The 111,042-nt window shown below is 50.7% G+C and overlaps 4 protein-coding genes across 10 annotated transcripts; 1 reads left to right on the top strand and 3 right to left on the bottom strand.

The window, feature by feature from the left end:
* Window positions 1-9,445: 9,445 nt before the first annotated feature.
* Window positions 9,446-17,576, top strand: SLC39A3 (solute carrier family 39 member 3). The gene is made up of 3 exons (XM_078876402.1): window positions 9,446-9,711; window positions 14,982-15,259; window positions 15,652-17,576. The coding sequence occupies exons 2-3, from the start codon at window positions 15,047-15,049 to the stop codon at window positions 16,480-16,482; spliced, it is 1,044 nt and encodes a 347-aa protein (XP_078732528.1). The 5' UTR covers window positions 9,446-9,711; window positions 14,982-15,046; the 3' UTR covers window positions 16,483-17,576.
* Window positions 17,577-20,995: 3,419 nt separating this feature from the next.
* Window positions 20,996-48,867, bottom strand: LOC144947209 (uncharacterized). Of its 6 annotated transcripts, none has more exons than XM_078876398.1 (6): window positions 48,546-48,867; window positions 38,690-38,984; window positions 33,431-33,520; window positions 32,936-33,076; window positions 29,708-32,365; window positions 20,996-28,450 (listed from the first exon to the last, which is right to left on the bottom strand). In XM_078876398.1, the coding sequence occupies exons 2-6, from the start codon at window positions 38,979-38,981 to the stop codon at window positions 28,245-28,247; spliced, it is 3,387 nt and encodes a 1,128-aa protein (XP_078732524.1). In that variant the 5' UTR covers window positions 38,982-38,984; window positions 48,546-48,867; the 3' UTR covers window positions 20,996-28,244. The 6 variants fall into 6 exon arrangements, with proteins under 6 accessions (XP_078732524.1, XP_078732523.1, XP_078732525.1 ...); XM_078876397.1 differs by having other exon boundaries at window positions 48,600-48,867; XM_078876399.1 differs by lacking the exon at window positions 48,546-48,867 and adding an exon at window positions 46,801-46,893.
* A 12,721-nt stretch (window positions 48,868-61,588) lies between these two features.
* On the bottom strand, window positions 61,589-94,127 carry LOC144947208 (ADP-ribosylation factor-like protein 8B). The gene is made up of 7 exons (XM_078876395.1): window positions 93,935-94,127; window positions 70,073-70,153; window positions 69,300-69,373; window positions 67,297-67,390; window positions 65,431-65,498; window positions 63,931-64,001; window positions 61,589-61,958 (listed from the first exon to the last, which is right to left on the bottom strand). The coding sequence occupies exons 1-7, from the start codon at window positions 94,055-94,057 to the stop codon at window positions 61,909-61,911; spliced, it is 561 nt and encodes a 186-aa protein (XP_078732521.1). The 5' UTR covers window positions 94,058-94,127; the 3' UTR covers window positions 61,589-61,908.
* A 2,353-nt stretch (window positions 94,128-96,480) lies between these two features.
* Window positions 96,481-105,100, bottom strand: NAA80 (N-alpha-acetyltransferase 80, NatH catalytic subunit). 2 transcript variants are annotated; one of them, XM_078876356.1, is made up of 4 exons: window positions 104,871-105,100; window positions 103,610-103,741; window positions 103,088-103,281; window positions 96,481-99,267 (listed from the first exon to the last, which is right to left on the bottom strand). In XM_078876356.1, exons 2-4 carry the CDS (start codon window positions 103,677-103,679, stop codon window positions 98,338-98,340), a joined length of 1,194 nt encoding a protein of 397 aa, XP_078732482.1. In that variant the 5' UTR covers window positions 103,680-103,741; window positions 104,871-105,100; the 3' UTR covers window positions 96,481-98,337. The 2 variants fall into 2 exon arrangements, with proteins under 2 accessions (XP_078732482.1, XP_078732483.1); XM_078876357.1 differs by lacking the exon at window positions 103,088-103,281 and having other exon boundaries at window positions 103,610-103,841.
* Between the last annotated feature and the right edge of the window lie 5,942 nt (window positions 105,101-111,042).

Genomic DNA, 111,042 nt, shown 5'->3' with positions numbered 1-111,042 from the left:
TCACCGCATATACATCAAAGAAGGGCCATTGCCCAAAACGTCTTCTATTATATATTTTTTCCTTCCAGGTGGGGTTATTGGTGATTGTGTTGAGCTTTTCTGATAATTGTGCTTATGCACCACTGCCAACGCAGCAGCCTCACCAAATAATTTGTTACATTTCAGTGGGTTCAGGTCATTCGCAGTGATTGTTAATCACCGAGCACGAAACTACAACGTAGGTTTTCGCCGTTGTGCCGTATAGCTCCGCCATGCGTCTTCTGGTTGTACTGTTTGTCGTTCAGCACGTCCGCTGCTTCAATGCTGGCAGCTTCTTCAGGAACTGAATTCAGTACAACAACAAAAAGACATCTGAGAACCACTAAGTAATACGTTTCCTGTCTTGTGAGTGGTCAGTTTGTTTTACTGACCATGAGCCAAAGTGATGGGTTTCTCAACTAGTTGGTGAATTCAGCCCAGTCATCAATTCATGCACACAAAAACCCATCGTATCCATTTAAGTTTTTCATCCAGTTCAACACCGAGATTTAAAAAGCAGAAATACTCAACACACGGCCTCACCCAGGCGACTGCACTTGGATTACAAATGGCTGTGAAAGCGTACGGGGCTGCCATCATCGAGGGCATATTCCTGATGCAATGTGAGGTTATGCTTACTGAAGCAGTTCACGTAGGAGATTTCTTTATTTCATGATATGATACCGACAGCACAGATGCATTGATTGTAGGAATAACGAAAATGTCCATCGCGCCGCAACACGGCTAGTCATTTCAAGGCCACTGAAATATGAGGGGATGTAGGACGCTGCATGTATTTGTAACATGTCGTGGTTTTAACAGTGTTTCCCTTGATCTGTGTTAGGGGTCATGAAAGCAGCTAATAACTCAGATTATGAAGACGTTGAAACCTCTCAGAACCATATATCAAGCACGGCTGCCGTCAATACATCAAACATGGGTACAGTGTTTTTGGTTTACACTCATCTGAACCATCCTGCCTCTCTAAACACACCCCAACTGGTACCTGTGCACCTGTTTTTACCGTAATTAAACTCACATTGAGAAAAGGTTACTTAAGCATGGATATATATAGCCACATCCACTGCAGGAACTAGAGAAGTTAAGGATTTGAATATTTTGGCCGTTTAAATTCCCCAATAAAAACAACACTTTTGGATGTACTTACCATTTACATGCAACTTCACAGGGTGGAGCAGTGGCACAGTTGTTAGCACACCATGTCATGATCCCGGTGGCTCAAGTTGGATTCCCGGCCACGGCAAACATCAGTGGTGGTTATAGCCGAATTGGGAACGGGACGAATCCATCAGAGCGGAACTGAATCCGAATCTCAGCTCAGCTTCCAAATCCGAAACTAATTAAAATATCCATCGCTTAAGTTTACAAAAGTCAAAAAATCAAACCAATCACAATTCGCGATCATTTCCACGTGCCGAGACTACGACCGCCAGCAGCTACGATAACTGGGAGCTCAATTGCACCTGCGTCAATGGCACCTGCGTCAATGGTACCTGCGCCACCCTTGTGTGGCTCAGGTGCAAATTGTGCATGTTGGGGTGTGGGAATAGAACCCAGGATGCTAGCTGGGATCTTAGGTTGACGTTTGCCACCATCACCCAAGCAGGCGTAGTGGTGTCCCCTGATAAACGAGCGGGACCTGGTGAGCGTGCTGTCGCGATAGGGCTGGCCCCGACTTCCTGCCGTGAACTGATTACATAACGACAGCTGATGGAGTTGCTCGCGGGTGCTTTTATTGGTTATTCTGGGAATTGAGGGGGCACAGCAGCCTCGGCTACTTGCCTGGTGCGTCTCGTGCATTGCCCCTCAGTTCCTGCGCACACTTAACACAATTAGCAGATCATATGCTTCCTTTACATATCTGTCCCTCCACATGGAAAAAGTGAGTTTTGTTTTATGAATTCCAACTACCACATGACCTTCTGGTAGTGCATACTACCTGCAGCATTGGTTCAACACAAGCAAAACTCTGGACTGGTTTCAAAATAGTGTCTCATTCATCAGAAGAATCAGGCTCGTTTGAACCAATACTGGTGAACTGTCAGGGATTCCTCTCAGTTAGACATGGGTCCTCGTTCAACCCAAACCTATATAATACATGACACGTAGATTATTTGTGCTGTACTAGTGACGAATTGGCATGTTCTGTTTACGTGACAACCCTTACTAGATGGCTGTGTCGGGTGGTGGCGGGTTTTAACGACACATTTATATATTTACGCGATCAACCCCCCCCAAAAAAACCTCTTATGGATGATATTGGTCGCGAAAGCCTCCTACGTGTTAAACTGAGGTAGAGTTTTCCTTTGGATGTTTCAATAAGATACATGCACCCTCCCTTTTTCCCTCACTCTTGCCTTCCACAACCACTCAGCATTTTTAACCACCTACCCTGCACCCCCCCCCCTGTCGGCAGTAATGAGTCGGTCTGTGTGTATGGTCTGTGTTTGTCGTTGAATGCCTGTAGGGTTTGGCCACCGCCTTGCGAGGCCACGGGGCCCGCGGCAGCCTCCGGCAGACTGGCCCAGCTTCTAAACGATAATTTCAGCGCCAGCGACGGCCATTAGTGTTTCTTGTTTATAAATCAAATATGAATGTAAATTAATAAAAATAACATTTAAAAAAATGAATGGGGCACACTGAAGTTTCGTTTGCAAACAACAATTCAAGGAGGTGAAATTAAGCACATCATAACACCTGTTTTATTGCCAGAAATGGTAAAACCTATTCTTATATGTAAGTGAATAGTTAAATGAGTGGTGTGGTCGAGTGATGAGCATTGAGGTAAATGCAGATAGTGTGGTGGTGAGGTACCTATGTAGTAAAGTGGCAACGTCATTGTAATTAGCGTGGCGAGTGATCATGTTGATTGCTAAAGTTCTATGGTTGAATAGTGTGGTGAGAGTAAGTGCCGTGGTTGAACAGCGTGGCCAAGCGGCGTGGTAATGTGGTCGGATGGTGAGACGATTGGTGAGGTTGGATGTTACACCGGGCAGGAGACGAACGGGTGGCAGGAGAGGGATAGGGCCCTGGTTACACCGACGGCAACTCAGCACACAAGCGGGAGGATAAGGTTCAATGTAATTTAAAAACGAACTGGCACAGAAAATAAAATATAATGAACTAAAATAAAAGGAATTTACAAGCGCATCAAAAACGGTGGTAGTGGGTCAGGACGGCTGCACAAACGCGCTCTGCCCGGTGCGTTTTCAGTTTTGCATCGCTGTTTTTCGGCATTGATTGTCCAACGTTTCGCTCAAAAAAGCAAACCGTGGACCGGTTTCGATATTCAATGTCTCATCAGAACCGCTGGCATAAACACTTTCTTCCACATTCAACTTCAGTTACAGCTCATAGGCAAAAACTGAAAGTAAAATAAAAACTTCTGATACATTTCAATTAAGTGCAGGAGGTTGAGAATGTCTGATTTCGACACTGTCAATGTTTCTGCCACCATCCCTCAGTACCGCTTGCTTTATTCTGCTACAGTTGACAGAACCTTCCAAGACTATGGCCATAAATATTTGCGCTAAAACTTTTATAAAACTTCACTGTGAATGGAGTATTTTTTTACATCGTTGATGTAATGTACAGTACCGATGAATGTTCATTAAATTATACAAAGTGAGTGCATTTGTATAATCGTTATTCACTTGTGCATTCAAAAGTGTGACTTTCTGTTGCGAATGCAAATGAAAATACCATTGTTTTTCTTATACATTTTATGCGATGCGTACTGTTGTTTGTTATTGTTTGTGACAATGTCAGGTCGGCATTTTTTAGCTTTACTCAAATACCTTGAACAACCAGAATTATCTCGAGTAACACCGTTTTTTTTTATTGCTTTACGATTGTTTAAATGGTTTCCATGTTGTGGTTGTGCTCTCGATATCTGTGAGACTTACCAGCTGCTGTACATTGGGTTGTGGGATATTTCTGGTATCTTGGATTGCTTCATAAATACCAATGTTGATGGTGATGTATTTAAATGTTTTCTTCAAATAAAAGCTATATTCCATATGTACTTTCCTGAATCATGATTTGTATTTTTATTTACATTTCTACACTTCCTACATATCAATGTATGGCTGTTCAGTCTGTAAAAAGTTAAGTGCCTTTTCATAGACTGAACAATCTAGACAAGTAGATTTGGTATTCATTTGTATTGTATAGCAGCATCTGTTCATGTTATTGCAGTCATAAGTAGAAAATACTTTTCTAAATCCAGCTTGTACAAGTGGTTTGTGGGCCTCTAGATTGATTGTTGTGAACAATTGTAATAATATACCGTGGCTGTCATTCTCAATCAGTTTTCAGAATTTCTCAAATCAGTTGTCAGTTTGAGGCACCTCTCCGAAGAAGAGGCTTTGAATGTCTGTAAACAGGCAATGATTCTGATCCAACAGTTCGTCCCACTTATTTGATGATTTCTAGTGATTTTATCTGATCATTGGGGCTCTTGTGGTGCCACGGCCTCGGAGCAACTCTGCAAGCGCCGCGACTCCCCCCTGGCCCCCACACTGAGCACACGCACACAGCACACACACGGAGTGTCCTGGTGGGGGATTTCCTGGCACAACGGATTTTAATCCGAAGGGTCCCTAGGAGGAAAGTCCCACGGTTTCCCGGTGCCAGGAGATTTGCCGACCCTCGCAGTACAGGTTACATTGCGGTGCCCGTGAGTTGGCCTAATATTGTATGGGCGCAAAAAGGTTCACCGGGCCAGCCGCAATCAGTCATTCGCGACATCGGGAGGGGCTGCGGTGGAATATTAAGTGAGAAGGGCAGACCATGAGATCAGGGGATCGCAGCGCCACGACCTCCCCCGACCCCCATACCGAATACACACTCGCAGGCTGCGTATTCGCCAGTCGGGCATCATTCCGGATTAACAAGAGTGAGTAATAAATTAATGAGTGCGGACGGACAGGCAATGGGTCGCAGAAGCACCAGCGGCAATTCTCCATGTAAGGACAAAAAAACCGGGCGGTAATCACAGGTAGGCGCATGATTGGCCACGCGTTACAACGCGATTCCAGGATTTTGAAGTCAGGAGGATAAAAGGGGAGCCTGGGGTTCGTTCAAAAGAGATCTTTCTTCAACCTCTTGGCCGCCAAGACCCACTCCCTGCCTACTCGAGCCGCTCGCAGCATCCGTGTGATGCCAGCGAGGGCCGCCACGAGGCAGTGATAGACAAAGCTTTTTTCGTCCTCCCTCCGACTCTCACAGCGTCCGTGCGACGTCGTGAGTACACCTACGGGGTACGTGGTAGGGCATTTGAGTATCTGGGGACTTGGGCAGTAGTAGGCTAGGCTCTTCCCCCCGGGTAGGGCGGGGTTTGCGCCAAGAGTAAAAGTTAGCACAGAGCATCGGTGTGGTGTCTGTGATTTCTGTGTGGAGCGACTGCGTGGGGGAACGTGCGGCGAGAGAGAACGTGGAGCCGCAGCGTGTTCACGTTAAGAGATAATTGCCCGCAGGTGCGAGCGCGTTCGCGCCCCCTGCGTTACCGATAGCTGCGGTGTGCACGGGTGTGTAGGTTAACTCCGTGTGGCTACGGGCCAGCAGCACGAGTATGTCCCTCAGAGAGGGCGCTAGCGTGGGGGGCCCCATCACTCGGTCAGCGGGGGGCCCAGCGGGAACCGACTGACGCAGTGGAGATGGGAGCGGAACGGGCGGACGTCGCGCCCCACTTGCCCAGCGAGGGCGGTGGGCGGACGTGGCGCCCCACACTCTCTCTATATGCCATACTGTAACGCGCATTGAGTAAATGACATCAAGTATACAATCTGGGAGATCCTCCTTATCTAAAAAAATGTTACCCACATTTTACTCCACCCCACGCAACTTGCTTTAGCGACTGATTTACCCAACTATACACCCAATGCGCACTGACCAGCGTAAAGTATGGTCATATATATATATTTGCACATGATGGAAGTAGCAATATGTTACAATCCATCACAAACTACAAAGGGACAATAAGCTGTGAGGCAATCAACCACGCCTCCCTCCCCGACCAGCTCAACACCTTCTATGGACAGTTTGAGGCAAACACAGCTACCCCTGCACCCGCAGCTCCACAGTCCCCCCGCCTCCCCCTACATTCCCTACCTCCGTCTTCCCCCCATTGCACCGACCACAGCTCTCCTACAAGCGTCCTTAGGCTCAACAGAGCCGAGGTGACAAAGATCCTCCGGCAGGTTGACAAACACAAGCCAGCCGGCCCAGACGGGATACCAGGGCGTGTCCTTTCTCAGGGCATGCACATCCCCAGCAGGCCCCTGTGTTAACAGACATCTTCAACCTTTCCCTCGTCCAGGCTGTCGTTCCAACATGCCTCAACACGTCTACAATCATTCTGGTTCCCAGAAAGGCCAAAATTACATGCCTTAATAACTACAGACCCGTAGCGCTCACCCCACCATCATCATGAAGTGTTTCAAAAGGGCAATAAAGAAACACATCTGCTCCATCCTACCATATACACTGGACCCCCTGCAGTTTGCGTATCGCACTAAAAGGTCCTCGGATGACGCTATTGCTATTACATTTGTAGTGACATCGCGGGATGTCACTGTGTCATGCCGGCCCGAGAGAGGCACGGCGTGCGATGTAACGACATCGCAGACACCACAATGGTGCGGGTGTAGTACCGGCCCTAGAGGTGCTCGGTGAGCGCTGATTGATAGCGCTGGATGGCACCACGCCTGGCGTGCAGTGCCGGCCCCCTACAGGATAGGGTGTGAGAGTGCCGGCCATAGAAATGGGGTTACTAAAGGCCGTGGCACTCTGGTTGACCCAAGAGGACACGTGACAAGTTAAGTGTACAAAGGGGCCCCAAGTGGGGGCTAGGGGTGGTCACGTGGTCGGGGGCCAGATCCTGCTGGAGGATTCTGGAAGGTGGTCGTGGCCAAGGGGGGAGCCGGCCACGCCGCAGAGGATATAAGCCGGGTCCCCCAGAGGGACCGGCGTTGTTCATCCTGAAGAAACCTTCGCCTACGTCCTACCGAGTCTCCAACACGTGGACCTGGACCCGAGCTGTGGTCTGGTCCGTTGTAGCAGTTACGTAGTGACTAGTGTAGTTAGCCTGGTGGTGGCCACCATAGGTTGTTATTCTGTTAAGGGGCAGTTACCCCGTGTGTTGGTGTTAAATAAATGTGTTGCCTCCAAGAAAATGTCTGCGACTCAGTTGAATCCATTACACATTGCATAAGGCACTGTCCCACCTGGAGGTGAAGGAGGGTAACTATGTGAGAATGCTGTTTATCGATTACAGCTCAGCATTCAATACTATAGTGCCCTCCGTCCTAATCTCCAAACTGGAGGCATTGGGTGTGAACGCCATCCTCTGCAGTTGGGTGCTGGACTTTCTAACGGGAAGACCTCAGGCGGTAAAGGTAAGCAAAACATCTCATCTTACCTGACCGTCAACATTGGTGCCCCCCAAGGATGTGTGCTTAACCCCCTCCTGTACTCCATGTACACTATCGACTCAGGTACAGCTCCAATGCCATAATAAGGATGAGGTGACGGCACTCTCAACGTGGTGTCAAGGGAACAACCTTGGCAAAACTTAGGAGCCGATTCTGGACTTCAGGAAGAGGGGTAAGCAGGTACCACTAACCATCAACCGGGCCTCAGTGAAGCGGGTCAACAGCTTCAGGTTCCTCTGAGTTCACATCTCAGAGGACCTGAAGTGGTCCCGGCACGTGGATGCACTGGTGAAGAGGTCCCAGCAATGCCTACGTAACCTCAGAAGGCTTGATTGAGGTGCACCATTGAGAGGAGCTTGACTGGGTGCATCACCATCTGGTATGGTAACTGCACCGAACGGGACCGGCAGAGGCTTCAGAGGGTGATGCGGCCCGCTGATCACGCTGAGAGACCTCTACACCAGGAGGTGCATCGCCAAGACCCTCCAGCCACCCGGGCCACGGCCCTTTCATCAGGAAACAATCCAAGAGGAAGCTCGGCTCCATCAGCTTTGCGGCTACCATCAACCACCTCAGCTTCTATCCCCAGACCATGCTGAGCTGAGTCCCGCGCAATATCTGCCCAAGCCCCACCAACCCTGATTCTGCTCCCCCCTACCCCCATTCACACCCCCCCCACCGACTGCACTAGACATTAAACAAACAAGAACATTTTGCATAACAAGATAATTTATAAAGCCCACCCGCAGGGGGCCCTATTTATGCTAAGCACATGTCACTTTTATAATCTGCACAGCGATTTGTATGATAATTGGTTCTTTACCCTTCTATCTGGCAACAAAACTGACACCTTTTTACAAGGAGTCATGTTTGAATAGACCGCAATACCTGCAGTCATAATACAAACAAAAGAACATAACTCTGATAATGTGCACTGTCCTTGAAGTTGACAGTGCACATTATCAGAGTTATGTTCTTTTGTTTGTATTATGACTGCAGGTATTGCGGTCTATTCAAACATGACTCCTTGTAAAAAGGTGTCAGTTTTGTTGCCAGATAGAAGGGTAAAGAACCAATTATCATATTTTTACTGGCAAATGAGGTTCCCATAGCGATTTGTATGTTTTTAAATGTTTATATTGTAGTTAATTTGCACAAGCTGTGAGCGACACGGGAATAAATAATCTCACTGCCATGCACCTCATGTATGCATGGCTATGTGATCAGCAAAGCTGACTTGTCTCAAGGAGCGAAATGCCAACGTCGAAGTCTGCTCGCCATGAGAGCGCATTAGGAGACTTTGTTGTTTTGCTCTTTGTAGTTTGGGTCGCATGGCCACAATCGCACTGCTGTGGCTTGTTTTTAATGCGTCAGGGTTTCTGTCTTATATGTATCGCTGTTTCTCAATGTATATCTTATGAGACTCTACATCTATATTTGTCTCACAGAGTTTACGATTTGGATTGTCCATAGTTTGCGTTGCGTGGCCACAATCTCACGACTGCATCTTGTCTTTATTTTCCATTTATGAAGGATATGCGTGCATCGGCCTTTTGATGTTCTTATGTGGTTAATGGTGACACCAGTGTGTTCGAGGAGGAATATCAAAGCCACAATGTTTGGATCTCAAATGATGCGTTTATTCTGGACATTCAAGGGTATTGTCCCACTCTGTTGGGTGAAACCACCCCCACAAGCCCGCCCAGACCGCACGAGGCACCGATCGACTCCAAGCATTCGCACTGTACACGCACGTGGGGCCGCACTGTACGGCAGCGGCCATATTGGGCAGGGACAGCCATCGCTGTGACATCATCAGCGCGCGACCTCGCCGCATAAAAAAAATGCCCGGAAGATTCCGGCTCGTGCTGCGCCTACCCCAACGGTCCCATACCCAAGATGGCGTCGTGTTGTCTGCGTTACTGGCGCGGGTTGTGCGGAGCGGCAACCATGTTGGGTAGGGAAGTGCCGCGCGCGTCACGCGTTTACGTGGGGGGTGCGTCTTTGCTCGGGGTCCGGTCCGTCAGGGGCTGTGGAGTATCCTTGTGGCTCGGCCGCGTTGTTTATAAGTGGCTCTTAACAAACCGGAGAAGCCGAGGTGACGACTTCAACTAAAAATCAGCCACGTGTTTTACTTGTGCCCGCAGGTGTTCCAATGTTCAATTCAGTCACCGTTACAGATCGAAGTGTGACATGGTGTGACGGCTGATCCAGGTGATAAGAAGAGTCGCTCGTACACGTGAGTTCAATGACGATTCGCAACTCGGACACCCACAACACGGGAGGGGGGGGGGAGTGTGTCCTCATGTTGTATGTTAGCAGGACACCCACTGTCTTTTATTAATAACAACAGGGGGGTGTGTCCTCATGTTGTATGTTAGCAGGACACCCACTGTCTCTTATTAATCACAACAGGGGGGGGGGAGTGTGTCCTCATGTTGTATGTTAGCAGGACACCCAATGGCTCTTATTAATCACAACAGGGGGGGAGGGAGTGTGTCTTCATGTTGTATGTGAGCAGGAGGCTTGACGAGGCGTCGGTCGGGTGGCTCAGATCGAGATCCCGGATCTCGCGAGTATCAAACATTTACTGATTCTGAAACGGAGATCGCGAGTTTAAATCAGTATCTGCACTAATGTTTCTAGTCATTGACAAGTTTTAAACATTTTACTTCATTTGAAATGACAATCACATTTAAAATACCAATTACCCATTTAAGTTAGCGCTTTGCAAACGTGTTCTAGTTATAGACAGTTTAGTAGGTGAATGTGTTGCAGTGACGAGTGATGCGGGTGTGGATGAGAACTTGGTGGAGGAGGAAGCTTTTGTAGTAGCAATAAGAGAGTGACGATGAGGAGAGCGAGTGACTTGGTGAATGGTGGTGGATCTTCCATCGCCTTGATCTCCGCTTCACTCTCGATGGCGATCCGCTGTGGTGACCACTGGGTGCTGCACCAGAGATGTAGCAACGTGTAGCAGTAATAACTCGCTTACACAGTAGTATAATCATTGTTTGGAGTTAAGGCTTTGCATGGAAAAACAACTACCTAATTGCCTCCTGAAGTAACAGCCATTCCACGACACAGCCCAGGTGGGATTGCTGTGCCAAGCAGATTGATGGTGTTACAATGGCCCAGCGTGAGGGTCAGGTCGCCTTTTGAAGGTCTGTACACTCAGAATACCATCGTCACATATGATGGGAGAAGCCAGCCAGCCTGACGTGAAATCATTGGCGGGTGGTGGTGGCGGCAATGCACCGTGGCCTCTAGTCCAGCACCGTGGAGGTGCTGATGGTTGGCAGATCGCACATGCCTTGTCCACAATCCCTCCCCGTGGGTGTTGAGGAGGAGTCGTTCCCTGGCTTGCTAGGAGAAGTTGGTACAGCAATAATGTGGACTCCACCATCTGTATGTATGGGGTAGAGAGTTACCCCCTCATATTTGTGGGTTGTCTTTGGGTGCTGAAGTTTCCTCCCACATGTAGACATTCATTCATTGGCTGACAACACCATATATACTTGCTTGTTTGCCCGTCCAAGGACGGAAGCTGTAATATTTACGAAATAATTGAGCACAGTATAATTGTATCTCGTGTACATTTAATGGCAGTGAATCTGGCACAATACGAAGTCATAAAACACCTGACTTAATGTCACTGTAGCACTGTATATAACTGACCTTCAATTTGTTCAAATTCACTGCTCTGATACTTTATTCTCTTCTGCTTTCAGTCGCTGGGGTTGAAATAAATTGGAATTCGATCCAATATCTGGAAAACCACCGAGAAACGTCTATTTTACCATAATGTAGAAGCATAAATTAGACTTACCTTTTGTCTCATGTGCTGAAGAAATAAATAAAGACACCAAATCCACTTTGTGTCTGCGTATAGTTATTAATTAGATTCACTTTCAATAAGGAAACGTCAAATTTAAAGCGAATTTGCGAAAAAAATTCCGCTCGACCTTCTGCTGCGTGAGTGTAAAAATCCACCGGCTCATGAATATTCATGAGGGGGCGGGGTGCGGCCAATGGCGGAGCCACATTTTTCAGGTAGAGGGGCAACCCCTCCAGCAATTAAACATTATAGAGGATATTAACTTTAGTATTATACAGGAGTTGTTAGTAAGGACTTGTCCCTTGCTTTTTATTTGACGCGTGTGCAGCGATGGCGCAGCCATCGATCGAGGGTCGAATTCGAACCGCGTTGTGTGATCGGCATCGCGCTCGCTGAAGGTGAATGCCGTCATTGAAGTCGTGTCCTGGATACGCCAGTGGGTGCGGCATGTGGGGTGACGTCACGCGCGTGACACACAGACATTCTTGGCTCGTTCTAGTAGTAATAGAGGAATGCAGAGGTTGGGCTCGTCGCATGAGCTACCTTCCCGCTCGTCCGTGGTTCTTCCCCGTGCCTCTGTCATTCTGAAAGAGAGCGAGCGAATGCTGTGTGCGTTACAAGTTGAAATAATATTCACTATCTTTCATTTTAGTTGGACGAGACCAGGTTTTTGTCTAACAACATCCTATTACTTGATCATTTCTCAAAAGAATACAGTACCTAATTGGAGATTATGCGAACATATGTTTTGTAACTATTTTGATTTGGTAACAAAAGGCTCCGTATATCCTTAAATATCTTATCTGCATTCCTCATGCAATAGAATCAATGGAAATGCGATACTGTGCTGTAATTGCATACATCATAAGATTGAAGTAAGCGTTTCTGTGACTGATCAGTCCTTGTGATCATAGCCAGAACTCAAACCCACAGCAGTTGCCAAGGGCATGGCTGAATTATAATTAAGACTCTGGGTCGGGTGTTGTGTGGATCTTTTAATCAATGTGGGGGAGTTAGACACCGCGTATCTCTCTGGAAGTAACAAATGAAATGCCAGTTTTGCCCATATGTAATGGCTCCAAAGTGATTCACAGTATTCCAGACTTCTCATGACTCAATGTCTTTTTGGATATCAATAACAGTATTGTACTGTGTACTGCACTGCAATACTGTGCTTATGACCACATCGCCTGGAACGTGCCCGATCCCATCACATAGGGTATTGGGCCAAACCCCGGACCACGGTTCCTCAACGTTCGATTGGTCAACGCATGCTCCATAGTCAACAAGACGGTGCTGATCCATGATCTGATCAATAATTGTGGACTCGACATATTGGCCATAACCTGGGTATATGACAACTCACCAGATGAAATTAAGCATGAGGCTGCACTTAATGGATATGCTATTGTACATCAGCACCGTCGCGGGAAGCCTAGCACCGACAGCCCGCATGGCAGTGGGATAGCACTGATTCACCGTGAAGACGTGCGTGAAAGTCCTGAGTGACTCATTAACAATCATGTAATTCGCTGCTGCTTGTGATAATAACAAATAGCATGCGGGGCTTACGATCGCTGTCATCTACTGACTGCCGTCTTCACCACTTTAGGAATTATTTTACGAGCTTTCTGGTCTGCAAGACTGTGGGTCACTTGGCTTCACTTTACCCGCGATCAGCAGGCACGCTCCATTACGCTTCCGCACACGGGTCACATGACAGATGTGGCGTCACTGCTCACTTACCGTGCAAAATATATGCATTATTGCGTCCCCCCCCCCCCCCCACAAAAAAGTATATTTTTGTAATGTTTGCATGGTGTACAGTCTGGAAAGTACCCATTTGGCAAATTTCAAGTTTGTTGCATGTCGGGAAGTACGCTAAACATTTTGAACAGACACATATTCACAAATTTCCCTTTTATATATATAGATGAGATTTTTCAGTAGTCAAGGTGGTGACCGTCTCCTGTTGGCAACGCTGTGTTGGTGGTGCCATCGTTTGTGTCAGCAGTGGAGTTTTCCACATTCCCCTGGCAGCAAGCTGTTCTTGACCATGCCAGTGCCGTGTTGAATTGCCACAAAGCGCTGCTTCATATTTTGACAATCCTGCACGGACAATTAAATTAATAATATCTGGTGGTGCTGCTGCTGCGCTGGCAGTGGTGCACAAGCACAACTAACAACTCAACACATTCGTCAGTAATGCTGTTATAGACTCAACACATTCGCCTATAACACAGTTATAATCTTAACACATTCGTCACTTACACTGTTATAAAGGTAACACATTTGTCAAAAACACTGTTATAAACTGAACACATTCGTCAATAACAGTGTTATTATACGTTTTCTGTTTATGATGTGTCAGTCAGGTCCGTGGGTGACTGAGCTCTTCCCAAAGTGCGTTCACATTTCCACGACTTTGAACTTACAGTTCAGGGACTATAAACACGTGGGCAATTATTCCTACGTGCGCACATGATGTCAACTAATGTTTGACTGCAATTCAGAGACAAATCATTTGTCCAACTTTGTCGGCAAGGGGAAAATACTCAAACCACTGGTGTCAGGTGTGCACTGGGTCACACTGACCGCTTCATCCACGCTGGGATGGTGGCGATGGTGAATTCAGTTTTGTGTACGTGTCAAACCATCGACTTATTCCATAAATAAGCCACATTTTCTAAAACCACAAAGAGCTTAGAAACGACACCCCATGTATATGATGATGATGATTTAGAGATGTTGACCGCTGGGCTCTCATTGAGTGGAACCGTCTTAGAGCCGTTGACTCAAGTTCAGATCCTGGTTGGAGGCCGACAATCAATCGTCCATATAAAAACACTCAACACATTCATCAATAACACTGTCAATAACACTGTTATTGATGTGTTATTGACAGTGTTATTGATGAATTGATGTAAGTCCAAAGTTGTGGAAGTGTGAACGCACTTTGGATAAAGCTCAGAGCCACCCACGGACTTGACTGCCATCTCATTCTTAAACGGAGAAACGTGAAGAAAATGTGAAAGATTATCCTTGACAGTGGCGGAGGGGATCGCTGCCAGGGGTTCGAGTATGCTATACAACCGGACTCTATCCCTAACCCCAACAAATTAGAGCCCTTGCTCTTAATGGTCTTGCCAACCAGACCCTGGCTCTCCTCTTGGCCTCAATCCCGCCCCAGTCACTTGTAACATCTGCCCCCTCTCACATTGTCCACGTTTGAGTTTTGTGCTCAGAGTGCCATAGATATGGAAACACTGCATAGATATGGACACGCATGTAACATATATGCTATGGAAAGATTTCCCTGACCCCTGTTCTGGAAGTGTGGAATACCCATTACCCTCTCGAGCCATCGGTGGAGATGAGCAGTTACTGTTTTGCGTCACAACGCACTATGACCACATTGACTTACAATACCACGTGTTTGACCTTCGCTTACACACTGGCCAGGCGTCTTGAAGATGTGCGAATACCCACGCTTCTCGCGACACGCAGATTGCCAATCGACTCTTGTAACCAAATGATCCTACTGTGGTGGACAGAGATGGAATGATTTTAGAAATTATACGTTTTGACTGCACGCCTTGCCCGCCCGTAAGGCGTTTAAGTGTCTCGCATTCTTTCTGCCCCCCTCCCTCTGCCACCCCCATCCCTCGCAGGCGCTGACGATCGATGTGCCAAGCCCGAAGCGGCCCCCCCACTTCACCTTGCTATCCGCACCACGATGGCGGCGTTGCTGCTGCTGAAGGCGCTGTGCGCGCTGGCCATGTTCGTGCTCATGTCGCTGGGCTGCCTGCTACCCGTGTGGCTGCTGCGCCGCGCGGAGGCGGCTGAGTCGCGGCGCGCCCGGCGCCTCATGGCGGCCGCCAACACCTTCGCCGGTGGCGTCTTCCTCGGCACCTGCTTCTGCGCCCTGCTGCCCTCCGTGCGCGAGAAGGTGCACTCGCAAAACATCATGGGGCCGGCCGGGCCGACGGTGGTGACAGCGGCGGTGGTAGTGAGGGTTATGGTGAAGGTGGTGAATGAGGGTGACGGTGAATGTGGCGGTAATGATGGTGGTGATGGTGGCAGTGGCGATGGTGGTGGTGATTAAGTGAGTGAGATGGTGAATCTGGCGGTAATGATGGTGGTGGTGATGAGTGAGGGGCAGCTGGCACTTGGGGTTTTCTTCGAATATTTTAGATGAGATGTGATGTAAAGCGCTTGGAGTTGCTCAGGCATTCAAGTAAAATGATCGTTATTATTCCATTATTACTAGCGACGCCGATTCTAGCGATGTGCTGCCGCCCATGGCAATGACAATTGGAGCGTCCTCCCCCTCCTATCCAGGCCTTCATCGTGGGGAAGGCAATGGGCCTCCCGGATCAGTACCCCCTGGCCGAGTGCTGCATGGTGCTCGGCCTGCTACTCACGCTGCTGTTGGAGCAGCTGGTGCTCGTCTGCCGGCGCTCCGAGCCACCCCCGCGCGCCGCCTACGTGGGGCTCGACTCGCTCGACGGAGACGCCGGTGCCGACTCGGACACGGAGGCCGAGGAGGAGGACGCCGACGAGGCCGGGTCGCCGGCGCCGCTCAAGCACGTCCGCCCCCCACCCGGCCGTCGCCAGCAGCAGCCGCGGCGCCACCGCCACCACCGCCACCACCGCCAGCAGCCGCAACACGGGCACGGCCACGGCCACTTGGACGCGGCCGAGCTGGCCGAGTCGAGCTCGTTGCGCCTCGCCGTGCTTGTCCTCGCGCTGTCGGCGCACTCGGCCTTCGAGGGCGTCGCGCTCGGCCTGCAGGAGACGGCGGCCAAGGCCGCGGGGCTGGCGGTGGCGGTGGGCGTGCACGAGACGCTGGCGGCGGCGGCGCTGGGCGCGAGCATGGCGCGTGCGGGGCTGGCGCCCTGCCGCGCCGCGCGCCTGGCCGCCGCATTCTGTGCCGCCATCCCCGCGGGTGTCGCCATCGGCGCCGCCGTGGAAAACGGCGCCGCGGGGCTGGCCGGCGAAGCCGCCTCACTGGTGCTGCAGGGCCTGGCCGCCGGCACCTTCCTGTTCGTCGCCTTCCTGGAGGTGCTCGCCAAGGAGATGGCGCACGGGCAGCGCGACCGCGTGCTCAAGGTCGCCTTGCTGGCGGTCGGGTACGCGCTGCCCGCCGGGCTGGCCTTCATGCACTGGTGATGCGCGCGGCGCCACCGCCACCACTGTGCTGGTTACAACCCGGCACGCCGGGACGGGAGACCCGTGCGCGCCGGTCCTTCGGCGTGGCCTCGGGTAGTTGTGGAAAAAAAAAATGGATGACATTTCATGTTTGCACCATTCTCATAGCGCAAGGCTATCTTGAAGGAAGGTGCTGCCCGTGTTTCACAGGCATCGTCTGCAGTGGTTTAAAAGTATGGGGTGATGTTGCTCCGTGGTGTCACGCATTTAAATAATTTGCAAGTAATTTTCGGGACGTGGCAAATTCGGACCGCGACGCCGCCACATGCTGCCTACTAGTTCTTGAAAATCGTCACAGGATATTCAATATCCACTGCGATGCAGGTGGAGCACAAGTCCAGTTAAAGACACGCGCAGTAGCAATCGGGAGGGCAAGCAAATGTTTCCATGGCGATTGGAGCGCATAACCCGGAGCCCTTCATTTCTTATTGCTTGTTTAAATGCGTTACCTGGGTTCTGCTTAGAACAGCCAATTCCCAAAAAGAAGGTCGCGAGTTTGAATCCAAGTATAGGGGGCGGTGGACAGAATTCAGTGTTTTATCCGTCCTGGGTCAAAAGAATGTCACTTTGTGGAAAGCTGATAGGAGTTGTCCTTTGGAGTCATTGGTCCCACCATCATCATCACCATGCACGATCAATCCACTGCTGGATGAAGGCCTCGCCAAGCAGTTGTCATTTTACACACTCCCCGAGAGGGAAATATCCACCACGGTACCTGCACACGATCCTCTTTCATCGCTACATCTCCTCGCGGACGTGCTCTCTCTAGCGTGTTTCCCACCGGAGGGTGGCATTTACACCGCTGAGTCTGGCAGATGAGCACCAGTGGTGACTTGGTTGAGCAGGGAAGACACATTGACTGCCTCAAAGCTGCCTCTTTCATTATTACACCAAAGAGCCTGGCTGTTGTCCTGTTTGGTCGATCGCTGGCAGTCATGGTGAGGTTGTACCACGGATCTGGAGAAGGAAGGCGCTTTCCTACCATGTGTATTTGTATACATTTACCTGCTGTCATTTCACATGTAATGGATACTGAGTATTGCTCTGTAGACACAAGGTAGACATGTCCCTGTTGCATATTGGGGGACGAAGTCACTTGCGCAGTCACTCCTAGAATAGAGGATGAATTGTGCAATATTATTGTTTTCCACATTTTATTAATATTGCGCAGCATATGAAACAAGGTGTAGGAGTGTGTATGGAAAAACTGATCCCTCAATGGCTTTTTTACTGCTGGTGCTGTAGCACGCCATAGCGGAACAAAGCTCGCTAATGACCAGTAGCTCCCTGGGCAACGTAGGCAAGGAAGTCCACGTTAAAGGAAGACTTAACCCATAAAACGTAATAATGCAAGAATAATAATAATAATGATCGTACGAGTGTCCATATCGTACCCATAACATAAGGAAATGTCTCCACTAAGATACATCTTTACACTCCTACACAATTTGGTTTGATGAGGTCTGAATGCAAATTCGATGTGTGCAATATAGTGGATTGTGGGTAAATATATAATTAAGGTGCGGCCAAAATAAAATAGTGCTCCTGTCCAGAGCATTTGCCTATATGAAGTAAACCTTGGACCGGTTTTGACTTTATTTGGGTCTCATCAGCAGAGCGTGTCCTCCACCAATGCCCATGGGAGCTCTCGACACGTTCGGATCTCTGGCTCAAATGACCATCTCAACTGCTTACGGAATTCTCACATGTTAGAATTTTTCCCAATTGTATTAGTTGTGTTCCCGGCATAATGTCACGAGAGGATGAATCCATTCACAACTCTGACAGGGCAGTGCGTTATCCCCGTGGTAGAGAACAGCCTATAGAAAGTGGACATCACAGAGCTCCCTCTGAGATGCCTTCAAGTGGCCTCTGGTGTACCCATCATGGGGGCAGTACTTTCCTACACGCCCTGCCACTGAGAGAAATGTTCGTCGCAAGACAGTCAAACTAATGTATTTAATTCTCAAATTTGGAATAGGCAAATTCAATCACGGAATTAAATGTGGTCTTTGTGTGCAGTTTTTGACTGGGCTGAGGCCGTCGACTAACAACACTTGAGAACCTCTGATCCATGTGCCACCTTTACAGATCTTTTTATGCACTCTATATGCGGTTTAATAAGCATTCAGATATTTTCAGAAGGATATTTATCTCTGAGTGGATTAATGGAGGGATGGAAGTTATCTAACGTATGATAATTTCCTTTTCATTCACAATCAATGTTGCTGATTATTCTCTTGCTACTTTACTGTCGGTTGTAAGGGGCACTGTGTTAAACTTTTTAAAGTTTACTCTATAAACGTTACTCATAGTTTATCATTTGGCTATTGACTGTGTTTACAAATTAATCATTTGAAGTGATGTACAGCCGTCTGGAAAGAAAACATACGGTACTGGTATGAGCTTGTTAATTTGTTTACAACGTTTTCTGTTGGTTTTGTTATTCTGGGTGTTCTTATTTACAATTTTAAATAGGGTTTTAAAATTAGAAAATTGGCTAGGTGTTAAACAATTCATTCCAACAGGCGATTGGATGAATTGTCACGATTTGGAGTCGTTCGATTCGTGCCTCAAGCAATTTTGTCTCGTTTTTTATTGTCTCATTGGTTCTGTTTACCCCGAGTGTTATCGGGGTCTTGTTTGTTCCATTAACCTAAATCTGTAATATCCTGTGGAGCACACGTGGCTCTGGTACAGCAAGCGGAAGGTTGAAGTTCATATCCTGATTATGGGTTCACTCAGCTCATCAATCATCTACTGCACACGTGACCACGAATGTGAATCGCTTGTCCCTAGGTCTCTCATCTCGCGATATCTTGTTTCTTTCTCTCTTCTCGCTAATCTGTATTTCCTCATGTCCCAGCGAGCCAGATTAATTATTAGCAGGCCATAGCTCAGCGGGCCCCTCCAAAGGGCCTACATCTGGCACAATATTTGAAGAGCCCTGGCCTAAAGGGACATGAACATGTAATCCACATTAATTATAAATACATTTCTCGGACGCACAATTCGATGCGTGTATTGTGAGCACAAGACTCGATCTGGCATGTAATAATTGTAATTCAATGCATTTACATGTTAAATAATTTGTTACATGCCCAATAAATATGTAATGGATAAAGTTTGAAATATTTTTATGGACTGTGGGGACGATTGTTTGGTCACAAATATATGCCACTCCTAAACTTGTTTTTGTTTACTTCACAATAGTCGGTGCCGATTGGTGAAAGCAGGGACCATAAACGTGGGAGGGTAATACAGTACAACAATGGATGTTGCTGCATTGCCCTCTGTTGCCCGCAACATAGTGGCGCAGCAGCCTAGAACAGCTCTGTACTCGCCTGTCTCGTGCGTTGTGATCGCCCATCCAAGTACTCTACAGGCTCAACCCTACTTAGCTTCCAAGATCCAGCAGGATTCGATGCATTCCTGGTTATTGTCGTTGGTTAATCATGATAACATCTTGAGATTGGTTTCATAGGAAAAATGTGAACGGTGAAAGTGTATGTTGCATAGCAATATAATGTTGCTACAGAACTCCAAAAAATCTGCGGAGATATGGGAATGGGTTTTTCGCAGATTCCGTAATCTGCGATGTTAAATCTAGAAAATCCGCGAGAAAAAATGGTGGACTTTGAGGTTTTAGCCACGCGTCTCCATAAATCCATGAGAAATATATGGATTATAGAAGCAGGGAAGCACGTAACGATACTCCAGAGCAAATTGTCAGCACAGTGACATCTGTTTATATTGTTCTCTCCCTGTATCTCCATGTGTCTCTCTGTGTCTTTGTCTCTCTAGCACTTCAAACACATCTCCATTGTGACTTTTACCTCAAACAAAAGGTAAATGCCATCGCTGGTGTCTTGTGAAAGAGGCATTTTACTTGGCAGATTACAGGAGGATTTTAGCTGCCCTCCAAATGTCCTCAAGTTCTCAGGCGTTTTGATTTTCTCCTCCGCAGATGACGAAAGTTGCAGTAAACCGCGGTTGCCACAGATTTTAGAATTCCCGGATTTATTGGAGTTCTACTGTAATCGTAAAACGAGTTGTGGTATAAATAAACAACGTGGTGCTTATTGTTTGGTATTTGTAACACTAATATATACTACTATGGAAATAGTGGATGCATTGAATTAAGTCTGAATTTTACAGTTTATAATTGTATTTCTGTTGTAATTATTTTAGATAACTTGGAACAATAGGCTCATTGTTTACCATTAAAACTGTGAGCCGAGGGCAAGGCTATCAGACACTTCCCAAATGCCGGTCACGCTATCAGACGTCAAATACAGCACGGAGGTTTCCTGTGGCGCCTCGTGACAGGGCCTGCGCTGCAAGATGCACAACGTCACTGGACGGACGGCCGCGAGTGGTGAAATAAACCCCAAACTGTTCTCAAAGGTGACGTGGCATTCGTGAAGAAATGGTGTGGATGTAAACAAGGTACAATCTTGTTATAAAACCATCCCATGTCGATACTGTGTTGTCTTTATTGCACTTTTGTCATGTCTTAACCAATTGAATTATATTGGACATCTGTGGAAATACTGGACAACTAAAAATAGCCATATAGCTCATCGGATTCCTCCAGTATACATACATATTATGATTCATATTCTGATCAACATGATACTCTTAGAGGAAGAGATCTCCCCTGCGCCCCTGTTAAAGTCTGTGCCAACTCGGTGCATCTCATCCTGCCGGCGCGTCGCTCACCTGTCTGTCCCCCGCTGTTGGCAGGCGGCTGCCTCAAACTGCGTCCATCACGAGCCTCCATATAAAGCCGATTTTAGCACCGCTGGTACCAATGATTGTGTACTGGAGATACTTAATAACAGAGGGATATGTTTAGAGTGGATTTCCACGTAATTGGCATTCAACAAATGGTTGTTTTCCCCCCAAACTGCGTCATCCACCCTTCACTTCACACAGCCAATTAGTAAAGTCGTCACGTGACGAGCAAGCCTACCAATGTATTACTACAGCACCGCCGGCGTGTTGGAGACCAATGGGTACGACGCTTCACTCATAGTTACAACCAGCAGCAGCATCAGGTAGTAGCCAGAATTAATAAAATAAGGCCCAGTACTTGGAGGACATTTTTTGCACATTCTGCGCTGCGTGCGCCCTCTGGTGGTGACCGTGATGCTCTCGCGGTACAATTGGATGATGCATTTTATACAGCCGATTAATTTTAGTCCCGAGTACAGGAGTACTGTTAAGAAGCAAGGCGATTGTCGCTGTCGCCTTTTCCCCTTTGGAGACGAACGGCTTCTCTACCGGCCCGTGTCTCCTCTCGTATGGCCGGACGTGCTGGGTGAACGCCGAGTTTGTGTTACACCAGGAGCCCGCGGCACCAGGAGGAGCCCGCGGCACCAGGAGGAGCCCGCGGCACCAGGAGGAGCCCGCGGCACCAGGAGGAGCCCGCGGCACCAGGAGGAGCCCGCGGCACCAGGAGGAGCCCGCGGCACCAGGAGGAGCCCGCGGCACCAGGAGGAGCCCGCGGCACCAGGAGGAGCCCGCGGCACCAGGAGGAGCCCGCGGCACCAGGAGGAGCCCGCGGCACCAGGAGGAGCCCGCGGCACCAGGAGGAGCCCGCGGCACCAGGAGGAGCCCGCGGCACCAGGAGGAGCCCGCGGCACCAGGAGACAACACCAGGAGGAGACGCGGCGTGGACCGCAGCGGTGTCGCACGGGCGGCGCGTTCGTTGCTGTGGTCACTTGGATTTTGCTCCGGGTCCTTTTCCCCCCTCCACATCTAGAATCAACATTACGCGTTTGGAGTGTTTGGCTGCTTTACATTTCCGCATGATGAGCCACTTTGTTGAGCTATCGCTTGTGGCCAGGTCGCTTCTAAAGAAGCGCTACATAGCTCAGTGGGTCTCACCTGGTAAAGTAAAAAGTGTTTATCGTTTCACAGTGGTCGTGGGAGCCCGGTACTCCCACAGTAACATCCTCTGTTGGGGTTTATTGTTTACCACGTCCATAGATGCCCACAATCTCGTCCCGTGAGTGCCAATCAATGCCTTTAGTTTCGGCTGCGAGCTCAAGAGGCGCGCGTCCAGAAAGGTTTCCTGGATTCTACCCAGTGGCGTGATTCTTGTCGGTGTTCATAATACAAGTGTTTGGGTTTAATCCCGTAAATGTGTCGTTACTCCAACCACCACCCGACAGCCAATTAGTAAGGTTTGCGTCGGGTGGTGGTGGGTTAACGACACATTGACCGTGATTTAGGCGATCTACCCCCACCACCTTTATAGTGAATATACTACTGGTCGCGCAAGCCCGCGTGTTCACTTGTAGGTGTTGTTGGAGCGGCAGAGCGTTGTTGTCCATCACCTTGTGGTGCTGCCTGGCCGTCGCAGCGTCACGTCACATGTTGGCTGGGGCGATGTTCGCTGGCACGGGAAAATAGCTCAAACTCGTTCTTCATAAATAAGTCGACCCCTGTGTAAGCGATCTCGATAACAGCTACACGCAGACACACATGGCAGTGTGAAGGTTGCATCGTGTAGGTCATCAGCCGGAGGCAGCGAGGGTTGACCACACGAAGGTTGCAGAACGCCCTTCCCATGGGCATTGAGGAGCCATGAACCCGACCTCGCCAGGCGAAGGCAGCAGCAGTAGCAGCAGCAGGGAAGTGAGTACTCACACATCGGCTCTGTCCCTTCTGTATGCTGCTCTCTCGCACACGTTGCACTTCTCTGGGCACTTTTTCTCCCGCGTAAGAACTCATGAATTAGCCGATAACACCTTCATATATATAGGACCGCAGACCTCGGGCAATTGTTGGGACCGGCTCACCACGTGACTGTCTCCCCTGCTCGTCTGTAGTTCCTGGGGCCGCTGGAGATGTCCTCTCTATTCGAGAGCAAGCGAATACTTACGTTACAAGTTGACATTAGTATCGAGGGTATTTGTTCTACTACGCCCAATTGACGAGGCGTGTTGGCAGAGATGAGCCTTCCCACACTTTGGCCCACCACGCGCAACCTGCCGATCGACGAACCGTGCTGGTGAACCTATTTGCACTGCTGCCGGGTGGACACAGGCCCGCTTCGCTTCAACTGCGGTGCTGCGAGATGGACGCGAGCCGGCGACCTCTCTGTTACAAGTCCAGCACGCTGCTCAGCATGACACCACTGGCAGCTCCATTCGTCTCCCAATTAAAAAGTTAACTTGCAAACGGTTATGCCTCAACGTGCTACTGGTTTGGCATGCGGTTACCGGTTACACAATAACAAACGCTTCATAAACTTTCCTACAAACAAGCAGCCTTGTGTTCCTGTCCTAATTAAACTGGCGTGGCAGGCAAAACGAAACATCACATCACCAATGCAAATACCACCGATATAGGGACTCAACTTTACTAGTTTTAAACTCGCGGTGTCCACAAACTCCACCGGGAGCAGAACCTCGTGCAACCTCGCATCAAACACGCGTGCTTACTTGGCCATGCGGAAAAATAAACTTACAAGCATTTAAATGTATTAGTGCACATTAACTCTAAACATGAGATGTCGTAGCACGGACAAGCGTCGCGGTTCGTTGCATCGTAAATATCTAACGCCGACCGCGCTAACCGAGTTCCAGTGCTGAACAACGCCGCTCGACTCTAACACCGGCCACTTTTGGCCCTGCACCTCGAATAAATGGAAATGACAAACTCGCGACTACTGCGCCTATCAAGATAACGACCATTCAGCAAGGCGGCTCGCCGTCTTCTTACGCACAATCACAAACTCGAATGCCTCTTTCTTTTTTCCACAGAACAACCGAGCGGCGCCGGGCCGTTGCCGAGTCAACCCGGCGCGGCTCAGGAGAGGCAGGGTTACTTTTCCACTGCAGATACCGAGCCGTGCCGTCGACGTCGCACGTAACGAACGAGCCGAGATGCGTGGAAATGAAGCGGTGACTCCGTGTCCTCACAGTGTAGCGACTCTTGGGATGAGTTTATCACTATTTACAGAGGGGTACACTTGAGTTATCGTTGTCTTTCGGCAGTGCCAATGGGCCCCCCGAAGAGTAAAGGTTACATATTCTTGGGTCTGTCGGTAAAGTCACGTAGATAGGAAATCATATTCTTGGGTCGCATAGATAGTTTCTATCTACGTGACCCAAGAATATGAATTACTGCAGCACAAAAGCTTTGAGTAAAGAGAAAAGGTGACAGCTCTCTCCATATGTGGGATCCCCCAGAGCAGCAGTGACAATGGATGCCTGTCGGGTATTGATGAGTCCAAATGAAAACGAACCCCGTATGCTGTTGTCTCCTTATCCACTGCCACCTGTTGGGATGGCCACATTTTCATATATTTTTTAGTTGGTCGCTTAAACATGAAGTGTCACGGGTTCGGCACTTTTGAGGTGTGAAATTTGAGCGTGAAATGTGTTGGTCACGTGACAAGCATGCCAGGCAATGTGGGGGGAGCCCTCCTGCTGTGTGTCGTCACTATCTTAAAACAAGTCTAAGCGTGGCCCCTTACTCCGGAGCCAATTACGTAAATTCCACATTCCCATGGCAAGGAACGCTGTCTCCATAGGACAACTCCTGTTGACTATTACACAAAGTGGTACTTTGTGTTATTAACTGTGGAGGGATGGTGGAAAAAGTTGAGCCCCGACCAAGATTATAAACCCGCGACTTACCTCCCCAATCACGAGTAAAGCGCCCCAACACCAGCGCTGCCCGCTTGTACAAGGGGCGTCGATTTTGAGCGCGCCAGGCGCCGTGCGGCATGAAAACACGATACCGACAACCACCGCAAACACAAACATAAGTTACGGCTACCAACGATCAGTGTGCCATGCTTCGTCGGAATAGTGCTCACTGTGGCTCCGTGCGAAGACAAACTCGATGTGAATGAGAGAGGAGGGGTCGACGTGGATGAGCCGTGAGCCTGAACTAAACACAGTCCAGGCCCCTTCCAAGCTCAGTCCGATCGCTCGCTACCCCAAGCTCTCACCCTCGCTCAAGAAACACCGCAACTCTTTCCCATTACAACTTTGACGACAGTTCCATGTGTTTGTTGCTGCCTACGTTGTGGGCCTGTGCTCAGGAAATATTAAATCCCTCGCTCTGCCGGCACATGCTGCCTCAGCCCCACGCGAATTCTGTAAATTTGACAAAACGAAGTAACATGACCAAATGAGCGCTCGCAGAGAGCCGTGCCTTCTTGATTGGCCCTCGATCGATTCTCGAGCGCATATTCCGCGTCGTCTGTGCCGTCCGCGTCACATTGGACATCAAAGATCCTTTGACGCCACTTGCAAGAGCAGGCCGTGGTGTGCCGGCGTCACGGTCCAGTTTTGCCAAATTCGAAAAATGACACCGCAGACTAAAGCACACTTTCAGGCCAGGTTCTAAGTCATCTTGTGCCACACAGGGACAGCTGGCACTGGGGGTGTCCTTCGAAGGCATTGAGATGAGATATGAGATGAGATGTGAGATGTAAGGCTGCTCTGGGTTTGCCGAGCCTTAGAAAAGGGAAATATGGGGAAACGTTTGGTAACTGTTCACGGCAAGGTCCAAAAGTTTTGCAGGGTCGGTACTCGGGGATTCATGACGGCGCCCAGCAGACAGGGAGGAGGTGCCCGGCCCCCCCCCCCCTCCCGGTTTGCGTGGACGAGCACGTCGACGCGGGACGGCAGCGAGTCCGAGCTCCCGGCGTGGGGTTTGGAAACATCCGAGAACGGCGCCTACGCTCCGCACATGCGGTGGGAGAGGTCACGCACGGCTCCCGGATTGGGAGGTCGCAAGGTCATGGAATCGCGAGGCCTGCCACCGTCCCGTGGGCGGACGCGCCAGAGAATCCTCGCGGTGGCGGATGGCGTGGGGAGTCTGGGGACCGTGGGCAACTCGGCACGCTCCGAGCGCTACTCGACGGAGAGCCGACATGGGGAGACGTCGTCTCCGCTCGATAGTAAAAGACAAAGGGGCAAGCCCTGCAACTGCTCACTCCCGTCCTCTGCTGGCGGGTCTCCACCAGAGGAAGCTCGATAGAGCCCTTGCCTATGGGGTATTTGGCTCAATCTCCCACGCTTACCACACGAGTTGGAAGAGGTGAGAGTAACCGCGTCTTTTTCTCATCCATCGTCATTTCACCCCAAGTTTATCTGATTGCACTGCTGTTGGCATCACACGGTCAGGAGACGAAGAACCCATTCGGAAAACTTGCAAACGAATGTGACCCCCTGCCCGCAGCGGTAGAGAAGGGCTGAATCTTGGGGGCCGCTCTCGAACGCGGAGTTGGGATGTGAGACGTGAGGGAGCGGCTTTTTATTTACAGTGTGAGCATCTGTGTGAGGGAGAGAGGCTTGTGGGGGGAGCCTCGTGAAGGATGCTACTCGGCAGTGCCAGGCTAGGTGCACTGTAACGCTACTGGGCAGTTGGAGGCAGTCACCCTCCGACAACAGCGGACAGTGGAGGAACCACGCTAACAACAGTGGGGAGCATAGGTGGTGCAATCTGCCAGTTATCTCACAAAGTCAATCCACTGCCCTTGGGTCTTTCCCGTGACCTCCTGGCAGCAGCGAGGCTTTCCAAACTTCACGTCTCCTCAAGGTGCACCTAGCCTGGCACAAGTGGCGGTGTTGTAGTGACGTTAGGGTGACAGTGGGTGTTGTTAAGGATGAGACTGAGTGAGTACGATGTGAAGCACTTGTGGCGTTGTTGTTGCGAGGAATCCGGTGCTCCAGTCCCAGCTCCCACGGCCACGTGGCTGTGTGTGCCTCCAGTACAGTGGCTTCACAGTAAGGATCTGGTTCCTAAACGTACAGAATATAACTTTTTAAATGTCATTTTATGACCAAACAAATAAAAAAACTCACAAGGACTGATGCTAGAATTGTTAAAATATAAGTGGGCCTTTTTGTGAATATATTAATACAAAAATGAATTGCTAAGTCCAGATTCAAAGTCCTAATTCCAAATTCTAATGATCACTGTGACAAGTGAAATCAAGTTGAAGAGAGCACTGGGCCTAAGTACTCGCACGAACCTCAACACGAGAACCACCCACAGTAAAAACCGGCGTGCGTAACAACATCAAATCGACGCGAGCTACTACCTCGCCTCGACCGTGTTTTATGATGAACGCAACGTGCACACTTTGTTCACAGAGCAGCTAAGCCGGAACTCCACGCGTGCCGTACACAGAGCACCGATGTGTGACACACACGTGGATTCTAGGCTCAGCCTCTGCGCATTGAGAAATCTCTCAAGGACAGTGCCGATTCCACTCCCGGAAGACACCGTGGGAGTTTGTGGTGACGGCCAGAGAAACATAAGTGCCCATCCACAGCCTGACCCGGAAAACCCGACCCAGATTCCGAGCGATACAGTTGTAATAAAAAATAAACTGCTAAATTAAAGTTTGAGGTTCAGCGTGTAATCCAGTTTCAATTAACTCCTAGCAGGTCCACATAGTTAGGGACGAAATCTCTTTGAATACTGACACCCAAAAGTTTACAGGGTAAGTGGGGACGCATCATAAATAACGACGAAAGCAGAGACGGTGGCCGCTACGCGCGGTTGGATGTTTGCTGTTGTCTCCAAAAAGTTAATTTGAGCCAAAACGAGCATTGAGGCTTTGGTGGCTCATCTCCCGTTTACAGCCCTGCGGAGCCAGTGGTGGAAATTCCACATTCCTTTGGTGGGGATGATTCTATCCATAGGACAACCACTGTTGATTTCCCCATGCAAAAGTGGTGTTTAATTTATTGACGCTGGAGGGAGGGATGATGGTGGTTTGAGTAAACCCCACCAACCAGGATGTGACCTCGCAACCAGAATGTGACCTCGCAACCTCCCGATTGCGAGCCGCTTGCTCTGCCACCGAGAGAATTTGGTTTACGGAGGTGGTGGTGGTTTCTGCCGCGTTGGGTGAAGAGGACTTCTCCAGAACTTCTCGTGGCCGTCTCATCTTGAGTGACCTGGGCAAGGCACATTGTGACCCACGCACGCACACACACGCACGCACACGCACGCACATGCACGCACACGCATGCGCACGCACGCGCACGCACACACACGCACGTCCGTTATAAGGAGGCAGCAGCACGAGCATGAGGAGAGTCTGATACGGGGTCTTGCTCCCCGAATGAGCAACGGGATATCGATCCCGAGGGTTCGTGGCCGTAATGTTAACAACACAAATACCGATCCGTTTCTGTAAAGGCCACCACGACGGCCGGCTGTGACTTCGAGTCTTCTCTCTCTCGACGCAGGGTTCATGAGACGGCACGAGGTGTCTCCTGGCTATCGCCGTGGATCCCGCTCCACACCTGCATGCTACTCGGAACCCGAAGCACCGTCCAACCGGGTGCCCGGTGCCTTGAATATTCCAATACTCGTCCTCTCCACATCCACCCGCTCACCCGGAGACATCGAATCTCCCGCACTGCTCGCGCTCCCTCTCACCTCCTTCACCCTGTCACTTCCTCCCTCGCACTCCCCCCATGCCCTGACACTCCCTCCCTCGCTCTCACCTCCTTCACCCTGACACTCCCTCCCTCGCTCCCCCCCCATGCCCTGACACTCCCTCCCTCGCTCCCCCCCCCATGCCCTGGCACTCCCTCTCTCGCCGTCACAGCAGCCAAAACGCGACTTCACACCACTCCACTAGAACCTCCCTCCCCCTTAGGTCACCGGGACCCACTCCCCGATGGTCTCACCTGTTATCCCCCCCACCCCATCGTATCTTGATGCCTATTGGCCTTTCGGGACGCAGACCCCCGTTGCCATGCCTACTCCGGCCAGGTCTCCCCTGGCCCGCCTTCTCTGCCCTCCCCCACACCCCCTGCTGTCCTCGACTGCCCCTGCTGCCCTTGGCTGGCTCTACCCCCCCCCCGCCCTCCTTCACGCCACCACGGCGCGTCGACTCGGAGCGATTCACACGCCGATGAGCGACTTGCATGGCGGCTCCAGCAGTGGATTGATCACGGCCAATGAGGACGATGACAAATGTGTTTGCTTGCTATTATTCACATGTGAACACAAGAAGAAGGCGATGAAATGCTTTGATAAATACAAAGATCCCCCCCTATAGCCTGAACAGACCGTTGGGGGCAAGTGGGTGGGTAGCGTCATTGTCGGCCACCTTCGTATCCCCGTTGCGGATGTTTGCACAGCACAGCAGGTAATCATGTGAGGCCGAGTAGACCGACACGCACGCACGCACCTGGCTGCAAGGCCTTGGAGCGCGTGTGTCGGACCAGAGACTTGGTCGCGGCTTTCTCCTCCTCCGCCGCCGCCACCCTTTGAGCCGCGAGCCCGGCGCCGACGGCTCTGGCGGCGTGCCGGTGGGCCCGGCGGTGCAGGGCGAGGCACGTCTTCTTGGCGAACGCCTTGCGGCACACGGGGCACTCGTACCGCGCCGGCGCCGACCTCGCCGCAGAGGCCGCGTCGGCCGCCTCCGCCCTCCCGTTCGCCATCGTCGGAGACTTGGCCCGGCACGGCGGCAACTTTGCGGGCGCCGGTGCCGGCGGCGGTGACGACGGTGCCCCGATCGCGGCGGCGCCGGCGGGGTCGGCCGCCGGGTCGCCCGCCCGCTCGTCCGGACCCTTGGCTCGGCCGCGGCTCAAGAACGCGTCTATCGGCTTCTTGACGGCGCGGCTCTCGAGGCCGCCCACGATCTTGGCGAGGTCGCGCGAGCGCTTCTTGTGCACCATGGTGATGTGGCGCACCACGTCGCGCTTGCGTCGCGTCTCGTAGGGGCACAGCGGGCAGCGGTAGAACTTGACGTAGATGCCGCCGCCCTCGTCGCGGTCCGAGTGCAGCTCGATGTGGCGCAGCATGTTGGCGCGGTTGGTGAAGCAGCGCTTGCACAGCTTGCAATACAGCCGCTTCATGTCGAAGCCCAGCGACAGCCGGAGCCGCCGACCCTGCGCGGCGCGCGCCGTCCTCGCCGCCAGCGCCAGCAGCTGCTGGCTGCGGCCCAGCCCGTCGTCGTGACGCCCGTGAGCGCTGCACGCGTGCCGCTTGAGCCCGGCCTTGGTGGCGAACTTCTGAGCACACGCGTCGCACCGCTCGCCGCCGCCGCCGCCGTCGGAATCGTCGGCGGATGACGCGGAGGAGGACGAGGCGGGGCCAGCGACGCGCGGGGCTCCCGCTGGTGCCGACTCCTTCTCTGCTTCGACGTGGGTGCGGTGCGGCGCCCGCTGCCGACTCCTGCGCGTGCGGTCTCTCCGCCGGCGGCATCGCCGCCGCTGCCGGCGCCGGCTGCCGGCACCGTCGCCGCCGGACGACGAGTCGCTGTCGCCCTCCACGCGGCCGATGTCACGCCGGTGGATGAGCAGCATGTGGCGCTTGAGCGTCTGGGCCGTCGTGTACTGCCGGTGGCAGCGCAGGCACATCTTGGTCTCCATGTCCCAGTCGGCAGCCGGGCCCGAGCGCCCGACGCCGTCGTAGCCGTAGCCGTAGCCGTCGGCGCCGACCGAGCGACGCTTGGCACGCGTCTCCACCGTGGACGTGCGGAATGGCGGCCGCTGCCGCCGCTCCTCTTCCGCGCCACCGCGCACGACCTCCCCGGGCTCGCGGAGCGACGGGTCGGCCGGGTCGCAGGAGGACGCGGGGCTACGCGGCGCCATCTGCAGCAGCGTCAGCAGTTCCATGGCGCTGCGGCTCATGGGCGTGCTAGACTTGCGCCGGGAGACCCGCTTGACGCTCGGCTCGGGCTGCGGCGTTTCTGCCGCCGCGACGTCGCACGCCGCTTCGGGGAACCCGACGGTGCCGGCGCCGTCGGCCGGCGGCGGAGGCGGGAGGTCCCGGTCCGGCCCAGCGTCGTCCGCGGACTCCCTCGCTCGCTTGGCCGAGCACGGGCGCCGGGAGGAGACGACGCAGGATAGGTTGACGACGGGCTCCAGAGAGCCGACCGTCGCGTCCGACACGCCCAGCGCCGGCGCCACGCCCGACCGCTCGGCGGCCGCTCTCGCGCAGGTCGTGCCCCGGCCCGGCCCAGCGTCCGCGGTGGCGCCCGGGCGGTCGCCCCACCCCGCGGGGAACGCCGGCGGCCTGGCATCGCCAGAGGCCTCTGGCTCGCCGGATCGGCATCCGGAGAGAGAGAGGTCGACGTCGCTGCCGTCGGAGTCGGAGTCGTCGTCGTCCTCCTCCTCCGCGGAGCCAAGCGCCGACACGGAGCCCGGGACGGCGGAGGCCGTGGCGGCGATGGCGCCGGGGTCACGGCGCACGCCCAGGTGGACCTCGTCAAAGTGGCGGCGCGCGTTGGCCTTGGTGGCGAACGATTTGCAGCACAGGGGGCACGACTTCCCCGCGAAGGCCGGGGGCCCCGGCGCCTCCGAGGCCGGGGGCGAAGGCGAGGCCGGCGCCGGCGCCGGCGAAGCCGGCGACTCCGCCACCACACCGGCCTCGCCTCCCCCGCCCCCCGCCGTGCGCCGCGCGCCGCCGATGAACCCGCCGACCTCTTCGGGCGACTTGCGGTGGATGACCTTGATGTGGCGGCGCGTGCTCTTGCGCGACGCGAACACCTTCCCGCAGATGCGGCACGTGCGGTTGACGGACGACGCGACGTCCGGGGGGGGCGGCGGAGGTGGCCGCGGCGGGCCGCCCGACGCCGCGTCGGTCTCCGGCGACGAGGGCCCGGCGTCGCCGGCATCGCCGTCGGCCGGCGGCGCCGCCTCGCCAAACTCCGGCTCCCGGGCGGCGGGGCCCGGCGGCGCCTCGCCGAGCGGCAGCGCGCTCTGGAAGACCGCGTTGGAGTTGGAGGAGATGGGCTCCAGCTCGATGACGTACTCCTGCCGGTCGGCACGTGGGTAGATGGCCTCCAGGAGCTCCTTGACGGCCTGGCTCTGCCGGTCCGCCTTACCGGAGGTCGACGGCTCTGCGAGGTCAAGCGCGAGGGTCAAGAGATCGCCGCGGCAGTCGGGCAATCGGTGCCGGTCGGCGAGCGGCCCTTTTACCGTCAGGCGGATACGATGTCTCGCTGTGCCGACTCTCCACATAGCGACGCGCGGAGTGAACCAAGTCGCCCGCGGTCCCTGGGTCCCCACGCCATCCGCTTCCGCGAGGGTTCTGGGCGCATCTGCCCACGGGATGCCGGCCGACCTCGCGACCCCACGACCTCGTGACCCCATGACCTCCGCAATCCGGGCGCCATACGGGATCTCGCTGGCCGTGTAGGCGCCGTTCTCGGACGTTTCCGAACCCCGCGCCGGGCAATGACGTTACCCTCATCCGCGGTGTTGATCCCGGTTTGTGCGTAACGCTAACGTCGCGCCCCCAACCCCCCCTTCCACCCTGGCCACGGATCCCGCCCACACCAACGTGATACACCACCATAGGGATGGAGGGTGGGTCCAAGGATTTGCAGCCTGCTAGCGTGTCTATTTATTACTAATGATAATAATGATGATGATGGTAATAAACAGGCCACCAATGAGGTGAGACCAACCGGGCAGGCGCTCCCAGCTGCAGCAGTAGGCCTCCTTGTGCAGGACGAGGTTTGGGAGGCCGCGGAAGAGGCTGCGGCAGGCGCGGCACTCAAAGATGGTGTCCACCTCCCTTAGCAACAGGTGCTTCAGCTGCGTCGTGCCTGCAGTGCCGGCGGCAGTGGGAACAGCGGCAGAAGCGGTAAAAGCGGTAGCGTTACATTTCTGACTTATTCGAAAAAGAGAGGCCGTGTGGAGCCGCCACATCTTCCACCGGAGACCCAACCTGGACAACTTTTTCCGTGAGCCTCGGCCTATCTAAAAGATTGAGCGTGTGGGTGAGTGAGTGGATAGGTGAGTGAGTGCGTGGGTGAGTGAGTGCGTGGGTGGGTGAGTGCATGGGTGGGTGATTGAGCATGTGGCTGAGTGGGTGTATTGGTGAGTGAGTGGGGTGAGGTTCTCATGGTGGGTGGTACCCCCGCTGTATCTCGTGGCACCACTACCCCCCCCCACCACACCTGTGCGGAAGCACTCGATGATTTGCTGGATGCCAGACTTGGCTGTGTTCTGCTGCGGCTGCAGCAGCGCGGGGTCCGGGGCCTCCACGGCTGTGGAAACACGCACGTACACACGCACGTACACACGCACGTACACACGCACGTACACACGCACGTACACACGCACTCACACGCACCCACACGCACCCACACGCACCCACACGCACCCACACACGTACACAACGACAACCGGCAATCACCACTAAGTGGCGGTGACATCACCACGACGCTTGTGCCAGGTTATGTGCACTTTAAGGTCACGTGAAGTGTTGAACACTCGCTGCCAGGTCACGGGACAGACCCAGGTGCCATGGGTTGACTGACTGAGATGCCCGAGAGATTTACCAGCTTTTCCTCCTACTGGGCCAACTTGCTGCGTATTAGCCGCCCGGTTCGTTGTTTTGAGCGTCGCTCCTCTGCCCTCCGTTGTTGTTGGAGGGCAACTGCCTCCAACTGACCAGTAGCGTCCTTCACGAGCCTCCTCCATAGAGGCCGATCTTGACACCACTGGTACAATCTAGATCAAATCTAGACTTGACGTTTTCGTACTGCAGGGATCCATACTCTTTGGTTCTTTCGGTAAAGTCTCGTAGGTAGACAATATTTTATGCCTACGTGACTTTACCGAAAGAACCAAAGAGTATGGACCACTGGTACAGTCTTCGGCAAATACATCCTCCTGTACTGCATCAGTCCATCTCTTCATCTCTTCTTCAACGTATCATGACCATTTAGCCCAATTTATCCTTTCAAACAGAAGCTGCTTGGGCATCCGGTGGCTGGGCATGCGGTGGCCGAGGATGTGGGCTACATGACGGACGATGCGATCACGTGGCTCCTCGGCAATGAGCGCGGCTCGTTAACATTGCTGCAGCGTCTCACCCCGCACCTGCGCTCCCACTGACCAGGGCTCCCGGTGGTGGTAATTGGGGCGGCATCACGACGACGCAGTAGGCACGCGCGCGGAGGGGACCGGCTCTCCAAAGACGCGTGCGACCGCCCATGCGGGGATTTTTTAATAAGCTGCCTCGAGGCGCGAAGAGGCCCGGTGGACTTTGTGGAATCGGAATCGTCGCCAAATCCCAGCGACGCCGCTCATGGAATCGCCGGGGCGCCGTCCCCGCGTTCGCGCCCCGGCGCCCCGGGGACGCCGCCGCGGTTCGCACCGACGACGCGGCAGCAGGGCCGCGGATTTGCGGCGTGCGCCCGCTCGAGATCGCATTCCTGGCATTCCGAGCATTCCCGCGCCGCACGGCCAACCTTTGGTTCCACCGGCGGTGCGCGGCTCGCCGTGGCGTCCGTGTGCACTCGGCAGGCGGGCGTGTGAAGGAGCCCGGTTGTTCCTTGCGGACGGCGTCAGAGCGATGAATGCATCTGGCCAGCAGGGCAGGTGGCTCAGGAGGTCAGAGCGCTGAAATCCTGGGATCGAATGCAGATTTCAGCCACGCCCCCTGGTACCACCTTTGTGTCCCCAGTGATCGTGTTTGCATCTCGCACCAGGAACTCCGGCGGGACACAGTACCAGGTTTAGATACCACTCCTAGCCACTGATGCTAGCCGTTAACCACAACCGTGAATCAAACTCGGGTCACCGTATTTGTAGTGCGCCACCACTCCTCACACACAGTGACGTGGCCGGGAATGATGTTGGCCTTCATATGTGCTCGCTAACAGCACTTGCCCTAACAGTCTGTTAAAGGCTATATGTGGAATCATTATCTTTGTCACTGAGGCCGAGGGATGGCTCCCTATTGGTCAGCTATGATATGGAAATGTCTGCTCACTGAGGAGTTGGGGTTTCTACTGCTGAACTTGGAGCGTGCCACAAAGAGGTGGGGCCATACCATCATCCCCACCAAAACTAAGCACCTGGCTGGGTATTTTATGTCATCAAACACTCCATCCCCTCAATTCCCGATGAGTAATGGACCAGTTGTGGAGAGAGTGGAGAAGTTTCTGTACATATGTAGTGTGCTTATGACCAGCACCGGTTTGCCAGCAGAGGTCTAACTTAGAATCAGTCATCACCTGTTTAACACTGTGTGGAAGCAATCTGGTCTGTTACTCCACACAAAGCTTAGGGTCTTCTCAGCCACAATTATGCCCTCCCTTCTCTATGCTTGCAAAACGTGGACCCCTCTCATGGAACATTTGTGCCAGTTAAACACATTCAGGCTGGCCTGGCTATGATCCATCCAGGGTTTAACCAGGCTGGATTGTGTGAGGAGCTCACAGATCCTTCAAAGATCTGGACATATTCCCATCAGTGAGCTCCTCCAAGTTCCATCAGTGATTAGGTGAGACTGAGTCATGTAGCCCACATTCTCAGCCACGGCAAGCCCAAGCAACTTCTGTCTGGCTGGTTAGAGGGGTCTAAACGGGTGCAGCATGGGCTCGAGAAGAGATGGAGAGAATGCGGTTCAGGAGAATGTGAAGCTGGTGCAATTTCCGATGACCGGTACCAGCGGTGTCAAGATCAGCCTCTATGGATGAGGCTCATGAAGGACGCTACTGGGCAGTTGAAGGCAGTCGCCCTCCAGCAACAATGGAGGGCAGGAAAATGAGAGGAGCGCAAGACAGCTAAGAGGCAACAATGTGGCCCAGTGGGGAGCCCAGGTGGTACATCTGCCAGTTATCTCAAACAACCCACCGCAACCGGGTCTGTCTCGTGACTTCCTGCTGGCAAGCCTTTGAAACCTTACGTGGCCTCAACGTGCACCTAGGCTGGCACAGGTGAGGTGGTGACATCATCCATTTCATAGTGAATGGCGGTTCTTGTTCTGTCCATGTGTGTGTCACTGTGCAACTAGGGGAGTGGTAGTGTAGTGGTTAGTGATAGTGGTAGTGTAGTGGTTAGTGAAAGTGTAGTGTAGTGGTAGTGTAGTGGTTAGTGATAAGAGTGGTAGTGTAGTGGTTAGTGATAGTGTAGCGTAGTGGTTAGTGATAGTGGTAGTGTAGTGGTTAGTGATAGTGTAGTGTAGTGGTTAGTAATAGTGGTAGTGTAGTATTCTTAGGTTTTTTCGGTAAAGTCACGTAGGTAAAACATTTTAATTAATAAAAGTAAAACAAAAATAAAATAAAAATCACGGCGTTTCGGAGGCAACACAAGCTTCCGTCTTCAGGTGGAACCATCACAGCACGATTGCTGTATCAAGTAAGAGAAATTCCAAGAAAACAGTCCTTGTATATATACTGGTTGAGGGTGGGAGGAGCCAAGGCAGGCCCCTGGATATTATTATTGTGAGGTTCGGTGCAGCTGAAGCACGCTGCTAGGAATGCGCCTTTGTTGTGTAGACTGGTTGAACTGGGAGGTTCTAAGAGTTGTTAAGGTGCGGCTGCTGTGAATGGGACTGAGCCTTTGTTATGTAGATGAAACAGCACTTTGCTACGTTGCTGCTGTGGTGATTGCTACATTGTAGAAACGAAACGTCATATCTCTGATCGTGTCCGCGAGCACAAGTCAGATCTGAAACACGGCAAAACTGATTCTTCCGCCGTTGCCGATCATTGCCACAATGCTATGGGCTCTCATGAAATTGTCTTTTCTGAGACCAAGGTGCTCTGCAAACCTCCTGGCTACCATCAAAGGTTTGCACACAAAGCCATCCAAATATACAAACACAGATATAATTTCAACCGTGATGATGGGTACAAACTTAGTAATCATTGGAAAGATGTTATTAACCATGCAAAAAATATTTAACTACACATATTTGGACCATCTTATTTGACAGGCACTATTCTTCAGTTACAGTATAGTTTCTTCTTTTTTCACACACTGGTTTTCCTGCTTTAAGTTTTACCACACATATTTGGCAAATCTAGAATTAATCCCAGCAACGTAGCAAAGTGCTGTTTCATCTACATAACAAAGGCTCAGTCCCATTCACAGCAGCCGCACCGTTACATCAGCCGCACCTTAACAACTCTTGGAACCTCCCAGTTCAACGAGTCTACACAACAAAGGCTCATTCCTAACAGCGTGCTTCAGCCGCACCGAACCTGACAATAATAATATCCAGGCGCCTGCCTTGGCTCCTCCCACCCTCAACCAGTATATATACAAGGACTGTTTTCTTGGAATTTCTCTTACTTGATACAGCAATCGCGCTGTGACGGTTCCACCTGAAGACGGAAGCTTGTGTTGCCTCCGAAATGTCGTGATTTTTATTTTATTTTAATTTTACTTTTATTAATTTTAATTTTTTACCTACGTGACTTTACCGAAAAAACCTAAGAATATAAATCCTTGCAGTCACGAAAGCTTCAAATCTAGAATTGGTAGTGTAGTGGTTAGTGATAGTGGTAGTGTTGTGCTTAGTGCACTTTGGTATGAAGCTAGAGACCCGAGTCCAATTCCCACTCGCGGTCAACATCGTTGATAAATCTGAACCAATTCTGGGTCTCTCCTAGGTCGACTCAACCTTGAATAAGTACCTGTTGTGGTGTGTAAACACCACACCAGGTACACCACACCAGCACTGGGGAGACAAAGAGGCCGGGTGTGGTGCTGACCCCACCACCCCCTCACATGCTGGTGCGGCCTTCATAGGTGCTCGTGCAGAGCACTTCTCCACCAAGCTGTTGAATGCTGACAGAAGATCTTTGTTGAGTCACAAAGACAAAAGCAGCGTCACACAGTGATGCATACACAGTGACACACAATACATACACACAGTGACACACAAGGACAAAGACCTCCCGTGTAGCCTTAACAGACTGTTGGGGCAAGTGCTGTTAGCGAGCACCTATGAAGGCTGCCACGGCACACAAAGGGGTGGGTGGTCAGCAACATGCTCGGCCGCCTTTGTCTCCCCAGCGGCGATGTTGACACACTGCACCAGGCACTCATTTGAGGTTAAGTCAACCTAGGGAAGGCCCAGGACCAGTTAAGACAATTGTCACTGGAGTTGGTCATGAGCGGGAATGGAATCCAGGTCGCCCGACTCACCGCTACACTACCGCCCCCCGCATACAGCGACACACAGTGACACACACACAGTGACACACAGTGACACACACAGTGACACACAGTGACACACAGCGACACACAGTAACACACACAGCGACACAGTGACACACAGTGACACACAGTGACACAGCGACACACAGTGACACACAGTGACACACAGTGACACAGCGACACAGAGTGACACAAAGACAGTGACACACACACAGTGACACACAGCGGCACCCAGTCACGCATGATACTCTGCACACCTGCACCGCAGCAGTGCCGCTGCCGCCCATCCGTCTGGATGCCCTTGTCCACCGTGGCCTTCCGCTTGGCTGCAGCCTCCCTCGTCCCCTCCGTCCGCGTCCGCGCCTCGAGGTGACCAGGGCTCTTCGCGCTTGCCTCCGGCGCCTCGGTTGCGGTGGCTTCGCGCTCCTCTCCCCGGGAGCTTTCCTCGGTTTTGTCAGCCGGTCCGTCGCCGGCCGTCGCTTGCCACCGGCCCGCGTCTCCGCCCGGCCGCGTGGCTTCCGCGGCGCCCTCCCCGTCGTCCGCTTCCATCGCCTGCGTCACGGGAAACCGTCGCCCCGAGCGCGGTGAGTCTCTGGGTGGCATCGGGATCATCAACTCCCACTGGGCCGCGCGGCTGACGGGATGTGCGAAGGATGGCCGTGCCGTTTACGTGAAGGGGCAGGCGTGGGAGGGGAGAAGGCTTCGTGGCTGCAGGTCAATTGCCCAGCCCCAACATCTCCACCTCTTCTTGCCCCCGGGTGCCCCCTCTCACATGTGAAAACCTCTAGCCCCCCCCCCCCAACTCACAAACCCTTCTCTACCCGTATGCCCCCTCTCCTCTCTCCTGTGCTCTGGGTGGGTGGGTAGTTGGGTGGGTGGGTAGTTAAGTAGGTGGGTGGGTAAGTTGGTAGTTGGGTGGGTGGGTAAGTTGGTAGTTGGGTGGGTGGGTAAGTGGGTTGGTTGAAAGGAGGCAACAGCAGCCAGGAGGTGAGGAACCGGAGCAAACAATTGTTCAAGTTCTGCAGTCCTTTATATATTGAGGTGTTTTGGCCAATTAATGAGTGTTTACATGTGGGACAAAATTTAATCCCCTAGAAAAAAACCCACACATGTGAGGGGGAAACACTCTATCCCATAGAGACAGAACACATGGAGCCCAAATCTCTGCTTTACCACCTTCTCCTGGCAGAGCCAGGGAGTTTCCCAACGTTTGTACCATCCACCAACCATCACTGCTGCCTCCACAGCACCAGATCACAGCCAGCCGCGTGCAGCAGTGTAGCCGCCGCCACCACCACCGCGCAGCTGACAGAGCTGTCTTTACATCATCGCCACTACTTGGCTTAATGTGTTTTTTGTATTTAACGTTGCTTGTTAAGCGCTTTAGGATGTTTCACATGAAAAGCACGGGATAAATCAAGCTTGTTATCATCATCATCGTTGTTCTTATTGAATGCTGCTCGCAACTATGGGTCAAGTCACTGTGCCCTTGCTCTCTGCCCGCAGCGAATGCCTTCTAAGTCCCTCGGCTACGTCACAGATGAGCGAGTCGCTGGACAAATGCATGCGTCGCGTCGGGGCACGTCAGCAGGGCCAGTCTCGCTCCCAAAAATGGGTTCCATTAAAATTAAATTCTGCACCAGTTTCAACATTCAGCATCTCATCAGCAGAGGTTAGGCTTGCTTGAACCATTGGTTCAATTTAAGCAAATTCAATTTAAGCAAGAGTTCAGGCTTGCTTGAACCACTGGTTTAACATAAGCAAATTTTGGAGTGGTTTCAACATTCGGTGCCTAATCAGCAGAGTTCAGGCTTGCTTTAACCATTGGTTCAAGTAGGTTAACTTCCATCTGTACGGGGTTTTAGTGTCACCCCCTCGTGGCGCGTGGGTTTTCTCCAGCCACTCTGGTGTCCTCTCACGTGCACAACCAACTCAATAATGGAGTTGGCCAAACAGCCTCATATAGGAACGCAGAGCTTGGGCGATTAGTGGCACCGGTTCTGGCTGCCTTCCCACTTGTCTGCGGTTTCCCACGCCTCTGAATCATTCTCTTTGTCTTCGTCTCTCTTACTCTCTTTCTGAGACTGAACGAAATCTGCGTGCATTACAAACTTCTTTAGTATTTAAGTTATTTGAGAATAATAAATCCTCTCCTAGATGGCTCTCCATGCCATCCCGGTCACGGACGGCTGTTTGACCAAACTTCACCACGTTGGTGATATCGCTCACAACTGGGAATAGAAATTTGGTCACCAGGTTCGTATCGCTGTGCGCTAACCGCTGCGCCACCACTCCACGCCACACCGCTCTGTTCCTTTGCATTCGTGAGGCTACAAAACGTCTACTTTTCATAGATGTCCAGTCGGTGCAGGTCTGCGAGTTACAACAACAAACAAAATGAAAACACGACAGGAGCGCAATTTAGAGAAAAGGTAAACTCGTCAAGTAATAAATAAAAATAACGTATACAAGTACAAACTGTATAAGTATATATACATCCCTGCCCATTTTTCAACATTAAATGCAAACTTGGGCAAGGACGTGGTTCAATACCCCACGAGGCAGGGACTGCTCCATCCCCCGGCTATGGAGCGATTGCGCTCGGCATGAATTGGGGGACAGAAAGCACGACAAATGGCCACCTGCCCCTGCAACTCTGCACCTGGGTGGTGGGGCCACGGTTAGAGGGAGACGCTTGCCCAATGTTCGGATGTGAATTCAAATCCCAGCCTGCCGGGGGTCAACTAGGCCCCAATCGTCAGCTCTTTGGGGACAATAAAATGAGTAGCACTCTGCGAGAAGCAGTCATCAAATGGATAGACTTGCCACTGCCATAGCAATGTGAAGTTCCCAACGATGGCACAAGGCTGTTAATGGAATTGGATACCTTCTGATGTTAATTTCAGTAGAATATTTTAATAAAATGTCCACTAAGGCTTCGTGTTTGGGAATAACCAGACACTCATGTGCACCATTGTGGCGTGTGATGGGTCAGCAGCTGGGCTCGTTGTGAGAATCCCTGAGTAGATTCTTTTTGAGCAGCAACACGGCCCATCTGTAGCAAATTCGCCGCATGAGAGGCTCACTGTACTAATCCGGCAGGCCGCCCTGGTTACTACTGGCGAGTGTATCAACCCTAAAATACGACGCGCTGTCCGCTCACAGCTGAAGTTAAAGATCCCGTGACGTCATTCGAAGTCAGGAGGCCATTGTGTGCCAGCATCGGGGTTCCAATTTGCCAAATGATAAAAATGACACTGCAGAATCACCCAATTGGAATCAAACACACACAGCAACATGGCCCCGGACTCTGAAACGACTGCAGACTGTGAAACACAGCAGCACCTTCACGATGACAGCCTCTCACGATGAAAAACGGCACGAATACCAAACGTGCTCCCGCCACGTGCAAACCCGGCGTGCGTGTGTGCGTGCGTACGCACACACGCACGCATACCCGGCGTGCGTGTGTGCGCGCGCACGCTCAACGTTGACTACCTCGTTCGATCCGTTTGTGATTGAGCCTCCAGTGATTTTACATCTGCTCTCCTCAAAGTGACAGCCTGTTGGTGTTCACCTCCCATTTGCAGCCCGCAGCCAATGGTGGAAACTCTGCATTGCTATGGCGGGAGGACGGTCTATCCATAGTACAACCACTGTTGATCTTCCCCATAAAGTAGTATATATTTTATCGACCCTGGTAGGAGGATGATGATGGGATGAGTCAACTCCCAACAGGCAACAAAACATCAACAGGGATTTGAACTCGCGACCTCCTATCTCAAGGCAGCTGGTTCGTAAGTGTAAATGTTCGTAAGTTGGGCGTTCATAAGTTGCGGACTTGTTATGATTCTTAAGTGTGTAATTCAGGGAATGTATTGCAGGTTGCATAACGCGATACTCACCGATGGATCAATGCATCCCCAACATGCATAGGAATGGAACGTTATCAACTCCCCGTTTTGTGAACGGCAGCCACCCCTACGCAAGACGGCGAGTGTCACCACCTCATGTGCCAAGTTCCTCCCACAAGAAGCCAAACAGTCATCATCGGGAGTGGCCAAACACCCCAATGCATGATACTCCTGGAAAATGGTCCTGAGACTCGGCAAAGTCCTTCTGGTTATATAACTGGCATTGATAATTCCTATTATTAAATAACGGGAGAAACGTTCCTCATGTAATGTCTTGCATTCCACAAGTCAATGGAGTTTTGTGTTGATGTACACCTTTGGGTTGCCTTCTCCACAGTGTCGACCCAACCCGGGCACGTTTCTCAGTCTGCCGAGACCAGAGGTCGGCAACCTGAGCTCTTCAATGACTGCTTCGTGACGTTATTTATTGAGGGCCGTCTCGTATTCACATTGCATTGCAGCTCTTGAAAATTGAGGTTTTTTTACCGAAATCTATAAAAATGGCTCTTCTTGTTATATTTTGGTTGCCGACCCCTGACCTCGACCTATCAACGCTGTGCAGTAAACTCAACACTGCTGATGAGTCCCAGCAGCACGTGCCGCTGATGGGATGTGTAAAAAAATACTTTAGTTATTTTTCTGTGAAGAGACAAATCGTGGAAGAAGGCGTTATTTATTTTGATCATCATAATAATCCATTAAAGTGTCATACTTTATCCAGGAAAGTCTCTCTGGATCCTCAAGACTCTGCCTTGGGATGGTTTTTCACTCTGATGTTTGGCCAAATACGTTTTAATGAGCGCTTCATTGAAGGGGATTAGAGATGCCTCCTGTTCTTAGAGTTCTGTAGTAATGCCCTAGGGTCGTAGAGCCAGACTAAGGCACTGTGAGGAGATTTAGAGTTGAGAGTCAACGACCGAGGCCAAGATGACGGGATGAGGGAATTCTAAAGTGGGGCAGTGTGCGGATAGAGGCGGAAAGAGAAGTGAGGTGCAGTGTGGTGTGTGGGTGAGAGGGTGAGTGGGTCAGTGAGTGGGTTAGTGAGTGGATAAGTGGATGCTTGTGTAAGTAGTTTAGTGAGTGAGTGAATGTGTGAGTGGATGACTGAGTGAGTTACTTCGTGAGTGAATGAGTGTCTGGGTGGGTGAGTGTTTGACTGAGTGGGTGAGTCTATTGTTGTAGGAAGCGGTGGCAGTGGTTAGCGTGCTACACTATGAACCCGGCCACTCGAGTTCAATTCCCCGTCCATGGACAACACCTGTGACGATTATCTGAGCTAGTCCTGGGTCTCCCCTAGGTCGACTCAGCCTCAAATGAGTACCTTGTGCCATGCGTAAACATTGCCACTTGGGGAGACAAAGGCAGCCGGGTTTGGTGCTGACCACCCACCCCCTCGTGTGCCGTGCCAGCCTTCATAGGTGCTCCCTAACAGCACTTGCCCCAATAGTCTGTGTAGGCTATTCAGGGGATCTTTGTCTTTGTGTGTTGTTGTGACCTGCAGTGTGGTGGTTGAACAGCGTGGATAAGACACGAAAGAGTCACGTCTGGTACAGAGTCCTCAACATAGGTGGAGCAGGAATCAATGAGTGGAGTTCACAGGAATGGTAACCATGGCAGTAGCGATAGATGAGTGATTAGGAGGTGACTGGCCGCTGGTGAGCGAGCGAACTGGAGAGAATCAACGAACGCTCGATCATTGATCCACCCCGACTGCCACTCCACTGTGACTTCTATCGGGTGCAGCAGCAAGGTAGGAACTAGGTGCTCACCCCCGATGTGGACAGCAGCAGCAGCAGCAGGATTCCAACTTGGGCTAAACTGACGCCTTGTAAATTAGCCAGTAGTGATGATCGTTCTGAGTTAATAAAGTCATTGGCACGGAAAAGAAAACTAGCTTTCTCCGATGCCTCCTTAGCCAGCCGTTATTCGTGGTTTCACTACGGATAGGAAGATCGGCGTTCAATATGATGGGAGAAGCTGTCGCATTGCCACTCCAACGTTACCGTTACCACTGACCGGCCAACAAATTGACTCGTCAAACATTTTAACGCAGGGCCCTCGTGAAATGAGTCACGAGACACTTTGTGCCATTCCTGGGTAAAGGCACCAGTATCGGCTGCAGCTCTATGCGGCTCATCATCCCTCAAGGGTTGATACATGCATGCCAATATTTAGCCAATTCGGTAGTGGCTATGCACGTGGCCTATTATCCAGCGCTGTTGAGACAGCAAGAGTTGGTGGATCACCGCACTGCAGGAGGTGCCATATCCTGACTTGCCAGGAGAATGCAGCACAGCAAGTGGACTGCCATCTGTCTCGATCGATACGGAGACAGATTGTTGTGTGGGTTTTATCCGGGTGATCCTGTTTCCTCCAACTTGCATAATAAACACCGTCATCTTTAATTGGCTCAAAACATACTAAAATAAAAAGCCAACGCAGGCACCTCTGAACACGAGTGGCTCTCCTGTATAAAGTAAATTACTACACCAAGCGGTTGTCCTCTGAAAAAAACTGAACCCTTCATTGGAATGTGTAATTTCCACCACTGCCTTTGGTCCAATATAATGACAGCAACAAATTATAGCATTGTATTATCTGTGTTGGCAGCCCCGAGTGGTGAAACTGGCACACTTCCGTGGCAGGAGCCAGGCAATCCATAGGGGAACCTCGGCCTGCAGTATAATTCCACGCAGAAGCGGATTCCAGCAGAACCAGCCCAGGTCCAAATCTCCCTTCTGGGTTAAAACTCAATTAACCGGGTTCCAGAGTCAGCTAAACGATTCCAGTGGAGATTTAGTGACGAAAGCACCGATTGGCATGCGCCGATGTACAAACCGAACGGCAGCCTAAGTGGCAGCGCGGTACGTTTGCCCTCGTTTCTCAGTTAAGATGTAGAGGCGCAGCCCTGCAATGTCTCGTTTACGCCGCTGCTGACGGAAGGGGCCTCCGCGAGAGGACGCCCTGGAGTAGTGTTTGGCCAACTCTTCCACGCGGTCCCCGGTATCTTGGAAACGGTGGGAGCATCCTCACCCTATACTCCGCCACACACGGACTGCCAGTCATCGACATGTCAGATAACAAGGTAAAGTGTTTGTTACTCTAGACGTGTCTATGCTTGTGGTGAACCGATTTTAAAGTATATTCATGCGGTTACCGGTTACGCAAAACGACCGCGTCTCATCACCATAACAAAGGCACCCCCCCCCCCTACGGATACGGGGATCCGGGCCAGGGTCAAGGGCCGTGCCACAGTGCTGGGTGCTGAGACCGCAGAATAGGAATGCCCCTCCAGCTCTCTCCAGCTCTCTAATCACAGCATCCCCCACCACACGTGCCGCCCTCAATCATGGCCACGTGTGGCACAGGAGGATGGCAGATTAATGTAGGTGGAGGAGGATTGGGGGGTGGTGCAAGAGGTGGCTGATGGAAGGATGGCGGAAGAGAATGGGGGAGGGTGTAAGAGGCTCAAGACTGATGGAAGAGGAAGAGAGTTGAGAACAGAGGATGAAGGCGGATGGAGGACAGTGGAGTGGGAGGGTGTACGGTGAGGAAGGGAAGAGAAGGCAGAGGAGGTGGATGATCAAAGATAGCGGATGAGCGATGCGAGAAAATAGGCGGGTGGAGGAAGAGGAACATTGATGGGGGCAGACGAAGTGGATGGTGAATGAGGAAGGAAGAAGAGAGGGTGGACAAGGCGAGTTGTTAACGGACGACGCGGGATGTGGAGGAGAGGGATGACGATGATGGAGGAGGAGAGGGATGGATGATGACGATGATGGAGTAGGAGCAGGAGAGGGATGACGATGGAGGAGGAGAGGGAGCGCACCGAGGCGCTGCGCGCACGCGGAGCGCGCCGTTCCATAGGGAGCGGCGCGCGTCGCCTGCCGCCGCCGCCTCCTCCTCCCCTGAAGGCGACTCGCCAAGACACAAAGGAGTACGAGGGGCAGGAGATGGCGACGATGCTGATGGTTGTAACGACGATTAATGTGATGGCGGCTGCGGGGTCCGACCTGCCGGGGACGTCATCCCCGCGGGGGCTGCCCCCCACGGGGGGCAGCCCCCGCGGGAGACGCCTCCCGCCCGCTGCGACAGCCCCGGCCATTTGCCTACGACAGACCGCGGCAGTCGTCGCCGGCGCTATGGAGGCCTCCTCCTCCTGCTCGCTTCCTCCCCCTCCTCTCCCCCGCGCTGCTGCGAGGGACTGGCGCGGCGCAGGGCCCGGCCGCCTCCTCCGGGGGCCGCGCCCAGCAGCGCCGACGGGACCCCCCCACCCCACTCCGTCTCTCGCTCCCCGTCTCTCTCCCCCCGTCTCTTCCGGACTCAAAATCCTCCTCCTCTCTCCACTCCGCGGCCGGGCCCGGCTCAAGCTCATCCATTCCTGCCTCCATCTCCCTCCTCGCCCGGCCGCTCAGCCCCCTGCTCCCCCCCCCCCCCGACTCGGTCCCTCTCACCTCCTCTCCCCCCCGCCGCCCGAGTTCGTCTCCGCTGTGGATGCTCCCGGACGCCGCCGCCGCCTGGCACCGGGGAGCAGCTGGGGGCGCCCACTCGGGGTCCCTGGGTCCCAGGACCCCCCCCCACCCGGTCCCGGGCGCCGAGACCCCGGCCCGGGGGTTGCCACCTGTCCGGGTCTGACTCGGGACGGTCCGGGGGGTCGCGCCGAGCCTCTCTGCAGGAGGGGGCCGCGCGGTGTCGGCGGCTGCCGAGCGGAGCGGCTGAGATGCCCGTCCCGCGTTGGTTTACAGTGGGGGGAGAGGCGGCGACCAGACAGCCCCATTCTTACCCGATCCCAAGTTCCCTGGGTCCGCAACCCAAATCCTATAGGCCCAAAAGTCCCCGACCCCTCGAGGTGGCCGGGTCCAACTCTCCCGAGGCACACAACCCCAGTTCACCCACCGCACGCCGTGTAACAGGAGAGGCGGCATCACCGGCATGGCGCAGGGAGATGGTGGCTACTGCGAGCAGCGGCAGGAGGCGGGGGGGTCGAGTACTGCGTGGAGGTGGATGCAGCATTCCCGTGACCAAGTGCGGAACAACTGGGCTCGCTACCTTTCTTCTGCACCAGCACTGGGGTCACCACCCCGGGCAGGTGGCACAAGCCCCGCGTGGAATGATGGCGCAGTGGGCACTGCACGGGGCTCGCTCGGGTTGCCACCTGTCCGGTTTTGACCAGGAGAGTTTTGGGATTTGGGTGGCAGCTGATTTATACGGAGATGCGGTACCGGGCTTGCTCTGTTGAGCTTTCTTGCAGGAAAAGGTGGCAACCCCCACTTGTGGAGCCAGAGTTTACTCAGGGGTCCAGTGCCCCGAGGGAAAGGCGGGTGGGGGGGGGCACTGAAGTGCGAAGGGGATTAAAGGGTCTGGGACCGTCCATTCATGGGGGTGCGCGCGCCCGTGATGGGGCCAGCGAGACCGCAAGCTCCTTCCTCCCCGTCCGCCTGTACCCAACAACACCACCAACACCACCACCAACAACACCAACACCACCACACGGACACTCAAACCCCCACGCCGCGCGCCATTGACTCGCGGGCGAAGCCGGCGCGAGCCGCGCCGCGTCCACCACCGCATCATGGCCCCGATAGCTTCTACCCCGTGCGCCCACGGAACTCATCCACCCACAGGGGAGCCCCTTTAGACTCCCCTCCGCGTGGCGTGGCAGCAGGCGGCGGCGTGTCCTCGCTCAGCGATGGCGCACAGGCCATGAGCGAGGCACACGCGTGTACACGCACAAGACACGCACAGGACACAGCCATGCCCTCCTCGCACGCCGCGTATCCCCCTCCCACCATGGCTGGTGCGTTCCCCGGGCGCCCCATCATCATCATCGCCGCCGCCGCCCCCCGTCCTCCTCCCCCCCAACCATCGCGGTGAAACACGGCGCTCTCCTCCTGCTGCTGCTGCTCTCTCCACTACGCGCGGTGCCCGTGGAGCGCGCTGAGACGGCCAGAGGCCCCGGGGGCGCGCACCGCGGCCCAGTGGCCGCGGACGGGACCCGCTCTCACCTGCGCCGCGCGTCCCTCAGCTCTCGACTGCCGCGCCGGGAAATCGACCCGAGACTGGCGACCGAACTCAGGATTTGCGAGTGCGGCGTCGCCGACCATCACGCCGCGTGGTGGTGCCCGTGGCGGTGCCCGTGGTGGTGCGTGGGAGCCCGGGGCGAGCGGCTCGCACCCGCCACGGCCACCCGCGCGCTCACCGGGCGGGTGGCCGGTCGAGCGCCGCCGTCCTCGCCGCTCGCCGCTCCGCGTACCTCGCGTTGCGCCTCCGCCCGCGATGCGCTTGAAGGGCCCCGGCAGCCGCAGCGGCAGCAGCAGCAGCTACTGTATCCCCCACACCCGCCAGAGCCCAGGGCCAGCCAACGACCGACAGTCTCCCCCACGAACTCTCCACTCCTCCTCCTCCTCCCTCCTCTCCTCCTCCACACACGCACCTCGCACACGGGACAGCCTCGCCCCGCACACGCACCACGCCAGAATGAACGCGCTCTGTGGCTATCCGACAGAGCGCCACTTTGGCGAGACACGGGAGGGCCCCCTGGCTCTCGCTCCGCGCGTGTGTGGAGGAGGGTGGGTGCAGGGTGGTGGGTGCAGGGTGGCGGCGTGGGTGGGTGGGAGCGTGGGTGGTTCTAAAGGGGCTTGGCCGGCGGCTCTGTGCGACGAGAGCCGCATTCGCGAGAGCCGCCGCCTCCGAGAGCCGCCGTCGCCGTCGCGGCCCTCGGCGCTCGGAGCGACCCCGAACCGCGGCGCCTGCGGTCCTCGCGGGCTGCGCGCGGTGAGCGCCGTGCGGGCTGGATGAGGGCGCCATCGCTGGCGCTCTCACGACCCCCACCCCAGGGCGCCGTGCACGACGCGCGGCGCCCCGTGGGGCCGCGCTGCCCGCCCCGGCGAGGGCGCAGTGCGGCGGGGACGGGGGGTCAAGCGCCGCTTCCTCCGCCGCGTTACCTCGTTGCAAGGAAGCAGCTCGCGAGTGCGCGATGGCGCTCGGAGGAGAGGCTGCCGTGTCACTCTGTGAGCGCGTGTCTCCGTCTGGCCGGATTAGTGGGGGGGGGGCGTGCTCCAGCCGCCGCCGCGTGCGCACGGGGACACGTCGAGTGGGCGCCGCCGCACGCGCCCCGTGCCCTCGTCGTGTGCGTGTCCTGGGCCTCCCCTCCTAGGTCGCCCCAGCGTCAAGGAATACCTGGCGCGAGGGAGACAAAGGCGGCCGAGTCTTAGTTCTGACCACACGACAACCCTTGATAGGTACCGCCGTATCGGCCTTCGCAGGTGCTCGCTAACAACAACTTGCCCCGGCAGTCTGTAATTATACGGATGTCTTTGTGACTCTCGTTGTGTGTCAGTGTGTGCAGGAGGCTTGTGAAGGACGCTACTGGGCCGTGCCAGGCTACGTGCACTGTGAGCTTACTGGGCAGTTGGATGCAGTCGCCCTCCAGCAACAGTGGAGGGCAGAGGAGCGATAGTGGAGCGCCGGGCGAGTTGGCACAGGAGTGCACCACCGGTGTATCTGCCAGTTGTCTCAGTAAACTCAGGGCACTTGAGTTTGTCCCGTGACCTGCTGCCAGCAGGGCGACTTCCACATTTCACGTGACGGCCTCACGGTACACTGAGCCGCCGAGCACAAGCGCTGTGGTGACATCACGGGAGGGGTGGCACAGTGGTTAGCGCACTACGCAACATACATATAACCCGGCGGTCCAGGTTAGATACCCAACCACGGCTAACAATAGCAAGTCCGGTCGAGAGATGCCTCCCGATTAGCCAACCATGTTTTGTATGCTGATAATCTGGTGATTGCTGCTCACTCAAATAAGGAGTTGGGGACGCTGCTGCTGAACCTGGAGCGCGCTACTAAAAGGTAGGGCCTTACCATCAACTCCACCAAAATTAAGGACGTGCCTGGGTATTTTGTCCTATCAAACACTCCACCAGCCCAAACTCTCATTGGTGATGGGGCAGTAGTGGAGAAAGTGGAGAGTTTCCTCATACCTAGGCAGTGTGCTTATGACCAGCTCCGGTTTGACAGCGGAGGTCTCACTGCGAATCGGTCTGGCGACAATATATTTTCACTGGCTGCGTAACACTGTGTGGAAGCTACCTGGTCTGTTACTCCACACAAATCTTCGGATCATCTCAGCCACGATAATGCCCTCCCTTCTCTATGCTTTTGAAACGTGGATCCCTCTAATGGAACATCTGCGCCAGTTAGACACATTCAGGCTGGCCTGCCTATGATCCATCCTGGGTTTAACCAGGCTGGATTGTGTGAGGAGCTCACAAATCCTCGAACAATCTGGACATATTCCCATCGGTGAGCTCTTCCGGAAGGCAAGGCTGCATTCGCTGGGTCATGTAGCCCGCATGCCCTGCCACCGCATACCCAAGCTGCTTCTGTTAGGGCCGATCGAGGGGTCTAAACGGGCACGGCATGGGCCGGAGAAGAGATGGAGTAATGCGGTACAGGAAGATGTGGAGCTGAGTGGCCTTGCCCAAGACGGGTACCAGCGGTGTCAAGATCAGCCTCTATGGAGGAGACTCGTGATAGACGCTACTGAGCAGTTGGAGGCAGTCGCCCTTCTACAACAACGGAGGGGGGAGGAGCCTCGCTACGAGTTCAGATACAATGCAGCAATATGGCGCGGTAGGGGGCACAGGTGGTGTATCTGTCATTTCAGTCAGTCAAGCCATAGCAGCTGGGTCTGCCCCGTGACCTCTTCCTGTCAGCGAGCCTTCGACACTTTACGTGGTGACGTCACCGCAACTCAGTGAATGGCGGATGTTGTTGGGGAGCGGTAGTGTAGCAGGTAGCGCACTGTGACATGTACCCCATGACCCGTGTTCAATTCCCTTTCACGGTCAATATTAGTGAGACATCTGATCAAATCATGGGCTTCCCTAAGGTCGACTCAGCCTTAAATGAGTACCTGGTGCGATGTGTAAGCATTTGCACGGGGAAGACAAATACGACTTGGCGTGGTGCTCGCCACCCACCCTCTCGTTAGCCACATTGGCCTTCATAGGTGCTCGCGAACAGCACACGCCCCAACAGTCTGCATGGCCATACGTGGAATCGTTGTCTCTTTGTGTGTGTGCCATGTGCATTGCGCAATGAGGATATACACTGTCGATAGGCGACTTGCATCTCACCTGGACACATTCGAAAGGGCACCCCCAGTGGCAGCTGTCCCCGTGTGGTCTGCAAATGGCAATAGTCTGCCAGTAGGGGGCGATGTGTGCTATTTTGTCATTGATTCCGGTTGAATCGTTGGCGATGCAGTTTTCGAATTTGGCAAATTTGGACCCCAATGCCAGCACACGGTGCCCACACTTATGAATGACGTCACGGGATCTTTAATGTCAGCTGTGATACAGACGCCGCGTAGTATTTTACGGTTCATACCCTCAGGGTTAACCAGGGCAGCCTACCGGATTTGAATGCTGCTTCTGTCCCCTGCTACGGCCCCGTTAGTCGAGCCGGAGCTGAGGTTCCAAAGCAGCTCTCGCATCCTCCACTGTTATTTTACGCAGAGTCAAAAACATTCCTCCCACACGGTTCACGCGTCTGTCCTTGGAAGCCCAGGAATGTAATTGGCGACAGCGTTCAGGAACCCGTGCAGAGAATCGCCACTGACTTTGGCCGTCACTGGAAGTTGTGAACCCAGACTTTCCACTTCATAGCGTACTGTCCAGCACTCGTATAGAGACCTACATAATCAAATAGAGACCTACATAATCGTATGCAGACCTCCATACCGACCCAGAGATCAATAGATCTCCCCTAACAGTATCCCACAATCTGCGATTATACTCACATAGAGGCCCATACATCCATAGACCAATTGACTCGCACAGAGATCCATAGACTCGCACAGAGATCTACAGACACACACATAGACTTATAGATCGTCCTTAATAGTATCCCATCATCTGCCTGTAGACACACAATGAGACCCATAAATTCAAAGAGACCCATAGAATCACAGTGACTCAAAGATCTGCCCTCACAGAATTCTACTATCTCCGCTTAGGCTCAGACTTATAGACTAACGCAGAAACCCATAGACTCGCAGAAACCCATAGATGTGCATTGCCAGTATTCCACCATTTACTCTGAGACTCACAGAGAGACCCATAGACTCGCAGAAACCCTTAGATGTGCCCTGCCAGTATTCCACCATTTACTCTGAGACTCACAGAGAGACCCATAGACTCACACAGAGACCTATAAATCTGCCCTAAGTATCCCACCATCTGCTCACTCACCAAACCACTCACCCAACCAATGACCTAACTACTCACCCACTCGCTCACCCAAGCAATGGCTCATCTAAGCACTCACCACACTGCAGGTCACCTCATTTCTCTTTGCACGTCTTCCCTTGCACGGCTCCACTGGAATTCCCTCCTGCCATCACAACCTTATTTTAACGTAATTTGTATAGCACCTTGACCAAGGTGCTTTACAGAGAATTAGGAATGGTACATATACATGTAATGGTGGAGATGAGGTGAATCAAATAGATGTGAGGAAGTAATGAGCAAATCTGTAATGCATGAATTTTTTTAAACAAAATTGATTAAAGCAAATGATGATGAATAGATTGAATGAATAGGGAATAAGTGGTAGCCATGTTATGAGATTAAGAAGAGGGAACAGTAACGGTGGTGGTGATGAGGGGGGAGATTAAGGGGGGGGGGGGTCGTGGGGTGAGCTCGGGAACAAGAAGTGAGTTTTGAGTGAGGAGCGGAAACTCGTGAGCGAAGGTGACTGGTGATCATGGAGGGGACGTTTGTTCCAGTGAAGGGGAGCGAGAACAGAGAGAGCGAAATCGTGGAACGAGCGAAATCGTGTATTGAGTGCAAGGAGAAGGAGGCACAGAGAGAGACAGCAAAGATTGAGAATATAGAGGGTGAGGAAGGGACATGAGATACAAGAGTGGCAAGATATGGTGGGGCAAGACCATGAAGGGATTTGTTGACCAGGGTGAGGAATTTGAACAGGCAACGGTAGTCCACAGGGAGCCAAAGCAATTGCGTGCCGAGAGTCGAGCAATGAGAATTGTAGGGAGAGTTAGCGTCGTCCAAAACGAGGACGGACTACTATCATCGTCGTCGTCTCTTTTCCCCCAATCTCTTACAAAAACAATAACCTCGCTCAATTCAAGAAACACGTTACACTCGTATCTCTTCACAATTTGGACAATCTTGTTGTTTGTTGCCAGCCACTTGACGTTTGGGGCCTTTGGCTCTGCGCTCAGCAACTGCCCGGCCAAGCGCAGTCTCCGTGCCACCAGTCTCCGTGCCACCAGTCTCCGTGCCATCGCTCCCTCCACCAGGGAGGGGCAAGCGCGACTCCAGAGCATGGAGCTCGAGTGAGAGGAGATTTGGTGGTCTCGCGCTGTGGAGGCAGAGGCAGCAGCGAGGTTGGTGGATGGTACACACACACACACGTGTTGTGAAAATCCCTTCCCGTGCATATCCCTGGGAGCTGTATCCTGGCTCTGCCAGGAGAAGGCGGTATAGCAAGTATGGACTCCACCTGCTCTGTCCATGTGGGATAGTGTTTCCCCCTCGCACGCGTGGGTTTTCACCGGGTGTTCCAATTTCTTCCCACACGTAAACACCCATTCATTGGCCGATAACACCTTAATGTAAAGAGGGCCCCAGAGCTTGGGCAATCGTTGGCGCCGGCTCACAGCGTAGCCGCTGCCTCCCCACTCGTTTGTGCTTCCTCCACACGCCTCGAGTCCTTTTTCTATGAGGGTAATGAGCAGATGCCGAGCAGTGGCTGCAGCGCACAAACAACCCCATTGCTCCTGGTCGCAGCGAGACGTCGCCTCGTGTTTCATTGAGCAGCGTGAATGGGGTCACCACAGCCCACTGGCAGGTCGCGTGTGGTGGGGCCAAGTGTGGGTAGGTACGCTCACCATTTGCAACAATACAGTTACAATGTGGATTTGTATAGGGTCTAAATACGACCGGGGGCAAGGAGTCGATTGGTCTCTATGTGAGTTTATTGGTCTCAGTGTCAGCCTATGTATGCGTCTCTGTGTGTGTGAGTCTACGGGCCTCAGAGTTTATGGATCTGTATCTTAGTTATATCGGTCCCCGTGCGAGTGTACATGTATCTGTGTAAGTTTACAGGATTGTACGTACGTCTATAGGTCTCTGTGTAAGTCTATGATTAATTATCTGAGTTTATGGAACCTTGTCAATGGGTCTCTGTCTAAAGTTATCTTTGGGAGTCTACGCATCTCCATGCAAGTCTAATTATATATTTGCAGCGTGGAAGATTAGACCAAATACAATCCAGAGCTCCCTCTAGTGGAGGCCTCTTCGGGCCAGCAGTGGAAGGAGTGAGCGCTTGCAGGGTTGCGCCTTTGGCTGCTGCTCAACAGCTACGCGCAGTGGCGGGCGCGTGACGCGCGTGAGACGGCGGTGGGCCCAGACCAGATGTCCCGCACAGTCGGGCCAAGGTGCGATCGCACCGCCTGCACACTCGATAGCCACGTCCACTGGGCACGCCACAGAAGCAATGATGGACACAGTCGACACAAAGTGCCCCCGGCTCGCGTCCACGTTCGTCGTGGATTGGCGCTCGAGGCCACAGCGAAGAGGCAGGAGGAGAGGTTGCGTCGTGCACAGAGACAGGGCACTTGCCAGTGACAGCAGCAGGACAAAGGCTCGTGAACGTGCGCGTGGCACGGTTCGCTTCAGCGATTCATGGTGAGAATAAGGGGCCGCTGTTGGCAGTGACGCGCACAGGTACGACAGATACAATAAAATCCGCACTGCACTCAGACTGAATGGTAGGACTCTTTTCAGGAGGGTCCTACTTCATTGGAGTTTTTATTTTAAGATGTTTTCAGGCAATTCATGAGGAGTTGTTTTTTTATACAAGTGGGAGGAAACCCTCACACGCGAGGGGGGAGACACTCTGTGCCCGTACAGATGGAAAGAGATGGCGATGAGTCCACTTGCTGTACTGCCTTCTGATGGCGAGCTAGGGTGTTGCTCCTCCTCGACTCCCACAGGAAGGGAGTTTCGCAGCATTGGCTGCAACCACAGCACTGGGCTACGTGCTAACCACCACCAGTGCTCATCACGATCACTGCCTCATAACACAGCAACTGTGTATGTACTGCACTGTAATATGCCGACTTGCAAGCTACGCAATATCTAGTTGTTGGAAAAGTAAAAACGGTTGATGTTATTGTAGTGGCGATGCTGCTGCGACGTTTGGCACGGTGCATAAAGCGCAAATAACACCTCAACAATATATACGTCAATAACGATGCCGTATCCCTAAGGGAAAATCCGGTAATTCCAACCGCTTTAGCTCTCGAGTCGAGTCCCCACGGTGTGATGGGTGATCTCCGGCCGCGGCACGGGGATTGTAGGTGATCTTTGTCCTCTCTCTGCCCTGGGTGAGGGCAAACGACCGAAACATCGGCCAATTACACAACCACTGGGCCACCACATCAATTAATTAGTCTTTCTCCCCGTATCGGTCCTTCCACAAAATAAAAAAAATACCTTTTTTTTACATCCCATCAGCCATTGACCGTGGCCCTTCTTCCCAGCTCGGCCGTTCACAGGGAATGCAAATGCAGGCCATGTGTCGCGTCGAGATGCGCAGCTGGCAAGTAGCCAGCTGCCTGCACAGGGGGCCAGCACAATCCCCAATCCGATCAACTCCCAATTCCTTCCCGTCTGCTCTGGGCACCAGGGTGGCGAGATGTTAACCACCTCGCCTAGTATACAGGAGTTTGTGGGTTCGATTCCAATACTGACGCCTGTATATTTGGAGTTTGCTTGTCTCTCCCCGCGGTCGTGTGGATTTTTCTTCGGGTCCTCTGGATTTTCCTTTCACATTTAGCAACATGCGTTTAAGAGTATTTAGCTACTTTACATTTCCACTTCATTGAGCTATAATTTGTGGCCAAGTCGCTTTTGACAAAGAGCTATATAGCTCAGTGGGCCTTACCTGATAAAATAGTACAAATATTGTTAAAACTACAGGCTTCAACAGCCTCCTGATACAGCAGCAGTAACCGAGTTAATTATCCAGGGCACCACCCTGGGCACTCAATCCCCTCCCCCCACCCTTCTCCTGGCCCGATTGGCTGAACCCGTTTCCGAGCAATGGGTCTCACACGGTGTGGGATCAGCGCGAGCCGAGGACTCTCCCCTCCCCAGCAGTGGAGCCGCTCGGAGACTGCGCGGCACCTTTGACGGTCACCGGAGGTGGGCGTCAAGGGAGCGTTCGAGCGACGTCCACGTGCGGCCGCTGCGGTGTTGCTCGCGAGCGATTCTCCTCTCTCGCGCACCGCTGAACAAATGCCGGCCAAGCGGAACGAGCGTAAAATTTCCGACCGTGACAGAACGTGCGGGTGGACCATGGGCCGAGAGTCTGTGAAGTGAACACGCGGACCAAGTCCGGTCTTGGCGTGTCGTGGCAGCGGCAGCAGCGTGCGAGGAGCTCGTTGCCAATGTCGAGGTCGTGCTGCTGCTGCTGGCCACGAGAGGGCTTCAGCAGAGTTCGTGTCATTTTGCGGAGCGCAGTTTCGTGGTTTACTCGACGGTCCATAGTTTGGGTTGCATGGCCACAGCTTGTCTTTAATTTTCCGTTTATGAAGATGTGGTACTGTACCAGCATGTGCTGCTGTCGATGTTCTGATGTGGTTGACGGTTACACCACCAGTGGTCTTCGAGAAGCGATGGCAAAGACAGGAGGTGCGGCTACGTTTGGGTCTCGAATGAGGCGTTTATTCTGGATGACCGCATTGTTCCATTCTGTTCTGGGTGGAGACGGCATTGTCCTCCTCGCGGTGGCTCCACCTTGTGACGAGTTTTCATGTCAATAAAACACAACGAACATCGACATCGGAAATTGGATTCCAGTTACGGTCAGTGGGCGAGATGACCGACGTCGACTCTTGGGAGACGGGAGCCGTGGGCCACAAAGAGCAACAAACAAACCAGTGGGCAGGCTTGGAGGGTAGTGAGTGCAGTGGTGGTAAAGTTGTAGGGATGGGAAATACCATCGATAATTTATCGTGTAGGTTTTTGCAGCCGATTTTGTGATTCATGATTTATTTTTTGTTTATGACATGTAGCGGATCTGGCCAAAGTTTTGTCGTGAAAACCTCCACCACCGGACAGCCAAACAAATGATTGCGTGACGTAGTGTACAATCATTTCACAATGCGTCGATCGTTATGGTTTCAGCTCACTCGCTGTGTATGACTGCCATGGGTATAATGGGTACAAAGGGTCATCAACAAATGTGGCTGTACACAGTATTCAGATGCAGGCAGGTCCAAAAAACAGCAACACACTCCTCATGAGTCCAAGCTTATTTTGCTTAACCAGGTGGGAACTCAAGAGACCAGGGTGATCCTCATTTGGAAGATTGAGTGAGTAGGTGACCAAGTGAATGAATGGGTTAGTGGGTGAATTGGCCAACATCAATGACGTTTATCCGAATCGGTCCTGGGCCTCACCTAGGTCGACTCAGCCTCAAAGGCGGCAAGGCGTGGTTCTGGCTACCCACCCCCTCGTGACGTGTTGGCCTTCATAGGTGGTCGCAAACAGCCATTGTCCCAACATTCTGTTAATGCGATACGGGGGATGTTTGAATGGGTAGGTGACCGAGTGTTTTGTGTAACTAGGCGAGAACTCGGAAGACCAGTGGAGTGGCGATCAGGGTGGAGAAGGGCCTCCACGCGGCCACTAGTGCCACAGTGGGGCCTGGCAGGTCCTCCATGGCACCGTGTGGAGCTGCGGGCAGGGTGGGGGGCGACCATCACACTCGGTCTGTTTTCAAAATTGTTCACTGTACTGCAATAAATTTCAACAAGACAATGTTGGTACCAAATCGCTTCACATTTATAAATGGGCCACTCAATTAATTTTCCACGTGTGAAAGAGATGACCGCACCAGACGGGCATTGTTTGAACTAAATAATACATCTGGTGTTAAGACTTGTTCCAAGTTAGAAGTAGACTGAAGCCAGGTCATTCGAGCGTCGGGAAGTTTCAAGCCATCCAGCTTTAGCACCAGCAAATGCGGACGTCCTTCTCGGCCATCAGGAGCATCTCCGGGTGACTCCACCCGCTGGGCAGTGCGGCGCATGTGATGTGCAGGTGTTAGGAGGTGCATCCTGCCACTGTCACATAAGCCACTTCGTTATCATTTGGCCAGGTCGCTTCTGAAAAAAAGCTATATAGCTCAGTGGGCTTTACCCGGTAAAATAAAATATATTTTTTCGTCTCACCCAATGGTCAAATGTTCCTGCTAATTCTCAATGGGTTTATAATATAAAAAAAAGTTTTTATATAGGAGGGTCATTTATGCCAAGGCATCAGGCAAACATTAAGGCGTATATGTATATACTATATATGATTGTGTTCAGCCAAATAATGTGTTATGCATATGGGAAAAAACCAAAGCAGCCCGAGAAAACCCCCGCTTGCCAGGGGGCATCAATATCCCGTACAGAAGGGACTGATGGAGATTAGTCCACATTTTGGCGTACGGCCTTCTCCTGGCAAGGCAGGGTATGGCACTGCAATGCCCACAGGAAGGGATTTTGCAACATTTGTGATCCACCAACCCTCGCAGCTTCAACCATTGTTGATTCCAGGCCACGTGCAGCATGTGGCAGCCCACTGCCTGACTATGCTATCGAAAAGAGAATGGAGGAACTCTTTATAAGGCACGAATATGAAAGTAAAAAAGTTAGCGATTGCCTGCTCATGAGCATTGGGACGGTGCTCATCTATTTCGAGCCCTGAGCCAGTAGTGGAAACTCCACATTCCTATGGCAGGGGCGAGGCTATCAATTTGGGAACGCAGATTGACTTCTCCACACAGTGGAATACCTATTATCGACCGTAGGGGGATGATGGGCTGGGAGTCAAGCCCCAAACAGGATTTCAACTCGCAACCTTCTGATTTCAAGTCGCTCGCTCGAGCACTGAGCACGACTAAAGTAATAATCAAATGGCACTTGCATTTATTAACATTACACCTACCCCTAAAACTCCAGCATCAACACCACTTGCATGAAGTGAACATGGAACGGTGGTTCAGTGGCGAGTGTGCTGCACTGTGAACCCGTGCAGCATCCGGGTTCAATTCCTGGTCAGAACTATGGGAACATGAGCGGTGAGCAATATCTGAACTGGTCTAGTCCACGCCCTCCATCCCACACCCCCACTTCACCAACCCTCACTGACCAGAGAGGTGAATCACGGTCAAACAATCGTCATGAAAGAATGTGAATAATTATTATTAAGGTTCAATTGAAATTTAATCTCCATTCAAATCACCGATAGTATTTTCCCAGCTCTCGCGCGGTAATTACAGGCCACGTGAAAGTTCTTCGAGAGCCACCAAAGAGGAAACGCAACCACGTGCTTAAGCATGTTTCTAAAGCCAGGTGAACGCATCAAGATCCATTTCGGATGATTGCAAGGCGACCGGGCAAGGCTGGTTGCTTACAGATCGCACAGCCCCAAAGTAGTCGGGTGGCTTTAAATGTTTAACGCTGGTGCCGGCACAGCCACAACAACGGCCTAAACCTGTGAAAGGGACGACGTCTTTCATGCGTCTCACAGGGGCCGGCTCGCTTTGATGATTTGGCACCGGGTGCCGGCGGCCGTGGGATGCGAAACAAGGGACTGGCTGTCGCGAGCGCGCAGACAACCCGGGCTTTAGTGGCGGCGGCGGCAGCAACGTGAACGAGACAATGCCCATGCTCCCCGGCGGTCTGGGCAATGGGCACTGCTGTGGTTTGAACGCTCATAAAGGGGTGCACGTAAATCCTGAAACGAGTTCTTAAATGAGTTTACCAAATCAGAACATGTTTTTGTGTTTTTGTTTTGGCTTTGTTTTCTGCGTCATAGCCCAACTTCTGTTCGCCGGTCGCGGTCGTTGAAATGGCAGCCTTGAGGTTTCAGCAATTTAGCACGGGCGGCCAAACAATCCCATCATAGAAATACCACACAAAGGAGAGGTTTACGATTTCTGTATCTGTCTTGAGTGGCATTAGTGGGGTGGGAGGCTGTGTAGGGGGCCTCTATACAAACACGGGCCCCCCTTTGGAAATGCACGGGGCGACTGCAGAGCACGACAAAGTGGAACACAAATGTCTAGAAATCCAGTACCTTAAGCAAACAAAAGCACGCGTTGGCTTGCCACCTGTCCCAGCACAGTCCGTATTATTTATTTATTACATTTTCAGTGAGCTGCGATTACATGTATACTGTACAAATGGGAGATAAACACATTCATAATAAGCAATATTGTCTCACTATTTTATAACTCCCACCCCCCCTGCGTGCCCCCAGCCCCCCGTAACACCGGATCTTATCTCAATTTACAGTATATGACTGGCACAAACTCTTTCCACGATTCGTTTTTATTAGCTCGGCTTGTGTCTCACAATCGGACGTCAGAACGGAGTTTATTTGATTCTACGCCGTGTCCCGTGTGCACGGCGCTAAAGACTAAAGTGAGACGGCGTGAGTTCCCGTATCGTTTGAATGTACATCACACGCTTGCGTTCACCGGAGCGCCAAGCCCCACACAGGCCGCTGGAGCAATCCTGTGTTTAAGTCTCTCCAGGGGTGCAAACAGAAATGGAGAGATGAAGAAACTAACAAAAAACCCACGAAAATCCACAAATATATTCTATAGTTGCGCACCCGTGCTGCATTCACTCATGACAAAAATATCTAAAGTGGTCAATCGGCATTTATAAGAAAATACAGAAAAGATTCGCGTCCGAGTAATGAGGAAAGCAGCGCTATTGCTTTCCGTGGGTGCAAGTCGACGGTGTTTTGTGCATAACGGTGCACTGGATGTCTGGCATCTGCTGCCTGTTGTCATTCCACAAATAATGCACCGAGAGCAGCCGCTGCCCTGATTGCAACTCAAGAGGATCCTGGTGGAAGATCGAATGCCGAAGCAGAGACATTGAAGCTCTCCCGGGCGGCTGCCGTGGCACACGGCTCTAGCGGTGCAGCCCCACGGCCACTTTGGAACAAAATTGCGAAGCTGAGCGTGACCCCGCAAAAACAACAACCCATTAAAGTGGTACGCTCCACGGCGAGCGCCGAGCCTGCGCCTTCACGAGCTGCCTCCACCGCCACGGTAGGTGGCAACACGATTTACAGACTGCGGAGCAAACCATCATACCACTGTGGGTGGCAGCGGGGGTAGGTGGGGGAGGGGTGGCAGGCATTGATAAGCACAGGAGACATCTCGACCCCTCCCTGAAAAACTGTGCCTTCTGTAACTTAACGTCACCCAGCGCGGTGCCGGACGCGTGTTCTTCCCCCCCCCCCCCACCGCTGCGGCCTGGGCGGCGGCCGTCGGTATCGTTGTCGCGTCCGCGTGGAGGTTCCGTCGTGAGGACCGTTCGTTACCCATTGCAAAACTCCAGCCGCTCGTTCGCCCAACGGCGACCGCGTCCGGTGCTCCGTACGAGCGCGAGCGTCCCGCGGCGGCGCGGCCGCCCGTCCCCGTTGGCGGAGCCGGCGCCGCCCCCGTCGCGCCTAGTTCCTCCGGGACCGCGAGTGCTGGATCAGCCACTGCAGGGTGATGTCTGTGGGCAGGGGGGGGGGGCCATCGCAGCAGCGGAAGCAGCAGCACGTTACACTGGGGTGGCAGCAGGGTGGCAGCAGGGAGGCGGCAAGGTGGCGGCAAGGTGGTGGCAAGGAGGTAGCACTCGGGCCTCGCAGCCAGTATCCAGGGTTTGACTCCCAATTCGGGTGCCTGTCTGCTGTTTACATTTCATCTCCCTGTTCTGCAGAGTGTCTGTGTGTGTCTGTGTGTGTCTGTGTGTGTGTGTCAAGATCGGCCTCAGTGGAGGAGGCTCGTGAAGGACGCTACTGGGCAGTTGGAGGCAGTCGCCCTCCAACAACAACGGAGGGCGGAGGAGCGACGCTCACAACAACGAGCGGAGCGCCGGGTGGCTAAAGCACAGCAAGTTGGTACAGTAGGGGGCACAGGTGGTGCATCAGCCAGTCATCTCGGTCATCTCGGTCAGTCGACCCGTGGCACCTGGGTCTGCCCCGTGACCTCCTGCCAGCGGGTGTTCGACACTTCACGTGGCCTCAAGGTGCACATGGTCTGGCACAAGCGTCGTGGTGATGTCACCGCCACTTAGTGGCGAATGGCGGTTGTTGTTGTTGTGTGTCATAAAAGCCTGTCCCCCGGGGCCTCCGCACAAGCTTATTTGTTACAATGTTTGTTACATGTGGTGAGGAGCTCACAAATCCTTGAAAGATCTTGGCAAAGTCCCATCGGTGAGCTCCTCCAGCAGGCAAGGCTGCGTTGGCTGGGTCATGTAGCCTGCATGCCCAGCCACCGCATGCCTAAACAGCTTTTGTTCGGCCGGATCGAGGGGGCTAAACAGGCGCAGCATGGGCTAGAGAAGAGATGGAGTGATGTGGTACAGGAGGACGTGGAGCTGAGTGGACTTGCCGATGACTGGTACCAGCGGTGTCAAGATCGGCCTCTGTGGAGGAGGCTCGTGAAGGACGCTACTGGGCAGTTGGAGGCAGTCGCCCTCCAACAACAACGGAGGGCGGAGGAGCGACACTCACAACAACGAGCAGAGCGCCGGGTGGCTAAAGCACAGCAAGTTGGTACAGTAGGGGGCACAGGTGGTGCATCAGCCAGTCATCTCGGTCAGTCGACCCGTGGCACCTGGGTCTGCCCCGTGACCTCCTGCCAGCGGGCGTTCGACACTTCACGTGGCCTCAAGGTGCACATGGCCTGGCACAAGCGTCGTGGTGACGTTACCGCCACTTAGTGGCGAATGGCAGTTGTTGTTGTGTGTGTGTGTGTCTGTGTGTGTGTGCGTGTGCGAGTGTGGTGTGGGGAGCGGTAGTGTTAGCGGTTAGCGGGCTGTGCTACGAACCCTGGGACCCGAGTTCTATTTCTGCTCATGGTAAACATCGGTGACGGATATCTGAACCGGTCCTGGACCTCCCCTAGGTCGACTCGGCCTCAAATGAGGACCTGGTGTGATGTGTAACATTGCCACAGGGGAGACACAGGCGGCCCAGGCATGGTGCTGGCGACCCACCCCTTTGTGTGCCATGCCAGCCTTCATAGGTGTTCGCTAACAGCACTTTCCCCAATAGTCTGTGTTAAGGCAATACGGGGGGGGGGTCGTTGTCTTTGTGTGTGTGAATGAGTAAGGGTGTGTGCGCGAGTGTTGTGTGTGTGCTGTGTGTATAGTAGTGGTGTGTGTGTGTGCGCGCGAGTAGTGTGTGTGCAAGTGCTTTGTGTGTGCTTGCGAGTGCTGTGTGTGCGAGTGGGTAGAATTTAAAATAATGAAAGATTCACTTCCAAAAGGCCGTGTGTCGATGGGATGTGTAAATCAATCCTTTATGTCTACGTGGAAACAGGAATATTTGAGGCAAAGTGTCTGTTTAATTAGCTGAGCAGCCAACGGATAGTGAACAAACTTTGAATGTTTTTGTATCGTTTGCGCATGGACAGCACAGTCCCCAACAACTAAACTGCCAGTGTGTTCATGGCAGAACAATGCGACGCAAGCAGCATACCAATGTTGTCCTTCTCCTTGCAGGAGATGGAATAGCAGCAGATTTCACGATCCTGAATGGCAGACAGATTCCTACACAGACATAACATCAACATGAACATTCATTCAATCTGACACATGGCAAAGAGGCCCGAGAGCCGTGTGGCCATGAGTCACTGCAGACCTGGACGGGGCCACCCATTGCGGTCAGGTACTCGGCCCGCACTGCCGGCCGGCGCGGTGATGTATGGTCATTCCCCTGCCAACTAAACCATGGGCCCCCCCCCAGTCTCCAGCGTCTCTTGATCCACCAACCATGTCGACTGTGCGGGTCTCCGCGTGCGACTCTGCGGGTCTCTGTGCCCTTGGCTGGGTGGGTGGAGGTACAGGGGGAGCGAAGCATCACTGGGCACGATCCGGACGCCTCGTCAATTTGACCATTGCTGCGCACAGGACACGGACTAAGTTGGTATCAGCGAGGTGAGAAGAATAGGGGAAGGCTCCATACGTCTAAATAGTGTCGACATCGCTAGACGGGACGATAGCCGACGCTCAAGAATAAGAATGGAGCAGCAGCCAATGAAACGAAGCGCGTCCGGGAGGACTTCACTGCAGAGACGGAGCAACGAGATCCGTTTGCGGCAGGTGCTGGACAGATTGTTGCATTGCAAGGTGGCGGCGGATTGGGAAGGCCTTCATCCAGCAGCGGATTGACAATGGCCAATGATGATGATGTTCAGATATTCAGACAATATCACAAGGAACCCCGAGAGCAGTGCAATGTGCATGCAAATACCGAGCACGATCCGATTCTCTCAACTGAACCAAGTGTAGGTGGCCTCCCGATGTTGACTCCACCTCAAATGAACTCGTGAAACCCAACAAGTGATGGGGAGATTGGAACAGGAGTTGATTTGTTATTTGATTAGATTATTGCGCCGGTTTGCACAGGACAACCTCGCCGAGCTGCTAGGCGTTCAGCAGTAGGGGGCGATGGTGACTGTATCATTAAAAATTTGTCATTTGAAGGATTTTCTCTCAAATTATGCTCATTTGTAACGTGAAACTGGCACACAATGGCCTACTCTTCCAAATGACGTCACGGAATATTCAACATTCACCGCTGAAGCAGACATCGCATAGCAGAATTTTGACGGCAAATGCACCTGCAGTCATAACCAGGGCGGTCGCTGGATTTTAACCGCAAACCTGTGTTCATGCTACCACTGGGTTATGTCGCTTGGCCCCTGGAAAACCAGAGGCCCCATCAATAGACTGGTTCCCGAGTTTGTGGAGTTCATAGCGCTACGAATGTACACTGGCACCATCCTCATCAGAGATCATCATTACGCCATGGCCCAGTTACCATTCAGCCACAACGGTGGGTCACGACTGTTGTATAAAAAAGCTTTCATTTTAGAGAGTGAGGACTTTAAAAGCTACAGCTGACATTTTCAAGCTGTGATTATGGATGTCTGTGTAAATCAAGCTGTTGTCACTGCGATCAAAACGCGATACTTACAGCTTTTCAATCAGCTCCTTTTCATCCAAGGCATTGGGCAGGTCTTTCTTATTTCCGAGAACTAGCACCTGGACAAGACACACAACTGCTCTATTATAAGCACAGATACTATTCATCACATTTGATGGCTGTATTTTATTAGTCACGCAATATTCAAACGCACAATACACAGATATAACAGTTATGCATGAATGGGAAGGAGTGCCCATCTGTTGGTAATCTGCTGGCAGTCCTAAGGTCGTGGTGGATATTCCACATTCTTATGGCAGGGATATTTTTACCATAACAGATCCTGGTGGCTCAGCGGTAGATCGAGAAATTGCTCATTAAAGAGAGTACCACTTTGTGGGAAAGTCAACAATGGTTATCCCTTGGTTAGACTCAGCCCCACCAGAGGGATGTGGTATTTCCACCACTGGTTCGGGGCTGTGAGCCAATGGAGCGGCTCGCAGGGAGAGGTGACTCGCGCGGAGACTCCGAGATTGGAAGATACTGGGATTAGCAATCACTGCATGGAGCTTGCCTATGCCAGTTGGTTGTATCCAAAAGCTTGTTCCAGTGCAACTAGGAACACGAGTTCGATTCAGCATACAGGACAGCACCCATAACGATTGTTACATTTGTAGTACGTTCAGTTTTGTTCACGATTCAGAGGTGTTGGGAAACCACAGACGAGTGGGAAGGCAGCCAGAACCAGCATCAACAACAATCGCCCAAATTCTTTGGTCCAACATTAGGATCTATGGAAAATTCTATTAACACATGGGAAGAAATTGGAGTACCCGGAGAAAGCTCAAGCATGGGGGGAGGGGGGTAACATCCAATCCCCGCACACTTTCTGTACTGCCATTGTACCCTGGCTATAAGCCCGGAGACTGTGACCTCGGTCCCCACGGATTGGGAGAGAATTTCACGAGCCTGTGTGTGTGTAATCCACCGATCCTTACTGCATTCACAGTGCTGGGTAATTATTGTCATGCACCATTCGTGTCCAGATAGTGCAATGCATCAACTTTGGCCGCCACACTTAAGAAACCCAAGTATGGGTGCAACGTCAGCTAGTCCTGGCACAAATAAACATACACACAAGTAAACAAATCCAATTTCTACACTGTGGTGTAGGCCCAATTTACGTTTGTATTCATTGTCAGGCTACGAGCACAGGTGGCTACTCTGTTGTTTGAAACAAATGTTTCGTGAGATGTCAAGATAACGGCTTGGGATTGGCACTCGCGACCTTCCACTTGTGAACTGCGCAGCTCTACTGATGGCGATAACCCAGCCGGATTATTTTTTAATCAACACTGAAAATTAAAACTGCTGTGCATGTGACTCTCACTCGCAAAATTGTTTAAAGTATTTGATAAAATCCCATTTGAAATCAATTGCCACCCTCCAACTAATTACTGCTACTATTACCATTCACACCACCCACTGCCGCCCCCCAACTTTCTCCCTGTCCTTCAAAACATAACTCTCCACTTCTAGGCTTCAAACATCTCCTGCTCTCAGGAGGGCGGGTTGGGGGGAATCCATGAAAACACCGGCTTTGCAGCCTGTCCATTACATTTTAAGAACATGGCCGTTTTGCCAATCAGCTGTTGGGGGGTTATTTGACTACCTGACCACGTTCGTCAGTGTGGGCTCAGTGAAGGGAGGTTAGCATAGAAGTACAGTGCAACGATGGATTTTGCTGCACTGCCCTCCGCCGCCCGCCACATAGCCCCAGAGTAGCCTCCAGCACCTGGTCTACGCACGGCAGTCGCCCGTCCATCGGACTCGGGCGCGATCGTAACGAGGGATGTCGAGAGCCCTCCGAGTGATTTGGCGCCGCTCGCGGTGCGTGTGCCATGTCGCTACACGCACCGGGATACCGTTGAGCTGCGGTTTGTCGAGCAGGTTGTGCAGCTCGTTGCGAGACGCCTCCACCTTGTCGTGATCCGCTGCATCCACCATGTACCTGCACAGACAACACGGGGCACGGGCGCTGGTGCTCAGCTGGGCCTCCCCCTTAAAAATGACGTCGTGGGGGTGGGGATCTTTAATGTCCGCTGAGAAGCAGCCAGAACGCAGCACGTTATGGTTAACGCGCACCGCTGCATTAATCAGGGCGGCCGCCGGGCTTGAACTGCGAACCTCTGAAACATGCGGTGAACGCTGAGGCACGTGAGCATGGCCCATGACTCCACAAAATGCTTTTTGCAGTCATACACTGACAATAATAACAATAATCGCATCAACGAGTGAGAATAATCACCATCCTCCATGTATCCGGGATTCAGCTCCGCAATACTACAGCACAGCGATAGCTCACATCCTGCTTAGATGTCAACTCGGCAAAGCATCACCTGTGGTCGACAAAATTTTGTACCACTTTGTGGAAGCTCAAGAGTGACTTCCCAATCTATACACTAGCCTATGCCACAGAAATATGGAATTTATGTCACCGACTCAGAGCTATAACTGGAAATGTTCACCAAGCCACGGCTGTTCGAACAGGGAGAGAGTGTTTTTTTTCTTCAAGAAGCAAATATCCAAACAGTCCTTGCATTCAGAAAATAAGAGAAGAGATCACTCCACACAACAATGTTGAGAATATAAATAACAAAATAAACAAGCAGACAATCCGTCTGTTGTACATATCTGTCCCCCTCCACATAAAAACATAAATGTATTTGACTCACGGCCTTCTGTCCCAATGATTGTTGTTGTGTATTGTATTATTTTGGGTAAAACTAGGACACATACCTAACAGTGCCTATAAACATCAGGCAGTTCACCAGCAATGGTTCAACCGAGCCCGACTCTGCTGATGAAACATTGAATGCTAAAAGCAACGATGCACTCCCAGAAGGCTGTGTGGCTAGTGGCATGTGTAAAAAATATTTTTTACGTGGACAGACAGATTTGAGGAGGTGGAGTATTGTTGTCTACTTATTTATGTTGAAGAGCACACCGAGTTACAGAGCTATAGAACACTCAGTGTAGTTTGGAAATCTCCAAGGGCAATGCTGAATGAGTGGCTGTGGAAACAGAACTGGGTACCCGCCGCTATTTCCCCGAGGTAAGCGAGAGGTGCGTATCCTGCACTGGCAATCTGCTTGTGCTACAACATTCACGTTGAAATTGGTGCGGCTCGCATACCGCATCGGCCAGTGGTTCTTAACCTGGTTGGCTACTGTACCCCAAGTTGCAATGTTTCAACAGAGTAACACCTTGCCTGACCCAAAATAGTTCTGAGACAAATGTATGAATAACATCAATACTTAACCAATTGTCCATTTTGTGAGGTATCCTAATTAGCTTGTAACTGCAAGCGAATAAACAAACATTTAACGGACGCTGTGCATGCGTGACGTATTTTGCTCGCGTTTGTTGGTTACTCTTGAAAATCACATTGTTCACGATCGATCAGTTTAGAAAGGTATTTTATATCATTACAGGTTACCATGTGGATTAAAATGTTATCCTTGTTATTTTATAATGGGAGATTCATATATAATTATTGACCAATGACTCATGTACGATATAATTTCACACATTCACAAATCACCTAACGTACCTCCTGGGGACATTGCCACGTGTTACCTGGAATCTGCGTACCCCCGGTTGAGAACCACTGGGGTAGGCCACTGAGCGCAAGGTTGTATACACAGGTACCGTTTTGCGGGGAGTCTCAACGTTGGCTGCCCCACTGAGAGCACGAGCCACACCGTGAGCAAAGGGGAATTTCCATCCACTGGCTGGAGGCTGTAAATGTATACGGAGCGCCAACTTGTTTGAGCAGGGAGACGCTTTGACTTTTGATTTTCGGGAATGTTCATCAGCGCCCTTGCATGGAAAGGGTTGAGGGCGCACGCAGCACTCACACGATGGCGTTGACGCCCCGGCAGTAGCGCTCCCACATGCTGCGGAAGCGAGGTTGTCCTCCGATGTCCCAAAGCTGCAAAAATAAAGACGACACCACATCTAAAGTAGGGCTCGTGCCTCGGTACCGGATTGTGATTATCTGTGCCACCGCCCGCTGGACTTGTTTGGTAAAACACCGCAGGGTTGACCAGGTGGCTCTACAATTCAGGAGTGCAGAGTGTAAAGAAAGATCTCAGCTCTGCCAGCCAGCAGGAGCATTTGTACGAGAGAGTACGAGTAAGCTCATAAGTAATACGTGCTTGTATGTTTACATACGAGTGCAACAATCACCAAATCTTTTAGGTTTCTGCAAGATAATTTTACTATGATTGGTTTTCACAAGTTATTCGTCTTAGTCAAAGTTCCTGGAAATGTATTTCATTTAACACCGATTATTATGTTTGGATGTGGTTTTAGGTTTTTTCCTGCTTTGCGGTTGTTTTTGCTCCAATTTCTATTTGCCTCACGACTGCTTGGGCATACCTATAAATCTGTTTGGTTTGCAGTGTATAAGACATGAATGTAAAGTGAAACATCGTACTGTATAAATCTTGACTTAAAGCTTTCGTGAATGCAGGAATCCATATTTATTGTTTCTTTCGGTAAAGTCACGTAGATAGACTTTACCGAAAGACCCAAAGAATATCGTACTGTATATCGAGTGTGTGAGTGAGTGCGTGAGTGAGTGGGCGAGTATGCGAATGAGTGTGCGAGTGAGTGGTGTGTAACAAACCTTGATGGTCACGTTCCCCTTGGTGATCTTCCTCATGTTGAAGCCCACTGTTGGGATCATGTCTTCACTGAACTGTCCAGACTGCAAAAGAGAAAGACACCAGAACATACACAACTATATTCAACATATGCACAAACATCCCCCCTATAGTATTAAAAGACTCGCGGGGCAAGTGCTGTTAGCGAGCACCTATGACGGCTGGCATGGCGCACAAGGGGGGTTGGTGGCCAAAGCCTTACCCGGCTACCTTTGTATTCCCAGTGCCGATGTTTACACACCGCACCAGGTACTCAATTAAAGCCGAGTTGACCTAGGGGAGGCCCAAGACCAGTTCAGATATTTCCACTGTTATTGGTCATAAGCTGGAATTGAACCCAGGTAGTCGGGTTGGTAGCGCAGTGCACTAATCATGACGTTAATGCTTCCCATATATACAACAACGACAACAACCGCCATTCGCCACTAAGAGGCGATGATGTCACCACGACGCTTGTGCCAGGCTATGTGCACGTTGAGGCCACGTGAAGTGTCGAACGCCTGCTGGCAGGAGGTCACGGGGCAGACCCAGGTACCACGGGTCGACTGACTGAGACGACTGGCTCATGCACCACCTATGCCCCTACTGTGCCAACTTGCTGTGCTTAAGCCACCCGGCGCTCCGCTCGCTGTTGTGAGCGTCGCTCCTCTGCTCTCCGTTGTTGTTGGAGAGCGACTGCCTCCAACTGCCAAGCAGCATCCTTCACGAGCCTCCTCCACAGAGGCTGATCTTGACACCGCTGGTACCAGTCATCCGCAAGTCCACTCAGCTCCACGTCCTCCTGTACCACATCACTACATCTCTTCTCTAGCCCATGCCGCGCCCGTTTAGCCCCCTCGATTCGGCCGAACAAAAGCTGTTTTAGGCATGCGGTGGCTGGGCATGCGGGCTACATGACCCCAGCCAACGCAGCCTTGCCTGCCGGAGGAGCTCACCGATGGGACTTTGCCCAGATCTTTCAAGGATTTGTGAGCTCCTCACACAATCCAGCCTGGTTAAACCAAGGATGGATCGTAGGCAGGCCAGCCTAAATGTTTCCAATCGGCGAAGATGCTCCATTAGATGGTCCACGTTTCGCAAGCGTAGAGAAGGGAGGGAATGACCGTGGCCGAGAAGACTTGAAGCTTCGTGCGGAGCGACAGACCAAGTAGCTTCCACGCAGCGTTACGCAACCGATGAAAAGATAATGCCGCTTGACTGGATCTGAGTGAAACCTCTGCTGTCAAACCGGAGCCGGTCATGAGCACACTGCCCAGTGTGCTCAGTTGTGGGGGTGTAGTGCCCGATGGTACAAAATACCCAGGCAGGTGCTTAGTTTTGGTGGGGCTGATGGTAAGGCCCCACCTCTTGGTGGCAAGCTCCAGGTTCAGTAGCTGCGCCTCCAACTCCTCCTCTGAGTGAGCGACAATTACCAGATCACGGGCATACATTGGTAAGCCTCCTCATTCTCTGACGTGGGATGCTGTAGACGATTAAAGTGGGCCTGTCGCTTTTTCTCAGCCATCCTGAACACCTGCTTTGTCAGCCAGGGTCTCTGGGGAGGTCTGGACCACGTACCCAAAGCAGCCATTGCAGCTGCCTGAGTCAGTCCTAAACCTCGCCCATTTACCCTCGACATCTGGAGGAGTGGGGGACGATGCCATCCCCAGATGCAAGCTATGATGAAATTCTAGCTTTCAACTTTCATCAGCTAGCTGAGACCAGGCCACCTTAGGTTTGAATGGGGTCCTGGGTGTACACCGACCACCGGAGTGGAAGAATGGCAGGCGCATCTTACAGATGACAAGTCGATGGTCAGAGGGCAGATCAGCTCCACGGTAGGTCCTGGTCAAGGACATGGGCTTGCATCCGCTGTTCTGTCACTATGTAGTCCAGCAGATGTTCTTGCTTAGACCCGGCATGCCTCCATGATGTTGTGTAGATGCGCCGATGCCGGAACAGCGTGTTGGTAATTACAAGCCCATGGGCTGCACAAAAATCTAGCAGCCTCCTTACCGTTGTTTTAGCTGATCTGGCCCATGTCTTCCAATCACTCCAAACCAGGTGCCAGCATCATGACATTGAAGTCACCCAACAAAATGACTATCCCGAGGGGCCACTTTAGCCAGCACCTGTGACAGGAGGTCATAGAAGGCATCTGACTCATATCGGCCTTGCCTGCATCCCTCCACGGATGTTCATCTTCAGTGGGGGCATAAGTAACCATGACCACCACTCCTCGCCTCCGGTTGATGGGGAGGCGAGCCCAAAGTAGCCTGGGGCTTACAGCTCCCCACACCTCACCGCCACGCTCCCACGCCCCCTTCATTCTTTTGTTCAAAAGAAGAGCCACTCCCTGTTGTTTGGTAGTCTCCTGCCCCGAGTAGAGGACTGTCCACCCCTCATGGTGGCAGGAGCCAGAGCCGGTCCACCGGACCTCCTGAATGCCACAGAGATCCAGGCGGTACCGGTCTAGCTCCCAACAGAGGAGTCGCAGCCTCTCCTCAGCAGTGAGCGTTCCAACATTCCACGTGGCCATCCGCAGTGGATTTTTGTTGTTTCTGGAGGAGCCCGGAGACGTCATAGACGCCTGTCCCCCCGGGGCCTCCGGCACAAGCTTTAAATTAGATATATTTTTGTACGTGGTTTTGTGGTAATTTATTGAACGTGGAGGGGTTGTCAGCCCCTCGCACCCGTCCAGAGCCCCCATTTGGCCGCTGTGGTGGTTACCAACACCCTGAGGGGAAAGGCCACAGCACTGTCCTTGACAGCGTTGCCCGTCCGGCACCACGAGGAGGTAGGGGGTTGTTTTGCCAGACCCCATATATATACATATGCACATATACACACATGTACAGCCCTGTTGCCACTCCACTGCTGGATGAGGGCATCGTCATGTCGTATCAGTCATGGGGGGTTGTGTGACTAAACTTCAGAATGTTGGTCAGTGTGGATTGGTGAAGGTGGTGGTGGGAGTGAGCTGTGGCTAGGAATCAGTTGAGTATGTAGGTTCATGGCTAGGGTTGCCCCCTATCCGGGTTTGATTTGGACAATCCAGGAATTGGCGTCTGTTGTTTGTTCAGGACAAATTCATTTGTAATACGATATGACTCCAGTCTTGTGTTGAACTTTATTCCAGTGAATTGAACAATTCCGATAGACCTTGGCTGACTGAGAAATATGACGTTTCAAGTTTATTCGTTTAACAAGGCGAGAGACCAGAAGAGCCCTATTTGAAAGAGTGACCTGGGTCACCAACATGACAATCATTACGACCGAGCACGGTCTGCGCATAAGCCAGTAAAAACCTTATTCATCGCACACTGCGCTAACCACTGTACCACCACCCACCCATACAGTAGCAGCATACCATAGCATAGAAATGCAACAAGTGTAAAGAATGCACTCCTCAAAGCCATGTGACCTCATGCCACCATCTGCATCTCAATTTAAGCCACAACATCGCAAGAGGTACTTATAAAGCAGAGTTGAGCATAGCTAGTGCTTAGATAACAGATCACAATGCATAAAATAACAGGTGCTATATGCTTATGCGGGTCGACGTTTAGTAGGAGGGGTACAGTAAAAGCCATTGTACTATACTATGCTCCAAAATCTATGTACCCCGCCTTCACCAAACCACACTAACCAGCATGGTGAAGTATGGTCAAACAACCCCCACAACGTGTTGGGCATGAGGAGGCCCTCATCCAGCAGTGGACTGGCAAGATAAGATTTCGTCATAGGCATGAAGGATTTTTTTAATGAAATCACCCGTTAGCACGGTTGGCTACGTACGGTGGTAAAGAAGTTCAACATAAATACATACGTGCAAATAATTTTTTTGTTGATTTATTTCCCGATCTAAAACACCTGGAGTTTGTGAATTCATAGTGTGAGTAGTCACGTTCCTTGCCTAGATGACCCTGACCGGACCTCCTGCGCCAAGCTGTTCAGTCGAGACAGGAGGACAGGGGTCAGGCCTATCGGCCTCTGCTCTATTAATGGTCATAATAAATATGGTCCTTCAATGAGTTGAATGGCTCCGCAATGTGCAAATGTGTTGCCCAACAAAAGCTACACAGTTGCACCATAAATCACAGGATGTTAAGCAGCATTTGTAGAAAGCAGCACAGTTGTGTTTAACCCGAGCTGCAAAATATATATTTTTCTGATAATTCTTGATCTCATTAATATATGATGCTTGCAATAGGTTTACACTGCATGGGAAAAAAACTAATCAAATTAAAAATCCCAACTCGTTATAGTTTATTAAACATAGGAACGGGTGAATTTCTACATTCCTGACGTGCCGGGGAGGTGCTGCGGATAGAGCGATTGGCTCATTATCTCTGTGGTCGATAGAATTGCACTGCACTACTCTGATAAGTTAAACAAGATTGTGCTGGAGATTGAGACTGATGCCCACCAGAGGAATGTGGAATTTCTACTACAAAGTCATGGCCACCAATGTAAATAAGTGCACCACATATTTTTTTGTGCGAGAAGACAGGAGATATTCTCAAACAATGAGAAAGCACTCCATCGTGTGACATACTGACCACCGAAACGATCAGTGTGAACAGCTGGGCACCGTGAGGTGAAGAGTCATTATTAGTATTGCTCTGCTTGTGAACCCCAGAAAATTCTAGATTTGAAGCTTTCGTGACTGCAAGGATTCATACTTAGGTTTTTTCGGTAAAGTCCCGTAGGTAAAATAATAGAATCACTTTATACAGTATCAAGTGACACAGTAAATTAGCTGTGACGGTCCCACCTGAAGACGGAGACTTGTGTTGCTTCCTAAACGTTGTGATTTAATGGAGTTATTTTCCTTTATTATAATTGTATTATTATTATTTTTACCTACGTGACTTTACCGAAAAAAACCTAAGAGTATGAACCCCTGAAAACCTCAAGAAATCGTTTTTTCAGGAAGGTCCTGCCAGGTTTTGGCAGTCGGTGACGATGTTGCTATATGTATTTCAACTGAGTCATTTGCAGGCAATTTGAAAAATTTGGCAAAATTGCACCATGACGCCAGCACACAATGACCTACTCTTGCAAATGACACCACAGGATCTTTCATGTCCACTGTGATGCAGATGGCAAGTAATATATTTTTGGCTCATACATAGGAGCATTAACCAAGGCAGCCACTGGATTCGAACTAGTAACCTCTGGGCCGTGTCCATACTGAACACAGCTTCCGCAGCCAAGACAAAATCAAGAAAAATGAGCACCACGAAGCAAAGTTGAACAAACCCTGTCACCAGGCTATTCCCTGTCCACAGATAATTGAATAGCATGCCCCCCAAAGAACAATCAGGCTCACCTTGTGGCTATAAAAGAGGGTAAATGCATTTCTGTGACTTTTTTAAGCCTTCAAAAGCGGTCGCCTTCTGTGACCTTCCCCCTCTTTCCTCCTGAAGACGATCGCTTATGTTGTGATCGAAACGTCGTGGATTGTATTTTTTTTTTCTATCTACTTGACTTTACCAAAAGAACCAAAGAGTGTGTGTGTGTATTAAAGACAAAAATAAGCAGTGGTTAGCGCACTGTGCTACGATCCCAGCTTTCCACTCACGACGAATATCGATGACAAGTATCTGAACCGGACCCGAGCCTTCCTTTGGTCGACTAAGCCTTAAATGAGTACCCAGTATACAAAGACAGCCAGGCATAGTCCCAGCCACCCCACCCCCTTGTGTGCCGTGCCTGCCTTAAAAAGTACTCGCGAACTGCACTTGCCCTACAGCCTCTTAGGGCTATACGGAGGATCTTTGCCTTTGTGTTAAAATACTGTCTAAAAAGTTAGAACAATTCAAAGTAAAAGTGTTTCCCTGTTGTAACGACTGTGGGTCATCTCTCATCTCTGTTGGAAGTCCCAGGTAGGGTGCAGGTGGTGGGTGGGAGGCGTAGGGGTGCCAGTCTCTCCACTGAACAATCACTTCTGATTGCTCACAAATTGGTACGTATTTCACTCAGCATGAAGGAATGATGGGCTAAATTAGCACTTGTAACCTGGGTGGTACAAGTCTAATTTAGTGATTAATAACAAGCATTTAGCACATTACGTATTCTCTACATTCTTGTTGTCCAGGGTGCTATGTTTCAGACAAGTATAGTCTTCTAGTAGGGGAGGTGATTGCTATGTTTAATCCCAATTGAGTCATTTAAAAAAATTGGCAAATTTGACCGAGGCATCAACGTACAATGGTTTCCTAATTTCGAATACCATGGGGGGGGGATCATTAATATGCACTGTGAAGCAGATGGTGTGTAGTATTGTTTTTGCCAATACACTCCGCAGTATTAATTAGGGCAGCCTGCCGGATTGTAATAGCGAACCTCTGCAACAAGCGGCGACCGCTCTCCTGTTGGGCCATGTCACCGTGGCTGGGCCATGTTAAGCCACCGCACAAAAATCAATGCAGGCGAGTCTACACAATCATTTATCAGACCGGAGTTGTGCATTCAACCCAGCACCTGCACATGGGCGTTTTCATTGCAATTTCAATTCAGCTGCCACATGCTCACTAAAAGCACTTATCCCTAGCAGTTGGTTAAAAGGCTATGGGAGGGGGGGGGAGGAGATCTTTGTCTTTGTGTGTACATTGACGATCATTGCACAAGGATTATTTGATTTAATTTCAACTCTTGCAGGCAGGATAGTTCAGTGAAGGCACAATCCCAACGGTCGGCTTCCAAGCAAACCGAAATGGGATTCCCACGCGCAGCATGTCGAGTGATGCGGAAGTGAGCAACAGCCGCGGCGGAAAATGCACGAGGACACACTCGTAAAAAAAGACCCGCCCAAGAGAAGATGGGTGGCGCATATTCATTTTTTACAACTCAATGCAGCAAAAGCCACGGTGGACTTGGGGAGATGGCTCAACGCCTCACATTGGTGGGGAGAAGGACATCCATCTCATTTAAGTCAACGAATAATAATGATGATCTGTGAGGGTCATTCATTTATAACAGGAACCAGCGGGGCAAGACTGCCAGAGTACGACTCACACTTTAGAAGGGTAGAGTAAGGGTAGCAAGTCCAGATCCAAGTAAAGGGTTCTGTTCACTCGGCTCATCATCTTTTAGTCAATCTATATATATAAAATCGCAAATCTGTCTGTCTGTGTGTGTGTCTGTGTGTCGCCGGACCATACGCAGTTTCATTGGACGGTGGTTGCCCCTGGCAACGGGTAGCGACGCATTCGCTGCAGGGTGGACGCCATTTTTAATTCCCGTAAAAAATATGTGCACGCATTAACACGCGACTCTCAGGTTAATTCATCAAAGTTTCACGTCCTCTTCACTCCCCCCCCACCACAATGTGTGCAATTACTATTATAGGGTCGGTAGATAATAAAATTATAGCGATTAGACAGTATTATTGTAGCGCGGGGGGGGGGGGGGACGGCACCCGTACCCAGCCTCAGCCGGGTGGGCAATTTAGGCGAGGCCGGAGGCTCTGCACGGTACTAGGCCTCGACACCCACCACGCGACTCTGAGGTAAATTCATCAAAGTCTCACGTCCTCTTCACTCCCCCCCCCACCACAATGTGTGCAATTACTATTATAGGGTCGCTAGATAATAAAATTCTAGCGATTAGACAGTATTATTGTAGCGCGGGGGGGGGGGGGGTAACGGCCCCTGTACCCAGCCTCAGCCGGGTGGGCAATTTAGGCGAGGCCGGAGGCTCTGCACGGTACTAGGCCTCGACACCCCACCACACTATAGGCCATACATATTACTGCACAGCGGCCCAGGAGATCGTGGCTGAGGGGGGGGGGGGGGGGTAGCAGCCCATCTGTGTATATATGTAAGGTTATTAAGAAATATATTTTTCACCCGGGCAACGCCGGGTACTTTTGCTAGTAAAAATATATCATCGGTCTCTGCGAGTAGTTGCCAGCAGTTGTCCAATTGAGAAGATGCACCTCTCCAGAATGATGTGGAATTTACACAGCTGGTTTCAGGCTGCTGATGGAGAAGTCGATGGCCACGATCACTCTCTTAGTTCTCCGTATTACGCTCGTGTCATAAAGGAACGGAACAAATGTGCTCATTTATGGAAATGCGGAAGATAAATAAATGTGTGCAAGGATAAAAGCCATGGTGTACCTTTCTGCTGCAGCTGATGGCGTGAATGCACTCAAGCTGCCACTCTGTGCTTATAAATGACGGATGCATTGAGCGATCACAATGCACCAAGCGTTGTACCTCTGCAATAGTTCAAGTGATCTGCGATTCATTTTCAGGGCCCTTGGAATGAATGAAATGTGCCTTGAACTGTCGTTATGGCTGCAGCGCAGTGTAAAGACTGAAAACCAGGATATACCTCCACCCTCACCTGCTGCAAAACAAGAAAGTTCACTTCTCTCAGAACATATTTTCAAGGTGGATGAAAAGGCCAACCGACGCGACTTCAGAAGAAGTTCCGTGATATCATCTTCCGAGGAATCGAGGTGGTGCCCTGCTCATTGCGAAAGCTTGCAAATGAAAGTCTTCGTCTCACGATGCAGGCAGTGCAAGTGGCAATTTTATGATAGAGAAAAAAGCAAAAAAACAATAGTAAAAATATTAACTTACGTAAAAGGGCCAAAACTACCTGATGCAGTGGGTAACCCCCCAATCCAACACGAAGCCATGTTTGTTTTGAAAGACACAGCAGCCTTTGAACTGGTACGCAAGCTGGCAAGCATCACACATGACGTGTATTATGCCACACTGTATTTTCAAGACACTTTGGCAGAAGTATGGAGATAGAAAAGCTTGGTTCCTCCTTTATAAAGGCTGACTCATGAGCTCAGTGTGCGGTTTTCACTGGCTTCCTTTACTGATTTGTCCAAGGCCATTCATTAGGCTTCACACTGCAAATTGTAATTTCCACAGTATCGCTCGTTTAATTTCTAACGTGCGGAGAAAGTGCAGCTGTCAATTTTATGGCTCGGCCAAATATATTTCCACGTGTGAAACCACTAGCTGGGAATTAAGCAGGGTGTAATAATAGCCTTCATTTTTGTATAAGCCCACAGCAAGCAATGTACACACTGGACTTCACCACCGCACAGAAATGTAACGAGAGCTAACTGCTTCAAGATGCCGAGATATTGTTGCGTTACCAATTGTGAGATTGTCAGTTAAAATCTAGGCCAGTGTCAGATTATCCCATTAAATAAGCATCACTTGGCAAGTCGTTAACCATTTTGTTACAACGATAATGGATCCCACCCCACAGGAATGTGAGTGAACAGCACTTAAGTCATTTATCCGGGAACTTTTGTTACAGATTTAGTTACTATACTGTACTGATGAGTCCCAATTATGACGACATCGGTCCATGGTTGTGTCTCATTACTCCCGATTAGACGGCCACATTTAATCAAAATGGTGACCCGAAGACGAGAGGACCACAATGCGTGTTGTTTGAAACTCATGGTTTTCCGGCCTACGCTCATACTTCTGTTACGAGTTTCTCGACATGTACACGTTCGACAGAAGTCCTTGGAAAGCCATTCTCAACCCCTCCCGACTGCTGTGGGCAGTGACAGGGCCCAGCCATAGTGCGATAGCCACTTGTCACAGGGTTTGAGGCTCCAATCGGGAGGCTGTCCTGGTCATGACAGCAGAGGTCATAACCGAAACAAAACATTACACTCCGTTTGCTTCACAGCGGCTGTTAAAGATCCCATGACGTAATTTGTGACAAGTAGGCCATTGTGTGCCTGCATCACGGTCCAAATTTTCCAAAACTGGAAAAACCACCCGCAATAATTAATCAATTGGGATTACACAGAGCAATCATCCCTTACTGGTAATCTTTGTCTGTGAAACATAGCGCCTTCTATGATAGCATACCTGTCCACCCATACGGTTTACCCGTATTCTTGTCAATTGGAATTTGGTTCAGGTCTTCAATATGGGCAAAACATTTTGTCTTTCTCCAATGTGATGGTACTTTTTAGAATGACCGTTGATATGACCGTTGATATGTATAAGGGCACGGGGTGAACAATACAGTTTGAACTGGTCTGTCATGTGAACGAATAGCAAATGTGCTCAATTATCATTATTATAGTTTAAAAACATTATTATTTAAAAACTTAGTACTCAAGCAGAAAGCGCAATCGTACACCCATTACAATTAATAAAAGCCAAGCAATGGATTGATGTCCTGGTTTGAGAAAGGCCATGGCAATGTGAAATTTTCACCACGGACTCTAGGTCACCGGTAATACGAGTACCACTCTGACTTCATGGGATAAGTGTCCAAGGGTCCAAGTGAGAACTGAATGGGAGGTACGCTGGTGAGTAAATAACAAAGCCCCTCGCTAGGCTCCCATGCGGCACGTGGTCGGTTTGCCCAGTCTCTCATCCTGAACGAGCAGTAACTTCCTCGTTTTTGCGGTGTCTTGGGAAACGCTTCCTGCCACACAGCAACCTCCACCACAGATGCATGGGCACATGGGCTAGCAGCAGGAAGAAGCGCACCAAGCCAGCATCACTCACACCCCACCTTCGGATGCTGAGTGGCCATCGCAGATAAAAGCATGTTCTCATACTAAGTGGTGAACTCCCCCATCTATCAGTCACTCAATACACAGATTTGTAAAAAGAGAAAATCACAGAATGTGTTGCATAAAGGAAAAACTATATTAAATTAAGTACGTCAAACAATGACTGTTTTTTCATAATTGATGTTTGTTTTAGGCTACGTAGAGATCTTGAAAATGTTTTGTCATGTAACCCTCCACCAACTCACACAGCCAAACAAATTAAATTATCACGTGTACAAGCGTTTAACTGTGCGCACCAGTTGGCCTTGTTTCAGCTCAATGGTGAGTTAGAAAACAATTCTCAACCAATACTTAGCATAAAGGGTATTTCGCAATAAACTGCACCAAGCATCTTCAAAAATATCCAGGAAGTCAGAATACCAGTGTCACCTGACCCGGCTTCTTAAATCTGGATGAAGGTCTCACAGGAATGACCAATTAGACTTAAAAGTGACTCCTCTTGCCACGGTTCATTTTCCTGTCATCATCGTGGCTTCGAGTGCGACGCGCGATGAACAATCGTCTTTTGTTTTCACGGCGGCTCCCAGGGCAGCCGGACCCTCTCGCTACAGGACGCCAGGCTTCCCACCTTCCGCTCGTTACCGCCCCCAACGCGGCTCCGCCGATGCCATGCGCGCACGGCCGCGGCCTCCCGTGTTCATTAAGGGGTTGCTCATGTGTCCTGTAGGGATGCTGTGTTCGGGAGTCCTTGAGCCGCGTCCTGTTTATTGCCGAGCCACAGCGAACGATTGCATTTCTCATTATCTGCCTCTCGTACCTGCTCAATGAGAGGCCAGCTGGCCACGTGTGACGAACGGATGCAAGCCGCTCTTTCCTGCTTCTCTACAAGCAAAATGAGCTGCTTAGCATTGCCAGCTGTCCTGCGCACCAGGCGAGAACTGCCCCAGAGGGTTCAACGTGTGGTGTGTCTGAACTGCATGATTATAAATTGACAGATATGAGTTTTCTCTTCCACCGCTGCACGTCTTTGATCCCAACACCATCAGCCCGACATTGTACTTCATGTGGAAAAATAATATCAACGACAATGTAATTTATCCACAAAAGGTCACCAAGTCTATTTCAGAGGAGTCCTGCTTTGGGATATTTAGACAATAAATTTCAATGAGTGTTCAGCGAGTAGAAGGAAACTGGAGTACCCAAAGAAAAACAATTAATAGGGGGGGGGAATTTGCAGACTAGTTCAAGAAATCGCTTCATGTACTGCATTATTCTGACCACCTTGCAGGTTTGGGAATTTTACGTAACTATTTACAATCCACCAAGATCCCTCAAAAAATATATAGTTTAGGCTTACGCCACCATGCATAACACCTGTTTGATAATAAACCTCGCTATGCAAGTGCCCAACACTCACCCAAGGAATTATTATTACTTTGTTTTCTGCAGCCAATCGAGTCCATTGCAATGAAATCCAAGCAAGTGACTGTCTCTCCTCCCTGCTCAGTGAAGTGTTGGGGCAGTTGTCGTCCCCACTGGCAGCCAGTCCTGAGTCAGCAGCAAACATTTCTAAAAACCAACGTTAACTTTCCAGTGATATTCATGACAATGGGATGAGTTGAGTGGAATTTAAAACTTGAACCGTTCTTATCTTGAACCAAGTGCTCAAAGCAAAGGGGCCGCCCAGCCAATTGGCACACAGAGGCACTCTACAGGCAAATACGGCACGGATTTGAGCAACCATTTAATGTAGAGCAACAAAGGGTCAACTTGTCATGTGTGTAAGCCGAGTTCCTCATCTCACTTATGCGAGTCCCCCCGCTATACATATATATATTTTTTAAGTTGTTGAGAAACGGCCCAAAAACATCAAGCGGTCAGCAACAAACAGCACGATTATGAAAGTTGAAATAGAAACGCGTTTCTTAAATTGAGCAAGGTTATTATATTGAGAGCTTGGGGAAAGGATACGATGGGAGGGAATTCCAAAGTGGAGCAGTGCGAGGGAAGAAGCAGAAGATGAGTGTTGACCTTCAGTGTGGTGAGTGGGCAAGCAAGTCATTTGGTGAGTGAGTGTTTGAGTGTGTGGCATAGTTTTAGTGGTTGGGTGAGTGTGTGAGTGCGTTTTGACCTGCAGTGTTGCGGTTGAACAGTGTCTGATATCAACACGAGTGGTGGAGGAATCAACAATTATAGTTTATGGCAAAAGTAACCATGACAGTAGCAACAGAAGAGTGATGATGCGTCTCGTATTAACAATTATTGACATGATCAGTCTTAGAAAATCAGCTGCTGAGTACCAAGTGTGCAGAGCCTGTAGGTAAACAGTGATGATTCATCGATGCACTCGTGCCTGAACGTAATAAACACATACCACACGTGGTACGAACAGGCACACTGCTTCCGAGCTACCAAAACAAACGTCACCACGACGCCAGACAAACGTTGGCATAACTCGCTCCACGACTCTCTTGGCAGGAGCCTCTTGGTGGTGGTGGTGTGCTCGTGAAATTACCACAGCTAAATAAAACGCAGGGTTGTGAACATCACTTTCTTGCATTACCAGCCAGGGCACGTGCAAGATTTTCCTTGTCCACGTTGCAGGCAGCCGTTGCCTGCAGGCTGGGTATTCTGCAGGAGCTGGACACTGGCTCAAACTTGGCAATGACAACCCAGGTGTAGGGTTACCTGGACTACCAATGGCGAGTAAGCACTGCTTGCTAACCTTCCGGCCAACCTCCCTTCGCAGCCTGTCTGCCTGCCAACTACCTGCACAGGTCTTTCAACTTGCCTTTACAAATGACAAAACCGTTTAAGCTGCCTTCCTACCTGCCTGCCTGCATTCCAACCTTATTGTAACACCGTAACACAAAGGGGTAACTGCCCCTTTACCAGATACAACCCAGGGTGGTGACCACCCAGCTCACTACACTATCCAGGGGAGTTACTGCTACGAAGGGTCGGACCCTCACTCGGGTCTCCGACCACGTGGTCCCCTGTAGGATGAAGAGCTTCCAGCTTGAGACGCAGTGCTTCCAGCCTGTAGAACTTAGAGACCCCGGTCCCTCTCAGGGACCCGCCTTATATCCCTCTCCGGTCAGGGCCGCTCTGCCCTCGGCCCTGCCCGCCTTCCTGAACATTCTCTTTCCCTCTCGAACTTCTCAAGAGCTCCCTCCGGACACGTGATCACCCACCAGTCCCCCCACGTGGGGCCCCCTGTGTGGACATTCCGGATCACGTGTCTACGGGGTCAACCAGAGTGCCACGGCCCGGGGCAACCCTGCCCCTGGGCTGACACTCACCCCCTCCCCCTCGGGGGAGCTCCCACCACGCGCTGTGCGTGGTGCCCGCACCATCCCAGTGCTCGCCAAGCCCCGCTAGGGCTGGTGTTACACACAGCCACCCACACGGTGCTGTCCACGATGTAGGAACATCGAACGGCACGACCCTTTCGGGCCGGCCCCATTCAGTGACATCCCCGATGTCACTACACATGCATACCGACACGTAAACGCACCTGTTCACGTACCTGCCTGTCTACTAACCGACATAGCTCTCTCAAGTGAATAATAAAAACAGAGAATATATTTATTATTGGCACTTTCGCTTAAACGAAGATATTCCTGCACCTCCGAGTTTTGTTTCTCATTTCGTTTTGCTGGACAGGCGCGAGGGGAATATTTTTAAATCGTAAAAGCACAACAGGAGGCATATGAAGATACTAATAATAAATACCCAAAATCCACCGTGGGAGTCTGGTCACCAAACGGGAAAATTTTGCCAAACAAAAATGCTGGCAGGAACAGACGTGCCACTCAACTTGAGAAGTCGTGCTGAGCAGTGCGCCAAATAAGCACACGGCACTTCCGCAGGACAAGATGCATTCTAGCACTGAATTAATTCATTATTCTGTAACAGTGTATGCATTTCCCTCAGCATGAACTAGTGCACTTGATTTAACATTCCGGCAATTCATTGGCAAACTCACAATGGAGACCAATCCATGAATCATATCTCGTACAGAATGCTCATGCCACATGTATCAAGACAACCAATTAACACCAAAAACATGGAACATCATTAAAGCACGTTGGGTAAATGTCGACCACAAAAGGATTTTAATGAAACAATATCGTGTTTTGCCAAATGCAGCATCTTGTTTTGTAAAAGAACCTAGGCAATATTTCTAGTGTGAAATTTATAACAGTATTTAAATTTAAGGTAAAAGGACATGTTCAGAGCTTCTTGAACAGGTAGGTGTCTTGGACCATAAAAACACGAAGCGTCAGGTCACGTCACTCGGCTGCAGTCAAATGCACGGACTTTAAATTTCCCCCCTGGGATTTTTGTGGTGGCGCTTCAGACAACTACTATGCGGTTTCACAAGACCGGGTTCGACACCGATGCCGCGTGGTCACACGAGGGCAGACCAGCTAAAGTCCTCCGAGGGGGGGGGGGTACGTGGCATACAGTGACGTCTCGAGGCGTTTGATGCATTTGTCTAAAACGTGTTAGCTCTTCACGTCGCTGTTCATCAACAGCATGACACTGGTTATTTTGGTGCTGCGTTCTATCCCCCCAGCAGCCGGAGATGTTTAAGCAGCTCGGGAAAGACAGCACCGCCAATAACTGTCTACGCCTCATTACTAATATAATAAGCCAAGAATGTGTGTCCTGCGCGTGACGTAACTCCACATGCTGCACCCCTCATTAATAATCATGAGCGGGTGACGTCACTCCAAATGGGGCAACCACCCCCCTCATTCATAATCATGGGGAGATGATGTCACTGCACATGGAGCTCCCCCCCCTCATCAGTAATCATGAGCTGATGACGTCACTCATGTGGACCCCGCCCGCACCCCCTCATTATTAATCATGAGCGGGTCATCATTTTACATTGAATATTTCAGATTAACTGCAATATACATCCGTCCTTGGACGGGCTAGTTGGCTAAGAAATGCAAACCCAGCGCGATTTTATCTGCGACAACAGCACAACACCCAACTTTCTTACACCAAGTTGAGCTGGTGATCACGAAACTGCGTCCTTGGGCTTGGACAAATCAGTGCGCAGACAGCAGAATGCGATTTCACCAGCATTATCAATATATTTGGGTATTTATACCCCAATCGTGCTCTTGGTGTTGAGGCAGGAAATACAATAGACCTGACATGTAGAGTGACCCCAGTTTAACTGCACGAATCCGTGCAGTGACCTCAGTTTAACAAACAAGGCATGACATTCTGTATAATTACACAACATACATGAGTAAATGAGTACTGTACTCACCAATAAGTACTGTACTCAACACAGGCTGGTAGTTATGGAAACAATGCCACGTGCATCCACTTAACAATGGGCTATGGAGGGGTGCCTCACTTCTCCCTCCATAATCTTGAAAAGTTTTGGTTGATTTTTTTTGTGTGGTTTATCTCACTTAAATATTGTCAAAATGCCAAAACAATACACAAGTAGCTAGGGCAAACTCAGGACGACCAATCTTTCATAAAAGATTTTGGGAAAAGGTAAGGAGAAGTGAGACAGCCCTTTGCATGTGGGAGTGTGGCATTTCTCCAGGACTGAATTGAATAATGGGATCAGAGAGAGCGAGTCACACGCGGAGTGTGGGACAGCTCGCTCGTTGCGCGTACCACACCACCTCTTTCCTTGCAACCCCCACTCCTCAACTGTGCAGCTGAGAACCAAAACCTGTGCTGCTTTCCTACATATTTGAAGTAAGAAATATACCATGCAGCTGTCACAGTCCATGCAGAAAGGTCCTGTGCAGAGCGAGGGTTAGGGGAACTTTGGATTTAATCTCAGAATTCACACAGCAGCAGAGGCATGTCACATTGCATATACAGCAGTTCACTGGGAGGTGCATCATTCACTGTGCTTCGAATAAGTTTGCAGTGTTGGGACTGAATTAAATACATTTTGAATCATATTTTAAGCCAGCAGCACAAAACTCACTGGTGGGTATCAAGCGACACATGAGACCCTCGTCTCAGCAGGTATGGCAAGGTCGGGTGCGTGATCTGCGGCAAGCACTCACGGGCATCGGTGCCACCAGAAGAACCACGCCTCAACCAGTGCTATGGGAATGCATTCGGCTTACAGGCGAATGAGCATTTGGCCATAGTGCAAAGCACTTCTTGCATTGCCTGTGTCTACTGTGGATCACCTTGAAACCTTTATCATTGGATCACAGCCCCAAAAGCAAATGTGAATAAATGGCATGATAAAAGTGAAGTATGTTAACCCCTTTTAGAAGTCCCTCGAAAATAACAAAATGCATAAATGCTTACATCTTGGCATTGACCCTCAAAGACCTCAAAATATGTACATTACGTACCAGGCTATCACAAGCAATTCACAGGGTGTACACGGAGTACTCGTGCTGTGCCACTGGTGGGTTTAACTGGCGTTACGGCCAAAAATAAATCAGCATCTCCCTACTTAATTGAGTTAGTGGCGTAGAACCAATGGTGGAAATTCTACAGTCCCATGGCAGGAGCTGTTTACTTTCGATAAAGTGCATCTTCTTTATCCATCCATGAGTAAAGGAAGGCAACGCTTTCTGAGATTTGAACTGACATCCTTGAAAAGTAGTTAAGTGTTTTCGCCAAAGTCAATCTGAAATCTGGCTCTGCTTATCAGATTCTGAATTTATACTGGAAAAATCCGATGAGCTATGAAGCTCTTTATCACAGATGCACAGTACAGGTGGCTCAGCAAGTTCCAACAACAAAGAATACAAAAAAACGAATGGAATACAAAATAGAAAAAAAGTTTAATTTTTTTTTTATTTAACCAGGTAAAGCGCTTAGAGCTATTAGCGACTTTTCAGAAGTGATCTAACCACAAATGATAGCTCAATGAAGTGGCTTACCACGTGTAAATTTAAAGCAGCCAAATAATATAAACGAATGTTTATGAATGAGGAATGGGAAAACCGGAAGACTGAGAAATAATCCACGCGACGACAGGGAGAACATGCAAACTCCAGGTATACTGGCGGCATACCATCACGCCACTGTGGCACCCCTGAATAAAACATAAAGTATATAAGTTCAAAAGGCATAAGTAGATAAATTTCCAAGTTGGGAAAAGGCAGTAAAAGAACAGAAAAAACTGGTGCGGACCACACCAAGACAACACAGTCCCTCAGTACAATTTTACATTAAAATTGAACTATCGATACATAGGTAAGGATCAAAGTTAGAAATGATATTTGCAAATGGGGCTGTATTAAGGACTAATCTTTTGCTTCAGAATATGTATTAAAAGAAGATGCATGATGTCAAGGGTTCTTCAACTATATTTGCCAGCCGACCACATAATAAAGCAGGTAAGAGCTGGCAGGTCATATGACACCATGACGTCACACCTATTGCACGTGACCACTAAATCTCTACTTCGGCTCCAGGTCTCATCTATATCTTGTTCTATCTCGATGTCATATTACTAATACAGGAAATATCTCTATGCTTTGACGAGCCATATTTCTCGGTGGGCCATATCTCTGTGGGCCACTGCAATGGTCTGAGAGGGCCACAAGTTGAAGACACGTATCTTACACTGAAACGGCTTGGTGATCCTTTTTGTAGCAAGCATGCACTTGAGTGCATGCTTGCTACAAACAGGATATGTTGAAAACCTAGTGCAGTTTGATGTCTAAAGAACATGAGGAAATTAAAGATTTATTTTACAGAGTACTATCATGTGAATATTTGTATTCTTTGCTGACAATTTATATATATATATAATTACAGCCTACTGTATTGTTAAAACTGTATATAGGTCTTTGCTGTGCTCTCATAAAATAGAAGGCTATAGGATTTGTACATTTCAGGTAACATCCAGTTCGAGCTCTCAGCATCGTTTACTGACTGCAGCCTGACACTGAATACCCATTCGTGTCTGTGAGCGACACCCACACAAAGTAAAACCACATGATTGCTCTGGAGCCTTTAAACTCTTTTGGTGGGTGAGCCTTCCATCAATAATCACACCCATAACAGCATGGGTGACATGGTTGCCTTCCACACAATTTACGGTCCAGTACAATTTACTGAACAACACAGATAGCCAAATTAGTCTACAGCACCAAACCAGAGGTCAGAGCTGCACCCTCGGTAGTATCACTTCCCGTTAAATTCAGCAGCCGTGTTTACAAAGGTTTCAACTCAGGGAACTCGATGACATTCCAATGGCCCGGCATTGCCGACTGTTATCACGTACCTTCCCGTACACCATGAATAGTGCCCACCGAAACTATAAATCCAAATTTGATGAGCTCATCCAGGACCCATGTATAGTACATAATGTACGCGAAAACATTACAAACGTCTCCAGGCTCAAACATCGCATTGATGGAATTCCTCTCTGTTGGCAGCTAAGAGCCAATGGTGGAAATTATATGTTCATAAGATTGAGGCCAGTCTCCACGTGACAACCACGATTGGCCATCACTATAAGTGGCACTTATTTCATTAACAGGGGATTGAAACAGAGCCAAATTAAAATCTGTTCAATTGCACTGATCTATACGTCACACAAATGGCCCATTTCCCCCAACTTTTTTACTCTGCACATTTACATTAGTCTCATCTGTGGATAAGATTTACGTAAATATTATTGATTCATTAATAGTAATAACCATAAACACACATCACCTTCCAGTGCATGTTGGAGTGAACAATAACATACGCAACTTGGCCTCTACGGAAGGCATATGTTTACGAAATGCGAGTGTGGATGAGAATGCACCACAACTCTTCAGCAGACCATTTCTCAAGCATAAGACCAAAGCCTCATCATCACCAAGGGGCGAAATGGAGGGTGGGTCTCAAACGGCCCACCTTTCCTGTTTCTGTCTCTTCACCCCCCCCCACCCCGTGATGCTGGCGACTCGCCTTCCCATTGGCTTGTATGTTAACACGGCGGTCATTTGCCCAACTGCTCACCTTTCACTTGGCACGATACAACAGCATCTTCCAGAACATTAACCAAAACAATATTTTTTCCACGTTCGTCTAAAGCATGACTGCACAGAAATGGCCGTGAGAATAAATACAAATCCACACCTCGTGCGAAGAGCGGCAAAGCCTGACATTGAAAATGACACCGGGCAATGCATTGATTGCTCAGGCTGGGCATTCATGCAAGGTGGCAAACTGATTGTTTAAGCTACAGAGTGAGCTAAACTGATAGCTTAGTTGCTCCTTACCTAGGTCGGCACGTGGTGCTATATACACAATTTTTTTGACACGCGTTGAAATAGCACGTGACAATAATTTCCTGTTCAGAATAAGCATGAAATAAATATTGTGTTCTCTTTTCCTATACATACAGCAATATTTAATTTATTCGTGAAAAGGTTGAGCAGAGTATCAGTGCAATGAAGTCATATTTCTCCAGAATAAGTAAAGATTCTGAAAAAGAATTAGATTCTTAAGGAAAATGCATCTTTGCTCAACCAAGCATCTTTGTTGCCAGCCCTGATCCAAGAATATAAATCCACATTGCTATGGCAGTCGCCAGACCCTTTTCAGAATTACCACCATTTACCTGCCTCAAGTCAAAGTGGCCAGTCACCTGTTAAAACAAAGCGAGGAATGCGATCGTTTTTATGTGGCTCTAAGCCAGTGCTGGAAATACCACGTTGCTGTGGTTGGAAGCAGTATATCCAAAGGATGACTACTGTTGACCTTCAACAAAAATTGTTTATTAGTTGACCCCAGAAGGATGACAACTCTGGGCTCTCCGGGTAATAATCTGTCGAGCTTATGGTTGTGATGCTTTAACTATAGCGTCGCAATGTTTTTAATACAGCCAACAGTTTATTATAATCTGCACTACAATCCTGACTAAAACATATACAGTACACGTCAACATTGGAACTGAACGAATTATGCGGCAGGGTGTCAGCACATCGGTAACACTTGTGCCCCACAGCAAGAAGGCCCTAAAGTTTCATATCCGACTTGGGTGCTTTTCTGTATGGATTTTGAATGTTCTCCCCCTCAATCTAGATCTGAAGTTTTCGTGACTGCAGGGATCCATACTCTTTGGTTCTTTCGGTAAAGTCACGTAGGTAGACAATATAATAAATTAAATCACGACGTTTCGATCGCAACACAAGCGACCGTCATCAGGTGGAACAGATACAGCAGGATAACTGCTGACATAGGAGACAGAGCTGCTGCAACAAGAGTTCATATCGGATTTTGGTGGGCTCAACCCAATGGTAAGTGCATCACCAGGCTAAATATCTGTGTGGCAGCCAAGGCTCAGGATTCCCACCACCCCCGGTGGCTGGCGGACCTTCTCACATTGACATACTAATCTCTCACATTTACGTACAAATTCCTTCTCTAGCTCCTCCCACTTACCACTGGGTTGAGCCCACCAAAATCCGATATAAACTGTCTCCTATGTCAGCTCTGTCTCCTATGTCAGCAGTTCTCCTGCTGTATCTGATCCACCTGATAACGGTCGCTTGTGTTGCGATCGAAACGTCGTGATTTAATTTATTTTATACCTACGTGAATGTACCGAAAGAACCAATGAGTATGTTCTCCCCTTGTTGTGCATGGTTTTTCCACTGGGTTGTAGTTTCCTCCAAAATACCACGCAATCTAACTGGTATTTTCCAAATATCCTTCGACTGAAAGGATGTCTGCACATTACGTACTCAAATTCGGATTAGACATTGCATCATCTGCAAAAACCTGGCAGCACCCTCCCGAAAAAATCGTGAGGATTAATCAGGCTATCCTGGATAAACAAGCATGAAAAAAATAATAAATTGCTATTTAAAGATATACACCTCCATATTGCAACAATCGTGTGACTGAATTAATACAACTAAAGGAAACTTATTTTACTTATTCATCCAGGAGAGCCACACCGAGTCGTGGAAGTCTTTTACAGCAGCGTCCTGCACTGTTTTTTAATTGAAAGATGTATTCCGCCAATTAACGAGCGTTTATACATGTGGAAGGAAACCAGGGGACCCAGAGAAAACCCACGTGTGCGTGGGGGCAACACGATATCCCCATACAGATGGAAGCAGATGGCGATTCGTCCAAACAAATGACAAGAGTGAAAATGTATCAATCGTTTCGCAGGACTGAGTGGTTTGGGCACGACGCTAAGAACCCGGTCCCATTATTTATATTCCTCCACGGACTACCAGAACCCAACTGTGATGTTGTGGTTTCTATATTGCGGCGCGAGGTGAACTTGGTGGAATGAAAGGAAGGATCTCAACGATCGGTGCCAGCTCAGTACTCTGGCCCGGCGAGTGAGATCGGAACGAGCCCTCCCCCCTTCATAAATCCTGACTACCATGAAGACGTATGGTCAAATCTAGAAGTATGGTCAAATCTAGAAGTATGGTCAAATCTAGAAGTATGGTCAAATCTAGAAGTATGGTCAAATCTAGAAGTATGGTCAAATCTAGAAGTATGGTCAAATCTAGAAGTATGGTCAAATCTAGAAGTATGGTCAAATCTAGAAGTATGGTCAAATCTAGAAGTATGGTCAAATCTAGAAGTATGGTCAAATCTAAAAGTATGGTCAAATCTAGATGTATGGTCAAATCTAGAAGTATGGTCAAATCTAAAAGTATGGTCAAATCTAGAAGCATGGTCAAATCTAAAATTATGGTCAAATCTAGAAGTATGGTCAAATCTAGAAGTATGGTCAAATCTAGAATATGGTCAAATCTAGAAGTATGGTCAAATCTAGAAGTATGGTCAAATCTAAAAGTATGGTCAAATCTAGAAGTATGGTCAAATCTAGAAGTATGGTCAAATCTAGAAGTATGGTCAAATCTAGAAGTATGGTCAAATCTAGAAGTATGGTCAAATCTAGAAGTATGGTCAAATCTAAAAGTATGGTCAAATCTAGAAGTATGGTCAAATCTAGAAGTATGGTCAAATCTAGAAGTATGGTCAAATCTAGAAGTATGGTCAAATCTAGAAGTATGGTCAAATCTAGAAGTATGGTCAAATCTAGAAGTATGGTCAAATCTAGAAGTATGGTCAAATCTAAAAGTATGGTCAAATCTAGAAGTATGGTCAAATCTAGAAGTATGGTCAAATCTAGAAGTATGGTCAAATCTAGAAGTATGGTCAAATCTAAAAGTATGGTCAAATCTAAAAGTATGGTCAAATCTAGAAGTATGGTCAAATCTAGAAGTATGGTCAAATCTAGAAGTATGGTCAAATCTAAAAGTATGGTCAAATCTAGAAGTATGGTCAAATCTAGAAGTATGGTCAAATCTAGAAGTATGGTCAAATCTAGAAGTATGGTCAAATCTAAAAGTATGGTCAAATCTAGAAGTATGGTCAAATCTAGAAGTATGGTCAAATCTAGAAGTATGGTCAAATCTAGAAGTATGGTCAAATCTAGAAGTATGGTCAAATCTAAAAGTATGGTCAAATCTAGAAGTATGGTCAAATAAACCAATGACCTAAAGGGCCTGAAGGGGGCCTTCATCCAGCAGTGGAGTCGGAAAGGATGTTAAAAAGGGTTGTAGATTAAACAAGGCGTAGAAAGTTACAGTATTGCATCCACAAACCTATTACATTGTTTCCTTTTAAGGAAATAGTTTTATTGCCGAGTGTGTCGAGTTTATTTGTGGTTGTGCACCACTGCCAACAGAGCAGACGGCATCAGATGTTTCGAGTCCTCTTAATAATGACTCGTCCATACCGAGTGCCGTTTCGCCTATTTGGTTCTTTGTGTTTCTTCTATACACAGTTAGTTGTTCATGCCGTCTCGTCTATACCGTCCATCCGGAGTCCCAGCAGGACTGCCTTATGCAGAAAAACAAATCGTATAACATCAAACGAGCCACAGAATGGTCCATTATCGTAAGAATCTAACCTTGCCTATGAACATCTAGCAGTTCCCCAGCATTGATTCAAGTCACGCGTGACTCAAGCTCACGATGAGATAGTGAATGTTGAAAACAGTCCAGAGTTCAGCCGGCGTTGACCAAATCATGTTGAAATGATGCGCTCCCCCAGAAGGCCCTACGGCTGATGGAATGTCGTAAAGAGCACTTTGCTTCACGTGTAGAGACAGACACAGGGAGGAGACGTATCGTGCCCTCTTGTTTATTTCGAATCCAATCGCCGAGTCCGTCACCCAACCCCGACTGCTGCTTCACTACACGCGGCCTAGCACCAAACCACGCCTTACGACTTTCCTAGCGCGGCTACCGCGCTCGGCGTCCGGGTGATGGGAGGGCGAGGCCGGTTGGGGCGGCCAGCTCGAACGAGTCCGGTTCGGTCGACTCACCGCGATGACATTGACGAACGTTGTCTTCCCCGAGTACTGGAGGCCCACGAGCGTGAGCTCCATCTCTTCCTTCCAGAAGAGGGAGCGGATCCAGTCGAGGACGCGGTTGAAGAAGGCGAGCATGGCTGCTGCGACTGTGGCGGATTGCCGTGTCCGTGCCTGCGCTCACGAGATCACGTGACTGGCGCGCGTGACTGCCCAGGGGGGGGGGGGTGGGGGGGGCGCTATGACGTCTTCACGTCGCTGGTGAGTCATCGCGAATTTTTAAAAACGACGTCACGACGTAAACAAATCAATTGCAACTTCAGAATCGTCACATTTATTATTACTACACGCTTTTTATTAACTCACTCTGTTGTTGTCGTCGTTGTTGTATCTTCAAATCTTGTAACTCAATTTTAACCCACTTCCCAATGTGGTATATCGACTGCAAACTTGGTATACTTATGTCATACTGATGACGATGATATATTCTATCATAAAAACATAAGAAAAATATTTTTAAACATTTGTATATTTTAAGTTTCGGCTTGGGTCTAATTGTCCTCGGTCAACTGACGTTGGCTGTAATTGACCACGGTCCCTTACGTTATGGCAGCTTCAGGGCCACTTCCTGGAGTCGTGGAGTTCTGCCATTACTAGTACATTTCATTAAAGCGTATTTTAAAAAAAGTTTTCTTTTTTAATATTACTTTTTATAGTGAGAAAAGGTTTTCCCCTTTTTTCTGGCAACAAAACAGGTGTTAAGATGTTAAATCACCAAACTGAAACCTTTTACAAGGAATCATGTCTGCATTAACCACAATACTTGTGGTTAGAATGCAAAAAAAACATACTCTGCAGGAATCCGGTGAATGTCCAGGAGGGACGGGTCAGAAAATTAAAACAACAAACAATAAAAAAGTACGATATGAGTGTAAAGTATAGGAAAGGTAAAATAAATGACTTAAAAAATATGTAAATAAAAAAAATAGGTTGCATGCACCTGATTGGATTGCCAAGGCCCTGGGCAGTCAGGAAAACGTGGAATTATTCACATCAAGTTTGTCCCCCTTCCCCACATCTTCGCACTCGTGGGCTGTCTCCGGGTAACTCGGGTTTCCTCTATAATTGGTATCCACGTCTGAATGGAGCTTGTCAAACGTCCCAATGTAGGACGACAGAGCTTGGGCAATTGATGTAGAGCGCCGTTTCTGGTTGCCTCCCCTCCCGCCTGTTTGTGGGTTCCTGCGCCTCCGTGTGAACACAGCACGTGGCCTTAACAATTGTGCGACAAGAGTTTTGGTCTGTAATTTTCATTCATGACGCTATATACAAATAAAAGACTCCTCGCTTATACGTTGACGTCCATGCAACCATCTTCTTGGTTCTTTCGGTAAAGTCACGTAGAATGGAAATAATAAAATAATATTCAGACTGTCTCGACAGACCTGTTCTCCACCTGATGACGGCTACTTGCGTTGTGGCCGAAACGTCGTGAGAATTATTTTATAATGTTTTATTTTATTATTTCCATTCTACGTGACTTTACCGAAAGAACCAAGAAGATGAATCTCTGAGTTAGCTCACACACAATGGTTTATATGTGAGACAGGCAGAGCCTGATTTGTCAGCTGGGTGTATTGCGGGCGAACGTACTGACGTCATAACGCATGGCTCCATTCATGTTGCCAGCCTCCCGACTACCGATTGGCTGGGACGGCTTTTGTGCTCTCCCCATTTGGCATTATAAACTTTGGAGCTCGTCGTGACGGACGGTACATTAGCCCCTGAGTCCACTTTCCACTGTGGCTTCTGCCGGAGACAACCCCAAGAGATTGAGAAGCTCCCACACGGCGATTGCGCCTCACTGTGTGCACGATCCCCGAAACGGAGTAATGCCACTTCATGATAGACCTCGAGCCGCCAAGTTGATTGTGAAAACACGGTGACCGCACATTCATGTGCTATGTTTACGTGCTATGAAGATCCGTGTGTATTTGCTATGAAGAATGAACAATGCTTCAAAAAAGTCACCATGTATATTTCTCATTTCAAGGCAGTTTTTGACCTATAACCGTATGTGATTGGCTCGTGGCTCATTCACGAAGTCATGCCTAGTTCTGGAAGCTGCTGCGTGTTGAAGTGAGCTGGGTATTTTAAATGAGCGGCAAACGTCACTCGGATATCTCGCGTCCAGACAGATGTCCAGGCATGGATGCACACATCATGCTCCGTAGCATGTTATCAGACTCTGATATATGATGCGCAAAGCATACGTTTTCGCATCCAATGTTATTATTTAAAATGTATATTTTGGTTTAGGCCGGGTAATGATCTGGCCCAAGTATTGTCATGAAACCCTCCACAACTCGAGACATTCAAACAAATGAAACGGTCACGTGAAGAAGCGTTTAACTACGCCCCAATCACTATTGTGTCAGTTCACTCACCAGTGAGTCTGAGAGCACTTCTCACAACCAGAATTAGCAATTAGATCCGTACATGTACAATGAATGTTATTTATTAATTCAACAAATCTCATGCATATCACATTTGATTTCAGAAAACGAAAATGTTTGCCGAGTTGTATGCACTGGAAACATCACATACACTGCAAAGCAAATGAAAGATATCGTATCAAATGGCACGCATTGTTTAAGGGCTCATCTTTCAAAACAAGGTGCCTCTTTTCCCCTTATGGCCTGCATTCTCAAGACGTACGGAATTAAAGCTCACATGCATATAAATGCAAATTAAACATAAAAAAATCTTTGTTGTGGCAGTAATTGCTCATCAGCCTGAAACAGGATTTGCGACCGACAAGAGATTGAAACCTGTAACCAGGAATCAAGTGCGGCTCCCTAAAGTTGTTCGGGTGGTGGTGGCTATGCACGTGGCATATAGTCTAGAAATTGGCAGTCAGCTTGGGTTGGTGGATCAAATGTTGCAAAACCTCCTTCCCATGGGTTTCGAGGAGGTACTGTACCTCGACTCGCCAGAACACGGTCAAAGTTCGGACTGATATCTGTACCTTCTGTATGGGATAGTGTTTCTCCCTCGCAGGCGACGAGTTTCTCCATGTGCTCAGGTTTTCTCCCACGCTTATTGTCTGAAAATGCCTTAATATATAGAGGACTCTACCAGAGCTTGGGCAATTGTTGGTCACGCCAGCTTTCTCACAAACTGATTGATGCTGCCTTCCAGCTCTGCCTGTGGTTCCTCAGCGATTGCGAGAGATGTAATTTGGAAGAACGACGGCGACGTTATATATAACTAAACATTGCATTACATTAAACATATCCAAGATTGAAAACAAAACATTGCTTTTATATGAGTTCCATTATGCCGCTCAACCCAGGGTGTTTTACAATAACAAAACTAAAACTGACAAAGAGAAAAACCGCTGGACAATTAACCCAGCTCAAGGATGAGCAATGCAGTCAAGTATGCAGGTGTGCATTATTCTTCTTTCATATGGAATGGGGGGGAAAGCAAGTTTTTTTTTTATAGATGTCATAGCTCAATGTTAAGGTCCATCAACCAATTCAAGGTGGCAGTAGATGCTGTATGTATTGCAGTGATATCGCCCGAGTGTGCATGTATGGCGCACTCGTCGGGGATGTGAGTGATGGTTTGAGTTTTACTATCGTTGCAGTTTGGCGATTCTTTGATTTCACTTTTCAGATTCGACTGTGCCTGCTGCATCCGTAATATGACTCGGGATGGATTTCCAAAGGCAAGAAGCACAGCAACCACAGGCCTCTCAGCCCAATGAGCCAGCGATCCACCTCATGCAGCACCATGCAATAGCACACTCGTACACAGTCACATGACCAACAGGGCAGCTTTGGTTTAATTTTACTCAGGCACCATCGGGCTCGATTCGATGATGGCTAGGCTTCTAGGATGCAGATTACCTGCAAGGCCCCAACACCTCTCATACAAATCCCTCGGTCTTCTCGAGCCAAGAAGCTCGTCAGCTGTCTCTTAACACCCGGACGTCGGTGACCAAGGAGAAGCCATAAGCCAAATGGTGCGATTCAGAGAGAGGGCACTGTGGTTTTCCTGTGACCACTATCGCAACGGTTGTGGAGCAAAGTGATGGCGACGTGTAGCGTGGATGGCACCGGCCCTGGTGCAAGGAATGAAACGGGGGGCCCTATCCCTGTCCAATTTCTGCATTCTTCATAGTCCAGCACTTGGGCCACTCTCGTCCATAGGTCCTGGTGCCATTGCACAGTCTGCGTTAACAACAGTCAAGCCACTGACAAGATGCGACTGCCCGAGCAACATTGGCCGTAATGACCTCTTCACCTTGAGACTTGCTTCAATTGTCTGTTTTGTCGCAGCCTACATTGCAGTACATGCCTTTGAGGGCATCTGCTTGGTGACTGATTTACACTAAAAGGGAAAAGGGACAGTTAAATATTTTTCATCATCCACACGACGGGCAGACCCTTTGCGTCGCGGTACGGCGTTGAGTCGAGTGTCTGGGGCTGCCCGGGAGCGAATGACAGTGGCGCGCTCGCGGAGGAGCTAGGCGGCGAAGCCTGGCCAGCGATCCGCTGCCAGGACGGCATGGCAAGCCCACTCCTGGTGCAAGCAGTGGACGGGGAAATACTGATGGTGCCATAGCCAAAGGTGGCTCTGCCAAATTTGGCGCGGCTGATGGATGAAGGAAGAGGAGGCGGTGGTGGTGGTGTGAGCCGGTGTAGTGGTAATCCCGTTGGTGGTGCTAGCAGTGGTTGTGGTGTTAACGCTAGTGGTAGTGATGGTGGCACAAATGGTGGACAAGCTGGTAATGGTGACACTGGTGCTGGTGGTGGAAGTGGAGGTGCTGGTAGCAGAGGAGGTGCTTGTAGCAATGCTGTTGCTGGTAGTGGTACTGGTGGGGGTGGTGGTAGTGGTATTAGTGGAGCAGGAGGTGCTGGTAGTGGAGGTGCTGGTGCTGGTAGTGGTGCTGGCGATTCCTCGCCGAGCACCCCCCCCTCCTCGTCTGCCACTGCCGCCGCCCCGGATCCAGGGGGCGTCTCGCGTGGGCCCCAACGGTGACCATCGGGCGAGTGGTGCACCAGCTTCTCCATGAAGCGGACATCGACCAGGCGGTTGACAGCCCGTGCCGCTGTCACGGGCTGGCACGGCGCGTAGCCCAGGTGGGCATAGAAGCGCTGCTTGTCGGGGGTGCTGAGGAAGAGGCGGTGCTTCCCGCGCGAGCGTGCGTAGCGTTCCGTCTCCTCCATGAGCCGCCGGCCGAGGCCCTGGCCACGGTGAGCTGGCGCGATGAGCACAGACTCGGCAAGCACGCCGGCCCCATCGCCCACGACCAGCGAGAGCTTACTGTGGCCCAGCACCTGCAAGCGACACGGGCAGATTTTTTGATTTTTTATTATTACAACTCAACACGAGCCCGATACAAAACGCCGGTCACCGAACAAAAGGGGGAACAGAAATTCCGTGAACAGCAGCCCAAGTTTGGCGCGACAGGGCCTAATGAAGGAGGAAAACTAGGCACACTGCCCCACCCAGGTAGGGACCATGAGTGGGACATTAAGGTGTATACAGGGAGCGGAAAAGGGTAAGGAGGAAGATAACATAATGGGCGAAAGAAAGGGGGCAGTAGGGAAACCGGGGGCGGGGGGAAGAGCAATGCCAGTGAGGAGGGGACCGTAAAGCTGAGATATTTTATGTGGGATGGAGACCACTTGAAGGACAACAAGCCCTCGGGGGTTTGAGGGGATACCGGTGATAGGGGCATCAATTCTGACTGTTACATTTAATTTGTATCCCGAAGCTCCCCATACTCCCTCACTAGGGCCAAAATAGCAGGGATTGAGACTTCCGGGTTTTTTAAAGTGACAAGCACATCGTCGGCGTAAAGGTTTATTTTGTTTTATCCTGCACCGTATCTTACTCCCGAAGTCCGCTGACTTGTCCTAATACTCTCAGCAAATGGCTCCATGGCCAGGGTAAAAAGTAATGGTGAAAGAGGGCAAACATGCCTTGTACCTCTGCTTAGAACAAAGTTGGAAGATGTTAAGGTATTTGTAATCACCTAGGCCATAGGGTTAGCATACAGGAGTCTGCAAATGTCGATGAATGAGGGGGGAAAGCCCGATGTGTTCATCACCCGGAACAGGAAGGCCCATTCAACCCTGTCAAATGCCTCTTCCCCATCCAGGGTAAGGGCGTAAGCGGCCAGGTTGTCCCTCGAGACAATTTCCATCGCGTTGACCAGAGTTCTGACATTATCATACAAACCTATGTTTTGAACAAACCCCGTCTGGGCTTCACCAATCGTTGGGGGTACCTTTTACAATCTCATTGCAAGGATCTTAGTGAGGATTTTATGATCTCCTTATAAAAGCAAAATGGGTCTAAAGTTACCTCAGCCAACCGCCAGGGTGCCCGGTTTATGTAGGACCAAAATTCTAGCTTTGTTCATAGACCCGGCGAGAGAGCCTGAACTTAAGACTGTGTCAAGCATTACCATTGACTGAGCAGTAAGGCGGGCCCTACTTTTCGATAAAGCTCCACTGCTATCTCGTCGGGGTCAGCTACCTTCCCCGCCGGCGACGTGGCCAAGGCATCGAGTAGTCCCGGAGGGGCATCACAGACAGAATTTTTGTTCAGCTTGGCATGGAGGTTTTGGTAAACTTTGGACCGGCTTTGGCATTAGGTGTCTCATCAGCAGCCAGTCTTGCTGGAACCAATCCATGTGAATTTTACGTGTTTTTTTCATAATCAACGATTTTTGGGTTTAGATCGCGTTATTTATAAATGTGTCGTAACCCTCCACCACCCGACACGGCCAATCAGTAAAAAAGTGCCACGTTGACAAAAGACAAATAGTTCACTGCTTTAGCCCACCGGTGTGTTGAAGCGTGAAACCACAACATTTACAATTTGAGTACGACGTTTCGCTGGTAATTGCATCCAGCATCATCGGGCAATTCGCCAGAATGGTGAGGCTCTGCTGTGTCTCCCGTTCTTATATAGAGCAGCAGCAGGGTGACGTCATCATTAACTCATTTACTCATCAGGTGCAAAGATTTGAGGGGGGGGTTATTGTAATGATATACTTGATTAGTAATAAGGCTATTGTTACGATGCGAGTTGTAGATTAGTAATCATTTGGAATGTGTTCTATTGTGATTATGCTACATTAATAATCAGTTAGTGCTTGTTTCCCTTATAAGGAATTGTAATGCATCTTATTTAATAATACGCTTCCAGGCAGCACTAAGCCTGTAGCTGTCTGAGCGATTAAAGTTATTTCTGTTTCTCTCAATCTCAATGGATTCTCTAATTAGTCTTTGCCAGTAGTAACTAGTTTTACACAACACTTCAACGTTGTCAAAATCAATTGAGTGTCCCTGTTGGCAAGCATGTTCTGCCACTGCCGACAGTTGTGTTTGCGATAGTTTAATATTTCTCTGGTGTTCTTTTAGTCTTACACTAACGTTACGCCCTGTCTGTCCAATATAGCATCTGCCACATACACAATTAATCTGATATACACCTTCTGTTGATAATTTAGGTAATTCGTCTTTAGTGCACGTTACTAGTTGAATTTTGTGTACTGTACCAAATCTTACTGTAATGTTTTGCTTTTGCAAAACACGCGCTAATTTGTCAGTTACTCCTGAGATAAATGGTATTTTTATTGTTTTAATAATCTGATCGCTTTCAGCAGTGTTGCTTTGCGATCGTGATTTGGCATTTAGTGCTCTGTTAATTTGAGCATTATTGTAGCCATTCTGTCTTAGTGCTTCTTTAACATGTTTAATCTCTCTCACTAGACTTTCATCATCTGACACTGTTTTAGCCTGATGAGCGTCTTGATAAGAGAGGATTTCTGAGCTGGGTGATGATGCGAATTTGCATTCAGATAGGCATCAGTGTGCGTTTGCTTTCTGTAAACGCTGTGTGTTATTTTACCATTTAGGCCATGCCCAAGTAAAATATCCAGGAACGGGAGTGTGTTATTCACCTCCATTTCCATGGTGAACTGAATGGCCGAATTACCTAAATTATCAACAGAAGGTGTATATCGGATTAATTGTGTATGTGGCAGATGCTATATTGGACAGACAGGGCGTAACGTTAGTGTAAGACTAAAAGAACACCAGAGAAATATTAAACAATCGCAAACACAACTGTCGGCAGTGGCAGAACATGCTTGCCAACAGGGACACTCAATTGATTTTGACAACGTTGAAGTGTTGTGTAAAACGAGTTACTACTGGCAAAGACTAATTAGAGAATCCATTGAGATTGAGAGAAACAGAAATAACTTTAATCGCTCAGACAGCTACAGGCTTAGTGCGGCCTGGAAGCGTATTATTAAATAAGATGCATTACAATTCCTTATAAGGGAAACAAGCACTAACTGATTATTAATGTAGCATAATCACAATAGAACACATTCCAAATGATTACTAATCTACAACTCGCATCGTAACAATAGCCTTATTACTAATCTAGTATATAATTACAATAACCCCCCCCTCAAATCTTTGCACCTGATGAGTTAATGAGTTAATGATGACGTCACCCTGCTGCTGCTCTATATAAGAACGGGAGACACAGCAGAGCCTCACCATTCTGGCGAATTGCCCGATGATGCTGGATGCAATTACCAGCGAAACGTCGTACTCAAATTGTAAATGTTGTGGTTTCACGCTTCAACACACCGGTGGGCTAAAGCAGTGAACTATTTGTCTTTTGTCAACGTGACACTTTTTTACTGATTGGCCGTGTCGGGTGGTGGAGGGTTACGACACATTTATAAATAACGCGATCTAAACCCAAAAATCGTTGATTATGAACAATATTGGTCGCGAAAGACTACGTGTTAAACTGACGTGTTTTTTTCTCCGAGTCTTCCTGTTTATGCCTGCACATTTAGAATCATGCGTTGAGTATTTGGCTGCGATACATTTCCACATGATGAGCCACTTCGTTGTAGCCAGATCGCTTCTGAAAAAGAGCTATATCGCTCAGTGGGTTTTGCCTGGTAAAATAAAAATTGTTTAGCTTTCGTGTTAGAACTGCCAGATGTTTGTAGGCAAGGACCGTCCCTCTGTTAGATATGGGTCCTAGTTCGACACAAAACTCAGTTAAAAAAATTCGGTGTCTCATCAGCAGAGCGCATCTCTTTTGGAAGGTCACCTGGGGGGTGGTGCCCCCCGCCGGGCACGCAGCGAGCAGCACGAGCGAGAGGGGGAAGGCGTGGGAGGAGCGCTGCAGTGACACGAGGCGCGCCTGCACGCTCAGCCAGCCCCACTGCTCATGCAGGAGGAGCGCGCACGCCTCGGCCAGCGCGGGCCGCTGGTGCAGCAGCACCGCCTCGATCCGCGGCCCCCCTGCAGCCACTCGGCAACAACTACAATAACTACCCAACAGTAACAACACCAACTACAACAAGGAGTGTACAACAAATACAACACGGACTGTCGAAACTGGTCATGAGTTTTCACTGATGGGATGTATCAAAAATACTTTAACTTTTTCATTTGAAGAAACAGATATTGTCTGCGTATTTATTCGGTATATATGTACCGTATGTTGAACGTCTTTCGCACCGTACATAGCCAACCGTGCGAACCAGAGGTGCGGTAAATTCTCTACGCACGTTACCTTTCGGCGAAAGGAACATGAAAGCAAGAGAGGCATTACTGTCACCGCACGCACCAACAGCTCCGTCCACACTCTCCCCGGCGGAGATCGCTCCGCTGCCGACGGCGTCCTCGTCTGCCCCCATGGCTCGTGACGTGACCACGCCGAGGTCTTCCTCCGTGCTCGCACCAACCCTCGCTGCCTCCACTGCTGGATCACAGGCCACATGCAGTCACGTCCAGCTCATATCGCCCCTGGCTGGCAGACGAAGCCCGTCTCTGAGACGTCTTTGTGATAGCCGGTTGCACTGTAAGCATGGCACAAATGAAAAGAGACACACTTGACTTACTGTTAAATTCTGACATCTAATACACTAGTTAATATGTATGTTGAACGCCTTTCGTACCGTACATAGCAAGCCGTGCTAATACGCGGGTGAATTAGGGGCCGTCCATAAATGACGTCACGCACCTAGGGGGGGGGTCAGACATTTGTGACGATGTGTGACGAGGGGGGGGGGGGTGAGAAATGTGACGTCACATCAAAATGCGCAACTTTAAATAAATATAGACAACACGTTCTACTTAATTAGATAGACTTTTTATTAAATGTTTTCTCCTACAACATCAGAGTGCAGCGCCACATTAAATACGCACTACAATGACAATAGTTTAAAGCGATTTGAAGCATGTTTTATTGGGGGGGGGGGGCAGAGCTTTGTGACGTCATATTTGAAGGGGGGTCTGACTTTTTGTGACGCCGCGTGACGAAGGGGGAGGGGGTCAAAAATCGTCCAAAATCGCGTGACGTCATTTATGGACGGCCCCTTACGGCTGTGTTCATTGTCTGGGTACTCCCACGGTCCCACCTCTTCTAAGACCCCTGACCGAATACCCTCAAAGGTACCTTCTAGATCTCGAGAGCTCCCACGACAGGAGACGCTTCCGCCAGCAGCTGCAATGCAGGGGCTGCGCCTCTACTCATTCATGTACCCGTCGCGAGACGCCTCGTCGAACGCGATTTTAAAATAACTCGCGCAGGCCGCACGCCGACCCGTACATGGACAGACACCGAAGATGGCCACGGAGTTCCGCTCCCCACGCCGCCGCCGGGACTCTGACTCTGACCCCAGAACCAAACTCGTCTCCGTCGCAAACCCCCCCGCACGGCAACACGCGACACTCACACGGCGCGCACACATCGCCCCAGGGCGCGTGCATTGCACCCAGCGTGTGATCTTGAGGGCGCACAGGCCCCGATTGCTATGCATTGCAGGATGTCCGTGGGATAATGTAAGTTTAAGGTGGACTGTTCACGTCTCTTGTTGGACACTCACGGTATGCGTTCAGTGAGGAGAGGCGCTCAGTGAGGAGAGTTGCGGTGGCGCTTCTGTTCGAGCGAAGTTGTCGATGCTCGCGGGAGTTTCCCAGCGCGCTCGTGAACTGGAAGTGGCGGTGAGAGTGAGGGACCGCGGCAAACTGCGTCCCCCGTGGAACTGCAAAGACAAATTCCCCCCTCCCCCCATAGCCTCTGACAGACTTAGGGCAAGTGTCGTTTGCAAGCACAACAACCATGCCAGCCCACCCGCCTTTGTCTTCCCAGTGGTGATATTTACATGCCACACCAGTACTCATTTGAGTCCGATTCGACCTGGGGCATGCCCAGGACCTGCTCGGATCATTGTCACGGATGTTGGTGGCCGTGAGCGGGAGTCGAATTCGAACTCGGGTTCAACGTGTGGCTTTGTCGAGCTCGAGTTGTTGGAACCCGAGAGGGCAACTGCAGCTCAGCTCGTGCCCAACGCGACTTGTGGTGGTACCGCGACCGCCACACGCAGCGCACCCGCCACCGAGGGTGCCCTGGCGGGGAGTTGCCCGGCACCTCGCGGTTTTCATCCGAAGGGCCCCTAGAGGGAGAGTCCCGCGGTTTCCCGGCGCCAGGAGCTTTGCCGACCCTCAGGACGACGGGTCGCATTGCGGTGCCCCAGAATTGTCTTAAACTTGTATGGACGCACAGAAACTCACCGGGCTCACCACAATGAGAGCGCTCAGCATGGGGGGAGGGGCCAGGGGGGGATCTCACGCGGGCGGCGCAGACGGAGAGGGGGTAGAGGGGGGAGGCCCTGGACCCCCCCGCGTGGAGGCGCAGTCCGCGGGACGACGCCGCCGACCAAAGCGGCTGAATCCGCAAGGGGGGGGGGGAGGGCACGTCGACAATGGGTCGAGGCGTAATGGGAAATAAGGCTCCAGGTAAGGGCGGGACATCAGTTTAAAATACGTCCCCCTGGGCCTTTGAAGTTTAGAGAATGAAGGTGGGAGCCCCGGGACGATTAGGTCAGTCGTCTTCAACCTCCGGGCCGTCAAGACCCACCCCCTGCCGTCCTGCCTCCTCGAGCCGCTCGCAGCATCCCTGTGATGCCAGCGAGTGCCGCTACGAGGCAGTGGTAGGTGAGGGTTTCTCTCGTCCTTCTCCGACTCTCACAGCGTCCGTGCGACGTCGCGAGTCCTTTTCGAGGTACGTGGAAGGACGCTCGACTGACTGGGTTCGTAGGCAGTCAGGCTAAGCCCTTCTTGCGAAGTATGCCACCTTCAGGTCGTGTGTATTTGCACCGTTAATAAACTTAGTTCAGAGGATCGGTGCAGTGTGATTTCTGTGTGTGTGGGTAGAACCTCGGCGTGGTGTCTTGGTGTGTGTGTGGTGTCTTGATGTGTGTGGTGTGTGTGCGATGTGTGTGGTGTCTTGATGTGTGTGGTGTCTTGATGTGCGTGTGGTGTGTGTGGTGTCTTGATGTGTGTGGTGTGTGCGATGTGTGTGTGGTTCGACTGCGCGAGAGACGGAGCATGGAGCTGCAGGCGCGGCGGGGGGCAGTCTGCGCCGCGGGGCGCCGCCTTGGGGCGCGTAAAGTGCGCCCCGGGGGAGCGGGCGCAGCGCTGCGGCGTTGGTGGTGGTGGTGTTGGTGGCGGTGGTGGTGTTTGGCGGTGTTGGTGGTGTTGGTGGCGGTGGTGTTGGTGGTGGCGGTGGTGTTGGTGGTGGCGGTGGTGTTGGTGGCGGTGGTGTTGGTGGCGGTGGTGGGGTTGGTGGCGGTGGTGTTGGTGGCGTTGATGGGGTTGGTGGCGGTGGTGTTGGTGGTGGTGGCGGTGTTGGTGGTGGTGGCGGTGGTGTTGGTGGCGGTGGTGTTGGTGGCGGTGGTGGGGTTGGTGGCTGTGGTGTTGGTGGTGGTGTTGGTGGCGGTGGTGGTGTTGGTGGCGGTGGTGGCGGTGGTGTTGGTGGCGGTGGTGTTGGTGGCGGTGTTGGTGGCGGTGGTGGTGGTGGCGTTGGTGGTGGTGTTGGTGGCGGTGGTGTTGGTGGTGGCAGTTGGTGGTGGTGGCGGTGGTGTTGGTGGCGGTGGTGTTGGCGGTGGTGGTGTTGGTGGCGGTGGTGTTGGCGGTGGTGTTGGCGGCGGTGTTGGTGGCGGTGGTGTTGGTGTTGTTGGTGGCTGTGGTGTTGGTGGTGGTGTTGGTGGCGGTGGTGTTGGCGGTGGTGTTGGCGGTGGTGTTGGCGGTGTTGGTGGCGGTGTTGGTGTTGGTGGCGTTGGCGGTGGTGTTGGTGGCGGTGGCGTTGGTGTTGTTGGTGGTGGTGGTGTTGGCGGTGGTGTTGGTGGCGGTGGTGTTGGTGGCGGTGGTGGTGGTGTTGGCGGCGGTGGTGTTGGTGGCGGTGGTGTTGGTGGCGGTGGTGTTGGTGGTGTTGGCGTTGGTGGCGGTGGTGGTGTTGGCGTTGGTGGCGGTGGTGGTGTTGGTGGCGGTGGTGTTGGTGTTGTTGGTGTTGGCGGTGGTGTTGGTGGCGGTGGTGTTGTTGGTGGTGGTGTTGGTGGCGGTGGTGGTGTTGGTGTTGTTGGCGGTGGTGTTGTTGTTGGTGGTGTTGGTGTTGTTGGCGGTGGTGTTGTTGGCGGTGGTGTTGGTGGCGGTGGTGTTGGTGGTGTTGGGGGGTCATTCGAGTGTGGGCGCGAGGTGCGCGCGCAAATTCCCGCAGCCCTTTAGCGCGACCCTTTTTTGTGTGCTGCGGATTAGGGCTTAACCACCCGGGGGGTGCGCACGCGTATTAATGCCGCCGTTTTCTTTAACGTGAACCTTTGCACGGAATAAGCGCCTGTAGGGGCACGCGTGGTTACGCGCAAGTGTGCGAAATACGCGCCTGCAGGCCTCCGCGTTCGCTTTCGTGGTGGTGTGCGTGGTGGTGTGCGTGGGCGTGTGCGGGATAACCCCGGGCGGTGGTGAGCCAGCCAATCAGCCATGTCCCAAATTTCGAGTTTGTTGCATGTCGGGAAGTACGCTAAACATTTTGAACAGACACATTCACAAATTTTACTTTTATTTCCATTTTACAGTAAAACATTGGATTGCGAGTAACTTGGTCTGCGAGTGTTTTGCAAGACGAGCAATTTAAAAATAAAAAAAATATTCATTTGATAAACGGGCGAGGTCTTGCAATACGAGGAATGCGTGTTTACGCTTTGTCTGCCGAGCGTCATGTGATCACAACTGATATACGAGTGCTTTGATATACGAGTGCTTTGGATTACAAACACGTTTCTGGAACGAATTATGCTCGCAATCCAGCGTTTTACTGTATATATAGATAAACATAAACTTTAGATTGGTTAGGTTAGCATTCGATCCCTGATCTTCCACACCTGCCGGATCTTCCTCCAAACCCCCACCCGCTCCCCTCAGCAGGCCCAAGTGAGGTCCACTTCGGGCCACCACCGCATCTCGGATGTCTTTATGAATCACGTTATCGATTCAATGTGAAGCTGCGCTGGGGAAGGAACCCACAAGCCCGCAAGCCGGGGTCGCCCCTTTGGTGGCTTCTGGGTACCACCTGTCCAGGTTAGAGGCATTCACGAGCCTCCGATCTTGACCCCCAGGTGCCAGTCATCGGCAAGTCCAATCAACTCTACATCCCCCTGTACTGTAACAGCCCATCTCTCCAAAGACACTTGCTCTCTGCAGAATAGGAGAACACACAAACGATTCGTAGAAAGTCACCTGATTTGGGAATTGAACCCATGACGTCTTGCTGTGAGGCACAAGTGTCACCATTGCGCTGCCACCTTGTCATCCCCTCTGGTTCTCGATATAAGAATGGTGGATGTTAGTAGAGTAGAGGCACACAACAGAAGTTCATGGAGAGAGCCGACATGGCCAGTGGGACTTCTGGCTTAGAAGACAATTGCTGCTGCACAACTCATAATCATTTATTTCTTCTCAATGCAAATCCTCCACGAAGACAAATCACACGAGTACACACAAGTAACGGACTGCATTCGTTGCCCCTGAACTAATTTCGCGTTTCCCGAAAAGATAACGGTCAATGTAACCGATATGCAAGCTATACTCAAGACAACACATTAAATTGGACGCGGAATTAGCAACGTAAAACACAGTAATACTTCGGACAATGAAAGGATATCTTGGCAATATGGCTTACGACTATACAAAGACAAGACAAAGACCCCCCCCCCCCCCATATAGCCTTAAGACTGTCGGGGCAAATGCTGTTCGCGAGCACTTATGTAGGCCGGCATGGCACACGAGGGGGTGGGTGGCCAGCTCCACGCCCGGCCGCCTTTGTCTCCCCAGTGGTGATGTTTACACACCACACCAGGTACTCATTTGAGGCCAAGTCGACCCCATGGGAGGCCCAGTATCGGTTCAGATAATTGTCACTGATGTTGTTGGCCGTGAGCGGGAATCGAAATCTGGTCGCCGGGTTCGTCTTGCTCACCGCTACATTACTGCCCCCCCCCCACACACACACATGGGAAATATACATTTATAAATGGAGCATGACTTTAAAAACAAGGTAAAGGTGTCACTGCAGCCACGCAGTTAATGGCATCACCCCTGAGGGCAGCTTCCTTTTGTCAGATCCAACAGTTGCGGAAGAGTCAACTCCCAACCCACAAAAAGAGCCAAATAAACTGAATTTGGACTCTCGCGGTGGCTGAGTGAAGACTTCCTGTTGTTTGGGAGACAATTCTGCCCGATGGGTTTGCGAAAAAACTCACAGCAGCACAGCCTCCATCCACCCAGCAGTACGTTTACACCACAGTCGATTGCCAATTGGGGTAAAGTGTGGGTATTATTACCTATCCCATGACGTCTAGCCAGTGTGGAAGAGGAGATCAAAATACCCTCAACCAAAGGGGCTCTGAACTCCCCCTCGAGTGAATGGACCTGCGGTGGCATGCACAAGAAATTGCAGGACTGCTCCTTTACCTTTTATCTTGCTTAACTGAATTTGTTCGCGTTCAAATATGCAACACATTGTTCAACTTGGGAGATGCCGTGAAACGCCATACAAGAAGAGCCCACAGTCTCCCCAAAGCCAAACTCGAATGCCACTGCTGCTGCCACGAAGCCATCCCCCCCATTTAGGAGCACTTGGAGCGAGCTCAGTGGAGCGACAGCGATGCCGCCGCAGCGGCGAGTGGATCGTGCGGACACTCCCAGCAATGGCAATAACCACGCGGGATCTATCGGGTACACGCACGGCCTGCTTGTCAATCCACTGCTGGATGACGGCATCTCCAAGTTGCATGGGTCGCGGGGGTTCATTGGCCACATTAGTTTTCGCAAGTTGGTGAAGGCAGGAAGTGTAGACATGGGAGCGTAGATGTACAGTACAACAATTGATTTTTGCTGCACAGGCCTGCTGTGCACGGTGATTGCCCAACCAAACGCTATCCGGGCTCAAGCCCGCTTAGATTCTGCGATTGGACGGCAGCGGGCACACTCCGGGTGGCTTAGCCACAGGCCATGTGTGGTCCGCACAACTGCAGTGCACCAGACGCGTTGGACAGGGAATGTTGCAACAGATCAGATTACTGGTACGCAGCAAAGCACGACGTCTTTATAGTATTTACGGACTTGAAACCGAGAACAAAAACACGTTTGAAGCTAATTGCTGCATTCAGGTCTCCTTCAGTCCAGATTCACGAACCAACCCAAACCACAAACCCAATACATGATGATAAAACAAAAACGCAAGAGGTCGCACAGGTCCAGCAGCAGCCATTAAGTTTACCAGCAGTGTACACACGTCCAGCCCCACTACCGCTGTAAATGTCACAGCGAGTGGTGTTTTTTTTATGGTATTCAAATTCCACTTTTAATCTGCGCCCTGTTTTTTTACCGCAAATAACGCACGCAGTTATTGCAACGAGTCCAAACAGGAATCATCATCCGATGGTACTCGGAGAGGAGCGAAGCCCCAAGAATCACCGGTTCCTCCGTGGTCAATCAAAGTAAATTGTGAAACAATCGTGGGCTATTAGCGTGTCTCGTTTATTTGCAACATTTTACTAAACTTAAAAATAAGAGCAGAATACTGCTTCCATAAAGCCAGGGAGCTGATCTGGTCTGAGACACCATGAAACTTATATTACCAAAATAAAAACTTCTGGGACAATTTGAGTATTTTTTTAAGCGATTGTCAAATGGCGACATGCGTAAAAGAGTGAAAATGAA

Source organism: Lampetra fluviatilis, chromosome 44 (assembly GCF_964198595.1).
Source record: "Lampetra fluviatilis chromosome 44, kcLamFluv1.1, whole genome shotgun sequence".
In the NCBI taxonomy this organism is placed as follows: domain Eukaryota; kingdom Metazoa; phylum Chordata; class Hyperoartia; order Petromyzontiformes; family Petromyzontidae; genus Lampetra; species Lampetra fluviatilis.
This window is presented reverse-complemented; position numbering and strand designations above follow the sequence as displayed.

Coding starts and splice junctions, on each gene's coding strand:
- SLC39A3 (XM_078876402.1), top strand. CDS start 15,047: ATGGCGGCGTTGCTGCTGCTGAAGGCGCTGTGCGCGCTGGCCATGTTC. Junction 15,260..15,651: donor TGCCCTCCGTGCGCGAGAAG/GTGCACTCGCAA, acceptor CCTCCTATCCAG/GCCTTCATCGTGGGGAAGGC.
- LOC144947209 (XM_078876396.1), bottom strand. CDS start 46,451: ATGGCCGGGGCTGTCGCAGCGGGCGGGAGGCGTCTCCCGCGGGGGCTG. Junction 33,513..38,689: donor GCGGCACTGCTGCGGTGCAG/GTGTGCAGAGTA, acceptor ACAGCCGTGGAG/GCCCCGGACCCCGCGCTGCT. Junction 28,451..29,707: donor CTCCAAGGCCTTGCAGCCAG/GTGCGTGCGTGC, acceptor AGGTCACTCAAG/ATGAGACGGCCACGAGAAGT.
- LOC144947208 (XM_078876395.1), bottom strand. CDS start 94,057: ATGCTCGCCTTCTTCAACCGCGTCCTCGACTGGATCCGCTCCCTCTTC. Junction 69,374..70,072: donor AGGGGAACGTGACCATCAAG/GTTTGTTACACA, acceptor TTATTTTTGCAG/CTTTGGGACATCGGAGGACA. Junction 65,499..67,296: donor CGCAGCTCAACGGTATCCCG/GTGCGTGTAGCG, acceptor TGTCTTGTCCAG/GTGCTAGTTCTCGGAAATAA.
- NAA80 (XM_078876356.1), bottom strand. CDS start 103,679: ATGGGGGCAGACGAGGACGCCGTCGGCAGCGGAGCGATCTCCGCCGGG. Junction 103,282..103,609: donor GAGTGTGGACGGAGCTGTTG/GTGCGTGCGGTG, acceptor GAGTGGCTGCAG/GGGGGCCGCGGATCGAGGCG. Junction 99,268..103,087: donor CGGGGGGCACCACCCCCCAG/GTGACCTTCCAA, acceptor TGTCGCTTGCAG/GTGCTGGGCCACAGTAAGCT.